The sequence below is a fragment of the Sceloporus occidentalis genome, unplaced genomic scaffold (genome assembly GCF_023333645.1).
Source record: "Sceloporus occidentalis isolate IW3139 unplaced genomic scaffold, rSceOcc1.0.p SCAF_148, whole genome shotgun sequence".
NCBI classification, from domain to species: Eukaryota; Metazoa; Chordata; class Lepidosauria; order Squamata; family Phrynosomatidae; genus Sceloporus; species Sceloporus occidentalis.
The window spans coordinates 767,114-898,073 of NW_028317128.1; the positions used below are offsets into that span (position 1 = coordinate 767,114).

A 130,960-nucleotide genomic window follows, 5' to 3' on the forward strand; every position below is an offset into this window, starting at 1 on the left:
ACAGCACTGGGGGTTATATTACTGTATACAGCGCTGGGGGGTTATATTACTGTATACAGCGCTGGGGTTATATTACTGTATACAGCGCTGGGGGGTATTACTGTATACAGCGCTGGGGGGTTATATTACTGTATACAGCGCTGGGGGTTATATTACTGTATACAGCGCTGGGGGTTATATTACTGTATACAGCGCTGGGGGTTATTACTGTATACAGCGCTGGGGGTTATATTACTGTATACAGTGCTGGGGGGTAATATTACTGTATACAGCGCTGGGGGGTTATATTACTGTATACAGCGCTGGGGGTTATTACTGTATACAGCGCTGGGGGTTATATTACTGTATACAGCGCTGGGGGGGGTACAGCACGTTCTTTATTTTATCGGGGGGGTAGAGCCAGACATCACCCGTTACGCCCGTCTCTGTCAGTCATGGATTTTGCGTTTTTTTTGGAAATAATTGTTTTCTGAGTTTCGGAAAAAGAAAAGAAGAAAATAATTTGTTCTGCGCAAACAAGGACGGTTCCTATAAATTAGGGACAGTTGGTACAATAACGTAATTAGAACATTAAGACCACATCCTGCCAAGAATGTCTGGATCCGAGTTGTTTTAATGTCTTTTGGAGAGCGGAATGCCGAGTTCTGTACAATGTACCGTTTGTGTACCTGCACGGAGCTGTCCTCATTAGGCCCCGCGTCGAGTATCGTACCCGCCGAGCGCAGACGTGACTGCATTACACGCTATTCACAGGGGCACTTCGGAGCTACACAATGCACAGCCAAGCTGCCTCGTAGTGATGGGAGTTGCATTCGCTGAGCTACCTTGTGAGCGATGAATAAATTTCACGTTTTGGACAAGAAAGCAACCCCTTAGGGTCACCTGAACCATAATCTGACGGTATTATGGTGGATAAGTGGAAAAAAATTTTGGGCAAAAAAACTTTATTCCAGTAAAAACATCAATTTAAACACCGCAATAAAAGAGATTTGGAAATAATGGAAGGAAGTTTTACTTTACTGAGAGGGTGGTAGATAAGTGGAACAGCCTCCTAGCAGAGGTGGTAGAGGGTAATACAGTGAGGGTATTAAACATGCATGGGATAGACATCCGGCTCCTGAATCTAAGACGAGACCAACGACTGATTAAGGTTTGAGTCTTTACAGCAGGAGAAACGGCCGACTAGACGGGGGCCGGATGGGGCCGATCTGCCGGCAGGTTCTGGGTTTCTATATAGAACATTCTGTAAGCGTCTGTATGAACGCCGTGTGATGGGAAGCAGAGGTATAGATCAAAATCTTTTTTGCACCATCCTCTCTCAGCATTATCACCATGTGGAATAAACCAACGCATTAAAGGGGTAGTTAGTGGAGTGGGGGGTTATCGGAAGGTAGTTAGTGGAGGGGGGTTCTAGGAAGGTAGTTAGTGGAGTGGGGGGTTATCGGAAGGTAGTTAGTGGAGGGGGGTTCTAGGAAGGTAGTTAGTGGAGCGGGGGGTTATCGGAAGGTAGTTAGTGGAGGGGGGTTCTAGGAAGGTAGTTAGTGGAGCGGGAGGTTATCGGAAGGTAGTTAGTGGAGGGGGGTTCTAGGAAGGTAGTTAGTGGGGGTTTATTTAATGCTATCTTATTTAATGGGTAGTTAGTAAAGTCTTGTTTATTTAAATGTACCCAGATAATTATTGGTTATTTGTGATGGTTGAGTTGTAGTTAGTGATGGTTGAGTTGTAGTTAGTGATGGTTGAGTTGTAGTTAGTGATGGTTCAGTTGTAGTTAGTGATGGTTGAGTTGTAGTTAGTGATGGTGGAGTTGTAGTTAGTGATGGTTGAGTTGTAGTTAGTGATGGTTGAGTTGTAGTTAGTGATGGTGGAGTTGTAGTTAGTGATGGTTGAGTTGTAGTTAGTGATGGTTGAGTTGTAGTTAGTGATGGTGGAGTTGTAGTTAGTGATGGTGGAGTTGTAGTTAGTGATGGTTGAGTTGTAGTTAGTGATGGTGGAGTTGTAGTTAGTGATGGTTGAGTTGTAGTTAGTGATGGTTGAGTTGTAGTTAGTGATGGTGGAGTTGTAGTTAGTGATGGTGGAGTTGTAGTTAGTGATGGTTGAGTTGTAGTTAGTGATGGTTGAGTTGTAGTTAGTGATGGTGGAGTTGTAGTTAGTGATGGTTGAGTTGTAGTTAGTGATGGTTGAGTTGTAGTTAGTGATGGTTGAGTTGTAGTTAGTGATGGTTGAGTTGTAGTTAGTGATGGTTGAGTTGTAGTTAGTGATGGTTGAGTTGTATTGAATGGATAGTTATTGGCGCTCTGACCACAGATGACTAGTTACTAATACTGACATTGATGGCTAGTTAATGCGTTCTTAGGTATTGATGGACAGTTAGGTTTGGTTATCAGTTGGTAGTTAGTGGAGATTTGGTTATAGATGAGTAGTTTATAGATTTCTGTTTATTGATAGGTAGTTAGTTGAGGGTTGTTTGTCGATGGGTAGTTAGTGGCGTTTTGGTTATTGGTTGGTAGTTTGTGGTGTTTTGGTTGTTGGTCTTCTATGTTGAATGGATGTTGCTTGTTTGATAATTTCCTGTTTTATATCTCAGAACTAACAAATTTCAGTGGCCAAAGATGGCACTTATTTAGAGGCGTGACTGGGGGAGGGGCTTTACTCAAAATTTTTACGTGACATTGTACCCTATCGCTGGATATCGGTGTAACTGGGCGGGGCATTTAGAAGAATAATGGGTTTTATTTCCCCCGTTTAATGTATAAAGCCGTTTCCTGCTGTTTCTATACACATTATCGGGGCTTTTAGGGCCGTAGAACCCTGCGATCCCCTCATACCCAGCAAACATTCTTACCTCCTAGAAAAGAGGGGCATCAGGAGAGGAGAGAGGGGCATTGGGGAGGAAAGAGGGGCATATTCTTGTCCTTGGTTCCTTAAAACCAGCATCCAAAACCATGAAGGAGCTTTAAGCTCGTGTGTCACTAAAATGGTAACAATTTAATTAAAAAAAAAAAAAAATAATGGCTGTCAGGCCGATGACCCCGCAAATGTAAAAGGCCAGAGTGTGTGAGCGCGGGTGAGCCGGTACGTCCGACTCCGGGAGCGAGACAGATCCCCTACCTGGAAATGGCCGCTATTATTAGACGCTCGGTAAGCCGGGGTTATGTAAGACAATTGCAGCTCTGTTGTTGTTGGTTTTTTTTGAACAGAGACGTGATTCATGTTTCTTGTAGTAACACAAACCGCCTCCAATCGAGACAAAAACCAGATCGAGACAAAGGCCGGGGAAATCAATGCACTGTCTGGGCAGACGTCACCTCCAGCTCCCAGACCAGTCAGTCCTCTAGAATCTCACGTCTTTAGTCTGGCCCCGGCGTTGGCCCCGGGTGTTGGAACCTGGACCTTCTCCCCTTTTTATCTCATGTGGCCCTATTTTCCGAAATTAAAACTTAAATGTAACCAGCCTGTCGCCCAATACTGATTAGGTTGTTCCATTGATGAAGGTGAAATAATACAACCAACGTTTAGGATTCCAATATGTCATGGCAGCTTTCAGCCGTGTTTCTGCGTACCCGCCTCGTGATACAATGTATCACCAAGAATTCCCTCGACCCCATCTGTGCCGTTTGTAACAAACATACCAGAGAATTCTTGAGGATCGATCCGGGGTCTCAGGGTGAAGTCCTTCTTCACAGGGTCTCCAGGTCAGTTTCCTTTTTCACCAGGCCACGCCCACTCCCCACCCATGCCCTGCCTACCTCCCACCCACGCTCACCTGCCCCTCCCCAGAAGAGAGGGAGCTATTTGTTGCCTACCCTGTGACGCTCCCAGGTGTGGTTATTCAGCGGATAACCAATATCCTGAATGGTGTCATATACAGAAACAATTATATGAAGTTTATCGGTTTAGTAGCCCCTTTGGCTGCAGAGAACATTTTTTTCAACCTTTTCTTATGTTTTAGTTGTAATTCTACCTGTAGGCACCAGGGTGCGCAAGATGTAATTCTGGCAGAATTTACACCCTGACTGCATCCTTTCTCTGCTCCTTTTTTTTTATTTATTTAATTTTATTTCTTTATTTCTTTATAAATCACATAAATAACCGTCAATTAGCCCCAATTAAAAAATCCCGGTTAAACCCCCCGCCGGCATCCCCCCAAAATAGAAGGGGTTGTTATTATAATTTTTTTAGCCCTCCAGCAACATAGTTTGGGTAAGACGCGTCGCTCGCCCCTTTAGTAGTAGCAGAAATAAAACATTTTCATAAAACAAATATATAAAAAAAGTAATATTTTATGGTTGTCTGGCATAGTTATTTTATTCCACGTACGTCTCAAGCAAACCAGGAGGCTGCCGCTCAGATAGATTTCTCGTCTTATCCTTTATTTTGGTAACATTTGGTATAATTTCTGCCCATATGGCTCGGAAAAATCGGCCACTTCATGATAAAGGGGGCAGCTTTATCCGTCGCTCACGTCCTCTCTCTCTTCTCCTCGCAGACTCCATGCTGCCGCGCTTCCATCACGTCACAAATGAGTTTTTGCACTAAATCTGACCGCAGGAGTGATTTTCCGGAAGAGTGACTCCGTTTCATAACTACGGTAAGTTCCCGGGGCGCCTCGGGCTGTGAGATTTTATCAATCGGTGGCCATTTGTGTAAAAAAAAGCAAAACTAAAAGTTACATATCATGTGAGTGGTTTGGGGTCTTTGGGTTTTTCGGCCTCTTGCATGTAAAGAGTTAAAAGGAATGAAAATATTTGGAGCGGGAGGGGGGGGATATTTGGCCATTTGTGAAAGAGGGCATGCGAGGTCAGGACGTTTGTATGTGTAAGTGTGTATAAGTGTAAGTATGTGTGTGTGAGCATGAGTGTGGAAGTTTAAGTGTAAGTGTGAGTAAATATGGGACTTTTTAATAGCTATCTAAGACACGCAGAAGAAGAAGAATGGGGTTTATTTACCCCGTTTAATTTATTAACCCGTTCCCTGCTGTTTCTATACACATTATCAGGGCTTTTAGGGCCGTAGAACCCTGCGATCCCCTCATACCCAGCAAACATTCTGACCTCCTAGAAAAGAGGGGCATCAGGAGGGAGAGAGGGGCATCAGGGGAGGCGAGAGGAGGATCAGGGGAGGAGAGAGGGGCTCAAACATTTGGGGAGGGACTAGCCAAACTAAACAGGGGCACTTGGCAGGCATAACTCCTGAAATATGGTTGCAACTCCCCCTTGCCTGTAAATGTTGTAACAGTCGTGTGAAATTTACAACTAAATTATAGGGCCCCCGTGACACCAAAAACGTGTATTGTGAATAATATATTTTACAGAGACTCTCTGGGGATGCAAAATATTTAAATGCGTTGGGCTCCTTTTCATTTGTCATTTTGCTGTCCCTTTAAAATTGTTTAATTAGCGGTTCGCCTACTTTTTCCTCGCCACCGCCGCCGAGCGCTTTCAGCATTTCTTGGCACGGGGGGTTTTTAAGCCGTAGGAGGGTACATTGTTCTTTTAGAAAATATTACAGTGAATGTAATTTACATGACATTTCAATTACATATTGTTGGACTTTTGTTTGGATAATTTCTTTGACAATGTAATTTAAAAAATACAATTGAACAAGCGAGAAATGATGGCGTATTTTTTTGTGTTTTTTTTTTATAACGCGCATGTGGCCTCACTGTTTGCGACGGCAATAATTTAAAGGAGCGGTGAAAAAATTCTCATGTCTACGTAGTTTAAAATTGTATTTTTTTTAATAATAATAATAAAAAAAAAAAGCCGAGAATGGAACACGGGTATAAAATTAAATTCAGGGAAATTTCAAATTTTTTGTTTGTATGATTCCTACAGGTAGTATACACTATTTGGCGGAATAAAAAAAAGAAATTAAATGAAAAAATTAAAAAAAATAGAAACAAATTTTTGTCTGATATTTTAATAATTGTATTACTTTTAAAATTAATAAAATGAATAATAATAATAATAATGGAAAAATAATAATAATAATAATAGAATAATAATACAAAATAATAATTATTGGCTGGTAGGGATTTTTAAAACGTCTGTGATAAATAAATATTAATTGGAGTTAAACCTAAAGATTTTGTCACTATATTGCATGTCTACCATACTCGGCATAATTATATAAATGTAGTTCATGCAGTTTATTCCATGGAAAATCTCCATAAATAATGTATCAGTGATCTGGAATTCTGGGTAAAATTCCAGATTTACATATACATTAAATGTATTCCAGCATAGTTGCCAACTGTCCCGATTGGACACTGACAGTGACAAAGAAAAATGTAACTCCATTCACATAACTATTTACTGCCCCAACGATCAACAAAAGGAAATTGATAACTGTGGTTTTTTTGCTTTGTCCAATTTCATAAAAAACAGCCCCAGATTTTGCTTTAACTCCTTCGCGACCGGTGACAGGATTTGAAGGGTAGGTTTAGGGTTAAATACGGGTTAAAAAAATTAAAAAAATAAAAGAGGCTCCAGGTAGCCAATCAGACGTGGTCAAAATTAATTAAAATTACTTAAATTCACATGTTTTGCTCTGAAATAGAACGAGGGGACACTTTTACGGCCGGCGGTATTTGGTTTTTCCATAAATGACATGATTTAGGTAAAAGAATATTAAAACTGATGAGTTTTTTCATTCTTTGCCTTCCTTTCTCTTTCATTATCTTTCTTTCCTAATTTCTTTCTCCTTTTCCTTTCTTTTTTCTTTTCTTTCCTTCTTTCTTGGTTTCTTTTTTTTATTATTATTATTTACTTGGAATAACAAGAGTGAACTTTGTGAATCTGCACCGGATTCCTTTTGGTTCTCCTTGGACAGGAGGGAAATTTATTTAAAAAAAGGAGAAAAGAGACCGGAATCTAACACTAGAGGACCAGAGACTGAGATGGAATGGAAGGAAGTTTTACTTTACTGAGAGGGTGGTAGATAAGTGGAACAGCCTCCCAGCAGAAGTGGTAGAGGGTAATACAGCGAGGGTATTAAACATGCATGGGATAGACATACGGCTCCCGTGGTCCGTTCCGTGCTGCGAGTTCCGATCGTATGTAACACGCGCCATGAATCTAACAGGCCGCTGTCCAGCATCGATCTTTGAGGGGAGCGTCTGGAGCCGCGTTAATGCGAGCAGTAAATGGGTGACATTAGACCCGGCCGTCACTCGGAACTCCATATTATGTGTAATGCATGCGCGGGGTTGGCAGAGGTCACGGCGTAAGAGACTGAATGATTAACTAGACATGGCAGTAACGGCCACTTTCTGATTGGCTGGAGGTTTGCTGTCCAATCAGAATTTAGCTCGTTCACTAAGGTCCTGTATTGAGTATTTGTGAATAAAGATCATTTATCTTTTTATTAAAATGGCCTTTTCTTAACCCGGAATAAACAGATGTGAGGGAATATAATATAATCCAAAAACACGCTTTTTATTCTACATTCCATCTGTACGCAGGATTAATGCTAAAACCCAGAACCCGCCGGCAGATCGGCCCCATCCGGCCCCCGTCTAGTCGCCCGTTTCTCCCGCTGTAAAGACTCAAACCTTAATCAGTCGTTGGTCTCGTTTTAGATTCAGGAGCCGTATGTCTATCCCATGCATGTTTAATACCCTCACTGTATTGCCCTCTACCACCTCTGCTGGGAGGCTGTTCCACTTATTTTGTTTGAACTGATTTATCTATACATTATACAGGGCCGGCTCACTGATTTACTTATACATATAAATATAACTAATCAGCAAATACTTCAAGAGCAGGAGGCTGAGGAGTTGGAGTTTCTGTCTCCACTCGCTCCAGGATATTGGCAGAGCGAATAAAGACATTTCTTTGGGGAAAATGATATCCGGCCCCCTTGCCGGATGGTTTGATACATTTCACAACATAAAATCCAATCTTGTTTTTCGCAAGATTATTAGCAGATAATTGGCTGATTATTAGTGGGTTATTAGCAGATTATAAAAAGACCATTGTCTGATTATTAGTGGATTATTGTCTGATTATTGGCAGATTATTAGCGGGTTATTAGTGGATTATTAGTGGATTATTATCAGATTATTAGTGGATTATTAGCAGATTATTAGTGGATTGTTAGCAGATTATTAGTGTTTTATTGTCTGATTATTGGCAGATTATTAGCGGGTTATTGGTGGATTGTTAGTGGATTATTGTCTGATTATTGGCAGATTATTAGCGGGTTATTAGTGGATTATTAGTGGATTATTGTCTGATTATTGGCAGGTTATTAGCGGGTTATTAGTGGATTATTAGTTAATTATTGGCATATTATTAGTGGGTTATTAGCAGATTATTATTATTATTATCCTTTATTTATATAGCGCCAACAGTTTACGCAGCGCTTATTATTGGCGGGTTATTAGTGGATTATTAGTGGATTATTAGTGAATTATTGTCTGGTTATTGGTGGGTTATTAGTGGATTATTAGTGAATTATTGGATGATTATTGGCAGATTATTAGTAGATTATTAGTGGATTATTAGTGGATTATTGTCTGATTATTGGCAGATTATTAGTAGGTTATTAGTGGATTATTGGCTGATTATTGGCAGATTATTAGTAGGTTATTAGCGGATTGTTAGTGATACAGAAGCTCTGTGTTTTGCTCCGAGACTCCGCGATCCAACGAAGAAAGGACCGCAGAGGCTCTGGCTGCTGATTAATTGGGGATTATAAACCTGAATCACTCCGACCGGAGCACCCGGCGCTTACCACAGCAGAGCCCTCCTAGCCCATAAATTTCTGAAATCATTGCATCTGAAGAAGAGACCTCTGAGGTCCTGAAAGCGATAAATAATAATAATAATAATAAAGAGACAGAGACCGTATTATTGTAATTATACATTTTAGTTTTTAATTAAGATTCCCCATTTTTTATTGTATAATTTCCAAATTTCACAGAACCTGCGTTGCCGAAAATAACAGAACACGGCCTCCCGTTTCACAAAAACTATATGTTTTTTCTCTTTTTTTTCTTCCTCTTTCTTTTTTCTTCTTTTGTATTTTTTTCTTTCTTTTCTTCTTTTCTTTTCTCCTTCGTTTCTTTTCTTTCTTTCTGGACTTTTTTCCTTTATTTCCTTTATTTATTTTCTTTTTTCATTTTTTTCCTTTTCTTTCTCCATTCTTTTTTCTTTCCTTTTTTTCATAACTTTCATTTTTCCTTTACTTTTTCTTTCCTTTCCTTTTCTTTCTTAACTTTCTTTCCTCTTTTCCTTTCCTTGCTTTCTTTTCTTTTTCCGTTTCTTTCTCGCTTTCTTTTTTTTTTTCATTTCTTTTTGTAACTTTCTTTCATTTTTACTTTACTTTTTCTTTCCTTTCTTAACTTTCCTTTTTTTCTTTATTTCCTTTTTCCTTTCTTTCCATTATTTTCCCCTTTCCTTCCTTCCTTTTTTTTTTCTGAAAGCCCAGCTGTGAAAAGCACAGAATATGGCGTAAGATCCGGGGGGGGGGGGGGGGGGGATCAGTCAATTCTTGAAATATTTCTTTCATAGCAAAGGTTTAAATATGAAAGAAATAAAAAACCCCCGGTTACTCCTGGATGTCGCATCAATTAGTTCATTAATAGCATTGTCTGTCACTCTTATTTCTTAGCGCAGAACAGCCGAGAGCCGAACAAAAAACGCTAATTATTAGAACCACAGGCAGGGCTGTTTCTGGACGGTGAGGGTGACCTGCGCGGCACCGGAGATATGCGAGCGTAAAAATCCCTTTCTGTCTGGAGAGATCTTTATCCGATCCGCAGAGGGTCTCTTCCCGACGGTCTGATTCCCGGCAGAGGCGATGGAAGTTATCTTAACCGTATTCTAAAAACTGCCGTTCCCAAAGCTCCCGTCCGCTCCCCTCAAAGGCTCCTTTGTCTGTTCGCAGGAAGAAACGCGGGACGGCTGAGAACCAGGAGGCGTCTGTGGAGAATGAGATTACTCAGCCGAGAGGAGCCAGCGCCAAGCCGGGCCGTGCCTGCCAGAACTCAGTAGCCGTTCTGTTCCGGTGCCCAGGCTCATCCGCGCAACGCATACAGACATCGAGCGGCCAATCACTAAGCGCGCACGCATTCACCGAGTCACCTGATTGTGAGTATGTGCGAGCGGCCGGCCAACACTCACTTAGACGATCAGCGACCACCTTGTTTCAATCCGCAGGCAAATGTAATATTTGCCTTATTCGTAATTTTCGCCGGGAAGGCTTAATCGTCATGTGACTCCAAGGCAGGCACTGATAGGTCGCTGCCATAGAAAGTAAAAAAAAAAAAAAGCTTCTGAAAAGTTTTTATTTTTATGCGATTAACCCTCTTATAGGGGAAAAAAATATCTTGACAGATTTGCGAAGGTTCTTTCCCTGCCAGAGAGCAGCCCCTCTAAATAACATATAGTCAGAATTATCGAAACGTAATGCCGAAAACTAACGAGAGGCTTCGTAAAACCCCTCTCAGCCGAGATTAAAAAAATCCCCTCTCCTGTATTTTGGAATTATTATCAATCCCGACCCCCCCTTTATCACGAAACATAATCCGGTCAATTATCGCAATCATCATTCCCGGCATAAAATAACCGATTAACTCAACAGATAAGGCACAGTCTATCGCGTCTCTCTCTCCTGACGGCGCTTCGGGGTTAACCCTTAGCTGGTCCACACCTGTCTTACCTGTAAAGGGTTAACCGTGGTACAATTTGCAGGGCAGCGCAGATTATTTTAAAAATCCCCCCCCCCCCCCATAGAGCTCTTTTGGTGTAGATTGAGCGCTAATGGGGTGGTAATTTAATGCATCATAATTATGTAAATGAGTATTATTAGTATGCCATGACGCCAGCAGAGCTATTCATTGAATGATCATGTAAATTCAGACGAAACCTTTTTTTTCTTTTTGGTGTAAGTGAGAGACTGTTCCGGTACTCGGCGTCGTTACTGTTTTGGAGAATTCGTGCGTGTCGTGCATCGCGTCTCGGTGACAGGGAGACCGTTGAGGCGTCGACAGGCGCCGGGCTAAAGTGGCACCAGAAATCTGAATTGGCAGCGAGCAGCTTGTGGAAGGGCTCTGCTGGCCTCTAGTGGCGCGTTGGTGCATTGCAGCGGAGACGTTGCATGTCCCGGTTTACCGTCAGGTGTCTGCTGTTTTGGTGTCAATAAACACGCAGCTTCATCCCGCTTGCCACGTCTGCCACTTATTGTCAGGACGCGCTGCTGTAAAGTGCTGCCCCCTGCAGTCTGTTGGAGGCATATAATTCAATGACCAGGAAGGGGCATTATAGGCACTGGGACCAGTGGGGTGACCATGATCCGGGACCCCCATGATCCGGGACCCCCTCGGTAAAGAGGCAGCAAGGTCCTCGTCGGCTCCTTATAGTTATTATATATCACCAGCAGCTTTATCAAGCGGTCAGAGGTCCGTGACCCACTGTAACGGATTATAAACCGATCTCCGAATACAGGGTCCGGGGGTCTGTAAGAAATGTTAAAGAGCCCCCCCCCCCGTTCGTTAGATGGGGTTCTGTCTGCACCCGGCATTCGCTGTCGAATTCCCTGTAGTTTTGGCTCTCGTACAAATTGTTTGTCAGGAAAATGTAGCTTTTTCGGTTAGGATCAACGCCAAAGATGACTAATGTTTTGTAGCCGATGTGCTATTCCCTTCCCCTGGTTTTCAGAATCGCACGGCTGAGACGCACAGGGGGAGGAGGTGGCGGATACTGAATCAATTACTCACCCGCCGGGTTCCTAGACAGGAGAAACGCGTGGGTCACCCGGCTCTGATACTCCGCTACTTTCATTCAACGGCGGGGGGAGGTTCGCAATATCCCCAAATTTGGGATTCTTGCCCCGTAAACAGCCCGGACAACAATTGTAGGAATGATCTTCACTGACAACCAGGGTGGTAGATCAGCGCAGCAGCCTCCCAGCAGAAGTGGTAGAGCTTAATACAGCCGGGAGGGGGGGGGTTAAAGTTGGACAGTGGGGTTAGAATTGAATCTCGTTCTCTTTCTTGCAGGTGACACCAGTTGCAAGGGGATGACAGAGCGCATTCACAGCATCAACCTTCACAACTTCAGCAATTCCGTGCTCGAGACGCTCAACGAGCAGCGCAACCGTGGCCACTTCTGTGACGTGACGGTGCGAATCCACGGGAGCATGCTGCGGGCCCACCGCTGCGTGCTGGCCGCGGGCAGCCCGTTCTTCCAAGACAAGCTGCTGCTGGGGTACAGCGACATCGAGATCCCGTCCGTGGTGTCTGTCCACGCGGTGCAGAAGCTCATAGACTTTATGTACAGCGGGGTGCTGCGCGTCACCCAGACGGAGGCGCTTCAGATCCTGACGGCCGCCAGCATCCTGCAGATAAAGACGGTCATCGACGAATGCACGCGAATCGTCTCCCAAAATGTCGGGGGGGTCTACGCCCTGATACAGGACTCTGGTCAAGAGACACCCAGGGGGACGCCGGAGTCGGGGACCTCCGGGCAGAGCAGCGACACCGAATCCGGCTACCTGCAAAGCCACCGCCAGCACAGCGTAGACAGGATCTACTCTGCGCTGTACACCTGCTCCATGCAGAACGGCAGCGGGGAGCGGTCATTTTACAGCGGCGCCGTCGTAAGCCACCACGAGACCGCCCTGGGTCTACCCCGGCAGCACCACATGGAGGAGCCCAGCTGGATTACCCGCATACACCAGCACTCCCAGCGGAGGGAGAGGTACCTGACCACCACCCCGGAAACCACCCACTGCCGCAAGCAGTCGTGCCCGGTCCGGATTCAGACCCTGGTGGGCAATATACACATCAAGCAAGAGGTGGAAGACGACTACGACTACTACGGCCAACAGAGGCCGCAGGGCCTGGAGCGCAACGAGTCCGAGGAGTGCGCCGAGGACACCGACCAAGCCGAAGGCACGGAAAGCGAACCCAAAGGGGAGAGCTTCGATTCCGGCGTGAGCTCGTCCATCGGCACGGAGCCCGACTCCGTAGAACACCAGTACATGCCCGTTCTCAGCAGGGAGTGCCAGCCGGAGCCTTCCCAGGCGGAGTCCAAATATTTATCCGCCGAATGCGCCGAAAACCAGAACCAACAGCACTTAGACACCAGCCCGTCCTCCCCGAAGAGGAGCAGCGCCGTCGACATGGACAGCACATTGGTCAGTGTTAGCAATAGCACCGAAAAAGAGGTCATCAAAACTTCCGTCTCCCAGTCCAGCGCACTGGCTTTGCCGACAACCCAGCTGTACCTGCGCCAGACGGAAACGGTCACCAGCAACGTGAGAATGCCGCTCACCCTGACCAGCAACACGCAGGTCATCGGCACGGCCGGCAACAGCTACCTACCGACCCTCTTCACGACACAGGCCGGTCCGAAACCTTTCCTTTTCAGTCTGCCCCAACCGTTAGCCGGCCAGCAGACCCAGTTCGTGACGGTTCCGCAAACTGGATTATCGTCATTCGCTTCCCACCTTCAAGCACCGCCATCCCAAGGAGGGCACGGCCCGGCGAGTGGGCAAGGGGAGAAAAAACCTTACGAGTGCACCCTTTGTAACAAAACCTTCACTGCCAAACAGAACTACGTGAAGCACATGTTTGTCCACACAGGTAAAAAGGGAAAGGGCAGCGGGCCGAGAGAGTGGGGACGATGGAGGCCTGCAGCTGGCGGGGCCTTCGTGTCACCGGCCTTAGTCTTTAATTAATGGGACAGTAGGACCTCGGGAAACGAGCCGGCCAACGTTTATTTAGCGGAGCGAATCGAAACAAGTGTTTAATCACTCATTGGAATCCTGACGGTCAGACTATTCAGGGTCTCTGATAAGTGGGACTTCATTAGCATTGCCATGAAGCATCAGCTCAGTGTGGTGATTGAGCCGGGAACGTGATGGCCAGCCATGGCGGCCTCCAGGTCTGCAGAACCATTACCCAGTAATCCTAAACCAGTAATTACCCTCCCAACCCATAAACATGGCCCATGTCAACCAGTCTGCTCACAAAATTATTAATATCCACGTTTTCCTCCCTAAATTAGTCGGGCTTGATGCTGACCCTGTCTGTCCCATAACATACCACTCCATGATTAAAGGCAACTCCCATCATCCTTTTAAATCATTATGCTATTGACGGGGTAGCACGCTATGTATCTGACACGTACAGGGGGAGAAACGGGGGGAGATCCCCATTTATTATTTATTTATTATTTATTCTCCCCTTTTATTCTCCAACCGTTGCTCCGGAATTCTAACTTTTTCGCAGGACTTTTGTTTCCCGATGTGTTTAGCTGCACACATTTAAGCCGCTGTGAGCCGCATGCTTACGGCTGTGCGCTCCTAACAATGCGCTGCTTAGTTTGCGTGTCCCTAAAAAACAAATAGCTCTTTTTTTTTTTTAGGAAGCTGTCCTGTTTGAGACGGAGCTGCTAAAATATTTTCAATCTGAATATTTTAACATCTGTCCACAGAAGCGCTGCCAGGGACGGGAATAGTTTGTAACGAGGTCAGCGAAATGCATAGGTCTTTAAGGAAGTTTTACTTTTCAGAGAGGGTGGTGGATAATTGAACAGCCTCCCAGCAGAGGTGGTAGAGGGTAATACAGCGAGGGTATTAAACTTGCATGGGATAGACATACGGCTCCTGAATCTAAGACGAGACCGTCGACTGATTAAGGTTTGAGTCTTTACAGCAGGAGAAACGGGCGACTAGACGGGGGCCGGCGGGGGCCGATCTGCCGGCGGGTTCTGGGTTTCTTATTCTAACTTCTTATTTCTCTTCCCCTTCTCCAAGGAGAGAAGCCGCACCAATGCAGCATCTGCTGGAGGTCGTTCTCCTTGAAGGATTACTTAATAAAGCACATGGTGACCCACACAGGGGTGCGGGCGTATCAGTGCAGCATCTGCAACAAGCGCTTCACCCAGAAGAGCTCCCTCAACGTGCACATGCGCCTCCACCGGGGGGAGAAGTCCTACGAGTGCTACATCTGCAAGAAGAAGTTCTCTCACAAAACCCTGCTGGAGCGGCACGTGGCCCTCCATAGTGCTACCAACGGCACCGCCAGCATCCCGCTCCCCGTTCCGCCTTCAGGCTCCACCGCGGCGTCAATTCAGGCTCCCGTTTCCACTCCGGGACAGGCCTTGGTTCCGGCCCCCAACATGCCTCCAGCTCCTAGTTTGGTTCAAGCCCCAGGATTAGCTCCGGTTCCCAATATGGTACAAGCTCCAGTCTTGCCTCCGACTCCCAGTATGGTTCAAGCTCCGGTCTTGTCTCCAGCTCCCAGTATGGGCCAAGCCCCGGTTTTGCCTTCAGCTCCCAGTATAGTTCAAACCCAGGTCTTGCCTCCAGCTCCCTGTATGGTTCAAGCCCCGGTGTTGTCTCCCGCTCCTGTCCACACCACTGGTCCGGTCCTGACGCCAGCTCCAGCCTTAGTTCCAGCTCCAGTTTTGGTCTCTGCCTTAGCACCAACCCCATCACTGGCTCCGCCCCCAACCCCTGCGTCGACGCCCAGCCCTCTTCTTGCCCCTCGCCCCGGGCCACCGAGTAACGGGGTGACACCATGCCCGGAGGGCACAACGTACGTTTGCTCAGTCTGTCCAGCTAAGTTTGACCAAATCGAGCAGTTTAACGACCACATGAGAATGCACGTTTCTGACGGATAAATACCATCCATTCTTATGAACAAAAAAAAAACAAACAAAAGCTATGGCACTAGAGTTTAAGATTTTTTTGTTTTAATTTTTAGGTTTTTTTGTTGTTTTTTTTTCTCTTTTTTTGGCATTTTGTACTACATGAAGAACTGTATTGCCTGCTGGTACATTACATTTCCGGAGAGTGGGTGAATATATATATCTATATATATCGAGATATATAACCTACGTATATATATTTTATCCAGTCTCCCTCAGATGGTGGCCTTAAGGCTTGGTAGTGAACCTGAATTCCACTGGCTGGAGTTCAACCTACTGGCCTCTAAATACAACCCTTCTTTAAAAAAAAAAAAGACAAAAAAAAGACAAAAACACACACGAAAAAAAAAAAAGACAAAAAAGTCCACGAAAAGCTACAAAAAAGAAAAACTGAACTTTTTTTTTCCACTCGTGTAGAGCACTACAAAAAAAATATAAAAGAAATATTTACAAAGGCCTACTGTCTCCTAACATGGCGCTTACAGTGTTTTCATTTCATTTTTTTTCTCCTTTTGCTTTTTTTTTTCTACATCTAAAGGACATTTTGGAGGGGGGAGGGGCATTTAAACCGCTCGGACTTCACAGCATCCCGGCTCACAGAGGAAAAAAAAAATTCAAAAACTGCTCAAAAATGTCTTTTTTTTTTTTTTTTTTAATCTTCCTTGATGGCTGCTCCGGCACTTCGCGTTTTTTGCTCTTTTTTGTGTTTTTTGTTGTTTTTTTTTGAGAGGGGAAGGCGTTGGCTTGGAGACCCGGGGCAGTTGTTGTATGAGGCTTGGGTGATGAGACAGAACGTAGGGCTGGAGTGGACAACAACTAGGTTTGTTTTTTTCCACTTTGGCTTTTTTATTCTGCTTCAATCGTCTGCCTGACCTGCCTACATAAACCCCTCAAAAAACCCCCGTCTCCGCTCAACCTTCTGCCCCTCCACGTGTCTTTCGTTTGCAGCTGAAGACAAGAAGGAACAGAAAAAAAAAGAACCTGAAACCACAAAAGGGCAACATTTTAACAAAAAAAAAAAGTCCAACACGCTACATATAAAATACTACATATATTCAAGTAACTACATGTATTCAAGTAACTGTTCATGCCAATGACAGCGTTCCTGGCACGATACAGGACAAGGACTGAGAAGAGCCTGGTACAAACTAGATACACTGTATCCATGGAATAACGTGTCATAGACTACCACGTGAGGTATATCTGTTCTCATCGGTTTTTTTGGTTAGAATCGAGGAGTTTTATAAGAGTTTGACGGCTTATCTTAACATTTCGAGAGGTCGCTAAAAGTGTCCTTGGCATCATCTTGTTGCATTGATAAAAAAAAATAACCAATTTAGGTTGCCCATGACGCAGCTTGTGTCCCGAAGCTGGAACGAAGCGTCTTAATTGAGTTTCACCAGTTTGAGTTTCTTCATACCACCGGTTTTCCAAAAAACCTTATGTTTTTGGGAAAATAAGTGCGTACAAACAAACTCGAAAAAAAAAAAAGGTTTCGATGTCTACAAAGTTCCGAAAGGAACATTCTGCTTTCAATCACTAATCAGCTATGGTTCCAAAATAAAGGGTCAGGAAGAACAGGACTTCCCAGGCTTGCCTTTGGGGGTCACTTTTCAGCAACACCCCCTAAAATTGTTTAGTATTAAGCTGACGAGATACAAAAAAAAAATTGCACTTAAAGCCGAAGTTATCGATGGTTAGAAATGAAACGTCTTCTGTCCTGGAAAGCAGCTTATTGATGGGCATCAAAGTTTGACGGGTCTTCTTGCCCATTTGTCGTCGGTAACATTTCCAGCTGCCGGTCCTTTGGATAATGGTTCAATTAACGTATTTGATGATTTAGCAGCTGTCATCGGTCGGGGGATTTACTAAGCGGCTGAGATGCGGACGGCGATATCTCCGATGTTATTTGCAGGGTTTCAGATTTCCAGCTTCGTGAACAGAATCCATAGAATAATGCGGGGATTTCAGCCTCCACGTTTTCAGCAATTAGTAACCAACCCCAGAAAGTGAATTCACACAAAAAAAAAAAAAAGAGATTATTGATTGTTTCAGAAGCTGGGAATTCCTCTTCTATGGGTTCTGGGAATAGCTGGGAGAGGGATCCCCGTATTAACTACTGCCGAGTGAATATCGCAAGGTGTTTTGTGATGGGCGTTGAGACATTTCAAGCTGTAATAATAAGTTCTTATTGATGATGGAATCTGTTTAACGCGCCAGAGGAGTATGGGATACATCGTTTCCAAATGTATCTCACGCCTCGGGAAGGAATTGTATTCAAAATGTTGGCGTGTTTCGGGGGGGAAAAAGAGCTCATTGGAGGGGGTCTGTTTTTCTTTTTTAATTTTAATAGACCTCCTGCAAGAAGGCAAAAGAAAAAAACCTTTATCCAAATCCAGCGTAGATCTTTGGTTAGTAAGATATGTTTTCAGCCGGCAGGCAGTCATTAGGGTGATGAAGATGAAGGCAAGCAGAAGGCACAAACTTAGTTGGATCTCCTGATTTGGCTTCCTCTGTGCTGTTTTTATTTCTCATTCACTGCCACTAACATGCCTCACTTTTTTATTTGTTCTTTTTTTTTTTCTTGTTAATAATTCTGAGAATTAAGTTAAAACGAGTCGAATCGTTCACTTGCTGGCACTGAGCTACACAAACTGAGTACTTTAGTGATTTACGTGGATTTAGAAAGTGAAGGGGATTCCACCGCGTGCTATTCCTTCAAAAATAGGTAGTTATACCTGGTATTAAAGTTGACGGACGGAGGTAGCTTTGGCAGTGAAGGCGATTGAAGTCGACCATCTCTTCGGCTCGTTTTTTTGGAGCCGGTAGGATAGGCAGGTGGAAGACGGGGGGCAAAGACCTCGATATAAACCAAACTCAGCCGTGGACAGTGTTGGGAATTAGAACGTTAGTAGAATGTTTATCTTTGTTATCTTTCTTCATAAATCAAGAGCTCTTCTTGACCGAGGGTCGTTCCTTGGTGAGCCATCTCTCCTTGGACATGGAGGCCACTTCTTATCTCGAGTCATAGTCTAAAAAACTTTTCAAGTTTGAAGTTGACTGGATGATGTTCTAAAGGATTTAATTTTTATTGCTTCCCAACCTGAGGAACGTATTAATTCAAATATTCCAACGTAGATTCCACCCGGTACAGCAGTAACCCCCAGAAAGCTCGTCTAACCCGTATGTGGCTCGTGGGAGCATCGTAAGAGTCCACAACCACCATCCCCACCATTGCCAACGTCCATAAAGTATGACCAACACCCCAGCACCTAGCCAACCAGCTAGTTTATAGAACCTCCTTCCGCCAAAGCCTAAACATAGATGGTTAACTTTTCTTAATTTTCCACCTTGGTGTTTAATAGTTATTTTTTTATTTATTTATTGGCACGGCTGTAGACATGGACACTTTGGTCGCCTTCACTGCCGGAAGTTACTGTAACAGCCATCAATGTAGAACTGACAGATGACAAGACTTTTTATTTTATATATATATATATAATCTCTCCCGTTAATTAGTAATTAGCTATTATCCAACATAGGGCACCGTGTTTCTTGCTGCAAACGTCTGAATAGTTGATGAGATCCTCGGCATCCGCCGACCTGCTGCTTCCTCCGCGTCTTCTGCGTCCCGCCTGTTGATTTCCGATCGTATAGGAATTTTGTCTCGTGCGTTTTCCGTGTAAGCGTTCCACCTTCCAATGAGAGCTGAGAAATCTCCAAGAATGCTTCCCGTTCGTCGGGCTGCATATTGCGCAATGCAAGTAGCGGGAAGCGCGTTTCAAGCCTGGTTTGTAGAATGAGATGTTGGTCCGGAGACGGTTGGAAGCTTCCCAGTAATGACTACGCTATGGATCATGTCGCCGGCTCCCTAAACGATAAAGGCCTCTCCCGCTTACGTAACAGGGTATGAAATAATGTTTTGTTTTCTTCTTTATCTGGAAGACTTGGGCATTTTTTTCCATTTTTAATTCTTTTTGTTGTTTATTTCTTCAACTGACTTGCGTCTCAACAGCATCGCTTTCTCCGAAGGGTGGGTTTGTTGGAATGACGGTTAGAAAATTGTATTGCATTAGATGAAGGCTGAAGATTCTAGAATCTCTAAGTAAAAGCGCCTGCGCTTCAATGCATTCAGTGACTCGGAGAGTCTCGTTGTTGTATTTGCGGACGGTGGCCTCGTTGTCCTCATTTGGAGATCTTCTGTTGATTGCACTCGTTTAATTCATTATGACATTGTCACATGACTCGGCCCTTCGTGTCATAGAGGAGTTGAGCTTTGTGAATACCCTCTTTCAGTGTGTGTTGTGATTCTGGAACTCAAATGGTTAATTTTGCTCTGGTACTTTTTTTCTCCCTTTATTGTAGAAACCTACACAACTCGTATGCCCTCTCCTTTGACCTCGTAGACCGGCATGCAGTAGTAATCGGGTTACATACGCCACTTCTAGATAAAACCGGAGCGATATACCAGTATTCTTAATTCTGTGCCAATCCGGTAATTTCCAAAAGCAAAACTACTTACCCCTTTGTGTAGGCAACGTCTAAGCGCAGCATCTCCTTAACTAAGAAAAGCATTCTATGGGAGCTGTAGTCCTAAAGCGACCAAGGTTACAAAACTACAAGAGTTTAAGCCCCGACGGTTACAAATGTTAACATTTTTAATAGTTTAATATAAACAATTAATAGATGCTTCAATTGAACTACCCATCAATTGAACTTCCATGCCATTCTCGCTTACCCCTCCTAGATTTTATTGGCAGGTCCTCCTGTCGGAATTAAGTTCGCATGCGGTGACGATCTAATCGCACACACGGCAGGATTACTATTGATCATTAGACCTTTTCAGGTAATGCACGTAGCGGTCTTACCACCGTTAACCCAGCGACATCTACATCTAATAGGCTGATTGGATACCGTATAGAAATTCCCAAGGGCCGTATCCGGCTCTCGGGCTGAACCAAGTTAAGTCACGTTAATCGCGTCGTTAATACAAAGCCCAGATCTCGTGAGGAGGCTTCGCTAAGTATCCAAGCCATTAAAAAAAGACCTATTTTTTAACTATTTTCTAACTGTTTAGTGATACGCCACATTATATCCGCATAGAATCAAAGGGTTAAAAAAAAAAAAACATTGGTTTTGGCTGAAAAATATTCATTTACTAAAATCAGATAAATTAATCTTCCCAGCTAAGATAAACTATTAAGTTAAGTCTTCCCGGGACTCCATAGACTGCCCACCAAGTCCACCTAGTAATAAATCATTAGAGTAGAATTTTATTTTTTGCTGGGGGTTTTTTTGGCTAAAAACTTAAAATTTGGGTACATCTAACCTGTATAATTGCTTCCCCATAAGGCGTAGTTCCATGTTAATAGTTGTCTTAGGAAACACTATTTTGCAGTTTAGGGAGTTATATTGCGTAATAATAATTATTTTTTTTTAATTGCCTGACGCACTGAGATTTGTGAAAATACTAATATTCTAATATTCTGTAGTAAAAAATGCTGCTGTTTCCTGCAAAGGACCTAAACGGATTGGACTTGTATTAATAAGCTAATATTGAATATATTGAACACTATAATATGGCTGCGACGGTCCAGGAGAAGACTAAGTCTCTGGTCAAAGAAAAAGACGGTCGCAGAAGCTTTTCGGGACCTCTGATTCCATCTGAAGAAGAGACCTCTGAGGTCTCAAAAGCTTATGCCGCTTTATATCTTTTTTCTATATTGACCCGATTAAAAAAAGTATCAAATTCAACTAAAGACTCCGGTATCATCACTACAAACCCTTTATCCTAACATCTGACACCATCTAGACTTTGCCAAGGCTACTTTAAGAACACCCAATTCTCTAAGCATACAAAGTTATTTATTAGCCGTTACCAAATCATTAGATTTTTTTGGATACGGTAGCAATTATTTCTGGCCTTCTTAAGTTACCCAGCCGCAGGATTCCGGAAGCCGACCTTTAACGCCGCGGAATGTTTTAATCGCTTCGCTTTTGTCTTCCACTGTTTGTTAAAACGGTAACTTTGTTTCCGAGAGCGAAACGCGCGGGTTCCGTGGCGGCCGGCGAATTAACTCCACGTTATAACATTTCTGATCCACTCCCAACATTCACACGTCCTTCCATGAAAAAACAAAAAAACCCTCCCTAATACAGCAATATAGCCGAAGTCCTTGTTTTCATAAAAAAAAGGTTTCTTTAAGAATATATTTGCACTATTTTAGAATTAACGTGCGCTTCGATGAATGCGAATACATAGCGCGGGGGTTGTTGTGCGGTTACCGCCGGTGTACACTTACGTTGTCCATCTCTTGGAAAGCATTATTGGGATGTAGATTGTGGTTTATGGTTTTTGTTCAAATATCGGACCATTTTTTCCCCCCCAGGAGCTTTCTAGATGAACGTGAAACTCTTTAGCCGAGAGGTTCTGTCTAAAGGACTTACAGCTGCCAGTAGCGTCACCTTAACGTTACCTACAAACATCTTCTAATGCATGTCCATCACCCACGGTGTATATTTGCACTAGACCTGCCACCCTACGGTTAGTAGAGCTCGGATAATGTCTGCCCCTCCCGTAAACGTTATTTTTGGGGCCGGTTGCCTACTTTTGTAGGACTCCTGTCCTACGTGAAACCCAGCCCCGATGTCATCAGACACACTCGGACACGTAGCATCAGCGCAGTGGAAGCTCCCTGGGAGCGTAAGCCTTGTTGTAAAGCAATATAAAACACGCAGTGAGTATCCTTCATGCCCAGAACCTCTTTCGAGAGAGCTGTCCTCGAATCTAACGATCTGTCGAATAAGGAGCACCCACCATAATCCAGCTTGTGCGAAACGCGTTGCTGGGACTAGCTAAGAGGCTGTATTTAATGATCATTATATTCTCGTCTATTATCTGTAATCGCTGCTCAGCATCATATGGATCTCACCGAACAGTCATTTTGTGGACGGCCGGTCTCGGAGGCTTGCTAGCGATCTTCTTCCCTGAGCGCTCTCTGGATCCTGTGAGCTTGCTCAACGCCTTCTGTTAGTTCCTATGTTTTTGTTGTTCTTTTTATTATTATTATTGCACTAAGTTTGACTGCACTGGATTGTACTACTGACAAGTGATTGCACAGGCGGAGAGACACGGATAAAGCAAAAGGAAAAGGGTTGCAAAGAATCGTTTCAGCTTTGCGAGTAGACGAGTCTCGGTCGGAATGGGTCCAACCTACTTAACAGACATGATCTTCCTACACGTTAACCACAATCGGTTGCCTTCCTACCCTTTGTGCGGGCAAACGGAGCATCGGACACATCGTATGTCACAGTGTTTGTTCTCTAGTATTTCTCTCGATAGACACGGGAAGGATACGTTAGAAATCCCGACCGGTCGTAAAACCGTTCCCAGACAGGTCAACCACATCTTCTACTCGGCCGCGATACTACTTTCGGTGAACAGCGTACTTAGAACGACTGTAGCTGTCGTCTTTTCAGAGTTGGGTCCCGTGTTCCATGTTTTCTTTTGGCGGTGCTTCCGGAGAGACGCAGGAGAGTAGCAACGATGTTTGGGTTGAAATTCTAGTCTCGATTCCTAATGAAATTCCCACCAGAAGCCTACAGCACCCTATAGACTGGGGTATGGTCGGCTCGACGGCATGTAGAGCGGGAAACAGAACATTCCGCAGCTTGGCTCTCGCGTACGTAGTTCAGTCCCCGTCGGCGTACCTTTAAGTCAATGCACTTGGCAGATTTAATCTGCAGCCCGAGCCCCCGATGTGGCGTTAAACGCTGCGACCGGGGAGGGGGGGATCCGTAACTTTGTTTCCCACGCCGACGGAACACAAGTTCATGGTTATCGCGGTGAAGTCGTGAATATTTTCTTGTTTTGTATTTTGTTATATAGATATCCATGTTTCTAGCTTCCAAAAATGTTTTCGAAGACATAGTGCCACTGTTAAAGATAACGACGGATAGCGAGTTAACGTCCTTTTTTAACGAGCCAGGGATCTGTGAGCGATCGCTCCACCCTGAGCGATCGCGGAATTAAGTTTTCCATTAAGTTTGTTGAAGAGGGACGGCGTTAACTTCGTCCGACGAAGGGGCAGTAGGCAGAAGAGTCGCTTTGATACAAGTCTTAGCCTTCTGCTTTCCTCGCGACACGTAACTCTGATGTATTTTTCAATGCCTGCTTGCTGCAAAGTCCTACTGAATTGAGACAGCAAAAGCGGCTGCCCGTGACGGTGGGATTCCACGCCTGCAACGCTGTGATTAGATGATATTTGCACTAGAATATAAACAAGTACTATCAGCTGGAGCTGCCGAAACTGCTAACCAACACAAACAATGCTTTGTGAAAGCCGCGGACGCACGGAACGGGGGGGGGTTAGCAGGGTGGGGGCCCGATGGTGGCGATATCCGTGGCTCGCCACCCGTGTCCTCTTCTACACCCGGCGTCCTCCTCCTTCGGCTTTGCCGTTAACGTTCTACCGCGTCGTCCGCGATTCATTTCCCATCACACCATCGTGTCCGTATCGGACTGGCCAGTATCCGAATTTTCTTTTATAACAAAAAAAACAAAAAATTGGATTATCGCACGAAAATAACCCACTCTGCTCCAGTCCACTGCTTGCTTTAGTTTACATATTCCCCTGCCCGGACGTGGATAACGGGGGAAGTATTTGCCCAGAGCCCTGCGATAGGGTTTTTGGGGTTAAGTTATATATTGTTGGCATCTGCTTTCCTATTTTTTTATTATTATTTTTTTTTGTACTAACAATGAAGCATTGCACTTATTTTTTTTCCTGTTGGCAAAATGGGAAAATAACCAATTTTTATGTTGTTTTTTTTTAATTACTATAAAAAATGGAGAAGAGATTTGAATATTGACTAGATCTTCGCCTATTGCCACCAGCTGCTGGACCACTGGTTATAACTTTCACCCACAAAACACCATTAAAGTTCTTTTTTTTTTGGTCAATTGGTCAACTGGATTGGGTAATTATTTTTTAATTTCTTTTAGGACAGCCTAAAAACAATCCAGAAACATCTACTTCCTTTTCTTAAAGAATATCTAATATCTTCTATGGCTTTAGTCGCCGACCAATAAGTCCAGCTTACCTAAAAAGACCAAAATTTTCTTCTCACAATTTATATATATATATTTTTTTTGCTCGTACTAAATTTCAGTGAGCTATAGAATTCTCCCTCTCGCCCTCTGTCTGCCTATCAGTGCTCATTTGCATTATTTTATTATTAGTTCTGTTGATGTCATTCATTATAACTGGGGTTTTTTTATGTTTTTTTTGTTTTTTTTTAATCAATATTCTTAAAATAACTAACACCCTTCCTCGTATTTAACCTTTACAAGCAGTATCAACCTTTTTATGTGAACGGCAATTTTAGGAAGAAAGAAAAAAAAATAAAATAAAATGTTTGATGTTTTATCAATTTTATTTGTTGTTCTTGTTCTTAATATGTAATTCTACTGTAGACCAAAAATTTAGAAAGAAGGTTTCATTTTAAGCAAACGGCGATGTTAAGAAGCGGAAGGCAAATTTTTTAATAAATATTTTAATGTATTATATAAAGCCTTATCTCTTTAGCTTTGGGACGTCAAATGGGCTGGTACCTTATTTCCCGGCCCTTTTTTTTTTCTTTCTTTTTTCAACCATCGAGGCAAAAACGTAGATACGTACCAATTATAGAGAGCTTTTTAAGTACTACGCTATTTCATGCTTTTACCTTATATATATATATATACACATATATATTTTTTAATTGTATTGTTGATTTCTTAAATATCAAGACAGCCAGAGAAGTGTTGCGCACCGCAACTGTTTGAGGAGTTCAAAATATTGGTGCACCTTTTGTGTTTTACCTTTTATGGTAATGTCTACATTTCTATATATATATATATATATATATATATATATATATATATATATATATATATATATATAAATAAATTATTGTACATATGCTTATGTTATCTCTTTTTTAACATTTTAAGTAGGAAGGAGAAAAAAATCAATTTGGCAACATTTTTTTTTTCTTTTTTTGGCAAGATGGCAGCGTGGCATTGTATTTCGTTTTTTCGTTTTCGAGGATGCAGAAAGTGCAACATTTTTGAAATTTACCAAACTGGCGGCCATATTTTAGAAATTAGCCACTGATGGTATATATATATATATTTATATATACTTTATATATGTGTATATGTATATATATATATATATATAATATATATATATTAAATATATATATATATATATATGGTGTTGGACATTTCAGAGTTTTCACATTGAAGGTTTTTGTATTTGTCAAAGTAAAACCCATTTAATAATATAAAAAATATTGGGTTGTAAATTAAACTATTTTTTGAGACTTTCCCTCTTTTCTCTGAAAAGCATGGAAAACAAAAAAAAAAAAAAAAAAAGAACATAATGGCCATAACGCCTCCACCCCGGGCAAATTCACGCCCTGAGTTTCTTGAAACAAAATGTGATTGATTTCAAAATTCCAAAGAAGATTTGTTTTATTGATATTATTTATATAATTTGAAATAACTAAATTAATATCTCTGTAATTTTGCACTGCTGCTGGAATAAAGAAAATGGCGTTTAATCATAGGAAAAATGTTGAAGCAGTGCTCATTCAGCCAGGCCGTGATTAGTAGCTAGAAAACGTGAAGCGCGTGACCTGCAAACCTGCGTTTTGTTAATGTCGACCTAAATAAAGAATTGAATTGTAACTTTTAAATTTGTAAATTCCCCAAATGTTTTGTATTTGGTAAAATCTACCCTAAACTTAAAATTTTGGCAAAATGGGTGATTTTTCCCCCGAATCCTACCTTGAGAGTTAGCAATTGTGATGCCCGCAGCTTATCGTTGTCAGAAAAATAGCTGGAAGGGGGGAGTTTTCTGCCCCCTGTTGTAAAGTGCTTTGGAATTATGTGCACCTTCCCCTTGCCAATCCCTTAAAATAACTAGTTTTCTTAAAATGCCACAAAAATAAAAGAGAGAAAGAGAAAAGTCAAACCGTTTAAAGTCAAAAGGAAGAAGAAATGTCGGAATTTTTTGTACTTTTTGTTTGCAGAGAACCTTTTGCAAAGGAAGGAGACATATTTTTGTCGTGTACTATATTTTCTATTTTTGAATGCATAATATTGGTATAAGTTTTATTTTTGTTTGTTTGATTTTCTCCTTTGGTGAAGGCATTAATAATAATAAAAAAAAACTGTAAAAAAAATGAATAAACTGACAAAAAATTGAAACAATCTATGTTTGCCCTTATGGATATGCTGCAGTTCTGAAATATTAAAGCTGATTTGTCAATGAGTGTTAATGATGGGAGAAAACATTTTTGTACTTGTTAAGGTAATATTTGTACCCACTGCTGTCAATTTTGTGTTGAAAAGGAAGTAGTAAAGGGATTGTTGTGTTTTCACATTTAATTTTTTTATTAAAAAAAAAAATATTATTTATATGAGATGTCAGAAACACTGGACATGCGTTTAAATGTAAACCAGAAAATCCAGATTTATTAGATAATGGTGTCCCCTAATTCTCTTAAGATAAAAAAACAAAACCTAATGGTTCACATTTACATTTTTAATTAAAAAAGAAAAGAAAATTCTAATTCTGTTCCTAATTTTTTACATCTTACAAAAGAAACCAATACATTTTTTTTTATCATTGAGCATAGGGGGTTTATACAGTTGATCCCATTTTAAAATCAACCAAAATTATTATTATTTTTTTAATCTAATTTAAATAAATTTAAGATTCTCGTGTTTTTTTTTTTAAAACAAGCGAATATGACTTCATCAATTATGTTGATCAGGAGAATTGTTAATTATTTAATAAATTAATGCATTAATCTTCCAAGTTATTTTTACAAATAGTAGAGGGGATAGGGGACACCATTGTCACGTTATACAGTGCTGCATCAAAATGGAGGTGGTGAGCTGAGAAGTTTGATGGATTAGTAAAATATTTTTCCATTCTGAAATTTTAATTTACCCCAAACCACCCATAAGTCATTTGGGACAGAAGCTAAAAAGGTTCTGTGTTTCTTTCTGTTGGACTCCCTATCTAACATGAATTAAAATATTACAAAGAAAAATCGTGTTGAATAGGGGGTCCTCCTCTTTTTTCTAGACTCCGCCGTCATCACTCTGCTTTTTTATAGAATCCTTACCTTTAATTATGTGCCTTCCTCTCTGCATTAATAAAGTGACCTAGATGGTGCCTCCCTGCCTCCCATTTCACCCCCGGTGTCTCTAATGAATTAGCACAAAACGATAACACCCTGACTATCAGTAGCGGCCGGCACAACATTTGTGTGCATTCTAGAGGTTTGAGCCTTGATGCCACGCACCTTAAATATCCAAACTCTCCCTTTTATTTCTTTTTTCGTTATCCTCTTGACCACGTTTTTATCAAGACTTCCCTTTTCCAAATTCTAATTTCATAGGATCATAAAATGTGGCCTTAAACCCATCCATCAACCCTTACCTACGCATTTCGCGTCTCCCCCCCCCCGTACATTATCATACCCGAGGCGTAGAAGAGGTCTATCAAAACTGCCAAACTATCTACCCATTACAGAAAGAAATATTTCCACCCACAGGTTAAGTGCTTCCTAATCACAGTCCAGTCGACCCTCTTCCACGTTGCGTTGCAATAACCCGCGACATTCTAATGCCTGGAAGGGATCGTCGATACTTTGTCACTGCCAGATTACCATCTCTTCTTCCCTGTGAAAACTGCCTTTTCTAGACTTGAATCTACTCCTCGCTATCACAAATCCAGCGCGCCCCTCGCTTCTTCTTCTTCTTCTTCTTCTTTTAACCTTTTATGTCTTACTTCCAAATGACGTTTTTTTCACAACCAAAACCAAACGCAGGATGGAAAAGATTTTTACGAGCAGGAAGGCTACAAAAGCATTGGCCGGTCTGGACCTGCCGTCCGATGGTCCTCTTGACTTTTTGGTCTAGAGGCCAAAGTTCTACCGACCGTGGAATCCACAAAGCCCATCAATAAAACTATGCCCCGGCGCAGGCGAACCCGAAAACCAAAACCCATGTGTTTTCACCCCGTGCTATGCCGATGCTCATGCCAAGCTACACATTTTGTTAAACTAACCAGTGCCCGATGATAGCTGGCCACGCAGTTTACAGAGCGTACAGTAATGTATGGAAATCAGTATTACAAGGTGCTACGTCATAATACATACTAAGGTGCTAAGAGACGCCATGCATGAGAATGCGATATTAAGCATCTCCTGATGATGCACGTTGTTCATTATCAACTTAATTGCGTCGAGTTCCGTAGAATCCTGCGATCCATCATTTTATCGCTTGATGGGCTTTGTGGATATTGGGGTGGGGAAGGGAAGACATTTTCGGGCGTATGAGCCAGACCACAATCTCTGCTTCGTCACCTCCACTTCAACCACAATAGTTCATATATATATATATATATATATATATATATATATATATGTCCCGTATTCCCTCACCAGTACGCCAGACATATACGGTCCAGGCACACGATAGTTACAAAGCAGGTGTAACAGGGCCACACGCAGTGAAACGGCCATCATTCTCACATGGGGTTGATATTTCAGTCGAGACGCGAGGAGCAGAATTAAGAAAATGTGTGGGGTTTTTTTTTAAATAGGAGCAAAATAAAAAAAAAGAGATGGGCAAAGCATTCTGAAGACAGTCGTTTTTTGCTATTTTTTTCTTTCTTTTCATTAATCTCATTATTATTTCTTTTTTATTTAGTAGGCGTTTATACAGAGTATGTACTTGTGTCCACATATATGTGCAAAGACATATATATGTAGATATTATATATTTACATTCTGTATCTGTTAGTCGACGTGTAATATATATATATATTTGTGTTTCCGAATTTGATTGAAAAACACAAAAATGAATTAGGCAGAATCGGTGATTGAATTATGATGATACCCCCCCTCACCCCACCCCGGGGTAAATGGTTGATACGCGCATGTCCGTTGACTCTTGGCCTGCCTTTAACGCATCGATTTTATGTTTTCTTGTCTTTCCTTTAAAAGGCAAAAAAAATTGGATGGTTTAGCGAATAATATGTGAGCGTGATTGTAAAAAAAAAAAAAAAAAAACTTCGAAAAGCACCTTAAATTGACGCTCCGTCGTGGGGCGCCATTTTTTTTTTTTAGTATTTGCGCACCTTATAGACGTGGAAGTGCTGGCGCGTGTTACATGGAATAACTTCCCTATCCTATTTTTATTTGTTTCTTAATTCCAGCCAGTTTTATAGGTAGGTGAAGACCCTGCCTGGGACGGGATGGAGGGTCTGTCCTAATTCCCGGGCCAACGTTGGTTTCCATGTTACAGAGTGGGGCAATTGTGTCGTGTTTGGGTTCCTGTAATGTGGTTGCATTATTTTAATGCCCTTTTCCCGGGTATAAATCTGTTATTTGCCCTTTGAAAATACAGTTATTCACGGATCAACAGCAATTAAAATATTTGATTTCATACAGAAAGCAGAACAGGGAATGGCGATGAATGGCCTGCCTTTTTAAATTTGGAATGTTCCAAAACTTACAATTATTTTTGAGATCTATGCAAATTAAACCATTTTTAAAAAGTTCTCCACTTGTGAAAAAAACAAAAAATCTTTAAATTTGCTAAATCTTAAAAGAAAAAATCAAAAAATTGTCCAATATATTATTGATTAGGGAATAAAATGGCCGATTTTAAAAATCAAATTTTAGGTAAATTCTTTCACACAAAAAAATAGAAAAAAATAATTAATTTAATTGGGTCATTCATCCCGAATATTTCCCAAGATATGCAAATAAAAGGCAAACAGTTTTATACTCAGCTACACATAAAGTTCATAACATTGTATTATGTATGTTAAACTAGAATTGCTTTAAAAATGTGGGCAATATACATAGTGAGGTTATTTTTCGAGGTTGAATGTTTTGTTTTTTTTTAATTAAAAATTAAATTTCATTAAACGTCCATTAAAACACCCGCCATGTGATTTATATGTTCAAAGGCAGGCCAACAGTTTGGAGTATGGGTGAAATGCTTGTCTCTCATATTTTGTTTTTTTTTATTTCATTTTCTTACTTTCTTTCAGTAATTTTTTTTGTCAATAATTTCAAAAAAAACAAATAATGAAATAAGAATTTAAAGGAAAAAATAAATTAAAAAAATTGCGTACGCCTTTTTTTATTAAGTGCTTTAAAAATATAGAATCACTACACACATTTTGACGGCTTTTTTTTTTCTCTGAAGAGTGACAGTACCTTTAAGGCCATCTATAATTAGCCTCGTTATCTTTCTCACTTATATTTACCTGTGATTCGTATTTGTTATTTAAACAGGATAAAAAAAAATGTTAAAAAAAACACAACAAAAAAACAAGATAATTGTAGCGCTTCAATATTCTATTATATTACTATTGTGACATTTTTTTGAATACTGTGAAAGTTTATCTCTTGCATATACTTTATACAGAAGTATTACGCCTTAAATACGAAAAAAAAAAAAACTTTTACAAGTTTTCTGTTCTGTGTGGAAGAGTTATTGATGTTGCTAAAGAATGATGTTTTTTTGTTTATTTTTTTTAAATGTTACCAGCACTTTTTTGTAAGTTTCACTTTCTGAGGTATTGTAAATTCACACTGTTTGTGAAGTTTGAATATGAAGGATAATAATAATAATAAAAAAAATGAAAACATGTTCGTGTTTCGGTTGATTTATATATGAGGTTTTTTTATTTTTTTGTATATTTTTTGGCATTTTACTGTCATCCTGTTGTTACTATGGCTACACGATTTTACGCTTATGTTGAGAGGTAGGGATTTGGGTAGCAATTGGGAATGAAGTTGGGTTATGTTGGTAAATGGAGGGTATGGCTTGTATCGGAGTTCTAGCTGTCAGCTGTCAATCCAGGGGAAAAAGGAAATATACTAAGATTATTTTGCGAAGAAAAAGTTAATTCCTAAAAAAAAACATATTACTTCACCTTCTCATTTTTTATAGCGAGCTAAGGAAAATTTATACCCAGTAAACATTCTGAGCTCCTACAAGAGAGGGGCAACCGGATGAAGAAAGAGGGGCAACAGGAGAAGAAAGAGGGTCAGAAGGGGAGGGAAGATGGATATCAAGGATTTGGGACCTAAGAGGGATTGGACAAACTAAACAGTTTGATGTAAATACACTTTTGGTGTAAATAAAGTTAACCCCTTGGTGACAATGGCTGATTTTAATTTTTGTACCCTTCGTGACAATGGCTGTTTTAATATTTCTGCGCTGCTCGTGTTTAGCTGTAATTTTCTTCTTTTGCGTTTTGGTTTTTTTTTTTAAAGCATTTTTTCCAAATCTACTAATTCTGCCCCCATGTGCTATTTTGGGTATCTTTGAAGCTGGCCAATGCAATTCACCCTATCACACCATATATTTTTGGAGACTAGACACCCCAGGGTATTTCAAATGCTAGTATTTTTACTAATTCTACCACCAGTCTTTGTCAAACTTTGTGGTAGTCATTTTTTTGCGTTTTTTTTCGCACACGTTTTACTTCAGGTATAAATTTATAGCTACTGGTAACACCCCAATATGTTTCAGTATCATCTCTTGAGGACAGCAATACTACCCATGCACACAGGCGTCTCCAGCTTTCATATTTAGGGGGGGCACATAGGGGGACGGGACCAAAGTACGCCATCTTTGCCCCATAAACATGCTATTTGTGCCATCTTTGTCCCATAAACACCCTGCCTGTGCCATCTTGGTCCCCAATGCTTAAACACCCTGCCCTTGCCATCTTTGCCTTTTCCACAAATCTATTATACATTTATGATTCACACAAACACTTTTACAGTCACTCACTAATTCACATAATTCATTCACACAAAAATTTATTCTCTCACTCTTTCACACAAATCATTTACACATTAATTCATACTCTCACTCATTCACACAATTCATCCACACATTAATTCATTCATTCTCTCACTCATTCACACAATTCATCCACACGTTAATTCATTCTCTCACTCGTTCACAATGCATCCACACATGCATTCATTTAATTCTCTCACTCATTCTCATCTACCCTTTTCTCACTATCTACCCTGACCCCCCCTTTTCTCACTATCTACCCCCTCTCCCCCTTTCTCACAATATACTTCCTTCCCCCTTCTCACTATATACCCCCTCTCCATCCTTCTATCTTCCCTCTTCCCCCTTTGAAGTTCCGTTACCTTGCAGAAGTCCTGCGGTGGGAGCATGAGTCCTCTGTCTCACTGCTCTGCCACGGTGCGCACTGCTTCACTGCTGAGCGCTGGTATATGATGTCATATTCCAGCGCTCAGCATGAAATGCCAGCACCGTGACCAAGATTGAGGCCTCGTGGAGGAGAGTGAGCGTCTGCTTAGTGCCTCTCTCTCTCTCTCCCCCACGTCAATCACATCTGCACAAAGAGAAAAAAACGATGGCGTTTCAATGGGTGGGGCACATGGGGGGCACAGCATGATGTAGGGGGGCCATCTTGCGAGGGGCAAAATTTGCAGTGGCGGTTGTGACCCCTAAAACAAAAGTGTCCGTCTTTAGTCATTTGAAATGATAGGGGGTGCGCTGTTCCAGGGCCGTGTCCCTCCAGCTTCATAAGGGAGGGGGTCGGTACATCAAGATATTGAAATACTCCACCACCCCGGCGTCTTCCTCCTCTTCCTCCCCAGCGGCGGACGGGATGGGAGTGGGTGCAGCAGGCCTTGTGGCATTTTGGCTCCATCTTGACTTTTTCTTTAATAAAGTAATTAAAGAGTATAAATTGCTTGCATTTAGTAACTTTGTAACTTATATATTATATTTCATACACATTTTTTGTATAACACATAAGATTTTGTTTCAATAAAGCAAAATAAATCAGATTGTTGGGAAATTTTTCCATTAAATAAATTGTTCACTTTTCTTCTCGCCCCACTTTTGCACAAATTTACCCAAATTTACTGTTTATCACATTAATTAACCCATTGAGAGCCATTATGGTGTGCAGTGCATTGTCCTATTCATGCATTCTGAAACTCATAGGTGGTGAAGCTAGCTGTGCATGGGGCTAGATCCAGATTATGGGCAGAGCATGGGTGGGTGCAGTCACATAAAAAGCCCCCGCCCCAGCCCCACCTCTAATCACACCCCCTAAAACAAAAGTGTCTCACTTTCACCATTCGAGATGTTGGGAGGTGCAGCACCTGCTCATTTTTGGTGATAAATGACCTGAAATTAGAATCTTTTGTGTTTTAATCCAGAATTCCATTTTCATGAGTATTCTCACCATGTGATACAAAGTTGCAGCCGTTCCAGAAGCCAAAAGGGTCAGAGCTGTGAGAACACCCCAGATATAAGCGTCCCACCGGGACTGTGCTGAGGAGACATAAAGGGAATACAGAGATTAGTGATGTTAGCGAGACTTGACGTGTTTGGTGATACTAAACACGGCTTGGGATTTACCTGTGACTTGGAGGAATATCTTCCCGTCCAGCCGGCCGTGGGGGAAGATGTTGACGGTGCAGCAGTAAGCCCCGCTATCATTTCTCCTCGCTTGAAGTAACTTTATTCCGAATCGGTCCTCCAAGGTCACCCGTCCTTCATATTCGCTGGCCACGTGTCCTTTATCGGGCACCTGGGAGGCGATATCGACGTTATTACACAGCTGCCAGTTCACTTGGGTCACTACGCCGCCATCCAACGAGACCTCGCATCTCAGGGTAACGTCCCTGCCCTCGGTGGCTGTAATATTTTGAGGGTGGAGGCTGAGGCCGGAAAATACCCCTGAATAATAAAAAAAAAGGGGGGGGTCAGCGTTCTACTGAAAACATTACTGCCAAACGTGTGAAATTATTATTATATTATATAGCGCCATCATATTCCACAGCGCTGTACAATAAGGAAACAGGGCATACCGAGTAGAGCATCACATAACAATCTAGATTTACAGAAGGAAAGCACTCTTTCTGCTCCGAGGAGCTTACAATCTAAAAGTTACAATAACCTTAGACTGACAGAAGATCGATATCAAAAGGTTCTAAGCACTATCCCAAGCAGTAAAAATGCGAGGCCCTCAAAACAGGTACCCAATTTGCTCTCTTGGGCGCTCAGGCAGCCTGTTGAGCCACTGCTCAGTGGGCTGATGAAAAGGGAGATCTCTGATCAACCTCCCTTACTGGCCGGCGAACTCTACAGAGGACGGGGCCAACTCGGTTCCAGGTTCCATAGTTCACTTTATTAACTGCTTAACAACCAGTGATATGCCACATCACAGAAAAATGGCCAGTTAACGACCAATGACATGCCTGGCATGTCATTAAATAAGCTTAGAAAGCGTCCTAAGATCGCTTTCTTTGCTTAAGTGGTGTTGCTGTAATGCCTCGAGGTCCAGGTATTCTGCAACACCGGGATTTACTCCAGGGGCCCTCCCCAGAGCATCAACATCCACCATGTGCCAAATGGTGGTGGACGCCTGATTAAAAGAGAGCTTAGAAGTCGATTGACGATCAACAGTGTTGCTGAATGCCTCGCTACCGAAGCCCACCCCACTCTAGGGCACACTTTTACCACTTGGGAGAGCAGTCACAAGCGCCATTGTGAGAGGACGCGTCCTTAAAAAAATAAATACGTTTCCAAGAGGGTCTCTCCAGACCTTCCTGAGAACTCTGAGCTTCCTTGCTGGTTCAATACAGTTTACTGTAAAGTGTCTACTTTTCAAAAATGTAAATCTCAAAAAAAAAAAAAAAAGGTAAATTGAACTGACCGGCTTCAAATCTCTCCCAAATAGCACTTGGGGGCAGAATGACCAGATTTGAAAAAAATGGTTTTGAAAAAGCAAAACGCTACTTGAATTTATTGCCCTATAACTTGCTAAAAAATAAAAAAAAAACATTAAAACATTGGGTATTTCTAAACTCAGGACAAATAGAAGAATATATTTAGCAGATTCTTTCATTAGCTTTTATACTAAAAGAGTTTTTATATATATCAAAATAATGGTATCTAAAGAAAGATTTTTCTTGTCCTGGAAAAAAATGAAACATATATATATATATATAACTTGTGTGGGTTCAGTAAATGAGAGAGAAGAAAATTACAGCTAAACACGAGCCCCGCAAAAGTGTTAAAACAGCCACGGTCCAGAAGGTTACAAAACAGCCTCGGTCCCTAAGGGGTTAACACCAGCGAGGTTAACCCTGAATCAAGCTTCGGAGTTCCGTCTTATAACAAGTAACGGCTTTTTTACCGTCTCAAATATATCCTACCTGTGAGCTGCAGCAGATAACAGCTAAGCAACGGGGCAGATAACGGGGGCCGGTACCGGTTCATCCTCACGCCCCCATGGCAAATGTTAGAATGGGAAGGCATGAGGAAGCTGCCAGGGTTTTTTTCTGATGAGAAGAGGAAACCACATCAAGGCGAGGAGGATCTGATTGGCTCGCTGGGGTCTTCTCACGTGCCTCGGAAAAAAAGAAAAAGAAAAAAACGTATTTTCTGTTTTTTTGTGCCGTTTCACCTATTTTCTTAAATGAAATCTAACATTAAGAACATCGTTCACAGCCCCGCAAACCCTCCCCAGACATCATTCTTTAATCTTGAAAAAGTTAGTGTCAGTCATAATTTTGCTGGAGATCTCAGGCTGTCCGGCTTGGGGAGAGAGATGGGGAGAGAAGAGAGAGACGGGGGAGAGAAGAGAGAGAGATGGAGGAGAGAAGAGAGAGGGAATGGGAGAGCGAAGGGGGACAGGAGAGAGACATTTAAATATATAAAGGGGGTAATAAAGTACAGGTGGGAATTTATTTCAAAGGAGGAGAAAGAGACCGGAATTTTACACTAGAGAGTCAGAGGCTGAGATGGAACGGAAGGAAGTTTTACTTTACTGAGCGTGTGGGAGATAAGTGGAACAACCACCCAGCAGAGGTGGTAAAGGCAAGTGCAGTGTGATACTGAGAGACCTTCTGAGTTGCTTGACCTAAAATAGGAACCACTTCCTGAAAAGGAAACGGGGCAAAAGCTTTGATGATTTTAGCCGTAAAAAAGACCTCCCAATCATCCTCAATATCAATCTACTAAACAAACCCCTGACTCCTTATCCTACTGCCTGTGGGAACAATAGAATGCCTCGGTCTTAATCACCCAAATTGGACTCTGTATTCTGCTGAAGACTTTCATTAGTCAGTTTCTTCATTGTGTTGTTGAACTACTTTTTTTTCGTGGCCTATTTAGTGATTTTACTGAACCGTTAAGATTTTACTTCCGTTTCCTCCACACAATTCACACCTCCTGCAGGGGCTGTAACCACGACCCAGTAAACACCAGTAAGCGGCACCAGTAAGCGGCTCAGGCTGACACTTTGTGCCGAGGAAGTCAGCTAAATGACGTCAAACACAGAATCTACCCTCGCCTGCAAATTTAGATCAGAATTAGGACACGTTTTAGAATTTTCTGGGAATCGGCTCGGTTTCTGCAGTCATTAAAGAGTTAATCTTCTGTTACATTTTAATGCAGGAATTGATACATTTTATCATCGTATATATCACTCGGAACGTCTCCGGATACCCGCCGGCTGCTTACGCTACCCAGAATAACGTGCAGAATTTAATTTTGACAGGAGATAAAAACCGTCCGGCCCCATCTGGTCAGCCTGTTTTAACTGATGGGAACAGCCTCCCAGCAGAAGCGGTAGAGGGTAATACAGCAAGGGTATTAAACATGCATGGGACAGACATACGGCTCCTGAATCTAAGACGAGACCAACGACTGATTAAGGTTTGATGCTTTACAGCAGGAGAGACGGGCGACTAGACGGGGGCCGGATGGGGCCGAAATTTAAGGAGAGACCGGCGACTCCCGCCATACGACAAGATCAAGGACTAAGCAAACCTTGAGTTTTTTTACGAGGAGGAAAAACAGGACAGAATAGATGGGGGGGCCGAACGGCTCTGATCTGCAGGCAAATTCTGATTCTATGCAGCCAATCAGTGGAGATTATTATGCGGTTTCTGAAGACCCCTCGTCCACGTTTGCTGAGCCAGCACCGGAGCTGCCTGTCGGGGGGGGGGTGGGGGGTGAATCACACACAGGGAGATCAGTTTCTGCCGAAAACATGCCTGGAAAATAGCCGGGGGGGGGGGGTCAGGGGTAGAGGGGAAATAACGCATGGGGGAGCAAATTCCATTAAGTATCGTAAAACCTCGGGTATAACACGCAGGTTATAACTTTAAGTTGGGGGGGGGGGAGTATCCGTGAATAACGCAAGCTAAGCAGATCAGGTCACCGGCTGATAAGTGACATCATCGATCGGTTGCCTGAAGAGTCGTTAATCATCGATCAGATAGCAATTTATTAGGTTAAAAGCGGTTAATAACAACAAATCTGTGACCAGGATCAGATCCCTCGTAAATAACGTTTAGGAAGCCGAAATCGATCGGTGAATCTGATCAATAATCAGTGACCAGAATTTTTTTTTATATAATTTATTTATATTAATTTTTTTGTTTGGTTTTTTTTAACTCATGACCTGGATGACCTCTCTGTCTCTCTCTCTGATGGGGGGGGGATAGGGGGGGGTCATCTGCTGCACCTTTGCTTTAATTATTTTAACTCTTTCAATGCGGTGATCTATGGGAGCACAGCTTGGATCGTGACTTGGTGTCCACAAGCCTGCGAGGGACTGAAGACACAAAAGTTAACCCTTCGCAATCCCAGAGCTATAAACTGAGCCAAATAACCAATGAAATGTCTACAGAAGACAGTTATAAGGGCGCTCCGAGCTGAACAGAAAATACGCATTTATAAAAACGCATCGGAAAAGGGATAAAAGCGAAATATTTGAGAAGTAAGAAGGGCCGACAGCGAGGGCCGCATTTATTAGACAGTCAGACAAATCGAGTGTCACAGGAGACAGTGAGTGATGAAAGGGAATGTAAAAAAAGTCTGTGCAAAGAGTAGTCCAGATGTCTCCGCCACCCGGTTTCAGGACGCCTGTCCACGGACGACCTCCTTGAGGCGGCTGAGCTGGCCGTCCCGCAGCGCTGCCCTCGCCGACTGGAGGAAGCTGAAGTAATGCTGGAAGTTGTGGATTACGAGGAGGATGCCGGCCAGTAACTCCTTGGACATGAGCAGGTGGTGAACGTACGCCCGGGAGTGGTTACGGCAGCAGTAGCATCCGCAACCCGGCAGCAGTGGTCGGAAGTCTTCACGGAACCTGCAGCAAAATAAAGAACTGAAATAAGCAGGCGACTTCTGCAATATGTGAAAGGTTTAGACTTATGTTCTAGAACTTAAATGTATCACTGCCAACGCCAGCACGCTGTATGTATATTATATATATATATATATATGGGGCAGAAACTAAAGAATTTAGGGAACTAGTTTTTGGTTTTTTTGTTTGTTTTTACGTGTAAGAAATACCTAATATCCCTTTTTTTAAATCTCTGCTGTATTTTACTTTCATATAAAGGGAAGCGCCACCAATTTATTTATTAAACTTGGGTTCAGCTGGACTACAAGGACCCTCAGCCAGCGTGCCGGGACCAACAAGCCTGGACACAAAACGTGTTCTGGATATACAGAACGTTCCTATAAGTGAAACGGATCTCACGGCACCTTTTCTCCTTCAGGCAGATCTCAAATGAGGTTATTGACGAGCGATCAATTCCCTCTCCTTCGTCGCTTGTTTCGGTTTTCTGGTTGCCGTCTGTCTCGGGAGATTCATTCTTATCCAGAACTACAACCAAAAGGGAAACAAAGTTACAGATGAGCCGGCGCCGTAAAGCGTTCCTAAGTTTGCGATTCTGTGAAAAGGAGAAATAAAACCCTCAATCAGTTTGCCCCATCCGGCCCCCGTCTAGTCACCCATCTCTCCTGCTGTAAAGACTGAAACCTTAATCAGTCGTCGGTCTCGTCTTAGATTCAGGAGCCGTACGTCTACCCCATGCATGTTTAATCCCCTCACTGTATTACCCTCTACCACTTCTGCTGAGAGGCTGTTCCACTTATCCACCACCCTCTCAGTAAATTAAAAACTTCCTTCCATTCCACCTCATCCTCTGACCCTCTAGGATTATGACATCATGTTCACGCAGCTCGCGGTATATAAAATGTGGTTACAGATACCATCAGAAATGAGTGCATTATCAGGCTGTGTCTTCTGAACGCCACCTGCAGTTTCGGGGTCCGTCCGGTAGTTGTGGCTGAAGGATAACGCGCATCCTCGCTCCGTTACTTCGTAGGGAAAGCTGCTGTCAAACAGATCCACGCCGCTCTCGATGCAGTCGAGCAGCTCGTCCGGCCTCCCCACGCCGTGGATAAACCTGCGGGTCAGACCAAGCCAATAATAAGGCAGGGGTATAGATTCTATAGGTGAGAGTATATCACTGCCCTGCGAGCAATGCGTACGGGAACATTAACCCCTTAACCCCGTGGTGCATTCAACACATCAATCCCTACATCGCCATCTCTGCCCTATTTATAAGTTGCTGATTGGTTCCGGCAGCCTTTGTAAGGGAGGGGGAAGGGAGAGAACTTCAGAATGGTGGCAGCCCGTGGCACATCTCTATGTGGTATGAAATCACACACTGTTGGTAGAAGGGATGAGGGTTCAGACCTTGGTTTGTCTTCGGGTAACACCGCCGTGACGGAGGAGATGAGGCTCAGCTTGGTCTCGTGGCTCATCGAGTCCCCCTGGAAGCCGTCCATCAGGAAGCCCCCGACGGGTCTCTTGGCCGTTTCCCGGGCGGACCTCAGCCTCTCGTCCAGCTGGTCTCCTCCTTCAACAGCCCCGATCACCACGCTCTGCCCCAGAACCTGTAACAGTATATAATACATATAACTTAGCGTATGTAAATAGGGAGATATTATTATTAATAATAATTCAGTCTCCAAAATGAAATAATAGAAGAATACGGCAGGAAACACCAGAGGTAACTTTTCAAACAAGTTCCCCCGACGCCGGCAGGGTTCCTCCAGAATAAACCCGGAATGCGGGCGGTGATGAGGAAATAGATGTTTATTACGTGGAAGAAATACGTTTTCCTGCAGGTTAAAGGGACTCGTTAAAGGCGGATGTAACGGAGTGCGAGTCGCACCTAACGTGACTTTAAACGAGTTCTAAATCCTAGTTTAAAGGCAGACGAGTATTTCTTCATTTATTGAAACATCTGGAGCATCTCATCCTGTGATAGGGAGACCCGGGGCTTCTCCCGAGTGTGCACTCACTTTAATTTCCTTCAGAAACGCAACACCTTTCACCTTCCTGAGTACACACTCGCCTTACACTGAGCAAGCCGCTGGGCTCATCTAGGTGGAGTACAGCAAACACGCACCTCGTCCTTTGCCAGCAGCTGCAGACACTCGTCTAGAAAGGCCAGGGAGCGGTCCACGGATTTCTTGGCCCTCTTCTTGGAATTTCCAGCAGTCAATGATTCTCCGTCGGACAGACACTGGAACCAATCCGGCCTGATCGCCCGCTGAGCGGACATAAACTTCTGGGGTGTCAGCTCCACGCGGCCTCCGCTACCCCACAACGACACTGTCTGGGGGGGAAAAAGTGCAGAAAGACGGGTGAGGGCGACGGTCTGAGTGCTTACATCCTACTTAGAATACAGAAGCATGGATTTGATTTCATGCAAATTCCCCTCCATTTCCCATAATCCCTCAGTGCAGAGTGTTTCAGAATACTCCCGTCAGCCTGAGTAGGAAGTTGGAAGCCGCTTCCTGTTCCCTCCCTCCGTCACCCCAAGCAGGAAGTTGGAAGCCGCTTCCTGTTCCCTCCCTCCGTCACCCCAAGCAGGAAGTTGGAAGCCGCTTCCTGTTTTCTCCCCGCGTTGTTTTAGCGGACGGCGCATGAGCCTCTAGCGCTAGAGATTGTTTCCAGCCGCGCAGCTCCTCTGTAACGCTATTATCACAGATATCTCAGGGAGACGGGCGATTTAACCCTATGATGGGGCGTTAAGATGGCGACTTCCACATACAGCGAAATTAGATAACAGAGCGGATTAATACTTATGAATAAATCCTACTAATATTATATATTAATACGAAATACAAAAAAAACAGGATTAGTATATTTGTATAAGGGGGGGGTTTAATCGGGTGACGGATCTCGTTTGGGGTGCTGATTACATGCGCGAGTCCCACATTCAGGGCAGAATATTCAGAATAATATATTATTGATCGGGGAGATTGTGGACGGCAAACACTCGTTCCCGTTTGAATAAAAAGCGTTTTATTTCTGTCCTTTCATTAGCTTTCCGTTGACTCCCTGACTCTGAGCTGTTTTTCATCTTATATTTATAACTAAAGTCCAAAGCGCATAAGAATAAAACCCCCAAAAAGCTGCAGGGACATGTCCTGCCTGGGAATCTGTATAATTTACCTTGTTTGTGTTGTATCCAGCGGGCTGCGGGGTTGTGGGGTCGTTGATGGAGCAGTACAGCACCGTGTCCGACATACCTGCGCACAAGAGCACAAGAAACATTTGCGATCGCTGATCTAATTTACAATTACACTATGACACACACGCACTTACCCCGACACACACACACGCACTTACCCCGACACACACACACACACACTTACCCCGACACACACACACGCACTTACCCCGACACACACACACGCACGCACTTACCCCGACACACACACGCACACACACGACACCAACATACTCACCCAGATGCTCACATTAACACACGCTTTCATGCGCTCACCTGCAAACTTTGCAATACCCTCTTTAAACTCCTCCAGGACCTCCTGATGTTCTGCTCTGTGATTAGAGAAAAATGATTCATCTCATGCGCCACATTCCGTTATTTTGTTTCAGCGAAAACATTTAACCCCTTAAGGACAATGGGCGGTCCCTAAACCCATTGAAAACAATGAAAATACATGTACGGGCTTTGTCATTAAGGGGTTAAAAGAAGAAGAAAACGTTTGTTGATCACTTTTTTTGTCCATTAGCACAACATGACATGGATCAGAAATCCAGCGCATGTTGTAAACGACTATTGTCGCTGGAAACGGCGGATTTTTAATGGAATCTCTTCATAAACGTACAGAAGCCCTATATCACTCCCATCACTCCTGTGTTCCAATGGCCCTTTATCACTCCCATCACACCTGTGTTCCAATGGCCCTTTATCACTCCCATCACGCCTGTGTTCCAATGGCCCTTTATCACTCCCATCACTCCTGTGTTCCAATGGCCCTTTATCACTCCCATCACTCCTGTGTTCCAATGGCCCTTTATCACTCCCATCACTCCTGTGTTCCAATGGCCCTTTATCACTCCCATCACTCCTGTGTTCCAATGGCCCTTTATCACTCCCATCACTCCTGTGTTCCAATGGCCCTTTATCACTCCCATCACTCCTATGTCCCAATGGCCCTTTATCACTCCCATCACTCCTATGTCCCAATGGCCCTTTATCACTCCCATCACTCCTTTGTTCCAATGGCACATTGTGTTCGCTGATCCAGGCTTAAGTTTAAAAGGCGGATGGTTAGAGACCCTTTTGAAATTATGTTAGACAGAAATGTCCTTGTTTTCCGTGACCCCAAACTTTTGAATGGCAGTCACCTAAACAAAAGTGACATTTGATTTTTTTTCTTTAATTATCGAATTTTAAGACACAAGAACAGCCAATGGCGTAAGTAAGAAAATAAATTATTCTACATAAAACCCGACAAGCCCCACATTTTGTGTCTATGCCCCGGAAGATGCATATAATAATAACAGGTTATAGCCGTACTCCGTTACCTACAGGGTGGAAAGGGTGATGTGGGTTACGGGTGGGATCCCTTCGATGGTCCGCAGGGTGTCGTGTGTGAGGTGCGGCGGGGAACCGGTCCTTGTGTAGAGCAGACAGCCCGGGACCTCCAGGACCTTGTCGCCGTTCCGGCCCAAGCCATTGATGACTCCGAGCCGGGCGCCGTTCGCCACTTTACTGAGACTCAGCTTCATGTTTTACGCCGTCCCGTTCCAGGTTCTGCTTTACACGAGAGAAACAAACATAATATTTTAGGAGCGTCTTTGCGGGACACGGTTTGCGGGAGACAGCCGCGTGTTCACACCCTATATGAAGCGGGGGGGGGGGGTCAAAACACACCGCGCCCCGGAGCCCACCGCACGCAGCCCAGCGCCAGCTCTATAATATCCATGACATAAATTCTTAATTCCAAGTTATTGTCCGGTTGACGGCGCACAGAGGGGTACACGGGGGGGGGGGGGTTGCGCTAAATAAACATTAACCCATATCATCCTCTTTCTGTATCAGGGCAGTCACTGCTTACAGTGCAGTGGATGCAGGTCTCGCTGCCCCGGCAGTGAATGCTTTGGTGTCCCTCTGTTTAAGGCTTTTTATTTCCCTTTTCTGAGTGTAATAACCGGGTGTCTGCTTGAAGCCCCCAATGACGCTTCCCCCCGACTAGCTTTCTTATTAATTTAATGACAAAACCGCCCCGCTCTGCTCCATTACTTACATGTGCCGGGCTATGGCGCTTGCGTTATACGTCATGTTTCCTCCAATCAGTGATCGAAACATCAACAAGAGCGCCGCACGTAGAGCTCTAAACACTGAGTTCTGTTAAGTCGGATTGGCTCAAAGGGATCCTGGAAAGAATGCAGAGACTGCGGGATAAGATTTGTCTCTGGCGTTTTGAACCCAATTTCTGCCACCGTCTCAGTCAGACTTCCGGGTTACTATGGAAACAGGGGACGCTGACGTTGCGGCGCGCTGCATGCTGGAAGCTGTAGTATTTGCGGCGCTCTGCGGATCGCTCTGGGACGGGGGAAGAACTACAATTCCCAGCAGCGGCCGCGGCTCCGGTAACAAGCGGCGCAGAACTGTTTCTCGGCCGGGGTTTTGCCGCAGATCGTACTGGCAGGATGCTAAAACGAGCCGGGGAGGTGGTGCCGCCAGCGATCAGCCGACCGGAGCTTTACCGGTGGAAACGGAGCTGTAAGAAGCAGAGCAGCAAGGTACCAAGGGAAGGGCAACCGAGTAACGGCAGTGGGAACCAAGACTCAGAGAGATGGGAAGAGTACCTGGTATGACTGGGCATAGGGCGCCCTGTAAGCTGGGAGAGTACCCAGTACCCCTGGGCATGCAGCATTCTATGAGCTGGGAGAGTACCCGGTACGCCTGGGCATGCAGCATTCTATGAGCTGGGAGAGTACCCGGTACGCCTGGGCATGGAGGATCCAAGATTCTACCGCTTGGAATGAGAAGTACCGACAAACCGATTAGGACCAACACGGGTTACTTCAGACTACAACTCCTATAATGCACTGCTGGTGACGGGTGGCTGAGCGTTATGGGAGTTTATAGAACAAAATGTCTAACAGACGCCAAATGGAGATCTGCATCTAACGTCATTTTATTTGTTTCTGCAGCCGGTTTTTGACCGCGATAACGTGGAGCACTGGATGAAGGTACGTCCCGAAACCATGACAACAACCAGAGAAGGTTTGGGGGGCTTTTCTATGTTACCATCTATCCATGCGAGAAAACTTCGGGAGCTCATCTCATTTCCCACCAATTTTTTTTATCAGATTAAAAAGACATTTAAAAAAATATTTCTGTTTTCTTTTTTACCCCAGTTGTAGTTTTTGCCCCATAATATAAAGTTTTCAGGCAGCTGCATATCAGCCGTTTGTATGATTCTCGCTCTGTTATCTGATCCCCGATCTACTAAACACCGCGACTCCTTATCATACTGCCTGTGGGGGGCCATAGAATGCCACACTTTGACCAATAAATGTCTATGAATAAATGGACTTCATTAGCATTGCCATAAAGCATCAGCTCAGTGTAGTGATTGAGCTGGTAAAGCTAAAACCATTACTGTGTACAGTGCTGGGGGGTTATATTACTGTATACAGCGCTGGGGGTTATATTACTGTATACAGCGCTGGGGGGTTATATTACTGTATACAGTGCTGGGGTTATATTACTGTATACAGTGCTGGGGGGATATATTACTGTATACAGCGCTGGGGGTTATATTACTCTATACAGCACTGGGGGGTTATATTACTGTATACAGCGCTGGGGGGTTATATTACTGTATACAGCGCTGGGGGTTATATTACTGTATACAGCGCCGGGGGTTATATTACTGTATACAGCGCTGGGGGTTATATTACTGTATACAGTGCTGGGGGTTATATTACTGTATACAGCGCTGGGGGGTTATATTACTGTATACAGCGCTGGGGGTTATATTACTGTATACAGCACTGGTGGGTTATATTACTGTATACAGCGCTGGGGGTTATATTACTGTATACAGTGCTGGGGGTTATATTACTGTATACAGCGCTGGGGGTTATATTACTGTATACAGCGCTGGGGGTTATATTACTGTATACAGCGCTGGGGATATATTACTGTATACAGTGCTGGGGGTCTCACTGTATACAGCGCTGGGGGTTATATTACTGTATACAGTGCTAGGGTTTATATTACTGTATACAGCGCTGGGGGTTATATTACTGTATACAGCGCTGGGGGTTATATTACTGTATACAGTGCTGGGGTTTATATTACTGTATACAGCGCTGGGGGGTTAATAAAGGACAGGAGGGAATTTATTCCAAAGGAGGAGAAAAATTATAACAAGAGACCGGAATCAAACACTAGAGGATCAGAGACTGAGATGGAATGGAAGGAAGTTTTACTTTACTGAGAGGGTGGTGGATAAGCGGAACAGCCTCCCAGCAACCTCGATGACACTAACGTTGTTATATCTCCCTGTTCCTTAAAGAAGGTGGAAGAGGCCTCGGAGTTTGCTGTATCCGAAGTGTTCTGTGTCAAGAAAACGACTCCACACAGAAAGAGACCGACGTGCCCTGCGCTGGACCTTGAATCGTCGGATCAGCTCTATGATCATGATGATGCGTACGGTGAAGGTACGGGAGCCGGTGTGCGTCGGGGGGGTCGGCGTCCGGCGGGGGGAACGCGAAGCTGTTCTTGGTGTTACCTGAGGCTGGAGATCTCAAAAGTGGGGAGGATGGATGGCTTCTTCAGGATGCTGGCTGAGGGTATTAGGAGGGATTTATTGAGTCTTTAATGCAGAAGCTCAGTCTTGGAGATGTTGGGTTTCAGGTAGCGGGGCCCGGGGTGGGACAGAGAGGCGAGGAAGAAGAGCGGGTGAGAGCTCCGGAGAGGAAGGGTTAAATAGAGGAGGAAAGAAAAGTAGAGGCCGAGGCGACACTTGGCGGAGAGAGATACTCGGTGCTGATTTACGACGGGCGCCCCGCTATATGTATAAACGCTCTTGTCCCCTGTCCAGCCCAGGAGCTGCTCAGCGAGTGGATGAGCTCCAAGCTGAAGCTGGAACTCGCCAGCGAGGATGAGGAGGATCCGGGACGAGCCGAGATAATCCCAGTGCAGCAGCCGGAGTTTGTCAGATACGGCAGGTTTGATGGTAGGAGGAGAGCCGGGGCAAATCCAGCAGCTCCTGCACTCGGCGTCTTTGTTCTCTGAGTTGAGTCCAAGTTGACGTCAGGAGCTCACCTTGTGGGAACTCTTGGGGCTTCTCCAGAGTTTGGCCACTCGGTGACCCGTTAATCGTGATGGGAAGAGGAGAGCGAACCCCACTACTATCTCCACTTATAGTTTTCAGTAATTTTAGGGTTAAATCATTTGATATAAATGAGGTCATCGCTCGGGGTAATTGGTGACGTCTGAAAAGAATCTCTCCCGCGTCGCGTAGATTTGTACGACCATCTGGAGCGGGAAGCGGAGGACTCCAAGGCCCAGGACTTCCTGCAGGAGCTTCTCCAGAAAGAAGTGGTGGATTCTGGGATATTAGAAAGTCTTGTGAGTGACCCGGATGACAAACGCAAGAAACAGAGTGACCCGCGACTTACCATGGAGCTGAGACACCGACAGGTGAGTCCCTGCGGGGGGCGGCACAGACCTTCCAGCATGGTTATTCCTCCCCGTTAGGTTATCTGTCCTCTACCGTTAACAAATGCTCTCTTTAGGTGAAGGAGAACCGGGCCAAGCGCCAGAAGGAGCTGGAGAAGCAGCGGCAGGAAAGGGCCCTCAAGAAGTCCGCTATGGCTCAGGCCCAGGTCCTGGTACAAGAGGAGGCCAAGCAGAAGGCTCTGAGGATCCGGAAGGAAGAGGAGGAAATCCAGAGGGAGATGGTGAGGCTGCGGAGGGATATGACGGAGCGGAGGAGAGCCATGGAGCAGGCGAGGCAAATGTAAGAGCGTCAAAAAATACATTTATTAGGAATGCCACAGCCTGGGCCGTTTGGTTGTCAATCAGTGTAATTGTTATGGAGATATTTACTTAAATTGTTTACTTGAGACCGGTGGCAGCCTGTGGCAGAGACAGCATTATCCAATCAACGTCCTGCCCGGAAGTTATCTTCCTTCTTTCAGGAGAGACTCAGATGGAGCCCTGCTTGCTGATCACAGCGTGATCAGCGCAGACAGAAAAAGAAAAAAATGGGGAAACACATAAGTAAAAAATGAAATAGAAATAATTAAAAAAATATATATTAGGATCCCTGTGATGTCACCATGACATCAATAATGTATGAGCGGTCCCCAAAGCCATACGGCACTGGGAACAGTTAAAAAAAAAAAAAAAAGGTAGAAAATAAATAAGTAAAATATATATATTTAAAAAAAATATATATATAAGAAAAAAAATCACCAAACCCCGTAAGCCAGCAGTATTAAAAAAATATAATATAGGGTAAAAAAGTGAGGTCTGACTGTAATCAGGAGATAATTTCTATTTTAGTATAGTTTTTTTTCTATTATCAGTAATATTATGTTTTCTGTATTTCTATTTTAAAAGAAGGCCTTACTTCTCCTGAAAATATAATTTCATAACGTGTTATAAATGTATAATTTCTACGGGTTTAACAAATAGGGAAAAGGGGAATCACGATGGTCCTTACGTTATGAAAAAAGCCCCGGCCCCAAAGGAGTTAATCACCCAGGTGTTACACACCATCTTGTATGTTTTATTAAAATCACATTCGTCGCTTATTACATCATCAAAACTAATCTAATGCCGAGTCGATCGGGTTAGATGTTGTAATAAGCGGCGGACGTGATTTTTCGTGGGCCGAATGGGCCAGATTTGTGAGCCTCCATATTATTCAAATCACTTGGCTGTCAACAGACAGGGATTCCTCCAATGGTACATTCAGGATCTCCTTGGGTCTCCTCAGTAGATCCTTCACATCCTCCAATGAGCCTTCGGGGAAAACCTTATCTAGAGGTCCAATAGTGGAATTGAGGTCACCCAAACCTTCCAGAACACATTTTAACCATTTTAACGGGATTTAACTTTTTTTTTCTTCAGTGAATGGAGGAAGAAGGAAACGGAAGCCATCAGGAAGGTCCAGGAGAAGACGGTAACCCAGCAGAGCCTCCAGAAAGAAGAGGAGGAGAGGAGAAGGCTGGAGAAGGAGGCTAGGATTCAGGAGATGCTGAGTCGGCTGTACGCGGAGAACCACAGGGTGAGATAACGTTACTATGGCGGCCGTCCGACCGTTTGGAGACCACGGACACGTTTGTCTAACCGGGCTTTCCACGCGGCTTCGGTTTGACCGGGCGGAGAGCGAGGTTCTGGCAGTGAGCGGCTCCTTGTTGTTCTCCTGGCAGTGCCTACAGACGAGTTTCTCCGCCTGGTTCAAGCTCGTCTTGGATCGCCGGGTGAAGATGGGAAAGGCCAGGGCGCTCGCCGACTGGAAGCTTCAGCTGACGGTGTTCAGAGCCTGGAGAGATCACACGAGGGCCAGAAATCTAGAACTCGAGACCCAGAAAATGGAGCTGGATTTGAGAGACCAGAACAGGTACTGCAAAAAAAAAATCTAATGGGCTTCGAAGACAGGTCAAGGGTTTTACTAATTATTGGAGTTTTTAAGGCGTTTTTCCGCAGACTTCCTTGGAGGAAGCGCTAAGCGTTGTGTCCTCCCCTCCCCCTCTCTCTAGAAAGCAGCAGCTGGCAATGGAAAGCCACCGCCGGCGCCTGCTGCGGAGCTGCTTTATCGAGTGGCAGCTCTGGAGTCGCGCAGAGAAAGAGAAAAGAGAGCTGGAAGCTCGGAAAGAGGAGACGCAAAGGAAGATGGCGGCCCTGCTGGAAGCGGCATCGTCTGCGAGGGTCCCAAAAGAAGCCGTCAGAGGAAATCACGGTGATTCTGCTACGGGGAACCCTGCCCACCTGGAACAAGAGGTGAGGAGACCTGGCTGAGGTGGATGACCAGGAAGGGCAATAAAGGTTGACCGACAGCCTATGTGGCCGGTAAAGATGGCCACCAGACGATCTCATGAATGAGATCACTCTAATTAAACCCGGCGGTGTCTCTTCCTTTTTTCAGACGGCCTTTGGTAAAGTTTCTGAGAACGGAGCCGAGGAGGTCCCCAAACTCAAGGAAGCTCCTTCCCAGACCCACAACAACCCTAAGCATGCCTGGCAGGTGACACGAAAGCACGCGGAGCTTACCCCCGAGGAGCTGGACCGCTTCCGCCGGGAGTCCGCCAGACACCAAAACGGCCCCCAAAAAAGAACCCCCCCTCACGGAGAGATATATGAGAACCGCTACGCCTTCCAGCAGAAGCTGATCGAGGAGCAGAGGAGGCAGCTCCAGGAGCAAAAAGAGATGATTCTGGGGCTGGTGGAGAACCAGAGGCTCATTATCTCCAAGCAGGAATGTGATAGGGCCACTGCCCTCTCTGCCCAGCTGTCCAGCCAGGGGCCACGCTCACAGGTGGTGGCCGAGACAGGAAGTGACCAAGGGACAGAGCGGCCCCCAGCCACAAACCGCATGGAAGCTCCAAGGTGTGTCGATAATAATAACCCCCGATAAAATTTATTAATATTTAACAACAACAGGCTGGGGATGGGCGAGGGACGGAGGGCAGGAAGGTTTTTAAAAAAGCTTGAATTATGCAGCCCGCTGCTCCATTGTATGACGTTGGCACCCACTTGGTGGCGCCCTCTGCGGTGGTAGTTGGATCCGGGGGATCAGAACGTGCTCAGTGGTCCTGGGGCTTCGTAGTCCATCCCGACTGAAGATAATCAACTCAATTTGGAAGATTATTTGAAAGAGGAGAATAGTTATAACAAGAGACCTGAATCTAACACTAGAGGGTCAGAGGCTGAGATGGGATGGAAGGAAGTTTTACTAGATAAGTGAAACAGCCTCCCAGCAGAGGTGGTAGAGGGTAATACAGCGAGGGTATTAAACATGCATGGGATAGACATACGGCTCCTGAATCTAAGACGAGACCAACGACTGATTAAGGTTTGAGTCTTTACAGCAGGAGAAACGGACGACTAGACGGGGGCCGGATGGGGCCGATCTGCCTGCAAGTTCTAGGTTTCTATTAATGACTGTTCTGCAGGTTCTAGGTGTCTGTTAAGGACGGTTCTGCAGGTTCTAGGTTTCTGGTAATGACTGTTCCGCGTATTCTTTGTTTGCCGTCGCAGTGTTTTCTGCCGTTCTGTGCTTTCTGAGAACTCCGTACCAAGCCCCTCACCAAGCTCCGCGTCCACCGCTAGCAGACGAGCCGGGTCCCTGTCTGCCCCCCATCCGGCGGTACGAGGTACAAAACCATTCCAACCACACAGCCTCTCACCAGCCAATCAGAACTCTCCTTAAATTACTTGCTGGCTCTCAATACATTCATGAAACAGTTGTCTCTTCCTATCTTATTAACTGCTTGATTACTTATCTATACATTATACAGGGGCCGGTCACTGATTTATCTATACATTAAACAGGGCCGGTCACTGATTTAACTTTACATTATACAGGGGCTGGTCACTGATTTATCTATACATTATACAGGGGCCGGTCACTGATTTAACTATACATTATACAGGGGGCCGGTCACTGATTTACCTATACATTATACAGGGGGCCGGTCACTGATTTATCTATACATTACACAGGGGCCGGTCACTGATTTATCTATACATTATACAGGGGGCCGGCTCACTGATTTATCTATACATTAAACAGGGCCGGTCACTGATTTAACTATACATTATACAGGGGGCCGGCTCACTGATTTAACTATACATTATACAGGGGCCGGCTCACTGATTTATCTATACATTATACAGGGGGCTGGTCACTGATTTATCTATACATTATACAGGGCCGGCTCAGTCCTTATTGCAGGAGAAGCTCTTGAGGGTCAGGGATGCTATTAAAGCATTTTTGTTAAAACATTTGTTGGCAGACACGCAGCGGACCCCCGGTACCGTATACTGACTCCAGTGTACTTTGTGCTTCCTCCTTAGCGATGGCAGAACGCGCAGCTCAGAGGATGGAGAGGAAGAGAGAGATGGAGGAGATGAAACGCAAACGCGAGGAGGAGAGACTGGTGAGAATTGAGGGAATTGGTGACCTGGGGTAGTGGGGGCCGGACCGGACTGGTGATGACGTGGCAGCCCTGGCACTTTAAGGCCGGCGGGCAGTTGCTAGATACGCTCGGCCGCACATTACATGTTTATGGTCACGCAGCGCATGGCCCGGGACCTGATCTGCCCCCGGAGTGTTTAGATCTGTAACGTGCAGGATTTGGGGGGCTGCTGCTTTAAGTGATAGAAGTGATATATAATATAAGTAATATATAATATAAGTAATATATAATATAATAAGTAATATATCAGTAATATATAATATAAGTAATATATAATATAAGTAATATATAATATAAGTAATATATAATATAATAAGTAATATATCAGTAATATATAATATAAGTAATATATAATATAAGTAATATATAATATAAGTAATATATAATATAAGTAATATATAATATAAGTAATATATAAGTAATATATAATATAAGTAATATATAATATAATATAAGTAATATATAAGTAATATATAATATAAGTAATATATAATATAAGTAATATATAAGTAATATATATATATTATATATCCCGTGCAGGCCCAGCTGAAAGCCGCGGAGGAGCAGCGTCTGCAGAAAGAGGCCGCCGAGAAAGCAGCCGAATTGGAAAGAAGAAGAGAGGAGAAGAGGTTACAGAAGCAGGTGCTGTTCACTGGCAGCCATCCCCCCCCGCTTTATTACCCCCTCCCTCCATATTTGCCCCTTGTGTCTTTATCATTCCCTCCTGTCTGTTGTCTCTCTAGAAAGAGCAGGAGAAGCAGATGAGGCTGCAGAGGGAGCAGCAGCTTCTGGAGAAAGCCGCGTCCCACCACGAGAAGACGCTTCGGAGGTTTTGGGGTCTGGAGCCCTGGAAGAAGCTGGTGGCAGAATCCAGACTTAGAACGGAGGTAAAAAATATGGTGGCCGGACTGGCGTATAATTACCATATATCCCCACAACGCGTATAAGTCCCATGTGAGCAGGCTTTGTGACTGGCCCGCAGGGGCCGGAACGCAGCGGGGTCACGTAATGAAAGGTTACGAGACCCTACATAGTGTGCAAGCTCTAGAAAGCTGTGGACAAGGTAAGGGGGATGTATGATTCAATCGTGTGTGTGTAAGTGTGTGTTAGCATGAATGCGTATGTGTGAGTGTGAGTATGGGGGCAAGGGGCTGATCGGACCATTTGGCTTAACCTACCCCCCAGCCCCCCCCCCGGGTAAAATGCTTTCCTTCACCCGCCTCTTGGCCAGAGCTTGTCAGTCTGGAACAAACATATAGAGATTGGTCATTTAAAGATAAAAGTCACCTGCCCCCCCCCCCAGTCTGGCCGCTCGCCCTCCCCTCGATTATCTGCCGTTTTTCTCGTTCTCAGCGAGCAGAGCAGCACCGTAACTCGATGATTAAACGGAGATGCCTCCTGATGTGGCACGGCGCTGCCAGGGAGCGCGCGGCGGAGAAGATCTTCCGCGCGGAGGGATTGTGGACGTCGCTCCTGCTGCGGAGAAGCTTCCGGCGATGGGTGAAAGTAAGAATTACAGAATAGTTCCCTGTGGAGTTTAAAGGGACCGTTTACTGCCCCCCCCCTGTTACAGGGTCACCGTACCCAAGGCTGGGTCCCCCTGTTTGAGGGCTGAGGAATCACCAGTCAGTCCCTCATACGGATCGCACTCAGCTATCCACGGATCATCCAGACCACCATTCGTAGTAAACCAAGAAGAACTCTCTTTATTACAAACACACAGAACTTATATACAATCTCAATGCAATGTGTACCGAACCCAACCCCCAATCCCATCAGCCACATCCCATCACAAATCCCATCAGTATACAGGGGATGTATCAGGTGAGGGGATTACAGAATACAATGGGTTCCCCCACCTGTGTTATCCCCCCTGTAGTGCGGGGGCCGTCTGGGCAGACAGGGCTGTGTTGGCTGATTAAGAGCCCCAGCCAGATTATAGGATCGTCTCTTTGAAGGCTGGGGCTGAATCCACATCAGTCTCTGGGCCGGTTACACAATAAACACAATATAATATATTACCGGGTCACGGTATACAGAACCGGACACAAAAGTGCTCCGTGACCCGGCTAAACTTCATATGACACATGAGCCAGCTAGCCTGGCCCTGTCACACCCCCCCCACTGCCTCCTATCGAATAATTCATATAAAGTAACCCCCCCATCAGGAATTTAATACGCATTCTTCAAAATGACAAAAATTCAAATAAAATCCCTCAGCTGAGGTAGAAGCTGCAGCTGCCCTCTTCCCGGTGATCTGACAATAGCTGCTTGAAGCCCCCAAATCATCCGTCACCAAGCCTGGATCTGCCTGGCGGTGAGAACAAAATAGCTGTGGGGGGGGAATGCATACAGGGGGCTTACACATCCCAGAATGCACCTGCAGGGGGGCCGCTCTGCTGTATTAAGGTGCCTTTAAGAGGAAAATGCCCCATACCTGCCGACAGGCACGGGAGTTAGATGTGTCTGCACGGGACTGTTGGACCCTCAGTGGATGTGAGAATCGGGGAACTTTCCTACTATGACTGGAACGATGATCTCATAATAAAGTCACGTCTGCGTAACGATTTTCTTAGGGCCCCGAAAAAAGTCCAGGGCCTCTGTAGAAGCCGTTGGCTTCGGAGTCACCGGCTCCTGTGTTTCCGTTTTCAGTACAAGGATTACCTGCTGATCCTGGAGGAGCGAGCGGAGCGGCACGCCGGGCTCTCCCTGCGGAGGAAGGTTTTCCTGGCCTGGCTGGAATCGGCCCAAGAGGAGAAGCTGGCGTCCTGGGAGAAGCAGAGGGCCGCCGCGGAGCACAGCCAGAGGTAGGCTCTTCCAGGAGCATAGGGGTTCATTTAATACCCCAAGCGGGGCTGATCAGCATTGCGATGGATCCGTAACTTACTCCCGATTGTTAGTGTATTGTTTACATTTTTAAGAAGCGCTTTTTTCCGCATCTATGGCAACAAGAACTCAATGCCTGCTTCTTTGTGATTTAAGAATCATTTCTGGGAAGGCTTTGGGTCCCCCATTCAGCTCAGACAGCTTGTTGTGGAACTACAACTCCCATGATGCTCAGCCACCCATACCCGCTACCGACCGTCTCGCGCCTTCCCGCATCCAACATCCTATATGTATGTTCTCTCTGTGTAGCTCTCGCTTTCCTTAGAACTGCTTTAATATAACACCCAGCACCCTCAGCCAAGGCATTTACCGGCCATCCTTGCCATGTCTTCCAGGCGAGTTCTGCTGACGGCGTTCAGAACGTGGAGGAAGTTTCCAAAGCTCATGCGCGACCAAAAGCAGAAAGAGGAGAGACTGGAGCAGCTGAGGAAGAGAGTGGCGGAAATCCTCCCCGACTTCAAAGTGTGAGCGCCGGCTCCTCGCTGTACTCGGCAGCGCTATAACCCGCGGCACGCCGGGCAGCGAGCTCAGGACACATCGTCTCTCCATCATGCGCGCAACGGCGAGGAGATCTATCTACACCCCTGCCCAGAGTCTATGTGCCTTTACATTGGGGGTCCCTGATATCCCCCCCAATTATTGTTTCTATGCAGAAGACCCAGAGAAGTTATCGAAGGGTTAAAGAGATTGCACTTACATCACAAATGACATTTATTTTCCTTTATTTCTGGATTTAGTTTTTTTTTTAATGTTTTTATTTCTAGTTTTTCATTCTTGGGTTTCAGGAAAACGTCACAAATCCAAACTCCCTCCGGTAACGGACGCCCCCCCCCCCCCCCCGCAAACGGCGGATGTTAAATATTATGACGTTTATTTGCCGCTCGCCGGCGCCCGGCGGGGAGATCTCTTCTGATCTCGTGTTGATTTTTATTTACAATAAAATTACTGAAATCCCGCAAACGGCGTCCGGATAACGCCTCGTATTCAGAGCCGCGCATCTTATGAGTTAATAAAGTTACAATGAACGTTACTTTTGAAAGCGAGGTATCGATGAGCGTCACCCGCGGCTCGTTCTTTACCGTCTGGCGGTCCGTACGGAGGGGTTAAGAACACGATCAAGGTGTTTTGCCCCTTTAAATGCCCCCCCCCCGCCAGTGATGTCATCAATCTAAATTTCACATTTGTTATACGGTAAATATTTCTTAGGAGTTTGCAGTGTAGAGTTTTCCTGCTCTGACTCCCATGACACTCGGCATGTTCTGCGCCTCTTAAGTTAAGGATCCAATTTCTAAGGACCCCCCCCAGCTGTGAATGCCTAGGGGTTGGATCGCACGTTCAGATGATTAAATGTCGCGCAGGATCAGGGGAGAAACGCACTCCCTCCGGGGGGGGTCTGCAGGTGAGTTTTTGCCCGGCTCGCATTTACGGCAATTTATATATAAATGAAGAATCACCTCCCCCCATCGCGTCTCCCATCGTTAGAAATATTGTTTTATTAAAAATTAAATAAAAAGGTTTTCTGACGGAGACAGAGAGCCAATCAGAACGCAGTGGGGGCTTTAAATCGCTTTCCCGCATGTCTCTTCTCATCCTCGGTGGTCTCCTCTTCGGCGGGTCAGAACTTATGCTTTAAGTACATTTTGAAGAAGCTTATAAAGGGGACGCTGCTTTCCAACGCCTCCCCTCTGACTCCTCTAGTGATGGAGGGGTTAAAAAGGAGCCCGGCATCAAAACCTAAAACATCAGCAATAAAACCCTCGGGGGGGGGGGGGGTATAGTCTTAAAGGGTTAAAGGCCAGACAGGTTCCGTTATCCGGGGTAAAGGCCGTTCGAACCCCTTACTAAAACCTTCCATGATAGTTGTGTGCCGGTAAAGCGCCGAGTATACCTGGCTAGGAGGCGCAGGACTGGGGGAGCCGTATTCCAGGTGAATTAAGGCACTGGGGAGGTGTTGCACACTATTAACCCTTTCACACAAGGTGGGTCACATCGCGCCGCGCAGCCGGAGAGCCCATGGTCAGGAAGTTGGCCCAGTTCTGGACGAAGCCTTGGTTATAAAGCGCGGGGTCCACGATGAGACCCCCGAGGAGGCAGCGCCCCGTCTTGCGCCGCAGGGCGATCCGCGCCTCCCGCTCCGTGGCGTTGTAGCTGATGTTGATGAGCTGAAGGAGGAGGATGTAGCCGGTTCCCGCCGTGACGATGGCGCAGTACCAGACGCAGGTGAACGTGAAGGAAGTGCTGGGGGGCAGGGGGGCCGACGTTAGAACCTCGCTAAAAGAGCTTACACTCCAATATTATAAATTGTAAAAGACTGCGGATTGGTCTGCACTCCTAGCTCCACCCCTTACCTGTACACTGCAGTATCCCTGCCATGCCCTGTTACCTGTACCCTAGCCCCCCCCCCTTACCTGTACCCGGCACATGCTGTAGTGCCATAGCCACGCCCCTTACCTGTGCCCTGCACATGCTTCACTCTCCTAGCCCCACCCCTTACCTATAGCCAGCACATCCTGCAGTTACCTGGCCCCACCCCTTACCTGTATCCTGCACATGCTTCACTATCCTAGCCCCACCCCCTTTACCCTAGTCCCTCCCACTTACCTGTATTGTGCATACACACCCGGGCAGTATAGCAGGGCTGTTAAGATACTCTGCCCCCTGCAGGTGGCTCTCAGCGTCACCGCGATCCCAAACAGCGACGTGGAGGTGAAGAGCGCGAGCAGCAGGAGGAAGGCCGCGTGGTTCCGCTCCCCGATGCAGTTATCGATCCTGCGGAAACAACGGCCGCCTAATTAAACCCGAGAGCGCAGCGCGCCACGCAGCTCCGAGCCGGCAGCTTATACGAGGAATGTGACGGGGGCAGCCGGTTATAAAATATTCACATTTACCTATAAACACCCCCCCCCTCGAGTCCTGCGCCAGTTCTAAAAGTATGTTACAAAGATTTAAAGACAAGCAGCCAATCAGAAAGCAGCCAGGGGGGCTTCCTCAGCGCGGGCAGCACTTACCACACGCAGTGATGATCCAACCGCCGGACGCAAGAGCCGCAGATCTGGCAATGGCCGCTGCGCGGGGGCTTCGCCACCCGGCAGACATCACACCACTTCTTTCCGGCAATCCCCTTCTCCTGGCCATCGATGCCCTCCTTTCCTGCCCCGCTGGCAAATTCACCGGCAGCCTCCGGCGTCGCCCCGGTGCGGTTGGTGAGGTAGCCGGGGTCCCGCTTGGCTTTGGCCAAGAACAATACGGTGAGGAGGACCCCGCACGTGATGAGAGTGAAATGCGGCGTCCCGACGAGGCCCCGCAGGTAGACGTCGCGCACGAAGTTATAGTACATGTACCCCAGAGAGAAGAGCGCCAGGCTCAGGAACAGCAGGCTCTTCCCCTTGCGCCGGTGAGTCAGGCGGTAATACCAGAGCACCAGCACCGGCAGCCAGGTCAGGACCACCAGCCCCAGCGCGGCGTGGAGGGCGGCAACGTGGAGGCAGACGGGCAGCAGCACCAACGGCGGGACCACGCTGACATCAACTCTACGGGCACCGCGGATCCACGGCACCCGGAACCGGTCCGACGCCGTCTCCACCGCTCGCACCAACACCTCCGGCTCGAGAGACTTGCAGGTAATCCACCTGAAAGACCGAAGAAAACACGGCATGGAATCCGGAGCGACGCGGGAGCCCAGTGAACGGCAAAAAAAAGATACGGAAGCCGGAGCAGGAAGGAGATAAGTGGAACAGCCTCCCAGCAGAGGTGGTAGAGGGTAATACAGTGAGGGGATTAAACATGCATGGGATAGACATACGGGGGCATTTATAACAGAGAGGGGGTAAGTACTCTTGCCTCTGCCCAGGGCGGTGGATAGGTAATAAGGAAGGGGCGTCCTCACCTGTCGCAGGCTCGGTCCAGGTCCTCGCAGTCACACAGACAGGCAGCCAGGTGGCTTCGCTCCCCCTGCCGGTTGATGTATTCACAGCAGCAGAGACCCTCGTCGGTGTCGCCCCCAGCCGGAGGTTTCCGGTTACCTTTTACCCCCATTTCCTTCACTGTATTCCCCACACATGTGAGGCGCCCGTGTGTCCCTCAGGGGCCCGCTGACACCGGATTCCCGATCCAGGCTAGGGGGGTAAGAGCAGAGGGGATCCCAGCGGCTGGGTTATTATTTGCATCTCTTGCTGCTTTTACCCCGACACCCCCCCACCGGTTCCCCGCCCCGTGGTATCTTCCTTGCCGCCTCTCCCGTCTGCCACCTGCCCAAGGCTCTGCCCCTAGGACCCCTACTCCCTTTCACACCTGGGGTAACTGCTCCCCTCCATATACTCACAGCCCCTGCCATCTGCCCCCACGCTGGCAGCACTGCCCCTGCATTATCTGCCCCACCCCTGGGTCACTGACTCTTTCATGTCTCACCTGCCCCTCTTTGGGTTCGTTACCCTCTCCCCACTGTCCCCTGGCTCACCTGCCCCTCTCCCGGCTGACCTGCTCTCTGTCCCCGTCTCATTTGCCCCACCCCCCGGCACACCTGTTGCTCCCATCACTCTCAGCTCCTGCTGCTTTTGTGAATGAGAAGTTCGGAGGTTTCTTACTTCCTCTTCCAAGCCCCGCCCATCCTCGATGTTACAGATCCGCCCCTGATTAACTCTGTCACTGCCAACCGCCTGCCGCTCACATGTCTCAGTATTGCCCAAGTGCCCCTGTCGGGGGTTATTTTATAGTTTATGGCGCTCCAGCTGGTGTACTCAGCGCTTTACAGTTTACAGTATAATAAAGCGGAGGCGCGGGGAATGTGCAGGCATTAGGGGGGTATTATGGGGGGTATTATGAGGGGTATTAGAGGGGAGAAGGTCCCAGCCCCATAGAGGTTACCGTGCCCTGCGGCAGGTTTCATCTCTGCCATTTGCCCCCCCTCCCCGTGTAACTCAATACCCCAAAACTGTCACTTTAATGGCAGCTCTGACCTTGGGAAGCCCCCCCACCGGCTACTGAAACTCCCATAACGCTTAGCAAACTTCTTTCACATTCAACCTGATGGCTCGTTATGTATAGCTGACAGCCGGCTGGGGTGACCTGATCATTTCATACACGTTACTAGTCCCTCGCTGTATTACCCTCTACCACTTCTGCTGGGAGGCTGTTCCACTTATCTACCACCCTCTCAGTAAAGTAAAACTTCCTTCCGTTCCATCTCAGTCTCTGACTCTCTAGTGTTGGATTCCGCTCTCTTGTTGTAATTTTTCTCCTCCTTTGGAATAAATTCCCTCCTGTCCTTTATTAACCCCTTTATGGATTTAAAACCCGAGCCCCCACTCCCTGATCGGGACACACATGACGCAGCGACTTCTACCCCCCACTGCAAGAACCAGTGTGACAGCGGATTTCCGGCAGGTGTGGACGTTATGGGGGCTTCCTGCGCATATACCACACACTGGGGGGGGGTTAAGCTGCTATGTATGAGTGATGTCGGATCCTGGGCAGCTTTCAGTGATGGGATTCATCCTGCGTTTCATTCAATCTTCTCCAGTTGAGGAAGTTCTGCGGAGGCCGCGTCCGCCAAGCGCAGGGGAGTGCAGAGCGCTTTGCTGAAGGGGTTAACGCCGATCAGAGGAAAACGCCGGGATTTTCGGGAAAGACGAGAATAAAACCTTCATAAAGATCCTTAAATAGAATTAATAAATCAATGGCGGCGGCGGCTGGGCGGCGGAGCTCATTAACCCATTAAATACAGCAGCGTTAAAAATCGGAGAGAGGCGGCCTCATCGACCTCCACAAAGTCCGTTCCGGGACAAATGGAGTCTGTGCTGAAATAAGCAGGTTGTACTAACGTTTTTCCTCCCCGGTCTGTCAAACCCGGTTACTAATGGAAGAGCCGCCGATTCCCTGGAGACGCCGCTCAATTCACTCAATGCAGAAGCTGCAGCTCTCTACCCTGAATATGTCTACTTAACGGCGCACTCACGCATTAATATATCATATGTCTGTACATTAGAAACCCCCCTTACGCGTATCCCGGGGGAGTGGCCGTCTCTACTTTCCGTTCTCAGGATCTGCAGGATTATTCCTCCCCATAGTTCAGTTGCTGACCATACCTGGGAACTCTAGGGGGTCTCTGGATTTTTGTTCCAATCCCAGGTTGAGGGGCAGATTCTCAGGGTTAATATTTAAAGAACCCCAGGCCCCCCCCCCCCCATTTAGGAAGTGTGCAGGGATGTTGTTGATTGGTTCAGGCAGCCTTTGTGAGGGGCAGCGCAATGCAAATGTATTCAAACTATATGTAGTTATCTATGGCAAAAGGTGGCACAGCTGCCAATTTATGTCATGATGCGGCTGGGGGTTATATGCCACGCTGAGCACAGGGTTATGATGTCATAACGTGGAAAAGGTCACCATGGACGCTCCGCCCACTGCTCCATGGTGTATACGGTCCGGTTACAGGCGAGATCCCCCACCTCCCCAACGAGAAGCGGTGTGCCCTCCGACACGGGCGCTCTCTGCCTCTGGTTACGTGTGAGAGGGGCTCCAACACCCCTGTAACTGCCACCCCCAGGCCAGACCACGGCAACGTGCACGGTGACATCAGCGAGGCGCTTCACAGGCGTGAGAGTTACAATGTATCCCGAACGCGTTTATTCCTCTTCCCTCCGCGCTTTCCTGTTCTATATCGATAAAGTTTATTGAAGGTTAACCCAGCGCCGGCCCACGAGGAGCTCGTGTAGAGACGAACAGATCACAGAAAGCAGAACACATTCTAGATCATCTTTAATTAAATTCACCATCGTTCCAATACTTAAAAAACATCGGAGAACGTCCAGCAGGGGCCGGGATTCGCCCCGCCCACAAATCTTACCTCAGAAATAAAACTCACTTTCTTTCACACAAAAATAAGGCAGAAACGGTTCATTGATAAAAATGCTCATTTATCCTGCATTACTCTACTGGGTACCGAGCCAATAAAGCGGCGCGTACATTCCGATGTCTGGGGCATTAAGGCCGTTACCGGGTGCCTTTGTCCCTATACTCGGTGCTTGTACCCCGGGGCGGCCAAGGCTGCCATAAGACTGGACATTTTTAGTCAAAAACTAGTCAGAAATGGCAGTTAAAGAGCCGCGTTCTGCCATGAAACGGGGTTTGGGGCGGACTGACTCCCATCATCCCCATCGGCCGGGCATCGGAAGCCCCGAGCTGCAGACGTCTCTACAAGAGCGTTCAGGATAAACTAACGGGGGGACTTTGTGACAACATCCAAGGACAGACAGCCAGGCCAGCCTGGGGAGGACTAAGCGGCCACCAAATGAGGTACGGTATGTGCGGCTGCGCGTATCCAGCCGGCAGCTTCGCCCTGCAGCACCCGATCTGCCGCTGGAGCGGCGGTATCGGTAAGTATGTGGCCCTTTTGGCCACCAGCATGCTCGTCTGGGCCAGCGTCCCCATTGGTCCCTGCACATATACCCATCACGGAAAGTGCACCTTAACCCTTAAAGTGCCCGAGGAGCCGGTAAAGCATTTTAAAATCAAAGCACTGCCACACCTGGGGATTTCTGGGGGGGTAAATAAATAATTAAGGCAAAATTGGTTAATTGGACGCTTTATAATTTACAAAATAAAATGTATAATTATTCGGGGCAGAATTAGGTTAACCCCTCGTGGGCGGGTGGTGCAGTATTACTGGGAATAACCACCGAGCCGGGAGTGGCTACGAAGGGCAGCGCCCAAATGCCTTGTGGGCTGGTGGCCATTCTGCCTCCCACCTACCTCGGGGGGGGGGGGGGGGGGGGCTTGGGTTGCAGTCCAGGGCAGATTTTCATCCCATTGCACCCCGGTTACCAAAAGGAATGGAGGGGGGGTGTAGCCGGTAAACGGTGATTAGAAGAAACAATAAAGCTTTAAATAACAATGAAAACGGACAAGATTAAGGAAATTTAGCAGTGCCGTTAAAAAAGTGTAAACCATGGATTCCCTTCCTGTGCCGTTTCATAGCCCCAGGCCTCTCGGGGGGGGGGGGGGAAGCGCACGGTCGAGGTGCTCGGGGCCAGCCGGGGCGCCGCAGACTCTTCGGGATGATGAGATCTGGAGCCGCTAACTGTCGGCGGCCGCCTCGCCCGACGTCTTGGTCAGAAGGTCGAAACTTTTCTGGAGCAGCAGGAGAGAGTCCTTGAGCTGAAGAGACGACGGGAGAGATTACATCGAGAAACGAGACGCAGCGCTCCATCCTCACAGACAGAAATACGCTATTTTATACTATTTTAAGCAGCCAATCAGTGAAAAGATTACTCGGAACATCGCGGAGGACAGGAGCTGCCACATCCACCCCCCCCCCCCCCATTTTTGAAGAATGCATATTAAAGTCCCCACAGAGGGTTAATACGCATTCTTCTATACAGGGGGTGGGCGGGGACATTAAACTGGCCCTTTAGTCAGTCCTTGGTCAGGACCGAGATCCAGGAGCCACATTCCTGCCCCACATAGGGTTACTCGCTGCGGATTATGGTTTTAAAGCCCCCTGCGGTCACTTGCAGCATGGTCACCCCCCTACAGTGTGCGGCTCACGTCTAACAGCAGGTGGCGCCATAGAGCCGGGGTAACAGACGCCAGGCACGGCAAACAACATTACCCACAAGTCACCACTTTAGTATATATATACAGTTACCCCAACATTACCTGCTCTAGGGTCGTGATGGAGTCCTGGAGAACGCCCTTCAGCCCAGCCCTGAAGTCCGGGCCCTTGTTGGGAGCGTAGCCTCCGCCATCCACCCCTTGGTAATACGGCCTGGGGGACAGAGTGAAGGACAGAAGACTCAACACACTTCTCTTAAACCGATATAACGCTTAGCGAGTGAGGCAGAGACCGGGCATCTTGTGTCTTCTTTCTTTGTCTGCTTCTCCTCGTTATGCTCTATTTTTAACCTCGCCTCCCAGAGCACTTCCGCAAAAGCACCCAGAGAGGCCGGAGCAATGCAGGCCGATCCGCTTCTATTCCTCCGCAAATTCATCTTCGTCATTTTGGCCTCTTGGAGTACTTCCACGAGAAGGCGGAGCCACAAACACAACCAATCGGGCTGAGAGGGTGTGCCTTTTTTGCAGAAGTGCTCCGGGAGGCCAAGGTAACAGAGAAACAGAAAGAGAAGAAGGGGAGCTGCGGGAAGGGAGACGGGAGCGGTGGGCACGGGAGGGTGAGAGACGCTGAGGGAGAGCGAGAGAGACAATGAATTTAGTTCCCAAATGGAAAAAGCCCCGAAAGGGCAGGAAACAAAATTTATCCCAATCGCTTTTGGTCCGAGTCTGGCGCTTCGCACCGTACAGGCACCTCATTCAGCCAATTATTCACACCAACTATATACACGCTCCAACAGGACATGCGCAGACAGCGGTATATTCCAAAGCCTGTTTATCTACAGGGGAGACAGGCGGGCGGTCTACGCGGGGAGACAGGCGGGCGGTCTACGCGGGGAGACAGGCGGGCGGTCTACGCGGGGAGACAGGCGGGCGGTCTACGCGGGGAGACAGGCGGGCGGTCTACGCGGGGAGACAGGCGGGCGGTCTACGCGGGGAGACAGGCGGGCGGTCTACGCGGGGAGACAGGCGGGCGGTCTACGCGGGGAGACAGGCGGGCGGTCTACGCGGGGAGACAGGCGGGCGGTCTACGCGGGGAGACAGGCGGGCGGTCTACGCGGGGAGACAGGCGGGCGGTCTACGCGGGGAGACAGGCGGGCGTAGTCTATACAGCTCTATACAGCACAGCCGCGCGTCTCGTCTCTTACCTGGTCGCGATCTTTTGCTGGAGGTGATCTTGGTAGATCGTCTGGGCCGCGTGTTCGATCTTAGACAGCTTGAGAAACAGGGTGAGGTTCAACAAGACAAGCAGCAGCAGACTGAGGGCGAGAGACACGCAGCGTCACCAAAAACCCTTCCTCCGCACGCCCGGGGGAGAGGGGCGGCCATCTTACAACATCTGGGGGGGGGGGGGGTCAGCCTCTAGAATAGCTTTGTGTTTAAGGACTTTGGCAAAAATGGATACTTTTATTGGGCCAAAATATAAAAAGCTGTAGGGTTCCACTAACAACCTCAGAGGTCTCCTCTTCAGCTGGCCCGATAAAAAGTATTAACGCCATTCCGAGGTTCCATTTTCTCCGGGGCTCACAGGGTTATATTCCTTTTCTTTTATCTGTACGTTTCTACGCGATAAACTATAGAGCTGCACCACGTCAGCCATCGAAAGAAAACGGGCGACACTTTCGTACCTTTATTACCCCGGAAGAACAGGCCTTGAAAGCTCGCAATCTATTATCCCTGAGTTAGCCAATAAGGGCATCTTTTCTTTCTTATCTTTACCAAAAACTTGTTGTTTTTTAAAGCGATACGCACCATCTCCACGCATCCTGATTAATATTTATTAGGGGAACCCGGTGAGCGGTGGGTTAATGTATTCCCGGGGTTATATCGCTTCGAGTTAATCGCCCCTCTTCTATCTCTGTACAGGGATAAGAGAATGAAATTACCCCCGCAGCAGAGCGGCAGTAACGGGCTGGGGTAGGAAACAGGAGGGTTTGTGGCACTCGAATGCCCCGTGGGAATTAACGACCTTCAGAGGCCCCATCCCTGCCATTACCCTCACCCCGGGGGCCTCCACTTATGGCCCGAGAACCCGATGGGTGGCTGCATGAACGAAACGCATAACGTTCTCACTTCTCGGCTAAAGATGCCCCTACGGAAGAGTCTATGCCCCCCCGCACCACTGGGAGACCCGGGGTAAGTGACCCCAGCACACTAGGAGCCTCTGGCCCTGCACGCTGAGTTTTAATTAAAATCACACTTTTATAGAGAAACGATAACATCGATACTCACAAGAAGCTCATCAGCAGTATGATCAGCGAGTTCCGCCTCCCAGGATCTCTTCTCTTCCCTGAAGGTGAAACGAAAGATTACCGAGCGCTCCTCGATTCACTAAACCCGGAGGCAGCGCAAACGCCGTCCGGTTCATTCATCCCCGGCGCCTGAGCCTCTTGGAGCTGCCGGGGCATTAAGCGTCTTGGAGGAACGGACTTCATTAGCATTGCCATAAAGCGTCAGCTCAGTGTGGTGTTTGAGCCGGGGGGGGGTTATATAACTGTATACAGTGCTGGGGGTTATATTACTGTATACAGCGCTGGGGGTTATATTACTGTATACAGCGCTTGGGGTTATATTACTGTATACAGCGCTGGGGGTTATATTACTGTATACAGCACTGGGGGTTATATTACTGTATACAGCACTGGGGGTATATTACTGTATACAGCGCTGGGGGTTATATTACTGTATACAGCGCTGGGGGTTATATTACTGTATACAGCGCTGGGGGGGGTTATATTACTGTATACAGCGCGGGGGGGGTTATATTACTGTATACAGCGCTGGGGGTTATATTACTATATACAGCGCTGGGGGTTATATTACTGTATACAGTGCTGGGGGTTATATTACTGTATACAGCGCTGAGGGTTATATCACTGTATACAGCACTGGGGGATTATATTACTGTATACAGCGCTGGGGGTTATATTACTGTATACAGCGTTGGTGGTTATATTACTGTATACAGCGCTGGGGGTTTATATTACTGTATACAGCGCTGGGGTGGAGGTATATTACTGTATACAGCGCTGGGGGGGGAGGTATATTACCATATATAGCGCTGGGGGGTTATATTACTGTATACAGCGCTGGGGGTTATATTACTGTATACAGCGCTGGGGGGGGGGGAGGTATATTACTGTATACAGCGCTGGGGGGGTATATTACTGTATACAGCGCTGGTGTTATGCCCCTTTAAATTAACAATATCCGGCTGGTTGCGGATGAAAAACAATTAATAAAGAGTCGGAAAGTTTTGCTGGGTTTGGTGAATTCCCGGAGTTTTACGGGGAAAGTCGTTATCGAGCTGGATGCTGGGGGGGGGGGGGGGTGTGAAGCAGTGTACCTGCGCGCTCGTCCCGGGTATACAGTCCCAAGTCGGAGAGGTCGTTCCTGGTGCCGTGTTTGGTCAGGGGATCCCCGGAGCCGCGCCGGTGATTGCGTCTCCGTCTCCGAAGGCCGCCGGATTTGTTGGGGTCGGTCGCGGAAGGATTCGCCGTTTCCTCCGCCAGGAGATCGCTTTCTGAAAGTGTAAAGAATCAGAAATCTTAATGAAAACTCCGCGCATGCACTGAGCGCAAGGGGCCACACGACGGAAAGATCATAAAAGTGGGCCAGAGGTTAAAATAAGGCGTTTTACTTCATGGGGGAAATCGGTAGTGGCACTGCCTCCCAGCAGAGGTGGCCGATGTGCATTTTGCCCTCTTTCCAGCCAAACACTAGAAGGAAAGCGCTGCCATTGAAGTAAGTTGGAGTGCTCTCTGCGCAGACGCGGGGTCCACACGCCATCTTTTATGGGGGAGGGGGGGAGACCGACCTAACTGTTTGTAGTAATCGTCCAGCCCGCTCCAGGAGTTCCTCTCGATGAACGTCTTGATCAATCCCCACGGCTGCTTCCTGTACTTCAGATCAGAGCAAATCCTGAGAAGATAAATCATTGAGGATCCAGTTACTGTTTTGGGTCAAATACATTCTTTTTAAACAATTCCCTGAATCTAGAGGAACCCCTGAACATGTCTAATGCAGTAGGAGACATTCACAGGATGGCAAGTGGATGCTGACAATATCTCATTCAACAAGAGGGTGCTGGATAAGTGGAACAGTCTCCCAGCAGAAGTGGTAGAGGGCAATACAGTAAATCTATGATTTATCGCACCTCCTGGGATCTGAACCCAAACGCTTATCTAAAGATCTACAGGGTCCGGACGTCTAGAAGTCGGTTAGAAAAGGGCCGATCGGGCCCCCAGCTGGCGGAGGGCAAACACGGGGGGGGGGGGGGGGACGACCCTGAAGCTCGTTCGCTCACCGCAGCCGGCACTTGTGCTTGGAGATCCTGGTGATGAAGTACTTGTGCATGGAGTAGAAGTAGTCGTTATACGGCACGTCGTGGGTGACGACCTCCGTCTGCACGGAGTACGACTGGCCCTCCCGGCCCTCCTTCAACAGGGTCTGAAACGATCAAAACCACAGAATCAAGCAAAAAATTCATTATTGGGGGCGACGAATAATTACTTAGAATCCTAGACTGGCTGAAAGACCCCGTTCGGCCGACCTGTCTGCGGGGGGCAGGGGAAGCGCAGTTAGTTACTTCCCCCGCAGCATGTAATGCTACCCTCAGTTGGCGGCCCTTGCCGGCCCCCCATCGCAGGAGAGCGGAAGCTACAGGTTACGTGTAAGAAAGCGACTCTTAGCAACCAATGGAACGTTCCGAGCAGCAGAAATACTCCATTGGCTGTCGTGGGACTAAGACCACTTTTGCAATGGAATATTCCGGCTCACTGGACCATTTCATTGGTTGCTATGGTCCAGGGGGTCAGGTACAGAGGAAGCGAAGGCCAAATACCCCCTTGGCTGCTCTGACATCAGGCGGCACCTGAAGTTTGGTTTTTTTAACCCCAAGCTTTACATGCAATACCACAACCAGCCACCGGGGGCCAGTAATAAAGCGTTCCCACGAGGACTGGATCCTTTCTGCGCTTCGTGATGTTACATGCTTTCCTGTCCTGAACACATGTCCTGGATAGGGATTGGATACCTTGTGTCGCATGATGTCTGCAAAGTGGGTTTCGGGAAGCTTTATTATTGGGCTGCTTGTCCACGTTTGGCCCCCCGCACGTTGCCAGCACCCCCCGCATGGAACGGTGAGGCTACAGAATCACCTTTTTTCCCCAAAAAAATTTTTAGGCAACAAATCAAAAACGCTTAATAAAGTTCTGAAAAAAACCCCCCAAAAAACCCACAAGTGCCGTACCTGCTTATCCGTGGCGGTCGTGAACTTCCCTATCAGCGGGTTGTTGATGGTGATGGTGTACGTCCCCGTTCTGGTCTGATTGCCCGAGCCGTCCGGCTGCCACGCGGAAAAGTCCACGTCTGGGGGGGGGGGGGGGGGAATAAACCCGCCATTTAATAACATTATCTATACAGACTGTATCTCCCTGTCAGGGGTCTAAATCAGAACAGCCAATGGGAGAGCAGCTATGCGGGAGCTCTCTCTCTCATTGGTTACACACAGGCCCTCTAATCTGACCCTCATTACTAACAGGGATATAGACAGAGCTGTCTGGTTAACCCCGTCCCCTCTGCACTGCTCTGCGTGCCAACTTCTGACATCATCGAAGGGGGCGTTTGCTTGAAGGTCTGGAGGGGACTGGGAGTGAATGTAGGAGGTCAGACTGCTGTGATGTAATACATAGAGGAGGGGCCTTGGAAGAGTGACGAGTCTCTGTTGCTAAGCAGCTCTAGTATCTCAATTAACCTTTTAATGCCGTGACAGGGGGAACATTCTTTAAATTCTCTTTTCACGATGCCGAGCTTATCTGGGGAGATTTTATGAGGTGGGACGGCGCCTTTAAATTATCTGAACCCAGTTTTTTGGGTTTTTTTATTCAGAAAAATTAAATAAACAGCAGTCCTCCATTTTTGGGAAACAAAGTAGAAATTATATATATATACACGTGATAAACGTAATGTAACCGAGGGCTGACGTACCGAACACCTTCCTCGTTGCCAAGAACTTCTGTATAAATTGGGACTGGGTGAACAGCGTCTGGAACATTTTCTCGGCACTCATGAGGAAGACACGATTGATGTATAATCTGCCTTCGATTTGATCAACGATTAATTTCTCATCATCTGCACAAAATAAAGGAATTCCATTACAAACAAGGCCCATGGAATGCAGCTTTATTATTATTTACGTCCACGGGGACTGTCAAGAACAGGCTCCCAGCAGAAGAGGTAGAGGGAATTTAAACATAAATGGGATAGCGATATGTAGGGGCGTCACTAGGAACCACAGGGGTCGGTGTGAAAATTGCCCCAGGGCTCCCCAGCTTCACCCAGTAACATGCCCCACAGAGCCACCTTTGCCCCCAACAAGCTTGTGAGTATTTCCTTTTGCCCCAAAAAAGCTTGCGCTGCCACATTTGCCCCAAGAAGCTTGTCAGTGCCCCCAAACAGCTTATCTGTGCCATCTTTGCCCATTGCCCCCACCATACACACATATGTAAACATACGCACGCGCGCACACAGACGTACACACTCATTCTAACACACACTCATTCTAACACACACACTCCCTGTCACACCACTCACACTAACACACCAGTTGTTTAGAAAAAGGGTCCTTCCGACCTGGACGGTCGCGGTCCGGGTCGGAATGGCCCTTTCTGAACAATTTTGAAGTAGCATGGAGAGAGAGACAGAAACAAGTGGTTGCAGGGGTCGCCCAGGGTAAAAGTGAAATAAGTGGAACAGCCTCCCAGCAGAAGTGGTAGAGGGTAACACAGTGAGGGTATTAAACATGCATGGGATAGACATACGGCTCCTGAATCTAAGACGAGACCAACGACTGATTAAGGTTTGACTCTTTAGAGCAGGAGAAACGGGCGATTAGACGGGGGCCGCATGGGGCCGATCTGCCGGCGGGTTCTATGTTTCTATAACCGGTTGTCGCACCTTCGTCGGGGGACTCGGAGCAGCTGCTCCCGCCTGCCTGCTGGTTCTCATTTCCATTTAAGTCCAGGGCCAGGGCCGAGGGCCTGACGCTCGCTCTGAGGCTGCCCTTCCTCTCCGAGCCCAGGTTGGGGCTTCTGGTGCCGTTCTTGTCCCCTTCAGTCACCGTCTGCGAGGAGATCTGGTAAAGGAACAGACCGTAATACGGCAACGCTACCAAGCACCGAGTACACAAAAGCCAGGGGCACAGCGATGGACGTTTACACAAGATGTAAATTCGTTTTCTCATTGAGAGTGTGGTAGGCAAGTGGAACGGCTTCTCAGCAGAAGTGGTAGAGGTTAATTCAGCCCTAGCATCAATTTGGGTTTTTACATAAAAACTCTAAAACCTACCGAGCAATGAACCCCATTGGTTTTTAGGCGTTATACTCTACACCAGAAGTTATTACCCCACCGTATGATTCTCGCTCTGTTATCCGATCCCCGATCTACTAAACACCCCGACTCCTTATACTGCCTGTGGGGGACAATAGAATGGCTCAGTCTTAATCCCCCAGCCGGACTCTCTGACTAATGAAAGTCTATGGAGGGACGGACTTCATTAGCATTGCCATAAAGCATCAGTTCAGTGCGGTGTTTGAGCCGGGAAAGTCACCCAAAATATCACATTGAAGGACCCCACCAGGCACATTTCCCCCCCGTTTTGTGTTGCAGGGGTCTGTGGATCGGGGTAGAAGGGCTATTATCCCGTTATATGACGGCACTCAGGGCTCTTACCATTTGCAGGAAATTCATGCTGGGCGAATCCATCTCTGTCTGAGAAATGCCCTCCCGTGGGGCGGAATTACCCTTCCGTACTTTTTCTGCCCTTTCTGCTAGATCTTCGTTGCTTGTCCGGCCCGCAGCCCTGGAAAACGAAACACAAAATTAACCCCTCAGAGATATTCCAAAAACAGCAACCCCCCCCTTGAGCACCAAGTCGCCGGCTCTCCCCAAATCCCTTACTCATACAGGCAGTCGTGCTACTAATTAATCTGAAATACACATTATACAGGGCCCAGCTCAGACGGGTAATTATACATTATACAGGGCCCAGCTCACACGGTTAACTATACATTATACAGGGCCCAGCTCACACGGTTAACTATACATTATACAGGGCCCAGCTCACACGGGTAATTACACATTATACAGGGCCCAGCTCACACGGTTAACTATACATTATACAGGGCTAGCGAACATATTTAGCTATACATTATACAGGGCCGACTCAGCCCTTCCTTCGGTGAAGTCAGAGGATGATGTCATTCAGCTGAACGTTTGAACGCAGGGTTATGGATCCGCACGCGGTAGAGAGGCTTCCGAGCCGTTCCTTACCGGGGCTGCCCGTCCTCCTCCGCTGGCAGCGACAGGTTTTCCATCTCGTCATTATTCAGGCCCAGCTCGCTGCCATAACTCTGCTGGACCAGCTGCCAGAACTCCTTCTTGGTCAAAGTCTGGAGAGAAGAGAACAGAAGGCCGGCGTTTCAGTAAAGCGAGTGCCGTTGTTATACATTATACATTATACAGGGCCCTGCGTGGGATACAAGCAGCCTTTACGGTTCCTTTAATTATTTGAACTCCGTCCATCCGCCTCCTCCTCGGTTCCCTTTCCGTGGAACCCGGAATCAAACGGGGTACAGAGCCGGACTCTTGGCTAACAAATGCGTTACTCGTCAGGGGCAAGAGGGCAAAGTGTGTGTGTGTGGGGGGGGGGGAATCCAATTACCACCTAGGCTGCACTAAGGATTCAAAGCCACTATCTGACTATTGTAGCCAGAAACGGCTGATTTTTAATGGAATCAGAAGCGCTTTATCACTCCCATCACTCCTGTGTCCCAACGGCCCTTTATCACTCCCATCACTCCTGTGTCCCAACGGCCCTTTATCACTCCCATCACTCCTGTGTCCCAACGGCCCTTTATCACTCCCATCACTCCTGTGTCCCAACGGCCCTTTATCACTCCCATCACTCCTGTGTCCCAACGGCCCTTTATCACTCCCATCACTCCTGTGTTCCAACGGCCCTTTATCACTCCCATCACTCCTGTGTCCCAACGGCCCTTTATCACTCCCATCACTCCTGTGTCCCAACGGCCCTTTATCACTCCCATCACTCCTGTGTCCCAACGGCCCTTTATCACTCCCAACACTCCTGTGTCCCAACGGCCCTTTATCACTCCCATCACTCCTGTGTCCCAACAGCCCTTTATCACTCCCGCGTGATGTTCTCATTCTCAATGAAATGTTATCTTAAATCCAAAGGAAATGCAAAATGAAACCGAAACCCCATTTATTCCGGGAACGCTTTAAATGACAGGTGATAGGATTAGAATTTACAAACCCAACCAACTAGCGGATTCTTTATCATTTCCTCATCAGCACTTCTTACGCTAAATAAACAGCAATAATTAAACACCGAGCTATTAACACTTCCAGTGACGCGAAGAACGTCTGCCTTGTAAATAAACTCCATCCAGCAAATTTAGACGGCGAACGCCATTAGAAACCTCGGCAGATCGGCCCCATCCGGCCCCCGTCTGGTCGCCCGTTTCTCCTGCTGTAAAGACTCAAACCTTAATCAGTCGTTGGTCTCATCTTAGATTTAGGAGCCGTATGTCTATCCCATGCATGTTTAATACCCTCACTGTATTACCCTCTACCACCTCTGCTGGGAGTCTGTTCCGCTTATCCACCACCCTCTCAGTAAAGTAAAACTTCCTTCTGTTCCATCTCAGTCTCTGACTCTCTAGTGTTGGATTCCGGTCTCTTGTTGTAAATTTTTCTCCTCCTTTGGAATAAATTCCCTCCCGTCCTTTATTAACCCCTTTATGGATTTAACGGTCTCTCCCGTCTTCTCACAGATTCAGCCCCAAAAACAGGAAATACATAAACAACACCCCCCCACACACACAGATCAGCGGAGAAAGGGGTTACACAATTTAACCCTTTGCATGACATTTGATTGTTTTGCCCCCTTACTGGAATGGCTGAGATTAGTGTGGATGAAGGACACGCTATAAATAGCCGGCTGCTGTTATTGCCCTACGCCTGCGCGATGCGGCCTCCGGTTGCCAGGCTGGGATCGCCGATCACTGTTTACTTCTTCATATAAATCAGATAAACACATTTCTCTCAGTGCCATGCAGGGGCCCTGGGGGCCACAACGTCTGCCAAACCCTGCAGACACACAGAGACCGTCACTACAAACAGCTGAACGGAGGTGAACCCGGGGCTCTGCGTGCCGGATCAGCCAATCGCAGCACAACGATCAGCGAGGGTCCCACCACCGACCCCCGCAGAGAGAGAGAGAGAGAGAGAGAGAGTCAGAGAGGGGGAGGCAGAGAGGGGGAGACAGAGAGAGTCAGAGGGGGGGAGGCAGGGGGAGGAAGAGAGACTCGGCATCTTATAGGTTAATCAGAACACAGTCCCAGGGGATTAAAAGCTACACTATTAACCATTTTAGTGCCACAGAGGTATCAGGGACAAACTGCAAGCACAGCTCTGGCACTCAAAAGGTCAACATAGAAGCTGGTGCGGAGTGGTGGCTCAGTGACATGTGACACAAATTACCGCATATGCAATAAATAAATCACCCAAAACCCATACAAATACCCCCAAAATATATATATATATAAATGTGTGTCTGTAGAGATATATATATTATATATATATATATATTTAACCATTCAGACCCCAGGGCTTTCTATACTGTAGCTTTCCTAATGGATATTAAATAACCGTCACCCACAATAATAACCGCAGCGTTTCCACGATCACCGGGCAGCAACCAGAGCTGTGATCAGACAATTGCCACTAACCCCCAAAATCTGCCCCTGAATTCTAACTAGGGTCAGTAAAGGGTATTAAAGACCCCCACTCACATGGTTAGTGCGCAGAGGTCCGGCGGTCAGCTAATCCCAAACACAGAGGGTTTTTGTTGGGGGGGGGATCCTGGTTACTATGTTTCCTCCCAGTGCTTGCGCTATTGTGAAGGGACTTCCGAGTCCTGACTATAAAAAGTTTCCCTGCCGTACCTGCCCAGCCGCTGGCCACGCCCACACAAGCAGCACAGGTGAGCCGGCTCTTAAAGACACGGCGCTCCGCTTCTGGGGGAAGGTGTAATGATCACCTTTCTACAGCCAGGAATCCTACTCAACCGGTTGCCATGGCGACACCAAAATCACCACGTAAAAGTACAAACGCCGCGGAGAGGATCCAGGTCGCTCACCCACTATCTACGGGCAGCGCCCCATCCAGTCACCGTCTCATGCGCTGCTTTTGACCCAGATGCCCCGGATGGTGCCTGCCGCTCGGCAACGCTTGACGACTGCGATACAGAATTACACGCTGACTGAAGGGGTTAATATGTATCACGCAGCCTATAACCCGCTCTGATCAGAGGTGGAACTTATAGAACCCTAAACCCTTTATGTTTCTTTTTTTTCTAAAATCTTACAAATTAAAAAAAAATCACACTGGAGAAATATTTCCCAAATAATACGATAAACGGGGGCAGAAATCCATAAATGCGGCTTCCATACAGCAAGAGGAGATAATAAACAGGACAAGAGCTTTAAAATAACAAACTACCGTTCACAGGTTTGGGGTCACTTTGCTGCTTTCATGGAAAACAATCAGCCTTTGAAACTTTAACTTGGATCAGCGAACACAAAATACCATCAGAACACAGGAGTGATGGGAGTGATAAAGGGCCATTGGAACACAGGAGTGATGGGAGTGATAAAGGGCCATTGGAACACAGGAGTGATGGGAGTGATAAAGGGCCATCAGAACACAGGAGTGATGGGAGTGATAAAGGGCCATCAGAACACAGGAGTGATGGGAGTGATAAAGGGCCATCAGAACACAGGAGTGATGGGAGTGATAAAGGGCTGTTGGAAGACAGGAGTGATAGGAGTGATAAAGGGCTGTTGGAAGACAGGAGTGATGGGAGTGATAAAGGGCTGTTGGAGCACAGGAGTGATGGGAGTGATAAAGGGCCATTGGAGCACAGGAGTGATGGGAGTGATAAAGGGCCATTGGAACACAGGAGTGATGGGAGTGATAAAGGGCCATTGGAGCACAGGAGTGATGGGAGTGATAAAGGGCCATTGGAACACAGGAGTGATGGGAGTGATAAAGGGCCGTTGGAACACAGGAGTGATAAAGAGCCATTGGAGCACAGGAGTGATGGGAGTGAAGAGATTCCATTAAAAATCAGCCGTTTCCAGCTACAATCATTTACAGCATTAACCCCATCTGCGCTGGATTTTTGATCCATTTCATGTTATTTTATTGGACAAAAAGTGACCCCAAACTTTTGAACGGTTGAGATAGATCAGTGATGTCAGTGTCCTCGGTGACTTTGGATACTTTGTATCGGATTTGTGAAGAATTCATTGGGTGACGCAGGAACTAAACTACTCTCCAATAATCATTATTCCGCCCCGAGGGGTAGTTGAGGTAGGGTTTTCTCCGGCGTTATTCTCCCTCGGTTCTGCTGTAAGAGCTTCGTTCATTTTCACGAGAAATTTGGGGGTTTTGGCAGGAGGCGCCCCCATGTTTCGGAGCTGGTGGTCTTTTACTGTCCCAGGAGGCCATTAAAAACTAACATTTTATTATTTATTAGAATGAGATTTTTGAACATATCACTCGCTGCACGCATCGGATCGCTAGCGGGGCGCAGGCAGCGGGGCGCAGGCAGCGGGGCGCAGGCAGCGGGGCGCAGGCAGCGGGGCGTCTCAGTTTATAGAAATATATAAAAATACATAGAAACGCAATATTTTTCTGCATATAAATTGTCGCTATTGCAGTTTTACCCATTGTACAGCGCTATGGAATATGATGGCGCTATATATAACACTAAATAATAAATAAACCCCCCCCCACCACATACTTTCGCATGTGCAAATCCCTCGCCCCCTCACTCCGCATTTCAAGAGCATGAAGAATGATGAGGGAGTTGGCTTCTATGGGGAGGAAAAACTGGTTTGTCCTCGCCGAGGGGACTTAATGCGTGTTTTTCTTTCCGTTTCGGGTCACTCAGTTCTTATCTGTCAGATTTTTTGTTTCTGCGTCTAAAGTGTAAACAGGGAAATTCGCCCTCTTAGCGGAGCGGAGGAAAAACGTTACGACCGATGCATTTATTGATCTATACATCAGCAAACAGTGTCGCCGGCAGGGCGTCCGAGCCGCTGTGGATGACTCCTCCAGATTACAATCTTATTAGTAGTGGAACTGACGACTCGGTAGGCGATTCCGCTAAAATACATGCAATGTGCTAATAAAGAGCAGTCTCCATGGAAACCATTATAACGCCCCTGCGGATTCTAAAGGCTTTTGGACAGTTTAAGGTAAAGAAAAAGATAATTTAGCGTTATTTAAGGATGAGAGCGAGGGTCCTTTACGGGTTATACAGCACTGTACACAACAACACGCTAAACACACGCAGCTACATTCCACCCCCTAGTCTGACATGGTTACCACCAGAACCCGCCGGCAGATCGGCCCCATCCGGCCCCCGTCTAGTCGCCCGTTTCTCCTGCTGTAAAGACTCAAACCTTAATCAGTCGTTGGTCTCGTCTTAGATTCAGGAGCCATATGTCTATCCCATGCATGTTTAATCCCCTCACTGTATTACCATCTACCACCTGTGCTGGGAGGCTGTCCCATGTATTTACCACCCTCTCAGTAAAGTGTATATATGTATTCTGAAGTCATTTTGAGATAGTGCCGTGTGATGGATTCTGTGACGTGTACAGCCCACGATTAGTACGAGTAATAAAAGGAATCAGGGCAGATCTGACCCTTTGGACCCTGGGCAACCTGTGCTGGTGACGGGGGCCGGGGGGATGTCCGGCTTTCTGCTGACACTGCGGGTTTGGGCTGTAACCGCGACGCGGGGTGAATACACGCACTGCTGACAATCACTGCCCAGCGCAAACAAAGTGAATAACGGGGTAAACACCGCGCCGGGCAGGGAGAGCCAATTCCAGAGAGGGGAAAGGGGCACGAGTGTGCAAATACATTTAAAGGGGCACGAGGGTGCAAATACATTTAAGGGGGCACGAGTGTGCAAATACATTTACACTGTTATGTAAGCAGCGTGTAAAAACGTCTCATATGAGAAAGGATTGTAAAAGCCTCCCCTTTCTCGCGATGCATTCTCTGCCGCGAGGTACGGAGAGATTTTTATGCCGCGCTTTCACATTGTAGGCGACAGTTTAACAAACATCGGGTAAATCCGTTCCCCGGCCACAATGGCCGCTCACCTGTTTTCAAGCAGCGAGTGGTTTAAAATATACTGATCCCGGGGTAGCGGGGTGTCTGCAGATAAACGATTGTTTATTGTTGTGGGGATAATCATTCTAATAATTATTATAAATGGATTTGTATAGCGCCATCATATTCCACAGTGCAGTACAATAAGTGCCACTTTCTTACCCCCAGGGTAACAGCAAGGATCTGGGATTCACAAGTTCAGGTAGGAGAGCCGTGCCTCGGTCATTTGCAATGACTTTAATGTCATCATCTCCATGATGTCATAACATATATATATATATATATATATATATATGCCCAGCAGCCGGGGGGAGGGGGCCCTGTATTTCTTATAATAGCAGGTCAGTATGGGAGTCAAACTCACACTGCTGGCAGCAAGTAACCCCCCCCCCTCTTGTTTGTTCCCTATCACTATGACCTGTAATGCCCCCCCGGATAAAATGCTACAGGGACTTAACCCCTTCTGCACCAGGACAAACATATATAACACCTGCTTCATGTGTGTTTAAATTTCACCTCTACCACTTCTGCTGGGAGGCTGTTCCACTTATCTCTCAACTTCTCAGTAAAGTAAAACCTCCTTCTATTGTTCCATCTAAGCCTCTGACCCTCTAATTATTTATTATGGTCTCTTGTTCTAACATTTCTCTTTCTTTGAAATGTAAAAGGCTGTTCCACTTATCTACCATTCTCTTAATAAAATGGTTGCAGGAAGCGTCTAACATTAGCATACACTAGGTGGCGCTACATGCTGTGAATAAAGATAAACATCAAAGGAAAGTGTATCATGGCAAAGGTGGCCCCCGAGGACCCCACTGACCGTGTTCAGGGAATAGCCCCCCGCCCACCAGGATCTTGGGAGAGTGGCCGGTACATTTACAGTGTAAGGTCCCTATAAACGTTCGGCGGTCCCTCAGTCAGGTGTGATGTTACACGGGGCATCCGTCAGTAAGAAGCATTAAACGTAATGGGGGGCCCTTGCTGAACTACAACTCCCATGATCCCCAGCCAGCGGATCATGTGATCTGTAAGAATGGGAGAGAAGCAGCTTTTTATTGCTGATTTCTTTCTTCTGCCCACGTTTACTGACCTTATCCAGGAGGACGTTCTGCCACATCCGGAACAAGTTTAAGAAGCTCCGGTCTCTGGCAGCGAAGGACGTGAGGAAGAACTGAAAGGAAATAAAAGAGACAGACCAGGGTCAGCGCGTCAAAAAGAGACGGCAGGGAAGCCTAGTACCGGCCGGCAGATCGGCCCCATCCGGCCCCCGTCTACTCGCCGTTTCTCCTGCTGTAACGACTCAAACCTTAATCAGTCGTTGGTCTCGTCTTAGATTCAGGAGCCGTATGTCTATCCCATGCATGTTTAATACCCTCACTGTATTACCCTCTACCACCTCTGCTGGGAGGCTGCTCCACTTTTCTACCACCCTCTCGGTGATGTCATAAGGTCTAAGCCTCCTTAATAATGTAAGTAGCTGGAAGGCAGAGAGCTTGAGGTACGTAATATGTAAAGATGGGGTCTTTTACAAACTTCTAACCCAGGATATGCCTGCCTTACACTAATGAGAGTAAATTACGTATCACATGTAATAGACGCTGCGTGTGATTGGACGGGGAGGCATGTATCTCTATATTGGCATTGATATTTGCCCCCCTTCCCCTCAGTGGTAACCAAAAGGTAATCATAGAAAGTACCTGCACGCCAATGAAAGGGTTAAAGCTCAATAAGCTGAGATGGGACATCTTGGCTCAAAGATTCCAGCTAAAATAGGGTTAACAACTGAATGACAGCTGATTATCAGAAGAGCAATTGCCCATCTGCCCTTCTACCCCCTACCGGGCTGCTGTCAGCTACAGCAATTCTATCAATGCCCACAGGGGGGCGACAGAGGCCGGCTGGATGCGAGCGGCTGGCGTTAGGAGTAACGGAACCGCCACTTTCCTTTTATATTTATTATTAATTATTATATATATTATATATTATATTTATACATTAAATACATTCTTCCTTCACCTTGAAAACATCTGGAAGTATAGGGTGTTATTAAACCCCTTCCTTACCAAGGCTTTTTAGTGCCAATAATTACGTCCTTATTTTTCCTTTTTTGGGTTTTATCGTATGTAGGTTTAATTAAAATCCCCCTTTTCCGTATTTGATGAACCCTCACAAATTAAGCATCCTTTTCTTTTAGAACAAATATGGCTTTGGTTTTTTTTTGCAATTTTCTTAGAATTTCTTCAACACGCCAGGTGCCCCTGATGAACAACATCCCCCGATTACAGACATACCCCACATACATATTTTTATGTTTTAAAGGGCCACATCTGTCCCTTACATAGCACCCTATAGGGTAGTATTTGTAATGCTTGTGGTTTAAGGGGTTTGGGGGGGGGTTATAATTTTTACATTTAGTTGTAAGGCAATGGGATGTAAGGACGCCGTTAGCAGCTGCAGGTGGCAGTTGGGACTGTCCTTGACGTACAGGTACGTCATCAAGGTAATCTTGGTAAATTTTCTCAGGGTGTACCCGTGCATCCACAGGGTAAGGAAGGGGTAAATAATAATGGAAGGGGCCGCTGCGTTACCTTCTCGTTCTCGGTGCTGATCTGGATGGCGTTGGGTATAAGCCGAGCCGTCTTCTCCTTGGTCATCGAGGTGACATCTCTGAGGTTCAGGCATATCTACAAGGAGGGCAGGTTTCACGACGGGGGCCACAGGACAGGATATACTCGTTTCTCTCTATATATAATTTATATATACACATGGCCCGGGGGCAGGACTTTCATTACAGCACACACACCCCCCCCCCCCCCCCCCCCCCCCGGAACTTTCTAAATGAGCTGACCCTGAGAAACATTAACCCTTTAATAACCCACGGTGAAGATTCTATGTAGTGATTCCCGAACGTGTTACCTAAATGGCTCTAATACCGGCCCTTGTGGATACCCTGACTTATCATTAGTTAAAGATAAACTTAATTGAGTCACCTGCATTCAAGCAGGGATATCAACCATAACATACTGGGAGCAAAAGCAGCAACTGGGGGTTGGAAGGAGTCAGATCCAGACTGTGTGACCCGGAGAATCTGCCCCTTCATCCTGAGACTGGGGCAAATCCTGATAACGATTGGGTCTGTTAAGTAGTGAATGCAGAGAGTCATGAAGGTTTTTTGCTTTTTCATAAGCGTGTAATCCTGATTTTTTTTAGCCGGGTCGTCATGATGAGCCCGGGATCTCTTACAAGGGGCCGGAGACCCTATGGCTGGGCCGCTAAGTCAGTTGCTGCTTTAATATATAAAAAAAAGTGGGAAAGTATAAAACTAAACAACGTGACGCAAAAAACGCGATTCGGTTTTCATTTAGAACAAAGTTTAGGAAGCTCCCCCTTTGGTATAACCAGCACCGGTGTTATTCACTGTAATCTACGGTAGGGAAAGGGTTAAGCTAGGGCATGCACAGACACTCTGCTAGCCTGTAGCTGTACTGCAACTCCCAGCATGCTCAGCCAGCAGCACAGAAGCAGGGCGCAGGAAGCCGGGCGTGCGACGTACCGAGGTTTCCCACCCGAAGATGTTGCTGTGGAAGCAGATCCAGTTTTCGGAGAGGAAGAGCCGGCCCTGGAGTAAGATGTCTCTCTGTAGAGCGCAGGCGTAATCTGCAGACAGACAGACGGAATTTGGTGAATCTCTCTGACGATAACACATTCAGCGAAGAGGGGCTGTCGGGGGGGGCCGGGACAGCCCAAATAAGCAGTGGTGACGCAACATATAGGATTGACAGACCGCTAACAACATCATCAGGGACCAGAAAGTATCAACTGCCAGAGAGAGGAATCTCATAACATCAACTGCTGCAGAGACAGTTACAGACACAAACACATCTTTTCTCTAATGTAACGCTTTGTCTGCCGGTTCTAGTTCTAGTTTTGAATGGAGGGACTGTAAGAAGTGCTTCAGGAATTGTTGGCGTTATAGAAATTAAAAAAAAACAGCAATCTCTAAACATCACCTCTGGATGGAAAGGGCGCCCGTAACCTCAGCTGCCACTGTCTTTGGCTCCTATCACATCAGGCACGATCTCAACTGCTCCACATTCTGGGCTATTACAACATCAACTGCCAGACGAACGTCGTTCTCCCTACTAAAAACCGCGTCGCCGACAGAGCGGCCGTAAGATAACTCGCCGCGGGGCTGACGCTCTACTACCTGCCGCCGAGACGCGCTCTGTTCATTACAAGCTGCCGGGACAGAGCGCTGCACCGCCACCAACTGCCGGAGGGAACCAACTCTCCATACTCTGTACTATGATGGGGTCTTTAGTCAAAGTTGATGCTTTTTATTGGGCCAACAGTGAAAAAGATATAGGGCAGCATAAGCTTTTGGAACCTCAGAGGTCTCTTTTTCAGACAGTACCAGCCCCCCCCCCCCCCTGCTTTATTTAACTATTTATTTTGTTTGTAGGGAATTTCCACACATTTATGTTGGGAAGGCGTCATTCACATACGTTGCAGGATCCGGGGCATTTAGGGCCGACCTCTGCAGGAATGAATGCCGACGCAAATAACTTGTTCCCCCTGTAAGGGGCAGAAAGTGCCCTCGGGGTCTGAACAGCAGGACAATGAGGCTACGGAAGGAGCACCCAGAAGAGGAGGCAGAGGAGCGCTATAGAGGGTGAGACACCAAAATATTAATGTTTATAAGTCATTTAATGGGTTAATAAATACGCAATAGTGAAAGTGTCATTTAAAGGGGTTCCTAGCCCCCGCTGATACCCGCATTTCACCTCTCATGCCGAGGGGCTGATATAGAGAAGACCCCCGTGTCACCGCGCATGTCCTGGTTTGCGGGTGAAGAGGCTTCCCAAAGGATTTAGAAATTGTGGGAATTCTGTTCTTCTTGCTCAATAGACATAAATTTGGGGAGTTTTTCCATCATTCTGAAAGCAGCAGACTGGGCTTCCTATTGGCTGAAGCATTGCCATAGTTCTGCATAGACATAGAACCCGCTGGCAGATCGGCCCCATCCGGCCCCCGTCTCGTCGCCCGTTTCTCCTGCTGTAAAGACTCAAACCTTACTCAGTCGCTGGTCTCGTCTTAGATTCGGGAGCCTCTTACCTACAATCAGCTTCTCAAAGTCTGGCAGCTCCTTGAACAGCCTGCGGAACTCCTCGCTCCTCTGCTTGTAAGTGGAGCTGGAGACCTGGAGGAGAAGCAGAAGGGGTTACTGGACCTTCGGCGGGATTGACACAGATACACGTTGGCTTACTGGAAGTTTAACCCCTTCAGTGCTCTCTGGTGCACCCGTATTATTTAAAAGGGAAGGGGGGGTAAACGGGGTCAGACTGCGGCGTCTGGAACAAAGCGTACGTGTCCAGCGCAGTTAGAGGCACGATCGTCTCCATCTTCCATGCCGGTTGGTGGCTCTTGGCTAACGGGACTACATTTAAAGCCCCTGCCAAGACGCCGACGGCTAAAAGGAGTAAATACTTAGACTGCAAGGCGTGTGCCCTGGGTCTGCGAGCCCCCCCCCCCCCTGCATTCCTTGAATAGCTGCCCCCTAAAGGTCGGCTGCACTCCAGACCCCACAATAAGATCTTTGTTAAAGGGGCACTCCAGCCATTATATGCCCTTTAATGCATATGATAGCTGTATGGTCCCTTTAAATGCTCATGGTCCCCCCATATAGAGATTTGCCCCCCCCCCCAGCTATTTTCTCTGCAGGGGATGTGGTCGGCCATGTGACAAACTCTCCTCCAATCAGCTCCGGTAGTGGCTGGGCGCACGCAGGAGTCCCCCCCCCAGCGCTTCCATCGGTATCTATACGATCTCTTTCCTGCCCCTGATTCGCCGATAAACTGACGCTTTAAGACCAAGTCGTACATGTAATTGTGGCGGCATTTATTATTTTTTATTGATTTATATAGCGCTGAGTAGGATGAGTAAACAGGACATAAGTAGCGTATCACATAATGATTTGGACAGAAACAAAAAGGTGAGGAGGAGGGACTTGCCCAAAGAGCTTACAATCTAGGAGAAAGCGTTCAGGAATGCAAAAAAAGAATAATTTAGTAATTTCCACGTAACACAACTATTGGCCGGCAAGATAAACCCTGAGAAGAATTTACCCCGAGCACCCGGATAACGACTTAACCCCCGGAATTCCGCATTTAAACGCATTGTGCGTCTTCTAAACGTGCGCGTTATACTCCTATAAAGAAATGCGACGTGAACCCCCGTTATCCGCCAGCAGCCATCACTGAACCCCAAGACAAACTACAGCAGCTGGAGAGTGATGGGATGGGAGTGATGGGATTGGGGGTGGTACTCATTGCATTGAGATTGTAGATAAGTTCTGTGTGTTTGTAATAAAGAGAGTTCTTCTTGGTTTGCTACGAATGGTGGTCTGGATGATCCGTGGATAGCTGAGTGCGATCCGTATGAGGGACTGACTGGTGATTCCTCAGCCCTCAAACAGGGGTACCCGGCCTTGGGTACGGTGACCCTGTAACAATATTAAATGGTTAAAAATTGTCTCCGGGTTCGCCTTTCAGATGCCCCAGTGGTGCGCTGTGGAGAGTAACCATCGGAGGGTTCTACATCCTAGTGGGGGCATCTCCCCAGAACGTAGCACAGAGAGTTGGTGCAAGTTTTGGGGATCAGAGCCTCCACAGCACGCAGTATCCGTGCCATGTGACCTTATGAGGCCGAGTGTCCGCACATGACATCATAACAGCACTCAGCAGAGTGTTAGCGGTGTAGAGGTCAGTGCTGGATGGATAAATACACCACTCGGTGCCACTACAGGGGTTCTGCCTTCTATTCAATATCAACCACTCTATGTGCATCAAACAACAATACAGCGAGCACTGCCACCTGCTGGAGAAACACAATACTGCACGTGCCTTCTGGGGTACTGTATACAGCACTGGGGGTTATATTACTGTATACAGCACTGGGGGTTATATTACTGTATACAGCGCTGAGGGTTATATTACTGTATACAGCACTGGGGGTTATATTACTGTATACAGCACTGGGGGTTATATTACTGTATACAGCGCTGGGGGTTATATTACTGTATACAGCGCTGAGGGTTATATTACTGTATACAGCACTGGGGGTTATATTACTGTATACAGCGCTGGGGGTTATATTACTGTATACAGCGCTGGGGGGTTATATTACTGTATACAGTGCTGGGGGTTATATTACTGTATACAGCGCTGGGGGTTATATTAATGTATACAGCGCTGGGGGTTATATTATTGTATACAGCGCTGGGGGGTTATATTACTCTATACAGCGCTGGGGGGTTATATTACTCTATACAGTGCTGGGGGGTTATATTACTGCATACAGCGCTGGGGGGTTATATTACTGTATACAGCGCTGGGGGTTATATTACTGTATACAGCGCTGGGGGTTATATTACTGTATACAGTGCTGGGGGGTTATATTACTGCATTCAGCGCTGGGGGGGTTATATTACTGTATACAGCGCTGGGGGGGTTATATTACTGTATACAGCGCTGGGGGGTTATATTACTGTATACAGCGCTGGGGGTTATATTACTGTATACAGTGCTGGGGGGTTATATTACTGTATACAGCGCTGGGGGGTTATATTACTGTATACAGCGCTGGGGGGTAATATTACTGTATACAGTGCTGGGGGGTTATATTACTGTATACAGCGCTGGGGGGTTATATTACTGTATACAGCGCTGGGGGGTTATATTACTGTATACAGCGCTGGGGGGTTATTACTGTATACAGCGCTGGGGGGTTATATTACTCTATACAGCGCTGGGGGGTTATATTACTCTATACAGCGCTGGGGGGTTATATTACTGTATACAGTGCTGGGGGGTTATATTACTGCATACAGCGCTGGGGGGTTATATTACTGTATACAGTGCTGGGGGGTTATATTACTGTATACAGCGCTGGGGGGTTATATTACTGTATACAGCGCTGGGGGGTTATTACTGTATACAGCGCTGGGGGGTTATATTACTCTATACAGCGCTGGGGGGTTATATTACTGTATACAGCGCTGGGGGGTTATATTACTGTATACAGCGCTGGGGGCGTTATATTACTGTATACAGTGCTGGGGGGTTATATTACTGTATACAGCACTGGGGGGTTATATTACTGTATACAGCGCTGGGGGGTAATATTACTGTATACAGCACTGGGGGGGTTATATTACTGTATACAGCGCTGGGGGGGGGTTATATTACTGTATACAGCACTGGGGGGTTATCAGTGGCGGATCTACCGGGGTCGCAGGGGTCGCGACTGCGACCGGGCCCCGGCGGCAGGGGGGCCCAAGCCAAGGGGCCGCCCGAAATCTTTTTTTTTTACGTTTTTTGTTTTAAAATAAGGCAGGGGCGTCCAACATGCGGCCCGCGGGCCAAATGCGGCCCGCGAGACCTCGAGGTGCGGCCCGCGTAAGATCGGCAGCCAGGGCAACCGATCTTACACCGCACCTCAAGCCCTGCTACTTACTTGTGGGAGGGTCTTCTGGACAGCACAGAGGAAGCGGAGTTCACGTGACTTCCTACTTCCTCTGTGCTTTAGCAGATAAGGCAGAGGGAGGCCGCGCCCCCTGCTGAAGTCTGTGAGCGGCATCGAGAGAGCTGCAGTCCAGGTAAGGGGGTGGGGAGGGTGTTTGAATGAGTGTGTGCGATTGAGGGAATGAATCTGTGAATTAATGATTATATGAATAAATGAGTGTGTGTGTGTGTGTGATAGCATGGATGTGTAAATGCTGGAACCTAGGCATGATGGGACTGTGATTGCTGTTAGCAATCACACTCCTATCATGCCAAGTCAGCCAGTACATGCTGAAACCTGGCTAGCTGCCCCCCTTGTGTATTGATGCTGCCAGCAGTATGGGGTCTGCACATCACTTACAGCCATCCTGTACCAGCGTGTATTGGCTGACTTGGCATGATAGGAGTGTGATTGCTAACAGCAATCAGAGTCCCATCATGCCTAGGTTCCAGCATTTACTGGATGGATGTGTAAGTGCTGGAACCTAGGCATGATGGGACTGTGACTACTGATAGCAATCACACTCCTATCATGCCAAGTCAGCCAGTACATGCTGAAACCTAGCTAGCTGCCCCCCTTGTGTAGTGATGCTGCCAGCAGTATGGGGTCTGCACATCACTTACAGCCACCCTGTACCAGCATGTACTGGCTGACTTGGCATGATAGGAGTGTGATTGCTCACAGCAATCACACTCCTATCATGCCAAGTCATATTGCTAATTTTGTCCAATTGTGTGTTACCTACTTTTATTAAACATGTGAGTTTTTATTATTATTTTTAAAGGTGGGGGTCATTTTCGGTTTTGGCTAAGTGAACCCTGAATGTTTTGGTCCAGAATTTTCATTTTAGTTCATCCCTAGAATAAATCTAGGGAATCCTGAATTTGTAGTCGCAAAACTTTCAAGGCCCAGAAATCAGTGAGAGGAAGAGTAAAGGTTTTGTGTCATTTTACTTTATTTTAATCTGCATATTTTATTAAAGGCCATATTTTTTGTCACAGTGAAAAATGAGTGCGGCCCGCGCACGGATACAATTCTGATGAAGTGGCCCACTGCAGAAAAAACTTGGACACCCCTGCATTATGCCCTTTGTACATGCGCCCCTTTTTCTTTGATTATGATTCAATATGTAAATTGAATTTGTTGAATTAGTTGAAAAAAAATTGTTGGGTAAAAATCATGTTTTTTTGGGGGGGGTGAGGGGGAGGGGGTGAGTGGGGGGGCCCTTAACAGATTCTCGCACCCGGGCCCTGAGGCGTCTAGTTACGCCCCTGGGGGTTATATTACTGTATACAGCGCTGGGGGTTATATTACTGTATACAGCGCTGGGGGGGTTATATTACTGTATACAGCACTGGGGGGGTTATATTACTGTATACAGCGCTGGGGGGGTTATATTACTGTATACAGCACTGGGGGGGTTAGACTCAAAGAGGAATATATTTATTTTCCATGGGACTTCCTCCTTAAAATGTAAGTCCAAGAGTTTGAGGTCACAGAGCTGTTTTTATGGAAAACAAGGACATTTCTGGCTGTAACGTAATTGTAAAAGGGTTTCTAACCATCAACTAGCCTTTTGAAGTTAGATCAGCGAACACAACGTGCCATTGGAACACAGGAGTGATGGGAGTGATAGAGGGCCATTGGAACACAGGAGTGATGGGAGTGATAAAGGGCCATTGGAACACAGGAGTGATGGGAGTGATAGAGGGCCATTGGGACACAGGAGTGATGGGAGTGATAGAGGGCCATTGGAACACAGGAGTGATGGGAGTGATAAAGGGCCATTGGAACACAGGAGTGATGGGAGTGATAGAGGGCCATTGGGACACAGGAGTGATGGGAGTGATAGAGGGCCATTGGAACACAGGAGTGATGGGAGTGATAGAGGGCCATTGGGACACAGGAGTGATGGGAGTGATAGAGGGCCATTGGAACACAGGAGTGATGGGAGTGATAAAGGGCCATTGGAACACAGGAGTGATGGGAGTGATAAAGGGCCATTGGAACCCAGGAGTGATGGGAGTGATAAAGGGCCATTGGAACACAGGAGTGATGGGAGTGATAAAGGGCCATTGGAACACAGGAGTGATGGGAGTGATAAAGGGCCATTGGAACCCAGGAGTGATGGGAGTGATAAAGGGCCATTGGAACACAGGAGCGGGAAAGGCGCATCACTAATGAAGACAATTAGGATTCCGGCATAAATCAGTTTCTTTCGCTGACATGTTAAGAAACTACGTTGACCATATAAAGGGTTAAAAACAAAATCACGCTGATTTCATTTAACCTGGCAACGAGGGGGTTAAATAGTCTTTGGATAGCGTGTGTTGGGTATTTGTTTTACCGTTTAATGGTTCGTTCAGAGAATTTCGATCTTTCTACACCTACTTTTTCCGTCTAGGAAATCTGACTTAAAGCATCCGTTTAACCCTTCGGAAACTCAGTAAATAACCAATCGATGTAGCTGCACATATATGTAGATCGCACACGCCATCAAGGTAAGCGACAGGACACAATATGACACGTCCGCAGGAATGCTGACCCTATTTGCACCTTTGGTGCACCCCCTTTGTTGTTCTGGCTAAGGATGATGGGAGTTGTAGTCCACAGAAACACACAAACCTAAATTAGGCGGCAAGCGTCCGTAATATACAGCGGGGACGCTGAGCCTCTTTACACTATAGAAACAGATATTATATATATATATATATTATAGCCATTGCTTTATTTAACCCATAGATTGCCATCATGTAACAGCGCACATGGTGGGAACTCTGAGCCCAGGTCGCCAGCTACGGGCACCCTGCTCCCCTTTAGATAAGGTGAGGTTATTTCAACTGATCTCCACGTAGCCTTATCTTAGCACTCACAGAGCTCACCTGAGTTTAAGCAGGTCACTGACCCGCTAACCGCGCATTCTTCACGTAGGTAAAAAACACGTTAACATTAAGACGGCTCATTGAATCGAAGTCCCTATATCCGGGCGTCTGCTGGGATCCGAAGGATGCATCTCCAGCCTCCTCTTTAATTTGGTATTTATTATTTATTGTTATGTATATAGCGCCATCATATTCCGCAGCCCTGTACAATGTATTATTATTATTTATTGTTATATATATAGCGCCATCATATTCCGCAGCCCTGTACAATGTATTATTATTTATTGTTATATATATAGCCCCATCATATTCCACAGCCCTGTACAATGTATTATTATTATTTATTGTTATATATATAGCGCCATCATATTCCACAGCCCTGTACAATGTATTATTATTATTTATTGTTATATATATAGCGCCATCATATTCCACAGCCCTGTACAATGTATTATTATTATTATGTATTGTTGTATATAGCGCCATCATATTCCGCAGCGCTGTACAATGTATTTGTATACACATAACACACACGTTCCTGTATATATATATACTGTATACACACATACATGTAAATATACATACGGGTATTTAGAAGTATTTTTTTTAAGTTTTAGCCCATCTGTTTCCGGCCGTGGCTTTTGCAGAAATGCGATGCTCGTTACTCACGTGCCGCTCGACACCCTGTCCGGCCGGAAATATCGCGTTACCTGTTTTGCACTTTAGGAATAAATTATACATCCTGAAGGCGACTTGAAGCAGATCTCGCCGGGAAGTGGGACATAACCCGGCCCGATAGCATCCGCTTTGCCATCCAATAAGCCTCATTATGTGGGTGTCAGCAGTAATATCGAGGTGGAAAAAGCTTACTGGAGCAGCCTCCCAGCAGAGGTGGTAGAGGGTAATACAGTGAGGGTATTAAACATGCATAGGATAGACATACGGCTCCTGAATCTAAGACGAGACCAACGACTGATTACGGTTTGAGTCTTTACAGCAGGAGAAACGGGCGACTAGACGGGGGCCGCATGGGGCCGATCTGCGGGCGGGCTCTAGGTTTCTATTTATCTCTTTTCTCGGGTCACCAGCAGATATTAGTTTTTTATTACAGACTCCACGGGTTTAGTAGGAAAGTTGGGAAGCGTAACTTTTTTTCTTGAAACTTTCCTGTTTTTATCGAAGGATTTTTAATATCTTTCTTTCTCTCTTTTTCGAAAACAAATTCCAGAAAGGATCAGAAAAGTAAATTCTGTATGGATTACAGACGTTACTCACTAACCTGCCAGAGATACAGAACGGCAGCGCAGCGAAGCCAGAGAGGGCAGGAGATACCATGTATAACGTATAACATGTAACGTATCTCCGCTGTGTTCCCATGTACGGTATATACACATAGTTATAGAGGGCAATATGGGGTGGGCCCCCCAACAGCCGCTCTGTGCCATCACTGCCCCCAAACGACTTGTCGCTGCCTTCTTTCCAATATACACTCTGGCACATATATTACAATCACGTAACAGTTTAACCCCAACAGTTACTATGCTCCTGGACGGAGGCGCGCAGGCATCGCCAGTAACCCTTTGCCTGCCAATGTCTGGATCCTATCAGCCATGCCCATCACACCTGACCTCTAGCTATAGGGACAAACACACGGCCTACGTAGTGCACTCACCACCAGCATTGGCCCTGAAAGGGTTACAAGGGTCTACTGCCGTGAGCATGTGCAGAAAACGCTCCCATTCGCTTAAGCAGGAGAAAACCGGACCACGGAAGGAGTGTTGCTCTGCAGCTCCAGGGCTGCAGCTTCTTCTGAAGGTAGGTGATTTTATTGAATGGTTCCTTTTGGGAAGGATGACGAGCTAATCTAATATGCATTCTTGGTTGGCGACGCGCGTCCCTTTAAATTTTGTGTCCGTGGCAGCAGAATTTGTTGACTTGCCGTGTTAGGCGTGTTAAGGTCGCGTGTTAAGGTCACGGGCGTCTGGTGTCTCTGTCAGCTTATAACACAGAGCGTATAGAATATAAATCATTATTATCAGCCGTGATTAAAGTAAACAAGATAAGTCCGTTTTTCTGATAAGGATCCATCATTTCCAGGACGAGTGAAATGTTCTCATCTCACAGATGGCGTTTACAGCAAACTGCGCTCAGACTCAGGTTGCCATACCAGCATAATTACATCCTTCCCAGAACTGGCTGCCAGGGGTTACTTATCTGCCCCTCATAGGAGTCAGGAGGGGATTCTAAGCATGGTACGGGGCAAAGTTAATCTCACACGGGGACGCGGCTGGATCTAGATAGCCTGTGAAGGGGTGGAAAGTGAGTAACTAATTACCCCTCCCATACTAACCCAAAGCCTCCCGGGGGGGGAGTAATATCACGATATCGACAAGTGCTGCCCCCTGCAGGTGGTGGGATGTATAACCGATTCCCATCTGTGATACATAATTAGATTTGTCTTTAGGCTTTTGCCCCATCACAGTGTCGGGGTGGGGGGGATGGGCAGATTCTTAGGGTTTTACTCCATTCTCCAGGTCTTGGGGTAAATGGGCAGATTCTCAGAATCACACTCCTTCATATTCTCCTCTGATTTAATGATATCTGAGTATCTTAATTCACGCGTCTCTCCCTGCTAGATCACAGCTGGAATCTCTGCTTGAACACAGGTGACTTCATTCAGAATATCTTTACCTCCTGACAAGTCATGGTTTCAGTAAGGGCCATTGTTAGCGAGTCACCACATTAGAATCTTTGGGATAGTTTCGATGAATTCATACATCTTGTCTTATTAACCCCTGAGACGCGTTTCTCTCGGTTTTCTCCCAATTGTCTGTTTCTCTTGCAGGGAAAGGGTTAAACACGGAATGGAAACCAGGGCTGGAAGTCACGGTAACTGCACTAGGGGCATTAGCCTCGGGGTTATAATGGCGCAGAACACGGGGTTATAAAACACTGTGTGAGCGGAACATCCCCCGGGCCGGGAAGCAGTGGGGCGCACTCGCTAAATAATGCACATCTTGGCATCCCGTCAGACACGTGCCGGCTGCCGCTCACGTGGGTTTGGGGGGGATGCGAGGCGCTCGTCAGGTCACATCGATCGCCTGCGGGGATTCGGGGGGCGAGGATAAATAACCTATAAAACGTGTTAAATATTAATAACCTTTCCCGCAGCCGCGGCGCCCGCACTCACACCCCAGGCTTTACCCCCCGATACCGAGCTCTACCTTACTTTACTGACAGCCTGGGTTCTAAGTTTGTCTGGGGGGGGGTTCGCCCAGACATTTTATGTGTAACTGGGCGGGGCTATCAGTGTAACTGGGTGGGGCATTTATAAGAAGAATAATGGGGTTTATTTACCCCGGTTAATTTATAAATCCGTTTCCTGCTGTTTCTATACACATTATCGGGGCTTTTAGGGCCGTGGAACCCTGCGATCCCCTCATACCCAGCAAACAGTCTTACCTCCAGTGGCGGATCTACCGGGGTCGCAGGGGTCGCGACTGCGACCGGGCCCCGGCGGCAGGGGGGCCCAAGCCAAGGGGCCGCCCGAAATCTTTTTTTTTTACGTTTTTTGTTTTAAAATAAGGCAGGGGCGTCCAACATGCGGCCCGCGGGCCAAATGCGGCCCGCGAGACCTCGAGGTGCGGCCCGCGTAAGATCGGCAGCCAGGGCAACCGATCTTACACGAGCCGCACCTCAAGCCCTGCTACTTACTTGTGGGAGGGTCTTCTGGACAGCACGGAGGAAGCGGAGTTCACGTGACTTCCTACTTCCTCTGTGCTTTAGCAGAGAAGGCAGAGGGAGGCCGCGCCCCCTGCTGAAGTCTGTGAGCGGCATCGAGGAGCTGCAGTGCAGGTAAGGGGGTGGGGAGGGTGTTTGAATGAGTGTGTGTGATTGAGGGAATGAATCTGTGAATTAATGATTATATGAATAAATGAGTGTGTGTGTGTGTGTGATAGCATGGATGTGTAAGTGCTGGAACCTAGGCATGATGGGACTGTGATTGCTGTTAGCAATCACACTCCTATCATGCCAAGTCAGCCAGTACATGCTGAAACCTGGCTAGCTGCCCCCCTTGTGTATTGATGCTGCCAGCAGTATGGGGTCTGCACATCACTTACAGCCATCCTGTACCAGCGTGTATTGGCTGACTTGGCATGATAGGAGTGTGATTGCTAACAGCAATCAGAGTCCCATCATGCCTAGGTTCCAGCATTTACTGGATGGATGTGTAAGTGCTGGAACCTAGGCATGATGGGACTGTGACTACTGATAGCAATCACACTCCTATCATGCCAAGTCAGCCAGTACATGCTGAAACCTAGCTAGCTGCCCCCCTTGTGTAGTGATGCTGCCAGCAGTATGGGGTCTGCACATCACTTACAGCCACCCTGTACCAGCATGTACTGGCTGACTTGGCATGATAGGAGTGTGATTGCTAACAGCAATCACACACCTATCATGCCAAGTCATATTGCTAATTTTGTCCAATTGTGTGTTACCTACTTTTATTAAACATGTGAGTTTTTATTATTATTTTTAAAGGTGGGGGTCATTTTCGGTTTTGGCTAAGTGAACCCTGAATGTTTTGGTCCAGAATTTTCATTTTAGTTCATCCCTAGAATAAATCTAGGGAATCCTGAATTTGTAGTCGCAAAACTTTCAAGGCCCAGAAATCAGTGAGAGGAAGAGTAAAGGTTTTGTGTCATTTTACTTTATTTTAATCTGCATATTTTATTAAAGGCCATATTTTTTGTCACAGTGAAAAATGAGTGCGGCCCGCGCACGGATACAATTCTGATGAAGTGGCCCACTGCAGAAAAAACTTGGACACCCCTGGATTATGCCCTTTGTACATGCGCCCCTTTTTCTTTGATTATGATTCAATATGTAAATTGAATTTGTTGAATTAGTTGAAAAAAAATTGTTGGGTAAAAATCATGTTTTTTTTGGGGGGGTGAGGGGGAGGGGGTGAGGGGGAGGGGGTGAGGGTGAGGGGGAGGGGGCGGGGGTGGGGGGGCCCTTAACAGATTCTCGCACCCGGGCCCTGAGGCGTCTAGTTACGCCCCTGCTTACCTCCTAGAAAAGAGGGGCATCAGGGGGGAGAGAGGGATTTTAACACACCTGGGATTAGTCTTATTGCCCCTCTGCGCCTGATCTGGGCTATTTACCTTTTCAGCAGCCCATTTATAACGAGCCCGAGAGGCAGCAGACAGGACTCTGCTTTACTCTTTAAAAGGAAAAAATCATTGACTTCAGTCGCTGACGAAGTTTTAATGAAGAAAAAACGAACAAAACTCGCTCTGTTACGGCCTAATAAACCTGCCCATACAGAGAGCATCAAAGAAGTGTAAGCTCCTGTGACCAGGGCCCCCCCACCTGTTGTATCTGTAAGTCATTTTGTTACATTATATACTAATTGTTATGTCCTGTCTACCCATTGTACAGCGCTACGGAATCTGATGGCGCTAATTATAAGATTCAATGCATCGCTAATTCCTTTCTGTCAGTTTTCAGTAAATGGTGTGATGAGAGCTCTACTGGGAGAAAAAAAAGAGGCTGAGATGGAATGTATGGAAGTTTTTTGTTACTGAGAGGGTGGTAGATAAGTAGAGCAGCGTCCCAGCAGAAGTGGTAGAGGGTAATACAGTGAGGGTATTAAACATGCATGGGATAGACATACGGCTCCTGAATCTAAGACGAGACCAACGACTGATTAATGAAGTCCGTTCCTCCATAGACTCTAATTAGTCAGAGAGTCCGACTGGGTGAATAAGACTGAGTTGTCATGATTAACTCATATAACGTAGTGGATGCATGGAAGGGTAACCCAGCAGAGGTGGTTAGTTTCTTTGTTTAAGCATTCAATGAGTTAATCTGAGGTTGATTTAATGTGTTTCTTTGTGAATGCCCTCTGTATCTGTTCTGGCTGGAGGTGTCATCTTCCCAAAGGACCCCTGTGGTGATTCATGGCCTAACAGATAAGGACCCAGAGTTATAGGAATTCCATTCCTATCTTAAGTGGAGGGGTTTCCATCACCTTTACCCCACCATAACTTATTGGCACATCAAAGATGGGACCCGATTCTTGGGGATGGTGTCATATAATCAGTCATGTGGTCAGAGGGGCGTTTGCTTGCAAAAGTCTGATTTAGGGACGATGCAGCGACCTCAAAGCAGAACTCCATGATATTCTGTGATCAGAACAACATCGTAAGAAACCGTCTGGACTTAAGGAGTTCCCACAGACCTACTTATTGGAGAAACTCGTGAGTGAGGGTCCTGTGTTTAAGTCCCATTGTTTTTAAGAACTGTTTGCTGTTTTACTTTTATTTTGTATGTCTTGTTTTTGTAATTCTGGCCCTGTGTAATCTTTGTCTTTTTGTTATTAAAATATTCATAATCCAAGTCTGTCTTTGGGCTCTGGTATCGATATCCACGAACCCTAAGAGAGGATAACACGTTACCATATTGTTATTAAGTTTTACAGGATATATATATATATATATATATGTTAGTTGCCCGGGGTGGGTTGATATATATATATAGAGATAAAGGTTCTAATTCGGATTTCTCACGAATCCGGTATCAAAATGGTGAGTGGTGGCAGACTACCTGGGGGGATACCGGCAGGATTTGGGGGTTAATTTGGTGTAACTTATGCCTTGTTAAGGGGTGAAGTTAGTAAATCCAGAGGCCTGGTGCTATTAACCCCTTCATGCCCACGCCCTCCACACAGTCACGGCTTGGCAAGTAGTCCTGACCGTGACATGAGTCATTCTATTGTTCCCCACAGGCAGTATGATAAGGAGTCGGGGGGTTTAGTAGATCGGGGCTCAGAATCATACAAATGGCTGATATGCAGCTGCCTGAAAACATTATATTACGGGGCAAAAACTGTTTTGTGAGATCTGTGTCAGCGAACAAAAAACTTTCTCAAACCTCCTTCGTCCGGAGGGCCAGTCCCGCTTTGGGCCCCGAATCCCGTCTCCTGCAGACACCAAATACCCTCTCATGGGGAAGTGCGGTGAGGCGGCCGGGAACACGAGGAGGGCCAGAAGATGGTCACCGTATTATAGAGAGAGGGGCATTCAGACACCACGAGGGCTGAGAGACGGGGCAACGCTAACAGATACCTAAAGCCTCTCCGTCACCCGCCTGAGGGGCGAGAATCCGCGCTAAGAAACTATACAATACGTCAAGGGTCAAGTCAATTTAACCCTTTCTATATGCTGTCTGTAGAAGTGCTCAAAGTGTTTCTGTTAACAATAAGTAGCAGGACTGGCTGTGAAACGACAGGCAGACAGGCGGTGCTGAATGCCGATTGGTCCAGCTACCGAGCTGTCAACATGCGCAGAGATTTAAACCAGCATCCCCAAAAACCCCAAATGCAGCACCGAGGGCCAGAAAACCCCCCTCTACAGACACACAGAATTCCGGAACCCGGTATCAGAATTCCGGAACCCGGTGACAGAATTCCCGTTCATTATCAAGCAATTTGCATCTCATTAATATAAAAGCTCATCTCTGCAAAGAACCTCCACATCCCCCACCTTCTGAAACAATTAAATGCCCCGGGGTATAATAAACCTCTATACTGGGCTATCTCCTTTTAACCCTCTCATGCCCCCGTGCCGTTTGCCTGGGGATGCGGCTCTACACAGCCGGAATCTTCGTAAGGCCGACTAAACACATAAAGCGCTGCTTTTCAGGGAACCCGTGGGCTTGGGGAGGGGCTAGCGGCAGCTCCACCCACTTACATTAAATACAGCCTATTCTGCCACTCCTTGAGACCACACCCATTTTATCATAGATGGCCTATTAATGCTCATGGTTATGAGTCTCCATCACAGCTCTGGTAGTCCGGGGGCCAGTGGACGTGGCCGCTGGGTAGTCACGCCGGCATATTACTTACATTTGCTTTCTGTTCCTCATCGGCCCCCCTGGGCGGCTCCAGAGAGGCTCTGCTGAGCGTGGGACTATCTTCAGGTGGTCCGTTGGCTAGCACAGGCCTATTCACCACTGCCATTACATCCCAGTCCCTGGACCAGCCCCCCTCTTCTTAAACCCTCTACTTCACCAGACTGATGGGAACAAAACGACTGAAAACAAACCAAAAAGAAATAAATAAAAAAAATCTCCATTAACATATTCGGTATTTACACAAAACGTATCCCAGCGCACCGGGCACCTCTGCCTGCCCAGCACAGGGCAATTATACGGGAAATATCATCAAAATGGGAAATAAGCGTGACCCCGCCCACATCTATTACATCATACAACCCAACAATGGGGCATAGAAATGTAAACTGCCCTGGCAGGCAATGGGTTAAAGGTGCCGTTTCACCGGCTCTGCTGAATGTAACTCTTATAACTAAAAATACCCAAACCGTTCCCCGGAATAACTCTTTTTGTTAGATTTTTTAAGGGAATGTATTAATATCATGTGACACAAAAGCAGGCACCGATTGGCTATTAAGCTTCTTAGTTTTTTTTGGGGGGGGTTGCATTTGTTACGTGATTGAGACTTCAGAGAAAAGAATAAAATCACAGATTTACGAAGCTGTCTTCTCGTGACATTCTTTAGAGATTGTGTAGCGAGCCGTACCGTCGGTGGCCACAGGGAAAAAACGGGTCTACTTAAAGAAGCCGGTGAGTCGGATCCATCCTGCGTTATTCCACCCCGAGAAAAAGACAACGTTTCAGCCTCTTGTAAAGAAACATAGAAAGCCAAAGCCCCGCATACTCCCCGGCTGGGAGAGGGTTAATGCGGCACCGAGACGTTTATCGTACAGAATTCTGACAGCCATCACTCTTAAGAGACATCTCGCAGCGTGTGATCTCCATACACATTATTTATATGAGAGACAGCGGTATGATAGAGCCCGCTGCCGCATACACAGTCCCTCCACAAACTCAGTATACAGCTGCCTGCTGCCGAAACCTAGAACCCTCCGGCCCCATCCGGCCCCCCCGTCTAGTCGCCCGTTTCTCCTGCTGTAAAGACTCAAACCTTAATCGGTTCTTGTTCTCGTCTTTTCAGCCATTCGCCTATCCCATGCATGTTTAAATTCCCTCATTGCAGTAAATCCCCTCACTTCTACTGGGAGGCTGTTCCATGCATCTACCACCCTCTGGGTAATGTTTAATATCCTTACATTACATTGCGGGTCATGTGACTGTCCGTTACATAACAGAGGAGGATATATCCCAAAACTCATCAGGAGGTTCCAGCGCTCCCCAAATAACGCCCCATAACGTCAAACTTCTTAAGAGTCTGAAAGGGTGATGTTCAGCGCGGGAGAGTTTCTAGTAAATGGGGGGGGGGTGCGCAGGTTTTGGGTGAAGAAGCAGGGTTTGTTTATCTAATGGGAGAATTGTAAAAATATGCAGTTTTTCACCCAATGTTTCCGTTCTAAAGGACCCGGAAATTCAGAACATGTAGGAAAAAGCAAAAAAAATGAGCCCAAATGGACCGGCGCGACCCTGTCTGCCAGCACCGGCGGGAGCCTCCGGCTCAGTGACTGCACTATGGTGGGGGTTATGATCAAAAACAGATTCCTGGTGCAAAGACTGCAAAGTGGTTTTATCACTATAGCAACACAAGGGAATGCTGTTGCTGACTGGTCCGTTCTGTTGGTTGCCATGTTTCACACTTTGCTCAGGAGATACCGGGGCAAATTACGGCGGCCAAAGAGGTTGAGGGAACGGAAACCAAAGCTCAACCAGCAACTGCGGTGTTAATGCAAGCCTTTGGGCACTATAGGGTTAACAGACAAGATGGATAGATAGATAGACAGACAGACAGACAGATAATAGATAGATAGATAGATAGAACATTCTGGAGGTTTATATTAAAAATTTCCCAAACCAGTTTTCTGGAGCGATTTTCTTTTATACAACAGACTGGTTGAAATACATAATAGTAATAAACACACGCCAAGCACACGCCAAGCACACGCCAAGCACACGCCAAGCACACGCCAAGCATCTCAAATAATCACATCGATGCCACAAATACATTTCCAGACATGGATATCTCTGCGGAATCTGAATCAGGACTCTCTCCGGGTAATGTTGGACTACAATCCTCGGGGACTACAATCCTCGGGGACTACAATCCTCAGGGACTACCCTTCTCAAAACCAGTAGAAATCAAAGCCTCCCATTACGACCAGTAACCTGAGAAGCCTTCGCCCGAGTGATCCGAGCGCCGCTCAGCAGACACGTTTCATACAGTTATGGCCCCAGAAAGCTCCAGTTCACCACAAACCCACCCGAAAACACAGACAGGACAAACGGCGCCAGCCCCAAACGTGCCGAGCGCCAGAAATCCAGCGTATCGATCCCAACGGCTCCGCCACGGAACCCCAAACATCGCTCCTCGCAGCCTCATCACCCCAACCTCTCACCCTGAAATCCATACGCCCGCTCCGGCTGCGCTCCCTCCTGTGGAGCTTCATGTCGCGTGTGGCCGGGACGCTATCCGGTGGGCCGGGGCGCTATCCGGTGGGCAGGAGGCTCGTGGAATTCGGCAGTCTCTCAGTAGTCCCCATTCTCCGGTTGAAATAATCACCTGCTTTTCTCTCGCTTGTAGCCAACATTTATACGAGAGCCCGAAAAACAAAATACCTGTCGCCCCAAGTCACTGGGATGAGAACGTAGCATGAAAATATAAACGTGTTTTGAGTCATTTACACGCACAGCGTGCTGAGTGATGAGTAACGACGGGATCAACGCCGGGACGCCTCGGGTTCCCTTCACGGATTACGTAAAAAAAACTAAAAAAACAGGATAATATTCTAATCAAAATACACGACTCTGTACATTCCCATTACCTCCCAGGAACGCCTCCTCAGCTGGGTCAAACGGAACACCTAGGATCTGTCTCTACTGGGGCAACTGAGAGCCCATGACCCAAGTCTATCGGGCCAAATGGAAGAGACATTTCCAATTATAACATTATCGCACGATCAGCGAACACAACATGCCACTGGAACACAGGAGTGATGGGAGTGATAAAGGGCGGTTGGAACACAGGAGTGATGGGAGTGATAAAGGGCCACTGGAACACAGTAATGATGGGAGTGATAAAGGGCCATTGGAACCCAGGAGTGATGGGAGTGATAAAGGGCCATTGGAACCCAGGAGTGATGGGAGTGATAAAGGGCCATTGGAACCCAGGAATGATGGGAGTGATAAAGGGCCATTGGAACCCAGGAGTGATGGGAGTGATAAAGGGCCATTGGAACCCAGGAGTGATGGGAGTGATAAAGGGCCATTGGAACCCAGGAGTGATGGGAGTGATAAAGGGCCATTGGAACCCAGGAGTGATGGGAGTGATAAAGGGCCATTGGAACCCAGGAGTGATGGGAGTGATAAAGGGCCATTGGAACCCAGGAGTGATGGGAGTGATAAAGGGCCATTGGGACACAGGAGTGATGGGAGTGATAAAGGGCCATTGGAACACAGGAGTGATGGGAGTGATAAAGGGCCATTGGGACACAGGAGTGATGGGAGTGATAAAGGGCCATTGGAACACAGGAGTGATGGGAGTGATAAAGGGCCGTTGGAACACAGGAGTGATGGGAGTGATAAAGGGCCATTGGAACACAGGAGTGATGGAAGTGATAAAGGGCCATTGGAACACAGGAGTGATGGGAGTGATAAAGGGCCATTGGAACACAGGAGTGATGGGAGTGATAGAGGGCCATTGGAACACAGGAGTGATGGGAGTGATAGAGGGCCATTGGAACACAGGAGTGATGGAGGGTCTCTGTACGCCTACAAAGAGATTCCATTAAAAATCAGCCGTTTCCAGCTACAATAGTCATTTACAACATTAACCCCGTCTGCGCTGGATTTCTGATCCATTTCATGTTATTTTAATGGAAAAAAATCTGCTTTTCTTTCAAAAACAAGGACATTTCTAGGTGACCCCAAACTTTTGAACGGTATTCATCCTACAAAGAATGGTCCGTGAGGACGTATATATATATACACATTTTGTGTTAAAACGTAGCGTGCGCTCCTGAGGGTGTCAGCGTCAGAGGCTGCCTTCCCTGCTGCCCGACTGCTCGATGAAAGTGTCTTTGAGGTGATGGTGCATTTTAGGGGTTAATTTTTCTTCTTTTTAAATGGGGGTGTCAGGGACCCTAAACTGCCCCTTTAAAGAACTTTAAAACCCTTTATGACGGGGAGGGTGTGCTTCGCAATAGGAGCGTGATGTTTGATGTACGCTGATGCAAGGTATTTTTGTTTTGGGCTAAATAAAAGCCTTCTTTGTTTTTAAGGAACTTCCCTGTCGGACTCAGACTCTGGGTGGCGGCTCCTTCACATGTCATACCGGTACAAGAGGGAGAAGAGGGACCTGTGAGCTTACAATCTACACGCTATCTAAATATACCTAATGTAACCACGCGTGCTTAACCCATTCATCCACAACTCAGCAAGGAGACCAACCGAAGCAATGGGAACCACGTTTAACCCCCGTCACCCAGCCCCACAATCAGCACGGAACAGTCCCATGTTTGCTGGGTCTTTCCTAATCGCACGAAGAGCAAAGCATGTAGAGTCCCGAGTATACCAACAGCTTTCGGTAACGGTTGGATAGGTTTGCATTGAGCATGTTGGTGGAGATCGTCGGTATTAATCGCTTCTGATCGGTTTTCTAAAATTACCATTCCGACCGCTAACGATGGAACGAATGCTACAGGGTTACCCATAAACGGTGAATCTAATGATCAGTCTGAAAAGTGCTCTTATTACCATAGCAACCAACTGGATTTTCAAGCTTTGCGTCACAATTATTTTTATGCACAAAACCCGTAACCGATTTTTACGGTGGTAGACGGGGGGAACAGCTTCCCAGCAGAGGTGGTAGAGGGTAATACAGCGAGGGTATTAAACATGCGTGGGATAGACATCCGGCTCCTGAATCTAAGAAGAGAGCAACGACTGATTAAGGTTTGAGTCTTTACAGCAGGAGAAACGGGCGACTAGATGGGGGCCGGATGGGGGCCGATCTGCTGCACGATTCTATTATCTGTATTGATACTATGTTACGCTGACCCCATCAGATGATCCTGGTCTCCCTTCACTACCCGACGTACTGATGTGTCAGGATGTGTGCCGTGAGCACCGGGCACACTGCCGGTCAGGTCTCTCCAGGCGCTGAGTGTTTTGGGAGTGAGTGATGCCAGCGCACTCCGGATGTTATCAGTCTGCGCCGTTGCATCTGCTGTGACTTGCCCGAGTAAAGTTCAGGAAGTTGGCAGCGAGAAGCCTTTACTGAATCTCATCTGATCACCAGCAGAAACATTTAAATAACACGGCAAAGTCACGTGATCTATGAAACCGGGTCTTTCCATATCATACGTGTTATGGGAGGCTGTTTATACCCCATGCTACAATCCAACAGGGGAGCAAAGAGCGACACAGAGATTTGGGGCTTAATGGGAGACTGACCACACTAAACAGGGACACTTGGCAGGTATGCTCTAAAATTATATCTTAAAGAGGATAGGCATGGTTATTAGGCTTTATCCTACAAGTCCAAGGACTGGCCTCGCCACGCAGGGACACCTGGTTGGTATGTTGTTTGGGGTTCAGCACAAATTGTAGCTAATTTAAATGAATTTACATAGAATTTGAATGTCCTGGCAGATCGGCCCAATCCGGCCCCCGTCTAGTCGCCCGTCTCTCCTGCTGTAAAGACTCAAACCTTAATCAGTCGTTGGTCTCGTCTTAGATTCAGGAGCCGTATGTCTATCCCATGCATGTTTAATCCCCTCACTGTATTACCCTCTACCACTTCTGCTGGGAGGCTGCTCCACTTAAACTTCCCTCTTGTCCTTCGTGAAATCCCTTTATGTATTTACATCTCTCTCTTCTGTGCATGTATTGGGTTTGGAAGTTGGGAGTCTCATCTCAGGGATGCTTTTCTTTATCCCCGTAATAATTAGTTTGTGTCAGTACTGGGGAATGCTTATTAATGACGGCAACGCCTTGTGAGGCAAGCAAGTTTTTCTGGACCCGCAACAAACGCGCAAAACGAATGTTCCTGCTCTGTGGTCTGAGCCATGAATACCCAAAATATCCTTTATTGGGAAGACGGGGGGTATATATCACCGGCACGTGCGTGATCTGCCACAGAAGGAGGGAACAACCCTTTGCGAGCTATAACCCCCATCATCCTCAGTCAATGGCTGCTTAACCCTAGCGCCCTGACTCACCAACCGACGCTGGCATTTTAGGGACACCCGTCTTGCAGAATAAATTATATAGAACTGATCTTGTGAACAATCTTTGTTTTATCATCAGTTCGATTAATTTATCATAATGTAAAGTACGCTTTTCATACAATGTTTTTTTCATTACAAAATGCGAATTATTATGATAAAGTTAAAAGAAAGGGCACCTCACTGATTTTGTTGATGACGTGAAAACAAAAAAGTTTACGTTCCCTTACCGGGAATCAAACCCGGGCCGCGGCGGTGAGAGCGCCGAATCCTAACCACTAGACCACCAGGGACTGTAATGTTTCCTTAACAGTCTCTCTCTCTCTCTCTGGGACTCTCCAATAGAAACAGCAGCCACTATAAACAGCCCCTTTAACAATCCTTCTTCTAACAAGCTTTTCATTAATTCAATGTAATCTAACGTATGATTTTTATTAAAAAAATGCACATTATTATGAGTTTCGCTGATAATGATAAAATAAAAACCACTTCCCTGACCGGGAATCGAACCCGGGCCGCGGCGGTGAGAGCGCCGAATCCTAACCACTAGACCACCAGGGATAGACGCCTCTACCTTTGTCACCATTTTCTCTCTGGTCTCCCCAATGCCCCTCTTTCCTCCCTGATGCCCCTCTCTCCTCCCCCGATGCCCCCTCTTTTCTAGGAGGTCAGAATGTTTGCTGGGTATGAGGGGGTCGCAGGGTTCTACAGTCCTAAAAGACTAAAGATGTCCCCCCTCCTCTCCGAGTGCCAGAATACGCCTGGGGACTCGTGCGGCCCTCACACCGCGTGTTTTCAGGTTGATTCCTAACATGTTATTCGGTGATGCGTAATGTCACATATTACATTACATATTAAGAAATCATTAACCCCTGGCAGGCTTCCAGCGGGACCCCCTGGTTTCATAGAGGGGCCAACGCTATATGATCGATGGAGAGCATCTGAGCATCGTTAAAGCTGCTGTTCCAGTTGGAAGAAGCATTAATCGCACTTTCTACTATAACAAGGAAATTAATGTTTTATTTTTCCTCTGATTATCACATAAAAAATCACAACATACATACTGTCCCTCAGGGGATATGATGTTACCCTGATTATTTTTAACCAATCAGATTGCCTATAGCCGCCCCAAACCCCTGCCGAAGGGGCCACGGCTGCTGAGATGCCCCAGCCATGGAGGTTAAAAGTGTTGTTGGGCTCTAGCTATTCTCGGAATTGGCCAGCAAGGGAGATAGAGGTGGAAAGTGGCGAGCGGGCGCAGAATGTTAGGAGCCGCGTACACTGGCGTCACTTTACCCCGAAATGTATACACGCCAGTCCCTGTATATCGAGGTTCTAAAGGGACAATGTACGCAGCAGGCAGCTGTATAGAGAAGAAGCTCAAAGGAGAGAAGAGAGAGAGGAGGTGGAATAGAGAGGTGACGGAGGAGAGACGAGAAAGAGAGAGGGGGGGGGGGGGAGATGTTTAAATACCAAAAGGGGTTAATAAAGGACAGGAGGGAATTTATTCCAAAGGAGGAGAAAACAAGAGACCGGAATCTAACACTAGAGGATCAGAGACTGAGATGGAATGGAAGGAAGTTTTACTTTACTGAAAGGGTGGTAGATAAGTGGAACAGCCTCCCAGCAGAAGTGGTAGAGGGTAATAGTGAGGGAATGTAAACATGCATGGGATAGACATACGGCTCCTGAAACTAAGACGAGACCAACGACTGATTAAGGTTTGAGGCTTTACAGCAGGAGAAACGGGCGACTAGACGGGGGGGCCGGATGGGGCCGGCGGGTTCTAGGTTTCGGCAGCAGGCAGCTGTATACTGAGTTTGTGGAGGGACTGTGTATGCGGCAGCGGGCTCTATCATACCGCTGTCTCTCATATAAATAATGTGTATGGAGATCACACGCTGCGAGATGTCTCTTAAGAGTGATGGCTGTCAGAATTCTGTACGATAAACGTCTCGGTGCCGGATTAACCCTCTCCCAGCCGGGAAGTATGCGGGGCTTTGGCAGCCTGTGGCCGGTGAGGGGATATCCCAAAGGTTTGCGCTGCTACTTTAAATTATTCCCAACAATTTCATGCTGCGTGTATGAAATGAGCCCAGTCCCCCAGCTGTGCCCAAAAGCGTTCATCCCAAACGGCATATGGCAGTTTAAACAGGAGCCTGTTGAGGTCTGCCCATTCCGAGTAACGGCCGCACAGGCATCTTACCTGCACCCGAGGAGGACGGATCTGCCCCGGTAAGGGTTAAGCGCTCCGTGCAGGCGACAAGCTGTCACTCGCCCTACCTGGCAGCTCGACGGATGATTCCGTCTTAAGGCAGGCAGAGCAGCTCACCTGGAACATACCACTTCTACAAAGAAGGGGGGAGCTCTACGCAGAAACGCAGGAACTGGAGCATTGGAACCGTGGGAGGTGTATGAAACTAGCATTTTTTGTTAATTATAAAATGATCACTGCTCTAATTACGGTTATTTTAAAACCCAATGGCTAAAGAATGAAGAATAATAAATGTCCCATTTCTGGCCTCCCCACCTCTAGCCTCCTGTTTTTAAATTAGTTTTCTCTTTATTAGATATTTTCTCTGGATAAACAGGAAAAACTCCAGACTAAAGTCACAGAACTTTCTATTCAGCGGAACGTGGAGAGAACTTTTGGAACTGTTATAACGGGTTCTAGAATTGTTCCAGAAAACAAACTTGGATTTCGGGGCTGTATAGTTGGCAGTTCTGACCCAAAGAGTCCTCTGCGTTTAATGTCACCGCGGCGGAGCCCTTGGGGTCCCTGTTTAGCTTTTGTCTTTCTAAGCAATGATGCTTCTGACTGGTGCAGGACTCACAAAAAACCCAACTCCCTATTAGTTTCAATGGGAGAAATACAAAAAAATCTCATTGCAGACTTTAGACATAATAGCTGAATCTGCGAGTCCTGGAGAGCTGTTGGGTTCATGTTGATGAATACATAGATCGGCCCCATCCGGCCCCCGTCTAGTCGCAAACCTTAAAGACGCAAACCTTACTCAGTCGTTGGTCTCGTCTTAGATTCAGGAGCCGTATGTCTATCCCGTGCATGTTTAATACCCTCGCTGTATTACCTTCTACCACTTCTGCTTGGAGGCTGTTCCACATATCTACCACCTCCTCAGTGAATAGTTCCTATGTAATATATCCAAGCATTTTCACAATCAAAATCTCTCAAGTTAAATGAAAGGGCACCTCACTGATTTATCTATACATTATACAGGGCATCTCGCCGGAGGAACACGGCCCGGAGGTGGCCCATATGGACGGCTGCCGAACCTTCAGCTTAATAAAACTTTATTTAAAAACCAGAAGAGCAAGTAAAGGGTTTGAAAACACAAACACGTCTCTCATGTTACACTCAGCAGGTTAAATACAATAGACAGCATGACGTACACAGCCCTGACCCGCTCTGACCCCTCCGGTAACCCGCGAGTAGTCAGACATGGCCCCTTTTAAGGACGTACTGTTACGTCCATCTGGTTGCAAAGGGGTTCATCTATAACCTACTTCATATTGAGATCAGTTACTGTATGGAGCTCTAAATGGAGGACTCGGCAAATGTCCTCGTTAGGCTCCGGCGCCTCCTTTCTTCCATTAAACAGGAATCCTGGCTGGTGTAACGGCTGATAATTTAGCCCCGTTGTCTAACGGTGCTAATTGCGCAGGTAACGCTAGGAGAATGTTTGTTATTTTTTAATTAACGTCGCCAATTTCCAACAATTGGATGCATTAAAAATGTAAGCGCCTGTTAAGGGATCGTGGGTGATTGCGCGAGACACGGGATCTCATGTTTCAGGCGCAATTAGATCTGTCTTCCGAGAACATGCGGAGCGGTGGATGTTTTTTTAATATTTTATAGGAAAGATAACCCCCGTGCCTGCGCCGCCCGCCTGACAGTCACCGTTCTCTGTGACCCTTCCATCTGCTTTGAACAATTCATATATTTCTTTAAATCTAATTCAATGTTCCGCCATCTGACTGCTCGTAAAACATTGTAACGGGACGAGCTCACTAAAGCCGAGCGGAGAGTGCAGAGGAGTACAGCGAGCTCGCGTGACAAAAGATGAAAACACACACATGATGCAACTTGTGTTCAGGAACAATACAGTACAGGCAGGAACTGGCCCCCGGCGGTAAGAGGGCCCTGTCACCTTCACAGCTCTCTCCGCTTGCAGCCGACTCTCACCTGTCCAGGTGCGGCTGCTTCCTCCCTGCAGACAGGTGGAGAGTCGGTCCTGCGTCAGGGACTTTCCTGGGGTAACTAGGTCCCCCGGTGGGTCATCGCCGGGTGCCTTCGGCATCCTCCCGGCCAGTCCTTGCATCTAACACACGCAGCAGGGCTGCAACTGCCATGGGGGGGGGCTGCCACAGGGGGAGGCCATTAGAGCCACCCAGCAGCAATACCCCCGCACCCATATCTGCCTCCAGATGTGACATCTTTGAGGGGCAGGACCTTCAATCCTGCCCCAGGCACCAAGAACACACGTCCTGGTGCATTGTTCTGCGCACGGTTGCTTGCATTGCGTTTCACTATATAATCTGATGTGGGTCGCTCTTCCTCGCTGAAGATTGTTTATCTGCCTGCCCTGACCTTTGGCTGGTCCACTGACCCTATAGGAATGCTGCCTGCCCTGATTTTCTGATTATCCGGACTGGTGGTGGGTCTGCGTCTTCCTTTGCTGAGTCCTTTGGAGGCGAATCTAAAAAGGGCACGATTGGTCCAAGCAGATGACCTCCTCTCTCAGGGCTCTATTTGGTCGTCTCAGTCCCTGGGTCCATCTGCGAGGCAGCATCAATACATATTCCAGGGCTATGGCGAATGTCTGCGTTCGTCTAAAGCCAACCCTCACCCCATAGATGCGCTCAGGTGAGAGACGGCTCTCTAAAGAGGGAATCTCTCCACTTCCCATGGAGCCTGTTAAAGGGAAACTCCAGCCATCGTATATTTAACATATATGATAGATGTGGGGTCCCTTTATTTTTTTGTAATGCCCCCAAAAGCATTAGCTGCCCCCCATGAAAACATTTCTCCTGCCACGTGATATATTTACTGATATATACTGATATATACATTTACTGTCAGCTGCAGCACTGACTTCAATGGGAGCGCTGCCCTGCCACTGATTGGCTGTTTCAAACAGAGAAACGCCAGACCGCGGCGTACACAATATGAAGCTGCAGCTTCTCCTGGTTTCATTTTTAGTACCACAAGTACTCACAAAGTTTCTTGAGGACCCTGCAGTCCCTTTAAGTAATGCCACGAGGTGGACTGTAACACGACTGCGTATCTCGGCTGGAATTTGGAAACCAAAACGTTTTCCTTCGGTGAGCCTTGTGTTAGTTGCCCTGCCATAGGGTTCCAAACTTTAAGTCACCCCCAAAATATTGGCCCAGGCTGATTTATTTCTGCTCTGTTTTTAATTAATTAATTCCAATAGATTGATTAATTAAAATAGGACTGTGTTTAAGCTGCTGTTCTGCTTCCTGTGAAATGTGAAACGTTGTGTCATTTATCATTTTTCAGGGAACGCTTAAATGTCATGTGACAGAAAAATTAGTCACTGATAGGCTGTTGCCACAGAAACCGAACTAAGCTTCTTAAAGGTTTCTGAGTTGATTTTACGTAATGAAACCTTCAGAGGAAAGAATAAAATGTCAGATCTTCCGGGAGACAGCAAGGCACGGTTTGCCCAAGTGGAACGGCAGCTTATTTCGAAACCACGCGAAGAGCCGCAGCCACCGCTTCCTTTTGGGGTTTTTACACCATTTTAATGATTCGGACGGTAGAAAAAGACGTGGGGACTTACCAAAAAGCTCAAGTCTGAGCCCCAGGTGTTTGGGGGCCGCTCGGGTCCAGGGCTCAGCGGATCCTCTGCCGTGTCCCGGCCCGTATCACCAGAGCCGTCTTCATTTATATGCTTGACAAAACAATAAAAATAAATAATAATGATAATCATAAAAAAGCATTTCTCCTTATTTACCCCTCTATAGAGAATTCCAGGACCCTCGACCCGCTCCCCACCCCACTGACCTTTTCCTGGCCAGATACCCTGTTAGCTTGCCCCCATTGGCCCTATTATCATACCCCCTCAATCTGTCGTCTCTCCCAGCTCATTACCTTTGTGCCCCCTCTCCATTTCAGAAGCCCCCTCATCCTGTCGCCTCTCCCAGCCCATAACCCTTGGGTCCCTTCTCCCGTGCAGATGCCCCTCTTACCTTGCCTTCACTCCCAGCCAGCTGACTCTCCGTTAGCCCGGTAAGTTGCTCAGGCTCCTCCATTACCCGGGGATCCAGAGGATGCTGGTTGCCAGGGAGCGCGTATCCTGGTCACCATAGTAACGGCCTGAAGCAGCTTCCTGGAAGCGGTGTCTGGGTATCTCCCGAGTGGCGCATGTGTGTGTGTGGGGGGGGGGATGGGTAACGGGGATCACAAAAGTTGTACGGATAGAGCCCCGTACCCCGAACGCACCCCGGGACCATGCGACTTCCTCCCCAACAGCAGCCAATCGGCATCTGTTGGGGAGGGCAGACGAAAGCCAATCGAAAGATGCTATGTAATAGGCGTGGCCACGTGGACCCTCCTGCTGAAAAATGGACCAGCCTGAGACCTGGGAATGTTTAATATCACGTGACACACACACATTAACCCATCCTCGCTATTGGCCAAAATGGGGCAATTAAGGTTGACATCAGCATCCAAATCCCCGATAAATACCCCTCTCGCCTCCCCTGATGCCCCTCTTTTCTATCACGGGGTTCTACGGCCCTAAAAGCCCCGATAATGTGTATAGAAACAGCAGGAAACGGATTTATAAATTAAACGGGGGAAATAAACCCCATTATTCTTCTAATTGCCTTCATTTGTTCAGCTTCTCTGTGTATCCGGAGAACGTCTCCCGACGGCAGGGATTTCACAGCCGAATGACATCATCACCACAAACAGTTGCGTATAACAAAGAAATTCTTTCCCTAAATGTTAAAAGCCTCTGAATCTGCCCGAATAACCCCCAACAAAAATGGGTTAAAAAAACATTATCTGCCAACATATTGGCCCCATCCGGCCCCCGTCTGGTCGCCCGTTTCTCCTGCTGTAAAGACTGAAACCTTAATCAGTCGTTGGTCTCGTCTTAGATTCAGGAGCCGTATGTCTATCCCATGCATGTTTAATCCCCTCACTGTATTACCCTCTACCACCTCTGCTGGGAGGCTTATTTGCCGTGACTCAAGGCAAGTGGAAGTTCAGACTTGGTGCAGGTTCCAGCTCTGGAACGTCTTGGAATCTTCAGATGAAGCACGTGGGGCGTCCGAGGACTTTACGAAGATCTGATAGACCAGAAGTCTATCTTTAAAGCCCAAGGGCTCTGGGGGCTGCAGACGCTCCATGCTTTTGGGGCTAATGGAGAGACCACCTTCTCCCGAGGCCACCTCCACCCCAGAGTCACTCAAACTCTTCTACCACGCATCTTAATGCAGTCCCTTTAACCCCCCAACCCCACTCACTGTATCACCGTAGTGCAGGTATTTAGTAAAAGCTTTAACGCATTTTCTGTACCGTATTAACCCTGCCCATATCATTCTAAGCCCCCCCACCCCGTTAGGGAGAAGATGGTGTTTAAAGGGACACTCCCGCGTGGCCTCACCACCGTCATGGATCCTTTTAGGGGCCACAGCTGAAGGCAGCCAATCAGGGTTCACAGATCCCCCAAACCGGCGCCGGGCTGACGCTGGAGATGATTGGCTGCGAGTCTATCGCGTGAATGCAGGATCAGCCCAACGCATCCCCTGCAGATTAGGTAGTTGTGGGGAGGAAAAATGCATTAGGGGGGATTCTGTAGGAACCCTCCAGTGTTTGCAAGGAGAACCACACAATTTAAAGGGGCCACACAGCTATGAGGTGCATTAAGTGCATATGGTGACGGGAGCGTCCCTTTAAGAGATTAAACCCTTTGGAATGTATTTAGAAACATTGTTTCTGGTTTTAACAAAATCAAACATTTTTTTAAATTTAAATTCATATTTTATTTTGAAGAATTTCAACAACTTTACACATATTTCAAGTCACAAAATCAGAGCGCTAGTTATTTATTTTTCTATTCTTTCATGCCTTTCATCGACTGGAAAGAAAGAACCGATACAGTGAAGCAAAAAAACCCAAACAAGACAACAAAGACTGAACAAAAACACAGAAACAATAAATGAACGAGGAGCCGCTGAGCCCTGCATCGCCCGCCGGCTGCTTAAAGCACAATAAATACATTGGTTTTCTTTATATTCCGCGTCATACTTTATCTCACCCCGGTGGTCTCAACGTCACGGCACCAAATACAGACAATTCTACCCAATACGAAGGATTTAGTAGAGCGACGCCATTAGCGTTTATTCCGGGGTGGGGTGTATTTCATCCGATTCCCCGCGTTCTAAATATCTATGGAAGTTCATTTTATAATGCGGATTTAGTAACGCTCGCAATCCGTATTCGAACATTACCTGCCTGAACACAGGTGGGTGTGGTCTGACACCTGTGATCAAGCAGGGAGTTCTAGAATGGTTTGGGAACAGAGGACAGAGTCGGTTTACGTGGTTTACACCATACCTGGGAACATACAGGATCCAGCGGCCCTGTTTGGGACGCCGATGGGCGGTCCTGCTGACATCGGTGGGCGGGGCTAGTTCCGCATGCAGGAAAAGGTATTGCTTGGAGAAGTGGGCAGGGGGGGGGGCGCGATTGACGCGGCGCCTCACCTGGAGAGCTCCCAGGTATGGTTAACACCTTGAGTGATTGAAATATGACATCACTTCCTGTCTTTTATGGCGTTACTAAAGAGAATATTTTTTTGTACCTGTACAAAAGACCTTAAAACCTGGGATATTTCTCACCGAAGATGTTGTTTTAACGCTGAGCGTTCGCGCCCCTACTCTACAAAGTAGCGTATTTATTAACGGGACTATAGTTGTTAACCATTTCCGTACCGATCGCAGTGCAGCCCTAGCCAGATACAACTATGATTCCTGAACTCTTAACGCTCTCCCTTTAAACGTACTTTTCTATCATCAAATATACAGCATGGAGGCTGTAAAAAAAAAATAAAAAAATGGGGTCCACGATCATAATATGGTAAATGGGCTCCGAAAAAACCATGGCGTGGTAACCCCTTCAGCACTGGTAGGAAGAGAGCATTTTTCCCAGTAAGGCTCTGTCCTTGTTATTAGCGCCTTGGGGCAGGTCGGGTGGTACGGGGCTAATCCCCTGTTGGCAATGTCTATGACTTAAAAGAGAACTCTGATGCTGTGATTAACCTCCATATATAAAATCCAGGGTAGGAAGCACAATAAGCATTTACCAGAGAAGCTTACACTCTAACACGGTAATAATGACATCATGCGGCGTTACACAGGAGAGCAGCATGTAAGCGCTGCTTGGAATGCGTTACTAAGACCAGAAAGTGGCTTTTACCCCTACGGGGTGCAGCGCGGGGGGGGTATTGTAATACCTTTTACAGTTACATTTGGGGACAAGAAAGACGTTTTCCGGCACGAGGAATAAACGCGTAATCTCTTCAGAGCGACAGCGGACAGCCTTAAAGTCACGCTGCTTCACAATACCTGGCAATGAAAGGGTTAGGAGGAACAGGAAGGCGGCCGTGACACGGAATCGCTCGCCGCGTGTTTTACACCAATGGGAGAACAGCTACGTGGATCAGCCAAAAACACTGGAATGGACACAACTGGATCGGGCGACCTACTAAAGGTGGGGGGGGGGGGGTGAGATCTCTGCAGGGGCCCCGGGGGTAGGTGCAGGGGCCCCGGGGGTCGGTGCAGCGTCTGGAGGTCTGAGATGAGTTGGTTGAGCTGGGCGAGAGAGGCTCCTAATCCTCCAGGCTGCGGAAGGCGTTCTGCATGTCTTCCAGCAGCTGGGCGTAGTCGGCCTTAATTTTGGCTTCACCATCTTTTTCCGGGTCCTACAAATTAAAACAGACATGGATGTTACCCGGGAGGAGGGCTCATGGGGCAATTAACAGTAATGCAGAATAGCGTGTTTTTAGGCTACTTGGGGTTATATATATATTCCATCTGGGGCATTTCCTGCAAATTCCCTTCTGTTTCCCATGATCCCCCAGTGCAGGCAGCATCTGAATCCTCCCGTCAGCCCAAGCAGGAAGTTGGAAGCCGCTTCCTGTTCTCTCCCGTCAGCCCAAGCAGGAAGTTGGAAGCCGCTTCCTGTTCTCTTCCGTCAGCCCAAGCAGGAAGTTGGAAGCCGCTTCCTGTTCTCTCCCCGCGTTGTTTTAGCGGACGGTGCATGAGCCTCTAGCGCTAGAGATTGTTTCCGGCTGCGCAGGTCCCTCCGTAACGCTATTATATCTTATATTCTAGAGACTTAACACACGCACCTTGAATTTCATGGAGGTCAGTCTGTACAGAATATCCCCCATTTGCTCCCTGATTATGGACCACGTGATCTTGTTATCGCTCTGCGCCGTCGTCTCCACCGCGCGCCGCGCCATGTCGTAGAACGCGATCATGTTATAAAGCATGCCCACGGTCTTGTAGAAGGGGCAGAACCTGAAGGAAAAGAAGAACGATGCAAAAAAAAAAAAAAAAAAGTTACAGAATATATTATGGAGCGGTTCGCGCATCTCACCTGATCGCATGGAGCTGAAGATATTGTGGTCTGGCTCAACATAGGTTGGGTTAACATGACCGAGGACATACCTCGTATTTTTAATTATGTGCGTTATTTTAAATAAAATAATCTATGGAATATTTCTGTACGGCAGTAAGGGAAAACAGCAGCTGAGACTTGGCGTAGAACCCCGCCGAGAGCGCTGGGGCGGCCCTGACGTGTAAAGCGGGCGAGCGCTCTGACCTGTCGTACGGGGTGTATCCGTTCTGCTGCAGAAAGTCGTCTTTGATCAGCTTGGCCACCTCCAGGGTGATTTTATCCGTTTCTGCCAAAGACGCCTAGAAGAAAACAGAGGCCGTCGTGACGAACCGAAGCCAAGAGACTCCCAGAGAGACATCCCGGCCGTCTCGTGGCCTTCAGAGCTTTCTTACTCCTTCAATGCATCTGTCTACTCCTCCTCTGCCCCGTACGCCCACAGATTTACCTTTTTAACTTCTGCATCATCTACCCCATCCCCCCCTCTGCCTGTACCCCCAGAGGTAAACCCTCATACCCTTCCCGCCAGGTACCCCACCATTGACAAGACCTCATCTGCCTATACCCCCCGTGCTGAACCCCCTCTTACCTTTCCAACCACTTACCCCATCGCCGCCAGGCCCCCCCTCCACCTATACCCCCCGTGCTGAACTCTCTTACCTTTTCCAACTACCTACCCCATCCCGCCAGGCCCACCTCTGCCTATACCCCCTGTGCTGAACCCTCTTACCTTTCCGTCTACTTACCCCATCCAGCCAGGCCCCCCCTCCCCTTATACCCCCAGCGCTGAGCCGCCTTACCTTCCCAACCAGCTGCACGATCTCCGCCAGGTCCTCCTCTTCCTGCAGGATCTCCTTGGCTTTGGTCCGGAGCGGCACAAACTCCTGGAAGTGCTTGTCGTAGTATTCATCCAGCGCCCGCGTGTACTTGCTGTAGCTGATTAACCAGTTCACGGAGGGGAAGTGCTTCCTCTGGGCCAGCTTCTTATCCAATCCCCAAAACACCTAAAAAAAACCCACCAAAAATATGAACATTTTGTTACTTGGGAGCACAGAAAATCTAGTTTTCCACAAATATTTGTGTAATTTAGGGACCATTGTGACCTTATAAGGAGCCTGACGCAAAAAAACAACCAGAACGGCCTGACTAGTAGCTCCAGTCACAGGACAGTCGGTAGCTTTTCTTTCAATGTTTCTGGAGTATTAAAGACCCGTGACAGGCAAGTCTCACAAGGGCTCAGCTACGCCAGGAGTAAGGGTGCCTGCGAGGTCCATCCCTGTCCAGATTCATCCAGCGATAAACCCGTTTTCACTTTACCTGAACGATGCCCAGGGTGGCAGACGTGACGGGATCTGAGAAATCACCACCGGGGGGCGACACGCTGGGGAGGAAGCACAGGAGACCCGCGTTGTGCAGTTAGTGAATTTGCCCCTCGAGTCCCAATCACACCCATGATTCCCCTTCTCTATGTTTTGTGACCCGCAGATATTACATATCGCCTTTTCAAGCACAGATTGTCTCTTAATGCTTTTTTTTGAACAGTCTGCCATTATAAATATGTAAAAAAACCAAAAAAACCTTTGCTTATTCATTTTATTTTCGCTTATTTTGCTTTTAATTCCTTCCACAAATTAGGTCTAAAATAAACAAAACCCTGATTTTTGTTCAACAACATCCCCCGAATAATATCCGACACACACATTTTTTTCTTATTTTGTACTTTGGATTGGGGGCAAGAAAGAGGTTTTCATTTATATTTCTAGTAGGAGGGGCGCCTATTTTTTACATCGTTTAATAATTTTTTTATTATTATTATTTTACATTTTGTTTTTGAATCTTTAAAGACCTCGGGGATCTCTCTTGGAACTGGATGATGCCCCTTACAATATATTTCATTCATATTTATTTTTTTACTTCTTTAAATTTATATATATTGTCATACGCGGTTTCTCCCTCCTTTCGCTTGGGTCCTCGCCGCTGCCGATCAGTAAGCAGGACTCCGCTGCCCTGCATTGCTGATCACAGGACCTCCTCAGGGGTCTCGGGGGGGTCTGGACAGGCTCTGGGAACCTTTTTCCCTGTGAATGTTCTTGCTGGCGGTGTCAGGACCGGACGCTGACTGTAGAGAACATCCAGAAGGAGGATTGGCCATTGACTGCTATTATGATGTAATCGGCGCTCGCGTCAAGCGCCATTACATCACATCAGTAAGCAGGAAGATCCCGAGAACAGGAATTCGAGTTCCCGGCTCCTATTATATACACACAGAGAGCATATTTAATTCTGTTAACTACATGAACATGGGGCCATTTAGTGCAGAGAGGTAGTTCACGGCAGGGGCTACACACAGGAGCTGCCCCAATGCCCCGGCATAGCTTCCTCCAGTTATACAAGTCCATATGAATGAGCAGTCTAGTAAGGTACCCCCCATTCCTTATAACCGAGACCCCCGGACACTCACGCTCCCACAATGCTGACACTTCCTTCTCTTTCTGGGTTTCCCAGACACTTCACGCGGCCGGCGCGCTCGTAGAAGGAGGCCAGACGGGCTCCCAGGTATGCCGGATAACCGCTGTCTGAACACGGAAGAGACATATCACAGTCATACAATCCGTGTACATTATAAGAGAAAGCCAAATTAAAGCTGCCGTTCCACTCAAACTGGCAAATTATTCTTGGCAGGTCTCACATTTGATTCTTTCCTTTTTTTTTTTGGGGACGCAGTTACCGTTTACGCTCGTGGTCCGGCCGTTACTCACCAGCAGGCATTTCAGCCAGACGACCGGAAATTTCACGGAGAGCTTCGGCCCATCGAGACGTAGAGTCGGCCATCATACTGACGTGGTATCCCATGTCACGGAAATACTCGGACAGTGTGATCCCTGAGACAGAAGCAGGTTATTAATGGGGTGTCCGGGGTCTTGAAACCTACCGAGCCCCGGGGGGGGGGGGGGGGGGCAGCCCTTACCCGTATAGATGGAGGCTTCTCTGGCCGCTACCGGCATGTTGGAGGTGTTGGCTACCAGCGACGTTCTCTTCATGATGCTCTCCACTTTCCCGTCTACTTCCATGGTCAGCTACAACACGAAGGGGAAAAGACCGGCTATGAGAGACAGTTCATGCCATGGAAACCCCCAAAATAACGGGAAAACTCCCCAATCCCAGCCTTGAAATGACTGCTTTTTTTATAGCATAGAATCTGTCGCTCTGAACGTCGGAACAAGAGCCGACGTCCCACGAAGATCTGCTTTATCTTAAGTTCCGTGATAAACCACATATCACTTCCTGACCCATTTTGCCGCTTATTAGCATAAAAAAAGAGCATCCTTTGCATCAGATTATTTGGTGAAATTTGGACTTTTCCATAAAAACCGCTGTGTGACCCCAAACTTTTGATTGGGCATTTAGAACAAAGGGAATTCCATTCCTATATATCCTGTATATTCATAAGAACACTCTACTGCCCCTAAACAACGTATACGACATACTTCGTACATCTCCAGCAGGGAAAACAGCCGCAGGCAGAGGAAGGGGCAAATGCACATGGGGTGGGGGGTTACTCCGCTTTCATATGCATTAGAGTACATCTGATTGCTGAAGGGTCCCATTTCCATTACATACGGACCTCTGGAAAGTCTCTGAGTACTTCGGACATCTCGTTCCCTCTCTCTCCGCATCCGACGTAGATGATGACATCACTGTTTGAAAACTTGGAGAGGGATTGTGAGATCACGGTTTTACCGCAGCCGAAAGCCCCTGGGATGGCGGTGGTCCCCCCCTGTACGCACCTGCACGTTAGAGAGAACAAAACGGAAAGATGAACCCTTCGGCGAGGAATAAAAACATTATCTGGCAGGACTTGACAAATTCCAAGAGCCCAAATTTGTGCGGCCCCGCAGTAATGTACAGCAAGAATATAACTGAACGCGTATATCGGTGGGTTTCAACCCAATAAAAAAGGGGGAGTTTAAAGCAGTCAGAAGATTTTAAAGCAATCAGAACCGAAAGCTGTAAAAGAAGTTTACCAAAAGAGTGGTGGTTTTGAGGAACGGCAGCCCAGCAGAATAGGGCTAGAAGCAACACTGCTCGGAACTCTCAGCATAGCGAGACTCTAATAAAAGCTTTTGGAGGAGTTACTCACGGGAACAGAGCGTCGAGAACTCTTTGGCCGGTGAGCAGAGGGTGATTTGCCGGTAGTTTCTCGGTGACGGGTCGGATGGTTCTCACCGGCCACACCTGAACCATCGTGAACTTCTCCTTCACCCCCTCGAACTCCAGCTCCAACACGACATCCTGCGGAGGAGAGTGCAGCTTACAGACCCGCCGCCGAGTACCCGCCGCGTACAATAAAGAGACAGACGCCGACTACCGGCCGCCGCTCACCGACGTGTCGTAGTGTCCCGGAGGGGCCACGTAGGTGACCGTGCCACGGTTGCGAGGAGGCAGCATGATCTTGTGTTTGATGAGGGAATTCTCAAACACCGTCCCGTAGATATCCCCACCGGTGATGTGACTGCCAACCTGCGGGACAGACCAGTGATATATTACATATATATTACACATATACACACACGTATATATATATATATATTACATATACACACACACGCACATATATATATCTTACATGTACACACGCACATATATATATCTTACATATACACACACACGCACATATATATATCTTACATGTATACACGCACATATATATATCTTACATGTATACACGCACATATATATATCTTACATGTATACACGCACATATATATATCTTACATGTATACACGCACATATATATATGACATGTATACACGCATATATATATATTACATGTATACACGCATATATATATATTACATGTATACACGCACATATATATATTACATGTATACACGCACATATATATATTACATGTATACACACACATATATATATTACATGTATACACACACATATATATATTACATGTATACACACACATATATATATTACATGTATACACACACATATATATATTACATGTATACACACACATATATATATTACATGTATACACACATATATATATTACATGTATACACACATATATATATTACATGTATACACACATATATATATTACATGTATACACACATATATATATTACATGTATACACACACATATATATTACATGTATACACACACATATATATTACATGTATACACACACACATATATTACATATATACACACACATATATATATTACATATATACACACACATATATATATTACATATATACACACACATATATATATTACATATATACACACACATATATATATTACATATATACACACACATATATATATTACATATATACACACACATATATATATTACATATATACACACATATATATTACATGTATACATATATACACACACATATATATTACATGTATACATATATACACACACATATATATTACATGTATACATATATACACACACATTACATATATACACACACATATATTACATATATACACATATGCGCATACATGTGAAGATTGTCACTATTATATTACAAAAATAATGCTGAAAAAAAAATATTAAAATATATATATAAATAATGCTGATATTAGTTCTTTTTATTTTGGGGTTATTCTTGAATTAATTATTTTCTTTGTCTTTTGTTCCATTAGTCAGTAAAATTAACAGACAGGTATATCTGTGTTTAAACTCTATATGGCGATAATACTTTTCACATGTCGACACTTTGTGATTCTGGGATGATACGATGTAACGCCACTCACTATTATTTCTTCGATTCCTTGTAACAAACAACTCTGGAAAAGCTTTCAATAAAATATATATATATATGCAGGTAGATCTCAGAGAACACTCCGAAAGCCCTTTTTTTCCCTCCCCATTGACAGGCACGTACCCGGAGACTCTTGGAAGGGGTGAATTCCCACTTGATGTCTTTGCTCAGGGCCGACACGTTGACACCCCTGGGAATGTAGATGCTCTTCGTCGAGTCCGTGATGTCTTTCAAAGGTCTCTGAATGCCATCGAAAATGGATCCCATGATGCCAGGGCCAAGCTCAACCGAGAGGGGTTTTCCGGTACGCAGGACGGGATCTCCGACGGACACGCCGGCTGCGGGAGACGCGCTCAGGAAAATCCGGAGACCCTGTAGCAACACTGGACTCCATAGGGGTCCCAATACCCCCCCCATGCCAAATTCTATGTTTCAATGTATTGCATTTTTTATTTTTTTTTAAAGAATCCCAGTAATCTCTCGTACATTCAAAACGTCTCCGTATTTCCATTTCCTATGTACCCTAAAAATCAACAGAACCTATTATTCCTACCATTTAAGATCAAATAAAGTACGAGTATCTCGTCTAAGATTTTACTACATTTAAAGATTAAAGTCTACAAAAAGCACGAGTACCTGACGGCCGACGGGAATCGGGTCATTTGCCGCGTTTAAATCGTGTAAACGGCTGCAAACCCGCCTCTGCGTTTAAACGGCCCGGAAGCCGCGCAGCGATCTGTATTCAGATGCGATAAGCCGTACGCGATCACGGCGGGGAGGAACGCGGAGCCGCTGGTCAGTAAAAGGATACAGGTCTCTTCGTAGACTTGGATGGTGGCCATATCTCCCTCTAAGCGGATAATTTCGCCGACCAGCTCGCTGTGTCCCACGCGCACCAGCTCGTACATGGCGGCGCCCCCCATGCTGGACGCGGTGACCACTGCCGAAGAAACAGGCTTGGTCAAACACCAGGGGTCAAAGAGTTACTCTTAGAATGGCTTTCTACTGCTTGTGGAGAGGTTTGGCATAGATGGCATGTCTTATTAGAGACTTATTGGTCTTTATTCCTCCCCTGGCTGACCCAGGAAGAGTTATCAGTGTTCAGATAACATAGCAGCGATTGGCTGGTGCTATTCCCATGTACCAGAATAGGAAATCTACTGAGCATGTGCAAGGAGCATACTGAGGTACGACCCCGCCTTTCAGTGGAGGCGGCTGGGGGCGGAGTCAGTGGAGACAGAAGTCTCTTTTTCTAATGCTAATAACGAAAGAACGCCTGCACCGATCCCCACGCGATTAAACGCATTGGAGTCCATTCAAAACAGGCTTCCATGCGCAGCTCACAGGAACATTACCGGTAACATATATATTTGTAAATAAATCACATAACGGACACCTACCAGGTCCTGACACCCCGTGTACGTATCCAAACTTGCTCTCCTTTTCTTCATCTTGGATCCTCAGCAGTTTAGAAAAGTCCATTCTTCTAGTTTGACCGACTTAAGAAAAAAAAAAAAATCATTCATGCGCAAAAAATTATCACACAGGAACCATGTAAGCAGGACAAGAATGGGTTAATATAAAACCCCTGTCAGTGAAGAAACCTTAACCTCTTCACTACCAAATACCTTCTCCGTAAATCTGATATTAACGGTGAGTCTCCACTGCCCCCAGCATATTTCTTATTACCGAGCGATTCGAAGTGAAAGCTCTTCAGCCACGGAGGGCATCGTTACCTTAGTCAGGCGCAGCGTCTTGCTGTGGAGGACGTGGAGTGTAATCCTGCAGGTACAAAGCAGGTATGTGTTAAAGGGGCAATAACCAAACTATGAACCAATCATGTCAATTCAAACATGGAAGTTTAATGTTACGGGGGTTGGGGTATCATCAGTTTCACCGCCCCGTACAATAGCAGACGGGGGCCGCCATCTACATTAAAAGGGACACTCCAGCCATGATAAGGAGTTTAATGTATATGATAGCCGAGGAGACCCTTTAAATGTTGTGGTGCCCACCATGCAAATGCATGGAGGGAGGGGGGCTAACAAGACCACCACCTGCGCATGTGCAGAACACAATCCCAATGATTCCAATGGGGCCCCTTCCTGCCACTGATTGGCTGCTTCACATAGCTCTCAAAGGCTCTGTATGCCTGGCAATGAATGGGTTAAGCATCTGCAGACACCTATGTGAATATTTTCGCTATTTACCTACAGTAAACGGGAGAGGAAGGCATTTAGCTGAGGGAAGCATTACTTCGGCACCATCAAGGGTTAATAGTTGTTAACAAAATGCTCATGGACCCCAGTTTGGAATCTCTCAGCTGAGCGCCAACAGTCAGGGGGCCAAAGGGCCACGAGAGGGGGGGCTGTGTGCTAAAACAACCCCGTGGCTGGTGGACCCACCGATCTTATCCACCTCAGGGGAAATAACCCCCCCCAGTACTTGCCCCTCTCTCGCCCCCGATGCCCCTCTTTTCTAGGAGGTCAGAATGTTTGCTGGGTATGAGGGTATCGCAGGGTTCTACTGCCCTAAAAGCCCCGATAATGTGTATAGAAACAGCAGGCAACGGCTTTATAAATTAAACGGGGTAAATAAAAAACATTTTTTTAAATGCCCTACACTGATACCCCGACCACAGCCATGCCTCTAACCACACCCACTGAATCAAAAGCGCCCCTTCTCCGGTCATTTTAAGTTCTGAGACTTTTGAAGCCCCCGTGGGCATTATGTGACCCCCAAATCCCACCATGCCTAGCAGCCTCACCGCGTTGGAGAAGGCGGTACTTTGTATGATCCCATCGGCTGCTCCGCTCTCCTGCGGGCAGGGCCGGCCTTAGGCTCTTGTTTGAAGAGGCAGAGGGGAGGTGTAGTTTGGGGGGGGGGGGTAGTTTGAAGGGGCAAAGGGGGGGTAGTTTGAAGGGGCAGAGGGGGGTAGAGAAGGAGAAGGCGCCAGAGGAGTAGTCCGCACAGGGCGCCACAACGCCTAAGGCCGGCTCTGCCTGCGGGACCCCCCCACTGCCGCCCATCCCACCCATCCAAACACACGTGGCCCCTTTACCCCCCGACTGGATGCTCATAGTAAAGCTTTATCGGCACGATTTATGCGCATCTCGTTAACACGGAACTTCCTGTTGAATACTCAGAATTTAAAACTAGAAGAGTTCTTGTGCAAAAATAATTCCAGAAAAGCAAAACTGCTGGGTTTTTTTTTTTTGGTTTTTTTTTTGGGGGGGGGTGCTTAGAAACCAGCAGGGGCTACATTTAAATTCCCGACTGGCTGGCAATGATGATGATTATGCACTAAAATCATAGACCCGAGTAAGCAATCCGCGGGGCTCAGAACCACAGCGCGCCTGATACCATCAGAGGGAAAGGTTGCTGCCACAGCAGAAGCTCATCGCAGCCTGCAGCGTAAGAGTTTAGTTATGCTACAGCCTATGTGCGGACATTGACGGGGTAATACTATAGCGCGTCTGCGCACGCGCAAGGTGTTAATGTCTACTTCATGGTGGCAGGTAGATTATTTTTGGGATTTTGTCTTTAAATCTGGAACGTTCTATACAGAGCTGAACACCTCGTTAAAACAGACGGCAAGGTTTAGAGGTCGCACAGGGATGAAATAAACGGAGAGACAGCGGATAATAACGCGGGGCGAGTCAGATGAAAATAAAGATGAGGAGGAAAGAAAATGGAACGTTCCATCGGATCGGCGGCAAAGCTACACGAATCAGACTAAAATAGTTATATTTTCATCAAAAAAAATCATCGTTTCTTGGAGATAGCCCAATACATTATCCTTCCGTGTAGCACGGGGTTAATGTTGATAAAAAGAGAAATATTTTAATTATAAAGCTCTGCGCCATCACACGTCATATACCACGCATGCACCGGAGGACACGCTTACCCCGCCGCTAAACGTGACAGCAGCTCCCGGATGAGCCGGGGGGGGGGGGGTTTGGATGAGCGGGGGGGGGGGGGGGGGACACGGACTGAGTGGTTCGAATGAGACGCGGCGATGCCGTCCGGTCTCCTGATCGCTGATTCACCGGAGTTTCCAGTTCAGTCACCAGAAGGGGAACTGCAGCAATAAATCACCGCAGAGACCGAGCGCCGCCAACAAGCTTAACTCCTTACTGACCATTTCAATCCGCTGGACTGACAGTGAGCTCTGCACTGTACAGTGTGCACCTATTAAAATCCATTTAAATGCATTCATTCAGCTCGTTAAAGGGCCAGTCACAAATCTCCAATATAAATAACAACCTCTCCTCATATCAGATTTGAAAAGCCCCCGCGGGATACACATCACTGCCCTGTCACGACGTCTGACGCTTGGCCATGAGACGGGGCATCTCTGCCAACGCATGCCCCCTGCTGCACCCGCTAAAGGGCAAAAAAAGGACTCCGACAATAATATTTCTTTAGCATCAATAATAATTTCATTTCTGTATATTGTATGATTTCAAACACCACACTGAGCTGATGCTTTATGGCAATGCTAATGAAGTCCATTCCTCCATAGACTTTCATTAGTCAGAGAGTCCGGCTGGGTGATTAAGACTGAGCAATTCTATGGTTTCCCCACAGGCAGTATGATAAGGAGTCGGGGGGTTTAGTAGATCGGGGATCAGATAACAGAGCGAGAATCATTTAAATGGCTGATATGCAGCTGCGATCTACTCACACCACAAAAAAGTATAGAATTGGTCTACAGAGCACTAAATATAAATATATTTTATCGAAATGTAAGGAATATTCCCAGAAGTAACAGATACAGCGGGATTCCATCCAGAGACCCCTAAACCATAAAAATCTCCCCACCAGAACGCATCACTAACTTTCTATGAGGAGGTAACGCGAGGATAAACCTTTTGTGCAGATTATCCAATTCTTCGCTTTCTTTCTTAAAAATAGACAAATAGAAAGGCTTTGTCCCATGCAGATGCTCTTTGGTCCGGTCCCTTTGAATGAGAGCCGGGCTCGGCGTGTAATTGCCGGTGTTCTGGAGTAATAAGCGGTATGACCCAGATGCCGTCACATGATATAAGAAGCCCATTCATCCGCTGGTTCCGCTTCACGGCTTAAACAACAATTACAAAAACAGGAGAAAGAAACCAATATTTAGCCTGAACCGACGCCATCTAAACAGCCACAGCCATTAAAAATCTCCATTTTAGAGTTTTCATTGGATTTTTACGTAAATGTTTTTTCCACAGGCGGTAACGTCACAAGAAAGACCAAAATAATGGCCAGAATATATAGTTTTGTTTATATATATATTTACACCACGCTAAGCTGATGCTTTATGGCAATGCGAATGAAGTCCAGTCCTCTTGCATAGACTTGCATTAGTCAGTTGGGTGATTTAGACTGAGCCATTCTATTCTTCCCCACAGGCAGTATGATAAGGAGTCGGGGGTTAGTAGATCGGGGATCAGATAACAGAGCGAGAATCATTCAAACGGCTGATATGCAGCTGCCTGAAAGCTTTATATTATGGGTCAAAAACACTAGAACTATGGTAATAAAAGAAAACAGGAATATTTTAAAATGGTTAATCTGATCCGAGGAATAAAAAAAATGGTGGGGGTTCCCAGAGCCGTATGTTATGTTATATTAATATTTACAGTATCTGAAACCAGAAAATTTCGTCTCCAGCACTGAGGGTTAAAACCTGCAGTAAGGTTGCGCGCCCCCTCCCCTTCCCGGTCACCGGGTGTCACATGACCGGACTCTCTGCACACCGATCAGCTGACGCGGTCACCTGACCCCGTATGCGCACAGCTACCAGCCAGCATCGTATCCAAGCATGTGAGGCGTACGGGTCACGGCCGGGGCCAAACCTCCTCACTAACCGCAGCGATTAATTCGCGGATACCGAGCGGCACAAAAATATTAATAACGGGCAGACCCACTAAACAAGAACGAGAAGTAAAAGCTCTTCAAGGGACCAATCAGCGGCAGGAAAGCTTGCCTACGGAAAACAATGGGGGCAATTTCGGGATTCGAACAGACCCCCGACGTACCTAGTGGGGGGGGGTATATGAGGCGCAAATAGATAAGTTTAGCCGAACACTTCTCCCGCGTGGAAAAAAATACACGTACACACACACACACACACACACACACAATATATATATATATACACACACACACACACTGCATTTCCACAGGGGGCAACATGGAAGTTTAAAGGGACAAATCAGCTATCATACGCTTTTAGTGTATATGACGGCTCAATATCCCTGTAACAGCTGTAGCTTTGGATTTCATATAAAGCCAGGCAGACATCCGAACCAAAACCATCCCGTTTGTTTCCATGGCGACTGCATCACATTTAAGATCTTGTCCCTGAATCTTTCAGTATGCGTCTCTCTCACTCTCTTTACGTCCTTTAAGAGATAACCGACGGCCGGGCACGATATACCCGCTTGGAAACACATTGAATACCCAGCCCTCGAGGGCCGCAGAGCAGCAGGTTAGTATGGAACACCCGGCGGAGCGACATACAAGCTAAACGATTAATATTCGGAAAGGTTAACGATGATCGATATTCTGGAGGGTGGACGGAAATAAATTAACCCCCGAAACCCCATAACCATCGTACGAAGGTTTATCACAGAGTCACAAACTTCTCTGCAGTTCACAGGAGTGAATGACGTGAACCCGCCTGCTTTTAAAGGGTTAATGGCCGACTGATGGAACAAACAGCCTTTCCGGCCGGGCAGCAACCGCGTTTTCCAGCGATCAGGTGGAAAATTGGAAAGGTAAATCCCTGCGTGGTATACCCCGATCACACGGCAAGCAGGACTTGCTGGCGCTGACTGAGAATGCTGAGAGTTGCAGACTAGACGGGGGCCGATCTGCCGGCAGGGTTCCCACACAGTTCTAGTTCATACATGCGCTGAACCTAAACCTCTACAAAGGATTATTGCGGGGACTTATTATTTGGAGTTATCTGGAGCATTTCCATAGGCATTGGTCACAGTGGTTAAATGGTTAAAGCAGCTGAGCCATCTAAACCAACCCTAAAATCCTCTGCCAGCTCTCCACTGAACAGCGCCACAGAGTACGATGGCGCTACTAACAACCCTTTCTTCTGACATAGATTTCGCCCCTCCATCATGCTGGCAGGAAATGGGTTAATAAGGGTACTAGATCTCTTTCGGCATCGACAGATCCTGGTCAACGGGATCGAGCATCAAAACCATTACCATAGACCAGGGGCGTCCAACGTGTGGCCCTCCAGCTGCTGCAGGACTACATCTCCCATAATGCTCTTTCAGCTAAGAGGCTGGCTGAGGAGTATGGGAGATGTAGTCCTGCAGCAGCTGGAGGGCCACACGTTGGACGCCCCCTGCCATAGACCCAACGGCACATAAAAGGTTGAAAGGTCACCGTTTTGCCCTCCATTGCCCGCTCACGGAAATCCCCCCCCCCGTCACAGAAATGATTAGATTCCCCCTGACCGCAGATAAAAAAAAAAAAAAACACCTGCAACGCGCCTCAAAGGGCAAAGCGGCGGAACATCATTCATTTTTCTGGCAAATTGTTAAAACTGCCAAAAATAAACAAAAATATGAATAAAATTATTTCTGATGATGGGGGGAGGGGGCTTTTATATTTTATTAGCTCCCGTAGGAATAACGTGCAGGAGGCCCGATGAATGACAGCCGCTCCCGGCCTCACGATCTCCTTATCAATGAATGCATTAATGAAGAAACGACATGATTGGGAATTCTGCCCCTGTGCCCATCTACCTCCACCGGTGACGGGTCATTGGTTACCACCGGAAGCCACCGGATTACATTTATGACGATGGCTGGGGAACTTTGAATGAGAGATGCACCTATATTCCATGATTACGGTAAGGTGGGTCCCCCGAGACCCGTCTTACCTGCGTGAGGGTATCCGGTGCTGCTCAGAGAACCGGCTCCGTGTAGCAGGCCCGGCCAACGAAACGCTCAGACTGCGGATCAGCACCCGTCACCGATCAGCTGACAGAAACACCCACCCCCCCCGTGAGCGATGTCCCGACACATCCGGCTGGAAGAGGAAGCGGCCGCCGCTGCCGCCATCTTTGTTTTAGGCGCTCTGCCCTTACCCCCTTCCAGAATAATGCCGTGGGTTAGTCGGGTCAGTGCATGTAATATAATATAACTGATTCTGGGGACAGTCCCCTAGAGGAACCCCTAAACATTTCTCTAAAGAATCACTGGATACTTTGCTTTAAGAGTCAGGAAGTTTATTAACCCCATTAATACCCGTATGTAACCATATACCTGCCATAGGAAATGTGGAAACCGTCCTGCTTGCAGATGGTGTGGGGTATATTCTCTAAACTAGACTCTCGTTGCTAGTCATTATTGTACCCGGGAAGTCTCTGAGTTTTTGCCCCAATCTCAGGGTGAAGCGGCAGATTCTCCAGGTCACATCCGACTGTCTGGATCCGACTGTATGACCTATTCTCCCCTCGCTGTGATCATATATAAGACCCCAGGGTGGTGCTTTTGCTCCCTTTATGTTATGGTTGATATCCCTGCTTGAATGCAGGTGACTCAATTAAGTGTATCTTTAAATAATGACATGTGACGGTTTACATGACAGCAAGTATTAAAGTCATTTGGGTAACGCATTCGGGAGTCACTACATAGAATCTTCACAATGGGCTATTGAAGGGTTAATATTTCAGTCTCGGGCCACTCAGAAAGCTCCCAGGTGAGGGCCAACACTAGCCAGTATGTTTAGCGGCTAAAACTCAGAGGTCTGAGCTGGCCCTGTATAATGCATGATTCAAAATCTAAAGAGACTTTCAAGTGCCTTCTTTTATTAAACAATACATTCCACGGGGGCGGGCCCAGCCAAGCACATCCTACAGCAGAACCCCCCATACCTGGCCAATCAGGGTGCGGAAGGGGCAGGGCTTGGGAGGTAGCGCTACTGTACATGCGCACGATTGTAAGTTCCTGCGGGATCGGGGCCCTTCATTCCTCTTGTATCTGTATGTCAGTTGCTGTGTTGTACTTGTCGTTATCTGTAACATTTTCTTTGTACAGTGCTGCGGAATCTGTCGGCACTATATAAATACATTATAATAATAATTCTGCCTGTGCGGTATGCGTTCTCCCGTGTCCCGGGCATCGGAGAATGAATTCGGGAGTGCGGGACGGATCACATGGCAGAGCCGTGATCGGAAGAAGGAAATCATATATTTAAATATCTTAATAAAAATGTAAAGAAATGTCTGAAACCCCGGCTTTTTTTTTTCCTCAGGACGTGTTTAAAGCGTGTTACTCGTGTCCTGTAGGGGGCAGCACCTTACATTCTGTGCTTTAGGCAGAAACCCCTTGCCGGTTCTGGGGGCCGTTAAGCCGAGTAGGAAATGTTTTATTGGATAACCGAAAGTGGCGTTCGCTGTGACCGCCGCTTCCTTTCTTGTAATGTTTAGAACCGGAACGTGAAGCGGGAGGTGATGGTTACCCTGCAGTAATGAAATTGCAGGTTATAGGCATACCTGGGAACTTGTGGGCCCCGGCTTCCCGGCGTCTACCCTGGCCAGGACTGCCGCTGACATCACCTCTACCATTTCTGCTGGGAGGCTGTTCCACTTATCTACCATCTTCTCTGTAAAGTGTTAGATTCCAGTCTCTTGTTGTAACTTTTCTCCTCCTTTTAAAATAAATTCCCTCCCGTCCTTTATGAAACCCCTTTTATCTCTCTCTCTCTCTATTTCTCCCCCTCTCTCTCTCTCGCTTCTCTCCCCAGAACTGGGCATTTTGAGACCCCTCAGTCTTTCCTGATCTTTTTTATCCTGTAAACCATTCCCCATTTTAGTCGCTTCCTCTAAACTCTTTCTGGAATGTAAATATCCTTCTGCGGATGGGATCTCCAGAACTGTACCCACTACTCTAGGTGAGGTCTGACCAGAGATCTGTCTTACCACTGCCTCTCGGTAAAATATATATGCACACCACTGGTCAAAAGGTTTGGGGTCATTCAGAAATTTCCTTGTTTTTGAAAGAAAAGCACATTTTCCCCATAAAAATAACATGAAATGGATTAGAAATCCAGCACGGACTGGGTTAATGCTGTAAATGACTATTTTTAACGGAACCTTAGACGCGCACCTGATGTAAAAGAAAACGTGATTCATCAGACCGGCGCGCTTCTTCCGTTGCTCCGCGGTCCAGATCTTATATTGCCCATTGCAGGCGCTTTCGGCAGCGGACAGGGGTCAGCATGGGCTCCCTGACTGCTCTGCGGCCCCACAGCCCCCATACGCAACAAACTGCGATGCTCTGCGTGTTCTGACTCCTTTCTATCAGAACCGGCGGTAACTTTTTCAGCAGTTTGAGCTCCAGCAGCTTGTCTGTTGGATTTCCCCCCACGGAACGGCCTTCACCCCCCCCCCACGTGCGCGCATCAATCAGCCTCGGCCCCCCCATCACCCTGCCGCTAGTCACCGCTTTTCCTTCCTTGGAGCCCTTTTGACTGGGAACCCCCCCCCCAAGTTTTGGAGATGACCCCGTCGTCTCACCATAAAAACTTGGCAAAGTCGCTCGGATCCTTACGCTGTCCTGCTGTAACGACTCAAACCTTAATCAGTCGTCGGTCTCATCTTAGATTCAGGAGCCGCATGCCCCCCAACTGTCCCGATAATTAAAAAAAATAACCTCTGCTGCTGTGGACTACTCTTCTAATGATTCTCAGCCAGCATCACGGTGGACACCTGTCTGACTGAGAATCATGGGAATTGTAGTTCACAGCTAACATCTTCAGCTTTACTGATTGCAATTCCCATGATGCTCAGCCAGCATCATGGAAGCAGTATGTCCGGCTGAGCCTCATGGGAATTGTAGTAAACAGCAGATGATATGACAGGTGTTAGTTGTCAATTACAACTCCCGCGATGC

The 130,960-nt window shown here is 46.8% G+C and overlaps 5 protein-coding genes, 2 non-coding genes and 1 pseudogene across 7 annotated transcripts; 2 read left to right on the plus strand and 6 right to left on the minus strand.

Annotated features, from left to right (window-relative positions):
• The first annotated feature begins 9,895 nt into the window (after positions 1 to 9,895).
• Positions 9,896 to 15,635, plus strand: LOC149280704 (zinc finger and BTB domain-containing protein 20-like). Its single transcript, XM_089500120.1, has 4 exons — positions 9,896 to 10,094; positions 12,005 to 13,591; positions 14,767 to 15,063; positions 15,499 to 15,635. The coding sequence occupies exons 2-4, from the start codon at positions 12,025 to 12,027 to the stop codon at positions 15,633 to 15,635; spliced, it is 2,001 nt and encodes a 666-aa protein (XP_089356246.1). The 5' UTR covers positions 9,896 to 10,094; positions 12,005 to 12,024.
• A 23,044-nt stretch (positions 15,636 to 38,679) lies between these two features.
• On the minus strand, positions 38,680 to 43,669 carry LOC149280705 (queuine tRNA-ribosyltransferase accessory subunit 2-like). Its single transcript, XM_089500151.1, has 8 exons — positions 43,470 to 43,669; positions 42,417 to 42,472; positions 42,083 to 42,159; positions 41,031 to 41,240; positions 40,313 to 40,512; positions 39,868 to 40,019; positions 39,313 to 39,433; positions 38,680 to 38,911 (listed from the first exon to the last, which is right to left on the minus strand). The coding sequence occupies exons 1-8, from the start codon at positions 43,667 to 43,669 to the stop codon at positions 38,680 to 38,682; spliced, it is 1,248 nt and encodes a 415-aa protein (XP_089356277.1).
• A 924-nt stretch (positions 43,670 to 44,593) lies between these two features.
• Positions 44,594 to 55,465, plus strand: LOC149280706 (coiled-coil domain-containing protein 191-like; annotated as a pseudogene).
• Positions 55,466 to 56,967: 1,502 nt separating this feature from the next.
• LOC149280707 (palmitoyltransferase ZDHHC23-like) lies at positions 56,968 to 59,032 on the minus strand. Its single transcript, XM_089500125.1, has 4 exons — positions 58,884 to 59,032; positions 58,006 to 58,626; positions 57,599 to 57,766; positions 56,968 to 57,235 (listed from the first exon to the last, which is right to left on the minus strand). Exons 1-4 carry the CDS (start codon positions 59,030 to 59,032, stop codon positions 56,968 to 56,970), a joined length of 1,206 nt encoding a protein of 401 aa, XP_089356251.1.
• A 4,035-nt stretch (positions 59,033 to 63,067) lies between these two features.
• On the minus strand, positions 63,068 to 107,881 carry LOC149280708 (protein Aster-C-like). Its single transcript, XM_089500126.1, has 18 exons — positions 107,732 to 107,881; positions 99,735 to 99,824; positions 82,994 to 83,078; positions 81,432 to 81,535; positions 80,467 to 80,562; positions 78,969 to 79,049; positions 71,933 to 72,051; positions 71,333 to 71,462; positions 70,559 to 70,736; positions 69,590 to 69,733; positions 68,853 to 68,971; positions 67,908 to 68,050; positions 67,419 to 67,522; positions 66,948 to 67,124; positions 65,834 to 65,891; positions 64,750 to 64,860; positions 63,650 to 63,758; positions 63,068 to 63,148 (listed from the first exon to the last, which is right to left on the minus strand). The coding sequence occupies exons 1-18, from the start codon at positions 107,879 to 107,881 to the stop codon at positions 63,068 to 63,070; spliced, it is 2,079 nt and encodes a 692-aa protein (XP_089356252.1).
• TRNAE-CUC (transfer RNA glutamic acid (anticodon CUC)) lies at positions 103,784 to 103,855 on the minus strand. The gene has a single exon. It is a non-coding gene; the product is annotated as a tRNA-Glu (tRNA).
• Positions 104,052 to 104,123, minus strand: TRNAE-CUC (transfer RNA glutamic acid (anticodon CUC)). The gene has a single exon. It is a non-coding gene; the product is annotated as a tRNA-Glu (tRNA).
• Positions 107,882 to 113,446: 5,565 nt separating the features above from the next.
• Positions 113,447 to 121,526, minus strand: LOC149280711 (V-type proton ATPase catalytic subunit A-like). Its single transcript, XM_089500105.1, has 14 exons — positions 121,445 to 121,526; positions 120,856 to 120,984; positions 120,168 to 120,382; positions 118,621 to 118,758; positions 118,379 to 118,530; positions 117,863 to 118,025; positions 117,206 to 117,314; positions 116,997 to 117,119; positions 116,699 to 116,813; positions 115,555 to 115,618; positions 115,038 to 115,241; positions 114,445 to 114,539; positions 113,969 to 114,140; positions 113,447 to 113,539 (listed from the first exon to the last, which is right to left on the minus strand). The coding sequence occupies exons 1-14, from the start codon at positions 121,524 to 121,526 to the stop codon at positions 113,447 to 113,449; spliced, it is 1,854 nt and encodes a 617-aa protein (XP_089356231.1).
• Between the last annotated feature and the right edge of the window lie 9,434 nt (positions 121,527 to 130,960).

What these genes read in the sequence shown, in the direction of transcription:
- LOC149280704 (XM_089500120.1), top strand. Translation starts at nt 12,025, where the DNA reads ATGACAGAGCGCATTCACAGCATCAACCTTCACAACTTCAGCAATTCC. An exon ending in GCACATGTTTGTCCACACAG is followed by an intron (nt 13,592 to 14,766) that starts GTAAAAAGGGAA and finishes CCCTTCTCCAAG; the next exon opens with GAGAGAAGCCGCACCAATGC. An exon ending in GCTCCCCGTTCCGCCTTCAG is followed by an intron (nt 15,064 to 15,498) that starts GCTCCACCGCGG and finishes CTCTTCTTGCCC; the next exon opens with CTCGCCCCGGGCCACCGAGT.
- LOC149280705 (XM_089500151.1), bottom strand. Translation starts at nt 43,669, where the DNA reads ATGAAGCTGAGTCTCAGTAAAGTGGCGAACGGCGCCCGGCTCGGAGTC. An exon ending in GGGTATTGCAAAGTTTGCAG is followed by an intron (nt 42,160 to 42,416) that starts GTGAGCGCATGA and finishes TCTTGTGCGCAG; the next exon opens with GTATGTCGGACACGGTGCTG. An exon ending in GACGGACCCCGAAACTGCAG is followed by an intron (nt 39,434 to 39,867) that starts GTGGCGTTCAGA and finishes TTTTGGTTGTAG; the next exon opens with TTCTGGATAAGAATGAATCT.
- LOC149280707 (XM_089500125.1), bottom strand. Translation starts at nt 59,032, where the DNA reads ATGGGGGTAAAAGGTAACCGGAAACCTCCGGCTGGGGGCGACACCGAC. An exon ending in CTGGACCGAGCCTGCGACAG is followed by an intron (nt 58,627 to 58,883) that starts GTGAGGACGCCC and finishes TCGGTCTTTCAG; the next exon opens with GTGGATTACCTGCAAGTCTC. An exon ending in GGTGTGTATGCACAATACAG is followed by an intron (nt 57,236 to 57,598) that starts GTAAGTGGGAGG and finishes CCTGCCCCCCAG; the next exon opens with CACTTCCTTCACGTTCACCT.
- LOC149280708 (XM_089500126.1), bottom strand. Translation starts at nt 107,881, where the DNA reads ATGCCGAAGGCACCCGGCGATGACCCACCGGGGGACCTAGTTACCCCA. An exon ending in AGAACGTCCTCCTGGATAAG is followed by an intron (nt 72,052 to 78,968) that starts GTCAGTAAACGT and finishes TCTTCTCTCCAG; the next exon opens with ACTTTGACCAAGAAGGAGTT. An exon ending in CAGCAAAAGATCGCGACCAG is followed by an intron (nt 63,759 to 64,749) that starts GTAAGAGACGAG and finishes TCTGTCCCCCAG; the next exon opens with GCCGTATTACCAAGGGGTGG.
- LOC149280711 (XM_089500105.1), bottom strand. Translation starts at nt 121,526, where the DNA reads ATGGACTTTTCTAAACTGCTGAGGATCCAAGATGAAGAAAAGGAGAGC. An exon ending in ACACGGGGTGTCAGGACCTG is followed by an intron (nt 120,985 to 121,444) that starts GTAGGTGTCCGT and finishes TTTCTTCGGCAG; the next exon opens with TGGTCACCGCGTCCAGCATG. An exon ending in CGGGACACTACGACACGTCG is followed by an intron (nt 118,531 to 118,620) that starts GTGAGCGGCGGC and finishes TCTCCTCCGCAG; the next exon opens with GATGTCGTGTTGGAGCTGGA.